Source organism: Pelodiscus sinensis, chromosome 18 (assembly GCF_049634645.1).
Source record: "Pelodiscus sinensis isolate JC-2024 chromosome 18, ASM4963464v1, whole genome shotgun sequence".
Classification (NCBI taxonomy): domain Eukaryota; kingdom Metazoa; phylum Chordata; order Testudines; family Trionychidae; genus Pelodiscus; species Pelodiscus sinensis.
The window spans coordinates 19,900,965-20,033,767 of NC_134728.1; the positions used below are offsets into that span (position 1 = coordinate 19,900,965).

General features: G+C 45.8%; 1 protein-coding gene across 1 annotated transcript; it reads left to right on the plus strand.

Annotated features, from left to right (window-relative positions):
• Window positions 1-2,448: 2,448 nt before the first annotated feature.
• B4GALT5 (beta-1,4-galactosyltransferase 5) lies at window positions 2,449-77,932 on the plus strand. Its single transcript, XM_075901224.1, has 9 exons — window positions 2,449-2,831; window positions 52,601-52,735; window positions 60,640-60,753; window positions 62,081-62,205; window positions 65,989-66,105; window positions 66,677-66,864; window positions 67,127-67,249; window positions 68,228-68,329; window positions 74,844-77,932. The coding sequence occupies exons 1-9, from the start codon at window positions 2,705-2,707 to the stop codon at window positions 74,989-74,991; spliced, it is 1,179 nt and encodes a 392-aa protein (XP_075757339.1). The 5' UTR covers window positions 2,449-2,704; the 3' UTR covers window positions 74,992-77,932.
• Window positions 77,933-132,803: the final 54,871 nt, after the last annotated feature.

The following is a 132,803-nucleotide window of genomic DNA, read 5'->3' on the forward strand; positions in this document are numbered from 1 at the left end:
CTGTTATTTCCTTTAATTTTTTCATTACTTCTTTTTATGCCTAATTTAACTGCAATAGAAAATGAAACTGTAGACAAGTGAAACCAATTTTTGAAAGTGAGAGTCTCTGTAAAAATTTGCTGCTGGCTAGATGGAGTGGTGTAGACTAGGAGCAGGCAAGATATGGCTACAGGCTGAATCCAGCCCACCAACCCACTGGACCTAGCCTGGCCCACAGGCTGCCCTGCTGGGACCCTCAGGCACAGAGCAGCCTGCTATTTCAGAGCAGTCCCACACAGCTTAAAGCGGCTGGCTGTTCCTTGTGGTTCTCCGCACAGGCATCAGGGGAAGGGGGAAGTTTCACAGAAGCTGGCCAATGGGAACTCCCCCTCCCAGCACCTGGAGCAGAGGCCACAAGGAGCAGTGAGCCATGTTGAGCAGCCTGGAACTGCAGTAGGCAGGGAGCTGGCCTTAGTTCTGCAGGGCTGCTGGTCAGGAGCCTCCTAGGTAAGTGCCTCCCATCCACAGCCTGCCTCCGGCACCCACCCCTTCTTCACCCCAACTCCTTGGCCCGGGTTACCACCCCCTCCTGCCTCAGGTCACCATCCAAAACCTCTGCACTCCCCTCCAATTCTCCCCCAGGTCACAACTCCCTCCCAGACTCTGTACCTGCTCCTATACCCTGTCCTCAGGCCAGAATCTTCTTCTGCACCCATACCCTCTCCTGGACCCTGCATCCCAAACCACTGCCCCAGATCACAACCCTTCACTCATGTCCTCTCAGACCCCACACTCTCTCCTGCATCTCAATCCTCTACCCCAAGTCCCTTCTGCACCCAGCCTTTGTCCCAGACCCCACACCTCCTGCATAGAAAAGTTTGGCCCTCCAAAATCTTGGAGTGCCCCCCATAAAAAATTATTGCCGACTCTTTTGTAGACTGTGAGTAGCCCAGGCTGGGAGGTCCTGCAGCAAGCACCATAAAGGCACTCAGGGTTGCAGGACAAGTGGTGATACAACCCCTCACTGCTCTGGCTTGCACTCCTGAACCCTGACCAGACATTAACAGAAAGTAATCAGGAATGGCTAATAGTTAATTTGCTTTAAATTCACATTCTATTTTATTCTGGATTAATTGTCATGTGTACACAAACCAATGTAATATAAAGGCGAAGAGCACGTGAGTAGATTTGAAAGGAAATATGAAGATGCTGTACTGTGAGAGGGCAATTGTCATCCCGTTTAGTGTGAGTGGAAGAGGATAGTTTATGGATGTTTGTAAACATTACATGGGTGTAACAGTGTAAAAGCCAAGAGGAGAAGACACTCCTCTTGTGGATACTTTTCAGAGGCTCCCTGGGTCAATGTGAGTGGAAAGGGAACAGCAGAGAACTGGCAGAGGGTGCGTAGGGACTGAACTGGAAAGGATGGGTTCGCAGATAATTCCTGAATGCTGTAGTGTGAACATAGTGTAATGTGTACTGTAGACCCTCTAGCTGCAGCAAGAGCACGGGAGGGGGACTTGGGATTCTGTGGATGCTGGAATGATAGTGGAGAATACGTAGCAGATGCCCTTGCAGTTCAGTTTTAAGTGCTGCAAAGTGATGGCCCCTTGTTTTAAAACTACGGTATTCTCAGAGTGCTACAAAAGGGAGTTTTCAGGTAGTCCCCAAGTTCTGCGGTGTAAACTGAGACTAATGTGTGCACACCACCTGCGTGTTTCAATATGAAACAAGGGGAGTTTGCCAATGGTTCCCAGTACAGTGTAGGTAGAAGAGACTTTTCAGATGGTCCCTCTTCATTTTGCGGTGTAGGCTGAGGCGAGTTTGTGGCAGGTCCCTATTCTGCAATGTGAGTGGAGGGAGTTTGCAGTGAGTCCCTATTGTGTATTGTGGACAGAAAGCAGTTTGTGATGGGTCCCTGTTCTGCAGTATGAACATAGGAGAGTTTGCAATGGGTCCCTATTTTGCAGTGAGAGTGGAGGAGAATTTGTGACAGGCCCCTATTTACAGTGTGGCCCGAGGGTAGTTTGTGGCGGGTCCCTATTCTGCAGTGTGGGTGGAGAGCAGTTTGTGGCTGGTCCCTAGTCTGCAGTGTGGGTGGAGAGCAGTTCGTGGCGGGTCCCTATTCTGCAGTGTGGGTGGAGAGCAGTTTGTGGCTGGTCCCTAGTCTGCAGTGTGACCAGAGGGAAGTTTGCGTCTAGCCCCTATTCTGCAGTGTGGGCAGAGAGGAGTTAATGTCAGGCACCTGGTCTGTAGTATGAGCAGAGGAGAGTTTTCTGTGGGTCCCTATTTTGCAGTGTGAGTGGAGAAGAATTTGTGACAGGTCCCTATTCCGCAGTGTGGGCGGAGGGCAGTTGGCGGCGGGTCCCTATTCCGCAGTGAGGGCGGAGGGCAGTTGGCGGCGGGTCCCTATTCCGCAGTGTGAGCGGAGGGCAGTTGGCGGCGGGTCCCTATTCCGCAGTGTGGGCGGAGGGCAGTTGGCGGCGGGTCCCTATTCTGCCCTATGGCCAGAGAGGAGTTTGCAGACGGCCCCTGCTCCGCCTCCTCCCCCTCGGGCCCCGCCCGCCCCGCGCGCCGGCCGTTCCGCTGTGGGAGCGCAGCCGGCTCCTCATTCATGCGGCGGGGCTGGGAGCTGGCGGCGGCCGATCGGCGGTAGAGCGCGCAGCCGCCCCCTCCCCGCCTGTGAGCGGCGCTGGGCTCCGGCGGGCGGAGCGGATCGGGGGCCATGCGGTGGCCCCAAGGCGCCCGGGGGGCCTGGCGGCTGCTGCCCCGGCGCTCGCTGCTGGCCGCGCTCTTCCTCTTCTCGCTCTCCTCCTCCTTCCTCTACTTCGTCTATGTGGCGCCCGGCATCGGTGAGAGGCCGCGGGGGGCTGCGGCGGGCGGGCGGGCGGGCGGGCGGGCGGGGCGCGGCGCCGAGCGGCGGGCGGGGGGCTGGTGTGTGGCTCCCCCCCCCCTCCCGGAACCGGTGCCAGCCCCGCATGATCCGCGCCAGCCAGAAACTTCCAGAGAGCCCAGCCTGGGCCCCGGGCCAGAGGCACGTTCCACCTGCGCCCCAGCGGCCAGGCCGGGGCGGGAATCCTGCTCCCCTGCCCGGCTGTTCCGCTGGCAAGCGGCGCCAGGGCTCCCCCCGCCCCTCCTCTCCAGTCTCTAGACGTCTTGGGGAAAGACTGCAGAAGGCGGTTTCTGCCCCTGCCGTTTTCACCGGGGTTAGGTAACGGGGAGAAGGCAGGGGAAGCAGGAAATGCTCATTAATTCATTCTCCAGCCTGCCTTGTTTTAATGGGGAAATGGCACAATCGCTATGTCCGTTGTATCCCCCGGTGCCAGGAAGCAGGGGAGAGAATTAGAAGGGGAAGCAAGTTGGTAAAGCCAATGGGCAATTGCACCATTTCCCCTTTCAAACTGCAGTCAACCGAATAGCTACTATCTTCAGAGGCACTTAGGCTGTGCTATTTGGCCATGACCTATTCAGTCCGGTGACTAGGTGTCTTACTGCCAACTACCGAGTCATGAAAATGGTATCTGCCTTTTAAAAAAACATCAAGAATGCTGGATTACCAATGTTCTTGGGTTGATCAGTTTGGCATGTTTAGTTTCTAATCTCATGCAAAGTATAATAGGTATAGTTTGGGGAAGTTTTTTTCTTCTTCAGAGACTGTACCACATCCTGTTAAACCTTAGCTGAACAGAGGAATCAGGTTGTTTTCTTGTGTTATCCTGTTTGTGGATAATTTGGTTCTGCTGTCCAGTGTAAAATATTGATATACAACTGAAAACTCATAGTGTTCTCACCTTCTAATATGAACAGCTTGAGATCATATGGTAGAAATGAAGGGCAATTAGTGTATTTAACTAGCAGTTCTGAGAGTGTCCTGGGTAGATGGTCAAGCTTTTCCTTCTATAGAGATCAGTTATATAATGTTAGTATTTTCAGCTCTTTAGAACACCCACTGTTTCTAATGTGCAGAACTGATCCTTTTAGGGTTTTAGGTCCTGTTGGTGTGATATGAAAACAGGAAGAAGAGAGAGATTCCCTGTGTATATTATATTTAATATCTGTAAATTAAATCTCGGAGATTTCCAATGCCTAATAGAGCCTAGATTAATATGAACACAAAATTGTTCAATTGTTAATTTATTATTTTTGGTTTGCATGCAGTTTAATTGCAGCGATGAAAAATATTGCTTCAGTTGGTTTATAAGTAGATCATGCATTTTTAGTTAACAGAATATAGAAATCAAAAGGAGCCCATCCATATAAAAACCTGTAATTATGCATTATTCCAGCCTTATAAAATTATGCTTTTCCTCATCTAGGACAAATTATTTTTGACAAATGAAAAATATATTCTGAACGATTATCAATCCACCTTTCTATAGGATGGGCTAGTAAATACATAGTTTTCCAAGCATGCATTTATTTCTCTTCCACTTTCTGAACTCTAATTGAGACTGGGCTCTCATTTATGGCGCATTATGGGTTAAATGCCGAGGCTACTGATTTCCTGTTGGGGAGTTCATTGTGAATTAGTTAAGCATTATCAAAACAATGTTAATGATTTAAACTCCTTCCCACAGAAACATTCTAATTTTTAAAATGTTTGTGTGAAGTTTTAAGAAACTAAGACTTACTTCCCTCTTGCTAGTAATCCATAGAGCACATCACACGTGTGGTAGAATGGGCAACCACACACCAAAATGTTATGACTAGTAAAGTACACCAGAGTTTAATTGCATGCTTTGTGAGATCAGGGACAAGTTTTGCTAGACTTCCATATTGTACTGTTGCTCCAGCATGACCCTTGAAGTATTTAGATATCTTACATCTGTAAAGGGAACATTTGTTGCTCTTATTGGGATCCTCATGCTGCTGTCTCAGTAAAATGGTGTTTTCTTCCCACTCTGGAATCGTGGACCTTTAGCTAGTTCTGAATGAACAGTCTTCAGAGATGTAGGAGATCCTGCTGCAGTATATTAAAAGAAAATTCTGAAATATTACTTTCTGAAGTAGAAAAGGTTTTCTTTATGAGCATTTGATAATCTTTCGCTTACATGAATGGCTGCAGTCATAATCTTACTATATATTTTAGAAATGTCTGTCTGTGAGTCTGTTCAAGAACTCCTCTTAAACAGTAAGAACTAGGACCACCAAACTTGGTATGCAGTTTCCTCTTTTCATACTTAAAGCAAGGTCCGGTATGGCTGTGCCAGGATAATGGGATGTGAGTGGAATTCGATTGTTTTCTTATAACATGGAAAGGGAGAGGTCTGGTAGGAGGGAGTTATACTGCAAAATGACCATAGGGGCAGCAAGGGGACTGAAATGGGTACCAAGACAGCTATAACCCTATTGGGCGAGCAAGGGGCAGGGGTGAAGAAAGGGACAGCTGACTACTTGGGAAATCAGAGATTAACAGGTTAACTGTTGGACTGGACAGAACAGTTCCCTGCTCACCTGCAGTGTGATGCTGAGGGTGCAGCTGGGCAGTCCAGTCAAATCTGCTGCAAGCAGGGAAGGGGGTGCTACAGCTCAGCTGGGCCCACCACACCATGGGATCCCAAGCAAGTGGTTAACTGGTTAAATGTTATGTTTAACTGGTTAACTGATTAAATGGGATTTTATATCCCTACAGGCTACTATATATTTTAGAAAATGTCTGTCTGTCTCTCTTAGTAGAGGGACTTGCACCCCTCCCCTGGCTGTGCCTGCTTCCATTGCAGTGGACATGGTCAGGCACTTCTCACCTGGCCTCACGTGCTGTGCTGAGGAGGGCTGGGATTGTGTCCTCTGCCTAGGGCAGCCTGCATACTGAACCCCTCATCTCTAGCCCCATCCCAAAATGAAGATTTAAATGAAGATAAACAAAACTTGAGTTAAAGACCTGAGCAATGCTGAGTAAATCTAGCATAATCTATTCTGGAGTATTATTGGACTTGGAAAATGCAAGGCTGCAAAACTATTAAGGTGCTCCTCTCTGCCATGTGCATCTGCCAGTGAACAGTTCTAAAGTTCTAGATCATCTCACAATCAAAGGGATACAATCAAAGAAAGTGAACACATATAAAAAGGACAAATCAAATTTCAGAACACTCCTCCTCCCTCCCCCTCTGTTCTGAAATTTGATTTGTCCTTTTTATGTGTGTTCACTTTTTTTATTGTATCCCTTTGGTATATATGGTCATGCCTATTTTCTTCCACAGTTTGATCTGAGGAAGTGGGTCTGGCCCACAAAAGCTCATCATCTAATAAACCATCTTGTTAGTCTTTAAAGTGCATAGTCCTGTTTTTTGTTTCAGAGAACATACCATGATGGAAACTCCTCCTGGTACTTGTAAGTTTCATGGGTTCACCATTTGAGTCCTGGGGAAAATACTTTAACTTTTTGTCAAAGACAAGAATTTTAATCCCATATACATTGGCAAAAATGTATTGTGGGGCTTAATGGCAGATTTCCCTCACCCTCATGGAACAAAGCTATCCTGTATTCTCTTCAAAAGTTATACCAAAAATGTACAAGTTACATCCAAATCCTTTAATCTTCTGTCTTTTTCTAAAACCTTATTTTTACTTGTGGTTCAGATAGCAGTGGTGGCCTGTATTGTATCCACTGTGGAAATCTGCACTACAATCTGAAAGTTCTGTATGCACATGATTTCCTTGACTTGGCAACTACTGTAGATCTGATGCTCTTAAGAGAGGGAGTTCTACATTCACTGATAAGTTATGCCTTCCTAAACTAACAGCATGGAAACTATTAGAGGCACTATCTAGCTTTTATTTGTGGAGAGTCTGAAGTGATGAGAGGGGCTTGGGGAAAGTTAAGATTGCTCTGTCTCTTCTTAAGTAACTGTTTTGTAGTTCTTAATAGCTATGCTGCATGGGGAGTGACGTAAAATTGTTGTAAACTTTTTTTATTCTGTAACCCTAGCAATATTTGAACCATATAAGGATTTCTTTAGCAAAGGAATGAGCTAGGTCTGTTTTCTCTTACTCTGTGGAGAACCTGGAGAAGTGACTGTCCTAGTTCTAGCCAGTGTTGGATGCCTCAGTCAGGAGAGAGTGGCACAGATCTTGCAGCCAGTCAGATAAGGAATATAAAAGGAGGGGCCAATCTGCTGAATGTTTATTGAATACATCTTTGCACAGTAAAAGCTCCGGTACCCAGAATACTGGGAGATTGGGGAGTGCTGGTTAATATTTTGGTTACTATTCAAATAAATAGAGTGCAATAAAAGGAATAAAGAATAAAATAGTATACAGGTATTCACCAGTCCAGTAATAGTATTACACTGAAGAATAGTTGGTTTCTTGAAACACTAAGGTGTATGCAGGTAAAGTTTTCTAAACAGTAGGTTATCTTATGACACTACATATCACTATGAGCAGCGTCCATAGGATATCCCCAGATCACTAAAATATATGTAATGCTAAAACTATACTGAATATCATTTAATCATTGATGATTCAGAAGTTACTTCAGGATCTTGCAGTGTCTCAGGGTCATTGTAATCAGCTTCAGTTTGTTGTAGGTACAGGAAATTGGTCTGACTGACACACCTTGGAAATGGCTTTTTGTAATAAATCCCTAATTTCAACTTGCTTGCTTGTCTTCTGCCTCTTGCTTAAAAGTAGAGAGAAGAATGTGCAATTGCATAATATACAGGGCAGTAAACTAATTCTGGTTACTAGATTGAAGATTTGTAATTGAAGATGTCAGAAATCTTGGTTAATTGATCTTTCTGATTAATTGAGTACCGGTTAAGAGATTTTACTCTGTTGCTATAGTGTTTCTGTATTTGAATAAAAAAAATAGGAGAAGAGTAACCTGCAGTCTTGACCACACATTGCAGATGGTTGTGAAAGCACATCCTCTTACGGAAAGGTTTAGATGTATTCCTTTTGTTGTTGAGGTCTTTTCTGAGACTAATCAACTTTCCATGCACATGTTTCCAAGTTGCTTGTTATGAGTATTCAGGCTTGAATGCCCAGTTTTCAACTAGGGGAAAAAGGCTTTTTATTTTCCAAGAGCAGTGTTCTTGTTGCATTTTCCTTATCTTTTCTTCAGAGGAAGTGGAGAAGCTCCTTACTTTTGGTAGTGACTTCTAGGCATTGCTCAGTGTATGCATGCACAACACATTAGACCGCATCTATAAACTGGACTTCATGTGTACAATGTTTCACATATACTACTTGTACTTCCTAAACTCCTTTGTGTGAAATACTATCCTTCTATTTACATTAGATCATAGTTATTTCTGCTAATAAGATTTATTATGCAACATTGACTTAAAACCCCAAGCCGCTACTCCATCCCATCAGTTTTACTTGCAGTTCTGAAGACTCTGTCCGTAGAGTTGCTTTGACTTGTGAAGGGAAGCGTGTTTAGTGGTTCCAGTCTAAACACTTCAAGAAAAAATGTTCAGATCTAACATCCATTATAGCTGTGTCTCTGCTGACAAATTGTAATTCAGCAGTGCTAACTCTGCTAGTGGCTGTAGATAGAACTTGAGATTCTTTACCTGCTTGGATGGCTCTGTGTGTAGTAAAAATATCTCAACCAGGCTACACTGGTGCTTTCACTGTTAACACTAGGAAATTAAAAAAAAAAGAGGTGAATAAGGCCTTACAGGATTGGGTGGGTGGTTTTTTTGTTGTTGTTTTTGTAACTGAAATAATTTTGTCTGTACAACTCCATGTGTGGATGACTGTACAAATATAGAGAACTTATGCTGCATTAGCTTGTTTCCCTAAACTCCTAGGAATAAGCTACGTCAGTGTAAGAGGGCTTATACTGGTATAATGGCATTTCTCTTGGGATAGAGAGGCATGTGTGTGTATTTACACTAGTTTCGAGCCAATATAGGCCAAATTGTTCAACATCTACGTGGTCCTGCATCATTGTTGACTGTACTACTGGTTTCAAGTAAGGACGTGTAAGTGTAAACTTGTAAATGGTTAACCAATGAGGCTGGACTCATCCGTTAAACTTCATGGTTACCTGCAAGCCTCCCCCCCTCCCGCGCCCTGCTGCTGCCTCTCTGTATCAGAGAGAGGGCCTCAGGCAGGAGCTGTACTCTCAGGGACCTGGCTTTTAAGTGTGGGGAAGGGGACTGTCCGCTCTCCTCCATCCCCTGCATGTAAATCTGTACTTGTTGAAAGTTTACTAAAACACATTTTAACATCCATAATCTCAACTGATCTAAACTGCAAACCTCTTACACTTCTTGAAGCTCAGAATTAGCTGTGTTAGCAAGTATTAATTGCAGTGTTAGAGGAATCACCATCCCTGTTTTCTCTTGCCTTAATTGCTTTATCACCTCATAAAAATAAGCAATGAAATTGGTTAATTTTACTTGGCCCTATGATTCTAGATTAGAGTTCCTTAACTGATGGATCATGTCCTTCAAGGGGATCACAAAAGGCAGCTGGGGGTTGTTACAAGGCATTGAAAATTGTACTATAGCCTAGGAAAGAAAACTTTGTTTCCCTTCTCCCCTCATGTCCTGACCTGTCAAGATCAAGTACTTTGTGTTGAAATATGCACACAGATCAGCCTTATCATGGTACAGCCTTATCATTATTCATATCTCTTGACTGACTTGTACATTAAATGTGGAGAGTCCACAAAAATGTTGGACTTTGAATAAGGAGCTGTTAACCTTGAAAGGGTGAAAGTGTTCTAGATTAATGCCATATCTTGAGACAAAAATAATTATTCCTTGGTACTAATGATCCTAAAATGACTAGTGTCCTTGGTTACTGCATCAAGTTTTGTAGAAAACCACAACATTCTGCAAGTCCTCTACATTAAAGCAACACTTAATAGATTATCTTATTTTAAAACCACAGGTAAAGGAATTCCTAGTTCTAAAAGAGATGTTATCTCATGCTAGGACAGGGGAGCAGTAAATCCTTCAACTGGCACCAGTGGATAGGCAAATTAGCTGCACAGCTATGTATATGCTAATGCAGTAAAGTTGTTGAAAATTTGACAGTTTAGCTTTAACTGCTCTAAAGAGAGATAGTGACAGTTTTCCACCATTGTTTCTTGATCAGTTCAATTAGTATGAGCCACACAGGTGGACCTTTTATATATAGGTTGCAGGTACAATGTCTGTTAGATTTGCTCCAATTACATTTAATTGAGACAAGGATGAAAAGGCTATGGCTGTCGAACAATTAAAAGACAATTACAATTAATCATAATTAAAGAAATAGGCATGATTAATCAGTGTTAATCACATTGTTAAACAATAATAGAATACCAAATTTAAATTATGAATGTTTTTGACTATTTTCTACATTTTTCAATTATATTGATTGAATTTACAATACAGAATACAAAATATACAGAGCTCACTTTATATTTATTACACATTTGCACTGTAAAAAGTTGTTTACAAGTCAAAGCATGAAGGAGCATATGAATACATAGCACATCTGGCATGTGAATACCTTGCAATGTTAGTTACAACAGTGCCATGCCTATGTTCTCACTTCAAAGTAACATTGTAAATAAGAAGTGGGAACACTAGCTCCGCTAAAAGTGATTTTAAAAAAAAGTGTGTGCGCTTTAGCGTTTGGCTGTGCACGAAGTTGGTCTGGGTGGACTTGTAGGCTCTCAAGTTTCACATTTTGTTTGAATCTCAGAGTACTAGGACTGGAAGGGACCTCAAGAGGTCATCAAGTCCCACCCCCTGCCTTCATGGCAGGGCCAAGTACTGTCTAGACCATCCCTGATAGACATTTATCTAACCTACTCTTAGATATTTCCACAGATGGAGATTCCACAACCTCCCAATTTATTCCAGTGTTTAACCACCCTGAGAGTAAGGAACTTTTTCCTAATGTCCAACCTAAACCTCCCTTGCTGCAGTTTAAGCCCATTGCTTCTTGTCCTATCCTCAGAGGCCAAGATGAACAAGTTTTCTCCCTCTTCCTTATAACACCCTTTTAGATACCTGAAAACTGCTATCTTGTCCCCCCTCAATCTTCTCTTTTCTAAACTAAACAGACCGAATTCTTTCAGCCTTCCTTCATAGGTCATGTTCTCTAGACCTTTAATCATTCGTGTTGCTCTTCTTTGGACCCTCTCCAATTTCTCCACATCTTTCTTGAAATGCAGTGCCCAGAACTGGACACAATACTCCAACTGAGGCCTAACCAGCACAGAGTAGAGCGGAAGAATGACTTTTCGCATCTTGCTCACAACACACCTGTTAAAGTGCAGTTATGTTTAAAAAAAAATCTACATTTATAAATTGCACTTTGACAAAAGAGATTGCACTACTGTGCTTGTATGAAGTGAATTGAAAAATAACTTTTTACAGCACAGACATTTGTAATAGGTAATATGAACACTGTATACTTTGTATTCTATGTTGTAACTCAAATAAAACTTTGAAAATGAAGAAAAATGTCCAAAATATTTATTAGAAATTTAAATTGGAATTCTGTTTAATGGTGCAATTAAAACTGTGAATAATGTAATTTTTAAAGATCTGGTTAATTTGTTTTGCATTAATTGCTTGAGTTAACTGCAGTTAATTGATAGCTCTAGAATAAACAATTGCTTGTAAAATTTCCCTGAAGTAGACAAGGTTTCAGTTGGCATATTTAGGCTTCTGGGTTGACATTCTCCTTAATTAATGGACTGTTGACCCTTCCTTGCTGATCTTTAAGCTTGTTTGTAAGTTGGCCTGTTGACCATTCCCATCAAAGGCAGAAGAGCTAGATAACTGGCATTGGCTTTTCTTTAATCTATTTTGGAAATACCTTTCTGGTAATTCACTGTTGCAAGAAGTGACCAAAGGTTATGGTACACTTCTGTTTCGGTGAATTTTTAAATCAAGGTCGGATGTTTTTCTAAAAGAGATGCTCCAGGAATTATTTTGATTAGGTTCTATGGGCTTTGTTTTAGACAGGTCAGGCTAGATCATTGGTGGACAATAAGCTCCGCAGGTGCTGGACCCAGTTCACCATGGTTAGCCCCTGGCAGCCCACAGGTAAATAAAGTCGCTTGCAGCTCCTGTTGGCTGTAGATGGCTGTTCCCAGCCAATGGGAGATGTGGGAAGCAGTGTCCTGATCCAGTTCTGTAAGAAACAGTCAGACTTGTCAGTAGGGATGTTAGTGAGTAGTTAGTGAGTTCGCTTATGCTTATTGGGTTGTTGACTGAAGTATTGACTTCACTCCCCTCCCTCCCCACCCCAGCTGCCTCTATCAGAAGCAGTGGGTGGGAGGTAGGGGAGGCTGCTGCAAAGCAGCCTCTGCCTCTGGCAGGTCAAGGCTTGCCGTGGGCAGAGGCGTCTCTGGCAGCAGTTCCTGTCCGTGGGGGTCCCAGCAGCGAGCTTTGCCTCCCTCTCCCCCCAGACAGGGGCTGCTGCCACTGCTTGCGGACTGAGCTTGCTGCACTTGGGTTGCTCCGGCAGCAGCCCATGGCTGCAGCCAGCCCTGGCTGCTGCAGACTGGGGCTGGTGCTGAAGCAACCCCTGTTCATGGTGGACAGGGCTGGCCGCTGCAAACAGGGGCTGCTGGACTCAGTGTGAGCTGGGACCAAGAAGTCCCAGCTTGGGTTGGTCTGGAATGCTGCATCTCTGCATTTTAAATGTAGTAAGAGCCCAGCAGCTCTTACAACATTTAAAATGCAAAGCTGCAGTGCTAGGTGGCTCCTGGAGCTGGGAGCTGGGATTGCTCAGTCTCAGCTCCTGGAGCTACCTCTGCCCTGGCTCTGTAGAGCTGTCCTGTCAACTAACTGTGTAGTTGATACACATTGTATCAACTTCACGATTAGCCATATAACCGCATTTTAACATCCTTACTTGTCAGGTATCCACGGCGAATCTGAAGTTCTTAGGATTTGGGTGTGTATTTACCCTTTTTCCTTCTGAACTGTGGGTAGCTACGCCCTTCCCTGATCTTGACAAAATGTCCTTACTCATGAAGCTGTCTACTGTCCTTAGCATCCTGCAAGCTAGAGCTTGTACAGTGTGATATGGAACACACCCAACCTCTAATCTTCTTGGTGCTTGAACAAAATACTCCTCTCTGCATGTGTGCATATGTTTGAATAAAATCTGCCTTCCCAGCTCACGTAAGAATATAAATGGAATGGGTTTTCCTCTACCCCAAGAAGCCTGTGGATTTTATGTTGTTCAGAACTTCCTGAACTCTAGGTTTTGCTGTCCCCTTCCTGGCTTGGAAAGGATTATTGGAAAAAATACCATATAATACACAATGGCAGTTAATAGTTATGCTTCATGGCAAACTGAATGGCACTATGACCATGGATTGGTTGTGAGAGACAGTTACAGAGGCCCAAAGAGCACCCATTTCATATAAGCTCCCAACTGATACCGCAGTCTGTTTTTATTGACTTTCGGGAAGACTACTCAGGATAGCAGGTTAAATTGAGGATTATAGGACACTTTTTCGTTACCTTAGTACATGTCTTATTTCAGTGTCTTGCTAATAACTTCAGTAAAGACCATAAAGCATACATGATTAAAATCACAAAAATGCAATGGTACTGGCTTTAACTGTGCAATAAAGAAAAGAATTGCGCAGCTGTATCCACTTCAGTCTCTTCCCAAAGTTCTGAATATAGGTTTTTCCAGTTTTGTCTCCAATTCTATGCTTGCATCCTCCAATTAACAGTAGTGCTCAGTTCAAAATAATATCAGTGCTTTCAGAAAATGATTGTTTATCTTGAGAATTTGAGTATGAAATCTCTCGCACCTTTTTGGTTCTCTTTCAGGATTATTGCTATTTTGACCTTAATACTTAGGAAACTAAGGCCTTCACACTGGAATTGTGTAGTGCCTTCTGTATTTGAGAAGTATCTTTCTCTAGCCTTTTCTTTAAACATGGTCTTGCATTTGGAGTGTCGTTTGTCTGAACCTGGAAAATGCAGAGGCACTAAAACATTGGGTTAAAAAGCCCTTTCTGTTTAATAGAGACTTGTAATTCACTTTGGGTTTACTTCCCCAAACTGGTGATAGATAACAGATGCTTGCTCCAAACTCATCAACTGGTTATGTTAAAATAAAAGGAAGTTGTTTTTTTCATTGTAGCAAGATTGTTAAATGCACTTTCTCTTTTCTCCCCAGTGTTTAGACATTTTCTCTTAATAAACAGCAGTGCAATAAAAAGAGTTCAAAGTAACACAACTGTTACTAAGGTGTGGTTGTACATATTGCTCTTAACCTGTTGTCCTTCCCTGTATAATGTCTCACTTGTTGTGGTCCAATGTGCTTGATACAGTTTAATTGTATAATGTATCATTTTGACAAATCTCAAACATTGAGCAGTTAGTGGTGGAAATATTACCATATGGTGGTGAGGAACTCTGGGCATAGCTGACAAGATTTGGAGAGTTTTGATGGTAAGCGTTGACATAGGAAACTGTTCAAGTGTCATTGTCAATGGGTGGATTGTAATTTGAGCTCTGTTTTATACTGGGAGTCTGTGGACAGTGTGTCCTATAGAAGGGTGATCAGGTTCAGGCACTTGAGAGATTACTGCAGCAGAGAGAAAGGGATTGCAGGGGCAAGGGCCTCAGACATCAGTGATTGTTTCTTACTTGGAGAAAAATCCCCAGGAAATGTATATGAGAGAAAATAAGTAACGAGGACACGAGCAATGCTTCAGCATCCTTTGCCTACTGGGCACCTGCCACTCGGACAGTAATGTGTTAGTTTGTTTTTCTGATTCAGCATGGTCACAAATGCAGACCCAGATTAGCTAAATCCCAGGATATCATAGATTACTACCTGCCCTTCTGAAAAGAGTTAAAATAAATAAGATCCCAAGCAAATACAAAAAATTGCTGCACCCAAAGGAGGTTTTATACCCTGAAAAAAGGAATAGAACTAGATCTCCATGAAATCCACTAGGGATCTTACTATTGCCAGATATCACTGCAATGGGCAGCAGTGCAAAACTCTTAAGACGGAATGCTTGAGTCCTTTTTAAATGCTTGGTTAGTTTAAGCATGTTGCTCTGTGCTAGAATTAGTTGACAGCACTATATGGCAGAAGACTGACAGACACTATGAATAATCCCAGTTTTATGCCTCAAAGATTAATTTTAGGACTAAAGATTCTCTTCAAGGAACATGCAACTAAGGAGACCCACTTCATTCACTTCTTACTATGGGGTCTGAGAATTGTCTACACTACAGCTGTGTTTACACACTGTTATAAGCATGGCTCCTGCAGCCAGTCTCTCTCTCTCTCTGTCTTAACATGCAATAGTTGGAAGCGTTCTTTACATGTTTGGATACCGTTCTCAATAAAAATGTAAGTTACTGTATTTTATATGCCTGTTAGATATCAGTTATGGTGAACAGTTTTATCTGTCTGCTGGGAAAGAGATGACTAAACGGGATTTTTGATAAAGGTCTATACAATCTTGAATGGTAGAGAGAAAATGAATAAGGAAGTGTTGTTTACCCTTACACCTACCACAAAAACCAGGGTCACCCATGAAACCGTAGGATTAAAACAAACAGAAGGCAATGCTGCTTCACACAATGCATAGTCGATCTGTGGAAGTCATTGCCAGGGGATGTTTGAAGGCCAGAAGCATAACTGAGTTCTAGCCAGGATGGCCAGAGATGCAACCACTTACTTAGAAGTCTTCCTAAAGCTCTCACTGGAAGGAGCTGGGACTGGAGAACAGTGAAGAGATTGTACAATAAATTGGCCTGTTCTGTTTCCCTCTGAAGCCTCTGGCACTGGCCACTGTTGGAAGACAGGGTGCTGGGCTAGATGGACCTTTGGTCTGACCGTTCCTGTGTTCTTCTTTGCTATAGTCTCTCTCTAAGGTGGAATTCATGCCAACTAACAGATTAAGCCACAGTCACTTCATATTTGATGGTTTTTCTTGTAAATTGGTTAAGTAGGTCAAAGCCTTTTCACAACAGTAGGCAGTGAAAAAAGCCTTATGACAAAAATATTACCACTAGCCAATTAGTTGTATTGTTGTGCTGCGCTCTCTGATACTTGCAAAATGAATGAACATCTTACAAAAATGTCATAGTTTCAAAACAGTGATGAAGCCATCAAAATTCCCTCCAGGGAGGCAAGCAGAAATCAGATATTGCTCACAATTAGCAACATACCAAATTTTTCTCTGATCAAAGTAGATAAACAATGGCTTTCTTTTCTTCCTGAATGCTGCCGGATTTGGGCTCAGATGAACTGAGGAATCAACTTTCTGGGTCCTCCATGTACAGCCTACCACAAGTAGTTAGAACATAGATATATCTCTTAGGGATGTAAGGCAGTAGTCGACTATCTGATAAGCATATACTTATTGGGTAGTCAAGTCAACTATTCACTCTTCTCCCCCCCCCCCCCCCCGCTGTCTCTGTCAGAGGCAGCGGGGGAGGGGGAAGCAGGAGATGGTGCTGGGGGGAGCTGGCTTAAAAGGCAGTTCTCCCCCGGCCCTCCTCCCCAGCACTGTTTCCGCAGGGGAGAGGGGAAATAGAGGGGGTTGCAGAGCTGCAACAGTCCCAGCTCATGCCAGCCCCATTATCTCTATTAGGGATGCAAGGGAGTAGTTGACCACCCGATAAGCATAGGCTTATGAGGTAGTCAAGTCAACTACTTGCTTCCTTCCCCAGCCCCCCCCCCCCACTTGCTGCCTGTGTGTCAGAGGCAGCAAGGTGGGGGAGGAAGCAGGAGCCGTCGCTGGGGGGGAGCCGTCTTAAAAGCTGGTTACCCCCAGCACTATCTCCCCTGTGTGGGATGGAGGGAGGTTGGGGAGGCAGAGCTGCAGTGGTCCCGGCTAGCACCGCCCCCGGAACTAACCCCTCTATGGATCTGCAGTTTAAATGTAGCAGGAGGTGGGCTTCCTATGCACCTGGCTCCTATTACATTTAAACTGAAGAGCTGCAGCAAGGGTATCAAGCACCCCCCATTATCAACGGAAATTCTGTCAACAACTACTTGATTAGGTAATTAATCACAACTTAACATCCCTAATCTATACCTCCAGAAGAAAGTTTTTCCTAGCTGGATTCACTCTGGGGGTTTCCTCAATAGATTGAGTGGTGTATCTGTGTTCTTGTGGTGTCTGTGGATCCCTTTGGAAGAACTCCAGCCTCCTTTTCATATTTGTTCATTTTTTTAAATTGTATCCTTTGGTATATATGGTTGTGACTACTTTCTTCCACTATTTGATCTGAGGAAGTGGGTCTGGCCCACGAAAGCTCATCATCTAATAAACCATCTTGTTAGTCTTTAAAGTGCTACATTGTCCTGCATTTTGCTCCAGCCTCCAGTTTGAGAGAAGGGGGAGGAATCACTGCCATAGCCTCTATGGCTTGAATAGTAAGCTCTGTTGCAGGTCAGAGAACTAGAGTGGACAGCACGGAAGGCTGCAATGTTGATCAGACAATTGAGGTGTATGGTCATAGAGACAAAGGGTCTGGCAGCTGCTGACTTGTCAGCCCTCTTTGTTTTTTCCATGTGGACTAACTATATTAACTCATTGTATCTGAAGCAAACCCTAGAGAAAAGACAGAAGAGAGAGGAAGATGAAACTATACAGGGTTCTGTATATGTTACAGATTTTCCCAGTATATATCAGTACAGTAATGTAGGTGAAGTGTAACTTCCAAACATGAATCTAAATAGTCTGAAATTGCTGAACTGAAGTGGATGGTAATGGAGATTTTTGAGGTGGGAAGGCTATATGAGCCTACATGCCAATAGTAACACATCTATGTGCATTCTGATCCAGCTGATGTTTTATGGAAACTCTTATGGATTATTCCTCCAAACACAGTGTTTATACAGGTTTTTTGATAGAGAGGGTTGTCTAAGGGCAGGAAAAAAATAATTGTCACTGAAAAACTTTACTTGTAAAAGTCTCTCTCTGTGTGTGTAACTAATTTACTGATTAGACTGAGCTCTTTGGAAAGAGAAGTGTTTCTCCATACCACATTTTCCATTTGGCTAGCTATACTTTGAACAGTGAAGCATTTGTGTGGTGGTGATAATACTTGAATGTCTTCCATATAAAGAGCTGAAAGCATTTTATGTATGGTAAAGTAATTTCTTCCTCTCAGACATCCTGAAATTGTTATCTTTATTTGTACAGTAGGTTTTGAAACACAAAAAGATGAGTTTCGCAAAAAACACAAATGGTGAAGTGAAGAATAAACTTCAGAAGTTCTGACTGGGGTCAACAGGGTGCTGCTCACTATATAATGTTTTTGGACCTCTTGAACCAGCCCAATTTACATTAAAGCTATAGTTCCAAAAAAATTACAGGGTTCCTGGATCTTTCTGGAACGGTTTAATTTTGTAGGAAGAGAGTCTGCCCCTTCACGCTTTTGGGTCTATCTTTTTGTTCTGTTTTATAGTGCCTAGGACAATGGGCTTCTGGTTTATTATAGGGGGCTTTTAGGCACTATGATGATACAAATAATAATTGAAGTAGGATGTAACATCCCAATGAGGTATCTCTGTAGATCTATAAATACATCATATAGTCTGTTACTGGCATAGTCCCAGAAGCAAGGAAAGGCTTGTACATGTAATCAGTCTCAATAGGAAAGTGTGTAGTTACTACATAGCATTCAAAAGCAGAGACACAGTATCTCTGCTTCGGTAGTAATGGAGAATTTCCAGTTTTTTCTTTTTGTGGTCATTTAAATGTAATGTGAAAACACGCATGTTCTTATTTCTTCGTGGGATGTGGCTTAGTGATCTAATTGCTCTGTCTAAAATACCTACAGTCTGTGAAATAGTCAAATCTTAGCATGGTTATCTTTCTGAGATGAAACTGCATGGAACCGATGTGATATTTTTCCAGTAGCACTTTAAGTTGAGACTATGTGGCTATTAAAGCTCTGACCTCGACTACAGCCTGCTAGTACAGGCAGTCCCCGACTTACGCGGATCCGACTTATGTCGGATCCGCACTTACGAAAGGGGCTTTCTCGCACCGGAAGTCGGGGCGAGAGAGCCCCGTTCGTAAGCTGCTCCGGTGCCCCTGGTCTGCTGGAGACCGTCTCCAGCAGACCAGGGGCACCGGGCGGGTTCCCGCGCTTCTGAGGCTTTGCCAGAGCAAAGCCTCAGAGGTGCGGGACCCCCCCGCGGCTGCGGCTTCAGTCCGGGAGCCTGTGGTCTGCTGGGGACCGTCCCCAGCAGACCACAGGCTCCCGGACTGAAGCCGCAGCCGCGGCGGGGTCCCTCCCTCTGAGGCTTTGCCAGAGCAAAGCCTCAGAGGCTCTGCTCCCCGTGTCCCTGGTCTGCTGGGGAGGGGGGGGGGCGCAGCTAGTGTGCTTTCTCCCCCCCCCCCCCAGCAGACCAGGCTTTTGTTTTGGACTCTGGGGCAGAGCAGCTGGGGCGCTGCCGATTGGTCCTGCAGCGCCCGCTCTGGGCACTACTGGACCAACCCGGCAGCACCCCAGCTGCTCTGCCCCAGGTCCTGATTCAGCCGCTGCTGGTCAGTTTCAGCAGCGGCTGAATCAGGACGCCTGGGGCAGAGCAGATGGGGTGCTGCTAGGTTGGTCCAGTAGCACCCAGGAGCGGCGCTACTGGAGCAACCCAGCAGCACCCCAGCTGCTCTGCCCCAGGCATCCCCAAGTCAGCTGCTGCTGAAACTGACCAGCGCTGACTACAGGAAGCCCCAGGCAGAGTTGCTCTGCCCCGGGCTTCCTGGAATCAGCTGCTGATCAGTTTCAGCAGCAGCTGACTTGGGGATGCCTGGGGTTCTTAAGTTGATTCTGTATGTAAGTCAGAACTGGCGGTCAGTTTCAGCAGTGTCTGAATCTGGACGCCAGTTCTGACTTACATACAGATTCAACTTAAGAACAAACCTACAGTCCCTATCTTGTACGTAACCCGGGGACTGCCTGTATGTTATTTATACTTTCATCTACTTGGTAGGCCTACAACTCCAAAGTCCATGATAAAGCTCATTGGCTATGTCTACACTGAAGGGTTCTTGCGCTAGAACATCTTGCACAAGAGTTCTTGTGCAAGAAGACTTGCGCAAGAAAACGTCCACGCTGCCATGTGCGAGATGTGCTTTTGCGCAAGAGCGCCCATGGCAGTGTGGATGCTTTCTTGCGCAAGAAAGCTCTGATGGCCATTTTACCATAAGGCTTTCTTGTGCAAGAAATCCCTGCCGAGAGTCCACACTGCCCTCTTGCACAAGAGCTCCTGCTCAAGAGGGCTTACACCTGTTAAAAAAGAGTATAGCTCTTGTGCAAGAAGCCGTCTCTTACCACGCTGTACTCTAAATTTCCTTGTGCAAGAGCGGGCGGGCAATGTGGACGCTCTGTGGATTCTTGCATAAGAGCAGCTGTTGTTGGGCAATAACCCGCCAGTGTAGACATAGCCATTGAGTGAGAGGGAATGTCAACTTCCCCCACTAATCTTCTGGAAGAAAACAAGTTGGAGGCCAGTAGGGCATCTGCATAGCTCTCAAAATGTTATTGCCTGAACTGACCAAATCTACATTTGCCCATCACAATCTGTCTGGGTTATGAGTAGTGATGTAAATGACTAGTCACTTCCTGCTCTCTCCCCCCTCCTCCCCCCGACCTCCTTGCTGTCTTGGATCAGAGACAGCCGGGGGAGGAGGGGGAGAAGCTGGTGCTAGGGGGGAGCAGGCTTAAAAGCCACTTCCCCCCCCAGCACTGTGTCCACAGTGGGGCAGGAGAGGCAGAGGCACAGTGAGGTAAATGGTGTGAGCGGGGACTGACTGCTGCACCTCTGCACTGCTACCTCTGCATCAGGGGCAGCATTACAGGGCCACAGGCAGCTGATCTGTGAGGGGAGCTGTGGTTTTTTTTTTTTTTTTTTTTTTTTTTTTTGGTCTTTTTTTTTTTTTTTTTTTTTTTTAAACTGGCTCCCCTTGTGGACCAGCTCCTGCCTGGTATCCCAGGCTGCTGCCTCTGATACAGAGGCAACAGCATGGAGTGGCAGGGGGGCTCCTCAGGAATGCGGCTGGAGTGTACTGGCTGCCGGCCCCACCCCAGGGGACTATAGGATAATCAAGTAACTGATAAGAAGTCATGCGGTTTATCGACTATTCAGTTAACCGATATTTCGCATCCTTACCCCTAGTATAGGATTAGAATTTATCATGTGCTAGTGACACTGAGTTTTTGGGGATACTAGTGTTGCATTACAGCCCTATCTCTTCGATCTTGCCAGTGTCATGACTTTGTAGCTTAGGCATGTCTGTACTACTCATGCCAGTTGACTCAGGCATTTGGCTTTGGGAAGGTTACAGAGCTCAGGCTATAGCCTGAGGTAATATATCTTACTGTGATTAATTAGCCCCTTAGCTCAAGTAAAGCCAGCTGACAGAGGCCATCTGCAAGGGTCTAATTGCAGTGTAGGCATACCCTCTGTGTTTTCTTCACCCTTCTGTTGAAAGTTAAAATTTGTCAATAGTTGAATTTCTTTTTTACAAGAAGAGATCTATAGGCCCGATGAAAATTAGGAAGTTGGGTTATCAGCACATTAGTTCCTGCCATACTAAATGTCTAGGTCTAAGGTGAAGCAGTAAGTAGGTGTTAACATGCCTAAAGCACTTGGGGAGAAAGTATTAGACCTGTAGAAGAACGAGAAGACTAAAAAGTCTAACTGCAGTGTGCTGGGTAGTTAAGTGGTGATTGTAGGGATGATAGCGAGTAGTCGCCTAGTCGACTACCTTATAAGCATAAGCTTATCAGGTAGTTGAATGGAGTACTTGACTACTCACCCCCTTTGCTGCCTCTATAGGAGAGGCAGCGTGGGAGGCACAAGAGCCAGTACTGGGGGGGGGGGGGGACCCAGCTTAAAAGCTGGTTCCCCCTAGCACTGTCTCTGCAACGCTGCCTCCCCTCCCTGCCTCTATCAGAGGCAGCCTGTGTGTGTGGGGTGGGAGGGAGGGCGGAATAGGAGAGGGCTGCTGTTGAGGCCCTGGCCACCTCAAACAGGGTCTGCTGGACTCTGCACGGGCCGGAACTGTCTTGTGCTGGTCCAGGATGCTGTGCCTCTGCGTTTTAAAAGTAGTCAGAGCCTGGCGGCTCTTGCTACATTTAAAATGCAGAGATGCAGCATGGGTGGCTCCTGGAGCTGGTGCAATCCGGGACTGCTCAGTCCCAGCTCCAGCCAGCTCCGGGAGCTAACCTTGCTACGGCTCTGCAGAGAGGCCTCTTATTGACTTATCGTGTAGGAGATATAAATTGTATCGCAATTTAACATCCTTAGATGATTGTGTGCTGCTTATGCATCATGTGTGAGGGAAGCACGTGTATATATTTCAGTACCTGTTGTTTCATTAGGTCCCTATGGCAAAGATTATCTTCCAGTTACATATGAATAACGTACAGGTGAAATATTATGCTTATCTATTTAGTAATGCTGATAATCTGCCATCTGTTGTGACAGATGCCTTTGGATTTTTAGGACCTGGAGAGAATGGGCTTTTTTCATTTATTTTTTCTTTCCCAGCTTTCAGGGTATTGAATTGGCCAATAACGCTTCAGAATTCTAGTATTTTTATCTAATACTTTATTGCCAATGGCCAATTTGGTGCAGACCTGCATTATTTTCCACAAGTTCCTGTAGCCTTCAGTGGCTGTCTTATATTTGATGCAGAATCCAGGATTAGCCTCTAAAGTGGTACAGGTTGAACCTCTGAACCCTTGGTACCTGACCAATTCTGAATGAGAGAATTTTCTGGACCAAGGGAGGTCAATATTGTCTAGCAGCATCAGCAACACTTCCACTTCTTACTGTGTTGTTAGAGGACATTTAAGAGTGAATTAGAGCTAAATAACAGTACAAGAGCACTGAGACCTAGGACTAATGGCTGTAAACAAACTTTATGGGACTGTGGGAAACTTGGCTACACCCTTGAAAAGTGGACATCGGGCTAACTGAAATCATTCTGGACAATGGATGTTTCTGGACAACAGAGTTCTGGATTAGAGGGGTTCAACCTGTAGTTTGCCATTCCCAAAAAGGAACCTATCACTGGTGCTTTCAACATTGCACATGTCACCTTGAAGGAAATGTGATTTTTCTTCTACAGACTGCTGCTTCCTTCATAAAACTGGCCAGTGTTAAAGACAGAGCTATTGACAGTGTGGTTAATGCACTGCCTCAAGCTTGTGACATAATGGGCTGCTTGGGCAGAATTGGGAGGGGGTGTCCATAAGCCTGGAAGGGGATTTAATAATGGAATAGAAGCCTAATAAAGGAAAACAACCATGATGACATAAAATGCAGTTAAAATAGTCAAAACAGACAATCAAAATGGGAAAAGCTGAAATCAAAGGAGCATATGACATGACCTGTAAGGACCAACCCCTCAGTATTTTTAGTGATCATACTGAGCCATATAATCCAAGTGAAATCATCACAGCAGTGATCAGAGGTATTGTGATGGGAATTCTAGAAGCTGGGTGGTAAAGTATGTATCCCATTGCCTCTGGGTGCATCTACAGATTCTGAAGTATCTAAAATAGCCACATGCTGAATGGGAAATGTAAATAGAATGGTGTGAAGTACTTATGGGTACAGCTCTCTTGTTCTGCAGTCGTATGTTTTCTTCAGTGTTTTTCCAACTCGTGCCTTGCTGCCAGTGTCAATATTAATAATGCATGACTTTTTTTGTACTTCCTTCCCAGCATTCTTTTCTGTTGCTGAGTCAGAGAAGTGTGTTACAGCAGCAGTTTTCAAAACAGTGAAATCCCCCTGCAATGCTGAGGTGCTGTCATTTATTATGCCTGATTACTCTGCAGGAAGCCCTTCCCTTTTGGAACTCCAGCTGGAAATGCAAATGACAAAGGAACATTGCTGTTGCACCAGCTGATGATTAGAAAGTCCTGCATACTATGTAGGAGAGTTTAGCGAAGAACTGCCATGGGATATCTGATTAAAAAGATGCACATTATCTCATACTGTGTTTTAAAATTATCCTTTGAATTTTTTCTTTATGCCTGCCTCGGATACAAACTGACCATTTCCCTCCCCTGTCTGTGTGTTTGGGCTCTTCAAGGTCATTGAGATTACAGAACCCACAGAATATGCTAAGATTAGTAAATACATTTTGAATCCTTTCAGTAGCTGTCAAAATGTGTCTGGCTGACAGCAGTATAACCAGCGTCAGTTCTGTTAATGATGCATGGAAACTTGGATTTATTTCCATTTCCAACAGGCAGCTCACATGATTAGACTCAAGCAAATAGGGTGTGGTTACTGCAGTGTGGGGGCAATATTTACAAAGCTGCAATATTTACTCTTGGAAAAGGGTATGAGAAGTATGACTCTTCAGTACCTCAGATATAAAAGGACCTCAGACTTTAAAGTGTCCATTCCACTAAAAACACTTAATTGCACTTCATTGCAGTTACATTCCTGAGGGCAAGTCTAAACTACAAAATTAAGTCCACCTAAGTTATTTCAACTTATAGTTACCACAGTAATTAAACTTGCTTTGCTTGTCCGTGCTGTGCGCCTTGTGTCAGCCATGCATATATTCACCAGTAATACACCAGCTTGGGACATTGGGACAGTTTCTGAAGGGTGGCAACAGTGTGTCTACACTGAAATTGATCTCACTACTTTAACTTAACTCCACCTCTATGACAGGTGTAGTGCTTAAGTTGGTGAAGTGGATGAGTTACATCAGTGGGAGTTTTTTTTTTAGCGTAAATGCTTACAGAGTTAGGTTGATGGAATGCAGCTTACAAACTCTATAATGTAGACCATGGCTGAGACCAGAAGCCTTATATGCAGCATTTTAGTACAAGAACAGTTTTCCTTTTAAATAAGCTTATTCCCTCTTTTGAATGGGAAACTTACTCTTCACTTATCGGAGGCCTCAAAAATATATGCAGGCGGCCCTTCATGAAGGTTGACTGAATTCAAACAGCACTTAGGGTATTTCTGAATTGACATGCTGATTTGATTTATGACACTCATTTCAACTTCACAATGTTCCATCCCTCAATAGAATGGATTGCAATTCTAAGTTGAAGTTTTGACTTGCAACACAGTTTTCAGAAACCAATTGTGTCATAAGTCTGAGGACTGCTTGTAGTGTGCTTGTTCATTTTGAAAATATTTAATTCTCTATGTGCTTAGTGTGACTTTGAATTTATATACAAACCTGTACCTTTATCAACAGGTCTCTTGATGTATTTGTTGTACATCTACCTATCTACCTAATCAGGTGATTTAATGACTCACAACTATCATTTTATTATTCCTATTGGCTCAGCAGAACTAATACAACTAAGAATGAACTGGATTTTGCCCCTTCTTATACATTATCAATAGAATTTTGTTAATTTCCACTCAGTTACAACTAGTGCATTCTCCTTGAAGATATTACAGGCAGTCCCCGGGTTACGTACAAGATAGGGACTGTAGGTTTGTTCTTAAGTTGAATTTGTATGTAAGTCGGAACTGGTACATATTGTAGGGGAAACTCTAGCCAAACATTTTTTTTAGTTTTGGATAGCATAGGGAAAGGTTAACTCCCCTCTAATGTTTGTTTTGCTGTCTGTTCCCCTGTTCAGAAGATTTCACATCTATTTCTGTCCCTGTGACAAACTCAGGACTAAAGGAGTAACTCATCAAATACCAAACAGCTCTGCACCATGCTTTGAGCTAATAGCTTTATTTCCACACACCACCCAGGGTTCTAGGAGGAGGGTCCTTTTTTTGCTAACACAATGAGGCCAGCACTTTGTTTGTTTTGGTGGAGTCTTTGTTTGCCCAGGGAGCCCGGCATCTATAGAGGAGAGGAGGGGCAGAGAGGCTGTTTTTGTCTGCTGTTCTGCAGCCTGTTGCTCAGGGGAGGGGGCAGCGGGCGTGGGGAGGCACTTTTCCTCTGCCCTGCAGCTCTGCGGGACCCCAGTCAGAGCCGGCCGAGGAGGAGGAGGATCCTAGGACCCAGGTGAGCGAGCCCCGGGGACGCTGCTGCGCTCCGGGAGCCCGGCATGTATAGAGGGGAGGAGGGGCAGAGAGGCTGCTTTTGTCTGTTCGGCAGCCTGTTGCTCAGGGGAGGGGGCAGCCTGTTGCTGGCAGGGGGAGGCACTTTTCCTCTGCCCAGCAGCTCTGCGAGACCCCAGTCGGAGCCGGCCCGAGGAGGAGGAGGATCCTAGAACCCAGGTGAGCGAGCCCCGGGAATGCTGCTGCGCATGTGCGGGAGTTGCCTCACCCCGTTCGTATCTAGGGATCCGACGTAAGTCGGATCCATGTAAGTCGGGGACTGCCTGTATCTATTTTTATAGTGGGACATAATTTGGCCTTCAGAGCCTTTGCTGCTGAAGAGTAAGGAGAAAAGAACCCAGCTTAATTCTTGGAATCAAATTGAACTTTCAGTGCTAGTATTTAAAAAGTCTCATTAAATTCATTGTTGCAGAAATGACTGAAATATGGAGCAATCTTCAGAACAGAATTGCACAGTAAGGATTCAGATGGGGGAAAAAATTTAAAAGTGACCTGGAAAGGGGGGGGGAGAGGGTTTGTCCTTAAAGAGAATTCCTGAATATTTATACTGGTAAAAACTCATCTTCTCCAGTTTGGAAGACCCTAACTGGTAAACTGTTGTAAGGATGATCTCACAAGAGCCAAAGTAATTGAAGTTAAGCAGCTGAGGGAAAGGGATTTTTAGTCAGATTCACAAAAGTCAGTTTTAAACCATTTTTGTTTTATAATCTGTTTAACATTAGTGACTCTCATTGGAATCCCAAGGGTGGACTATCCCCCTGCTTCTTAGCCTGTATTCACCTCATAAGATGGGACACGAGCAATATTCCCTCTAACATTTTCTGTCCTTTGGCAGGTTGAAATTTCGTATATGCAACACCAATATTGAGAGTGTGTAGATGTGCTCCACCAATATAAACAAACAGATAAATAACAGCCCATACGTATGGAAGAAAATATTACAACAAGGGGTATTTAACAAGAGGCAATGCATATCATATTTAATATTAAATTAATAAAACAAAAATTTACACTACCCTTGGAGTACCTTTATCATCCTTTCTACTGCCAAAATGCATATTATCCACACATAGCTCAGCTTTAAGATGCTAAATAAATCTGAGTCAACTAGAAATAGTATTTGCAAGGAGAGTATGACTAATACAATATTTACTGACGCTGGAAAGGAGAGTAAAAGGCATTTGCTAAGGCTTATACAGTTTATCTGGAGAATATTTAGGATCCATGCAGTAAAAACAGATAAAAGCTCTCCTAGTTTGAAACTTTCATCTTTCCTGTGTCACCAGTTGAAAGAGTAGAAACCCCACAACAAATTAACCCATGGCTTTAGAGTTTGTAGACAGATGCATGTTTCAAAGAGCTTGCAAATAAGTTTTCATCCTACAAAACTACTAGCATCACACCTAGTACTTGCTACGTCTGAATCTGTCATATAGCAAAGATCTGGCCTTAATGCAGTACAATATACCATGTATGTATTAGTAACACAGGATTTTAAAAAATCATGAAGATCAGAGTTTTAGATATCTGCACCACTCCAAAAAACCTGTTAAAACAATCTTTTTCTTCTTTCCCTTAACCCATTAACACCTATGTAAACTTTGTTTGCAGTTTAATCATGCAAATGTCATGCCAACTGCTTTCCCCTCCACCCCTCTAATCCAGCCAGTCAGAGAGGATTGCAGCAAGTGAGTCAGGAAGACACCCCAACCTAATTGCCCCCTGCCTCCACCTCATTGCACAGATGCCAGCACCCACCCACCCCATTTCCCCCACCTACCCCTGTGCAGTCCGCTCCCCCAGCGCAGGTGGGAGCTGGGATAAAATCCAGTTTCAGACTTGCAGGCACCAGCAGTCTAGCCAGGAGTCAGGACAGGATCACCTCAAACAAATTATCCACACCTCCCCCATCTCACTCCAGAGCACAACACAGCACAAACTCCCTGCCCCTCCACCTTAACCCCAGTGCCAGCACGCAGCTACCCCTCTTTTTCCCAATCCCTGTACAGTCAGCCCCTTATCTCCTTTCCCATCCCAGGAGGCTTGAGGAGACTGCTGGGTTTCTGCCTCTCTCCTCTCACACATGTGACTCCACAAACTCTCCTCCTCTCTGGCTTCCCCCCAAGCCAATTAATTAATTACCCCCCTCCCCTTCCTGCCACTTATTCCCTCCTTACCTTGTGTTTACCTGCTCCAGGAACTCTTAATTTCTAGCATACTGCTAGTTCCATTTAGTTGCTGCTTAGGGATGCTCCCCCACTAGTCAGCTGAGCTCCCTGCCTGTACAGGAGCTTTGAACCTCTGAGTGGAGCTCAGAAAATAGCTGTGTGGCCATGCAGGGGCGCAGCTTACAAGGAACTTAGGACAGGAGCCAAGAGTCGGCTAGCTCTGCTTGCACAGCAGCATCCCCCAGGTTTCTGTGAACATGGTAGAAGAGATTGACTTAGGCGTTGTCCACCCTAGAAAGTTGAATGTTTTAACTGTACTCTGATAGAAGAACAATTCTCCTTGGGATGAAGGCATTTTGCACATGATAGCTATTTTTGTACAGGAAGGGAAACATTGCACTAGTATAAAACACTTTTATTCTGTGCTTTGCCCATACTAGGGCTTTTAGTGATATGACAGTTTTGATTTAAAAAAATCACACCCAAATGAGCATAGTTATACTAGTACAACTTTTAAGTGGAGACCAGGCTTTGCTGCTGCTGATCCTAAAAATGTGACGTTTTTGCTTTGTTTCCCGTTCATTAAATATGACTTCCTTGCAGTCCTGGTCAATTTCTCCTTGAGGCGAGAGCAATATCAGGCTGCATATGTGACGTACCCATAAAAATCCCATCCTTTATCAAAAAAATTGTGGTGTTTCTCCCTGCCCTCCCCCCCACCATTGTATTCAGTGAAGCTGTTAAGAATCCTTAACATTGGTAAACAGTGGAATCCCTAATGCTGAGCAAGCTGACACACCAGAGATCCATTGAGACCCAGTCACTCAAGGAAGTAGTCTGTGGGCAATCATTATGTTGCCTAGCAATGCTGTGCTGAGATGAATTTGCATCTTTTCAGTGACTGCTGTTTACTGCAGATAAAGATCAAATTGTATAGGACTGTTGTGATGGATAGTAGGATTGCTGGCCTTTTCTGAACATCCCAGCATTCAGTAACCAAAGTGTTAAACTCAGGTAGATAGGGTTTTTTGGCAGGGAGCCAGAAGAGCCAATGGGGCAAGGTGTTGTGATTTGAAATGAAAGAAATCCCACTTGCTTTTTCTTCTTTGTGTGAGTTTTAAGCCAGGAGTTGGGGGAACAAGATTAATTGAACCAGGCAGAACTACCATGCCTACAAAGAATACTGGGCATGGAAATGGATTGGCCCCTGAAGCACGGATCTGTGAGTAGATAGGGAATGTCCATTTAGATGTGATCAGGTTATTTTCTTTGTTTTGTTGTTTGGTTAAGATTTTCTGTGCTAAGTCCATGTGGCCTCCCCTCCCATTACACTGCACTTTAAGCTGTATCCCAGGGATGGAATTTCTCTATTTTTAATTGTTCTTTTCTCAGTTATGTGGTTGCTAGGTGTTTTAAAGCATGCTTTATCGAGTATATCTTTTTTTTTTTTGTCAGTAAAATCACCTTTTAAGGTGATGATTTAATTCTTGTGTCCCGGAAGGTAATAGATCTGTATATGCAGTGCTTTTTTGTAAGAAAAAAGGTGCCAGTACTCCAGACTCAAACTTGTTGAGCAAGAAAAAAAAGGAAAACTTGTTGAGGGGGGAAAAAAGCGCCGGGGGCCAAAATGTGGTTGTGGCCCCTTTAAGAGCCAAAATGCCGTGCCGGGAGCCAGGAAAAAAAAACCTCGTGTACCGAGCAGGCTCAGTCAGGAGATGAGCCGCCCCAGGAAAACAGGTGCCGGTACTCGGGGGAAATACCATTCCTTTACTGTATGCTGGGAAAATAGATTATGGTATGCTGTTCTGGGCCGTACCATCACCAAAAAAGCACTGTGTGTAGGCATGCCTTAAGACTGAGAGGTCAGCTATCAGAGATTAGTTTTTCTCTTTTTATTCAAGTTCTCTTGTGTTAGAAGAGCTTGGAGTACCTTTCTGGAAGAAGTTCCAAGTGCTTCTTCCTGGGTTCAAGAAGAAAGGAGTTTTTCCACTTGGTGGTGGCAGCTACTTCCCAAGGCCAGGGAATCTGTGATCTTGAGGTTTTTCAGCAGAAGCCTATAGAGGCAAGGTATTTTAAGGTCTCTTTGAGGCCCCCACCGTCTGCACTCAGAGTGCTAGTGTGGGGAACAGCTTTGACAACTATAAAAGAAACACAATCTCCTGTACCTCGAATCAATATAAACCTCCTTGCTGCAGATGCACTCAGTTGCAATGTGCAGGGCTTGCCGAGCGGCGGCGAGCCCCACTTGCCAGCTGTGCGGTTCTGTGCTCTGCACATGCACAGATCACTCTGTGCCGGCTCTTCCGGGGGTGTAATCTACTCACCACAGGCAAGTAGATTATACTATTTGTCGAGCTCTGGTGATGTGTAGGTAAATGTTGGAATCTCTGCTCAGCATTTCCTCCTTTGCTGTACTATACAAGTGACTTTCTCAGGTTTAGTTGCAGTTAGTAAAGATGACTATAGTGCTTTCCTGACAGTGAAATAAAACATCACCTATGACTAGTGAGACAATTGACTTGCTACTCGGCTAACAAGATTTAGGTGGATTATGCTATGTATTTAATCAACGGATAAGCTCATCGCCTTATTTGAAATGTATGAAACCCCTTGAAAATACCAGCTCTGAGACTAGCTATCAAGCTAAAATAAACAGGCGGTGAATAGGGACAGCCTCCCTTATTTTTTTAAATATAGTAGTTTGGCTAACAGCCTAATGCCAGAAATTCAGACAGACAGGACTGTACAATGGGCAGCATTACCCTTCTCTCTCTAAAATGTTTGAATACTATAGGGAAGATAAAATGTAAAGATAATGGTGATCATGAACTGAAAATGCTGTGTATTTTCATGTCCTCCATTCAAGGAGCTCATACCATATTAGTCTTACAGGTTTAGCTTCCTAAATGCTACTGCAGTAGATAAGTAGTATAGTCCTCATTTTACGGCTGCTGGAGGAGGAGGGACTCAAGTGCCTACTTGTTCTCATGATCAGTGTTAGAGGTGGGAATAGCAACCCAGGAATCTGAGGCTTTAAAGCAGAATTAATAGATTTTTTTTTTTAAAAAATGATACTAATAGAATTTTGCTGCAAATGATGCACAATGAAGCACTCTTTAGTTTAAAGGGGTGATGGTGTTCAGGTTACTCTCCATCCTGAATGTGAGGCTTAATCCATGAGGTGGTAAATGTTTTAAGCGCTGACTACTGGAACTAAGGAGTCACAATTGAATTTATTTATCAGAAATTACTCTTTAGGAGGCCAAATGTCATTGCTGTGTGTGTAGGAGGCTGTTACTGTGAGGAAATCTGTTTCACTCTTAGTCTATGTCTACACTACCATTTATGTTAGAAAAACGTATGTCACTAAGGCGTGTGAAGAAAAACACCCTGAGCAACATATGCTGGGAAAACGTAAGTGGTAGTGTGTACAGTGCTGTGTCGGCGGGAAAGCTTCTCTTGCCAGTATAGTTACTGCTGCTTGTTGGGGGTGATTTAATTATGTCGATGGGACACCTCCCCCTGTTGCTACAGAGTGGCTACATGAGTGATCTTACAGTGATGCCAGCTGCATCGCCACTGTTGCCATGGCAACATCTATAGTGTAGACATAACCCTAGTAAATGAAGGGGTTTTGTGTTTAGAAACCAGATATTAAGAATTTTGGCATCACTCTGAATTAGGGATGTTAAATATTGGTTAATTGAATAGTTGATTAACCTCATTAATTTACTGGTTACTTGACTATTCTGTAGTCCCTGGGAGTTGGGGCCAGTAGCCAGTGCACTCTGGCCCCATTCACAAGGATCCTTCTGCCACTCTGCTCTGCTACCTCTGGCAGCCATGTGGGGTGCCAGGTGGGAGCTGCTGTGAGGGAAGCTAGTTTGAAAACTAGCTCCCCTCACTGACTGGCTGCCTGTTGCTCCCCCCTGTTGCCTCTGATATAGCGGCAGCAGTACAGGGTGGCACCAGCCCCTCTCTAGGGGGGATCTGAGCTCCCGGATCCAGTGCAAGCTGGAAATGACCCAGGCTGCTTGCCTGCTTGGCTCCTAATACACTTTAAATGCAGAGCCACAGCAGGGGTAGGTCCCGGATCCGGTACAAGCTAGGACTGAACTGGGCTGCTGGCCACCCTGCTAAAAATGTACTGGCTCGGAGTGGGGGAGAAATGTGTGTCATCTGTAGCTTTAACTGATAAGCAAAAACTTATCAGTTAATCAGCTACACTATTACATCCCTACTGAATCCCACCACACCTTTTCAGAGGATCACTGAGGCCAGGTTTATACTAGACCCGGCAGGGTGGCATAAGGTATGCAATTCCAGCCTTGTAGAATTCAAGTGCTTAATAACGCCTCTAATTATACCTTGTAGGAGGAATAGGAGCTCACCTTTGGCATCCATAAAAGGCCTTCCCCACTTTCCAAAGGTTGTGCTTCCTTGTCTGCCTTACTGTTGTTACTAAAACAGCAAAAGATTTATGATCTCCCCTAGGCATGTCAAATCCTGTTTAATTAGTTAATTGGTTAAATTAACTGATTAAACGGGGTTCCCCACCTGCCATGGCCAGGTCAGAGCAGCCCCCATCATCCTGTGCGGGCTGGGAGCTGGAACCTCCCCCCCAGGCTGCCACTTCCAGTCCCATGCAAGACTGCAGACTCCTTGCCCTGGGAGGGGTGCCAGTCCTCTGCCTGTGGGGGACTGCTGCCAGATACTTATCATGTAACCAGGTAACTGGTTACCCATTTAAATCTCTAGTCTCCACTTAGGTTTAGCCTTAGATACTAATGCCTAATTACAAACCCCCAAGTTTCTTAACTGGGTTATTTTAAATAAAAACAAAAACAATGAAATGAAACTGTAAAAATGAATAGTAATTATGTTTTTATTAAGGTTAGGCTGGCATTGAAATTTGAAAATATAAGACAGAACCGTTATTTAAAAAGAAAAGTCATTTTAAAATGCCTTTAGGCTAATAATCCAACTTTTTATATAGCTTGACGACGCCACATCTTTTCTCTATTTAGGGAAGAGGTTTAATGACTGAATTGCTATCTTTCCCACCACTCACTTCTAAGTGAATTTCTGATGGTTTCTAGTCAGTTTAGAAGATATAAACTCTTCAGGACAGGGATTGTCTTTTAACTTGCTTTAATGTGTCCTGTAAGCAGCCATGTATGTTGATGATGTAGGACATGTCTAAACTACAACATTTTTCAAAAGAGGATATGCAAATTCTGTGGAAATTTGCATATCTTCCTCCGATCGCATTTTTGATAGAGGATCTTTTGAAAAGGAAAGTATTCTGCACATGGTTTTTTCAAAAAAAAGCTGCTCTTCCTAAAAAAAGGAGTGTTTTGCAGTTTTTTGAAAAAGGGTTTTTGTGGAATTTGCATATTCTCTTTTGAAAAATCTTTGTAGATTAGATGTGCCCCTAATGTACAGGTGATGTACATACAGTGTTTCTCAACCAGTGGTACGAGACCCTTAGGGATACTTGAGAGAAGTCTGGTGGGGGAGGGAGGGTCTGTCAATGCAACTGAAATTTGGAGAAAACTGAATTTTTGTTTTAAGTTTTACAGCGTTTTATTATTTTGTATTTTTTACACCCAAAAATGTCATTGCCCACCTGGCTATGATTAAGTTGTTTAAACAAATGTGTTGCAATGGTAGAAATTTTTTTTTGTGCATCTGAAAATTGTAGGTGCTGAGGGTACTTACAATTTTTTTAAAGGGGTACTTTATTTAAAAAAATTGAGAAACACTGTTTAACTTCTAAATTTCCACAATATGACTAAAATGCATCACAAGATTTTTTTAAATATCAAGGCAATGGTGCAGCACTTTATTTTATTGGTAATTTTTTTCTGCTGAGACAAAAGACAAAGCATACAGCACCACTAGCAGATCCACTAGTTAAAGCTAACAGAATAGTGGATTCTGGTAACTGAATTTGATAGTACACAAGACAATCTTTGCGCAGTAGCAAAAGCAGCAGGCTGTTATGGGGACTACTTAATTGCCCTCAGGGTGCATTCTCAAGTGCTGCTGAGGTACGCATCCCTCTTGATAAACTTAATCTCCCAGGGTAGCCTTGTTAACACTTAAAAATAAAATCTGCAGTCTGTTGTTTAATTAAATTGTAACGGCTTAGACATAATGTTGTAAGTATGTTGGAGGTAGTAAAGTCTAATAATGCTTTGGTTTTGTGTGCTTGTAATGCTTTGGTCATTTTATTCCGGCTCTGAAGGAGGGAGACATACTGGTCTTATAGGATCATGTCTGGTAAGTCCAGGCTGTAGTTTGGACAAACATAGTTCTCCAGGGCCAAAAAGATGTGGGAACTACATAGGGGAAAAACTTTGATGGTTTCTAGAAGCCATTTCTTGTAAATAAGATAACTGAGCATATGTTAGTGGACACTTCAAAAATTTTAGTAAATAAAGATGTAAATAAGGCCCTACTGGCCTCCAGATGCCCGTTTAAAATTCTGATTGCCTTCACTGACGTATATGTTTGGCCTTTAAAAGTGTGTCTGTGTATCATTGTGGAGGGAGGTAGAACCTCATCTTTCCCATTCCTCCTCCCCTCCCCCATGGGGAAACAAAATATTGTTTCAAGCATGAAAGGAAGGATGTTTGTCCAAGAGAGAGCTTTGTAAAGTACATTCATGTGGATCTTATTATTAGACACTCTTTCTATTAAGGAGCTTCAGGGGGTAGCCGAGTTAGTCTGCTACAGAAAAAAAACAGCAAGCAAATGGTCTGGTAGCACTTTTGTTAGTCTGTAAAGTGCTACCGGACCATTTGCCTGCTGTTTTCTTTCTATTAAGTTGTCACCGTTCTTGTTTATCACAGGATTTTCAACTTGCCCCTCCTGCGCACGCGCCTTGCCCCTCCTGCACATGCACCGAACAGCTCCTGCACCGCCAGCTTCTGCAGCAGCTCCTGAAGGCATGCACACGCATGGTCTGCCGCATAGCTTCCCCAACAAGGCAGGCCACCCTCACAAGCTCCAGCTCCCGACTTCCAGCTTCGGCAGGCGGCCCCGCCTGTCTCCGTGCCAGCACCTCCGGGTCCTGGTCCCCTCAGCAGGCTGCTGATGAGGCAGGCCGCACCTGCCAGCTCCAACCTTAAGCCTCGTGGGCATGTCCCTCAGCGAGCTACAGCCCGTGTGTGAGTGTGTGAGTGTGTGTGTGTGTGAGTGTGTGTGTGTGTGAGTGTGTGAGTGTGAGTGTGAGTGAGAGAAAACGAACGAACTGTGGCCTGCAGTGGGGTGGGGAGAGGGGGTGATGACCACTGCCTGCAGTGTTTGTGTGCGTGTATGTGATCAGAGGCACACTACATTTAAGAAAAAAAAAAACTTTTAAAAAAGACAGTCTTTCTAAAAGCACACCAAAAGACTAAAAATAAAGTTTTCGGCTAGCAATGTAGGAGAAAGATTGGTTGGCTAACAGTTAGCAACTACCTTGAATTGTACTTAGCAGTGTAGGAAGAAGATTGGATGGCTAGCCGCAAACTTTATTTTTAGTCTTTTGGTGCGCTTTTAGAAAGCTTGTCTTTTAAAAGGTTTTTTTATTTTTATTTTTATTTTTTTTTAGATGGAAAACCTAATGGATGTTGGAAACACTTAACATGAACTGGCAAGATAACTTTCTGAATGCTAAAAGCTGAACTGGCAGCTCATTACATAAATGTCTTCCTATATAACAATAACTATCTCTTGCGATGACAATTCCTGAGAATATAAGATTCAGACCCAGACAGTGTAGTATCCCCATAAAATATCCTTTTTTTTTTTTTTTTTTTTTTAATGTTGCCACAAAACATGCAGTTTAGAAGTAAAGATTCAGCTGTCGTTAGTTCTGGTCTAGAGCACAATCCTTGTTCACCTGACATTTAAATAGACTAAACTCTAGGTGGTCCTGGTCTTTGCTTTCCTGCAATGAATACCTGGTATATTTGTTAACCAGAAGGGATAAAGAAATTCATCTTGGGTAGGAGAACAACTTCTTTCTGACCAAATAGCAACCTTATCCTTGAGTAGCGAGTTAGACCTGACATTATTCAGAAGGTCTATCGGCTGTTTACCAGCCAGCGGAAGAAACCTTTTAGGCTAACCAAAATCTACATAAATAATTCATTATACAGACTAATATAAACATCTGTGACATAACTTCGTGGTTCGTGGAAGAATCATGCAAAATGGCAAAGCATCAAGGTTGCATCTTTCTCCTGTGTTAAAGCAGTGCATCAGTTTTGTTACATTGTTACAATTTTTAATAATGTTAGACAATAATAATTCCTCTGAAATCTTATGCAGCATCTGGGTACTTTGTGTGATTTTTGTAACTGCAATAGGACACAATCGTTTGATTTTAAATCTAGAAGTAACTTAGTTTGCTAATCTCAATACATTGTTAAATGTGTTCTTTTATTTGAAGCCAAACTTTTTTAAACTTTACATTAGGGGACTGAACCCCTTGCTCACTATGCTCACTAACCCCCCTCTTGGCCAAGGAAGGGCTCTTCCCCTTAGCTGCCAGGGAGGCCCCAGGGCAGCCCTGGCTCCCCGCCTCCACCCCCCTAGCTGCTGGGGAGGGTCTGAGGCTGCCTTGGCACTTCTCCCCTACCACGGCTGCCGGTAAGAATCCAAGGCCACCCTGGCTCTTGGGGCCATCCTCCCTGCCAGGGTGCCGGGCCCGGCTCTCCCCCCCAGTCACCAAGGGGCCAGGCTGGGGCTGCGGCAGCTATGGCTTTTCCTCCTGGCTGCTGGAAAGGGGATGGGAGAGCTGTCCCTGTTCACCCTGTGTTCCCCACTGGCGCTTCTTCCTTTGAAATGTAGCAAGAGCCCCACAGACGCTGCAGAGGAGTTGGGACCCGGCGTGAGTGGGGACTGCCCCCCTTAGAGACAATTCTGGGGAGAACTGGCTTTTAAGCCAGCTCCCCTCAGCATCAGCTCCTAGTCCCCCTCTTGCTGCCTCTCTCTGATAGAGGCAGCAAAGTGCGGCACAAGCAACTAGTCGAGTCACTGCTCGACTAGTCGCTTACATTCCTAATTTCCTCCCAGCAGGAAACTTCTACTATATTGTGAAAAAAGTGACCCTTCTTTTTGATGAGGGGCACTAATCTGTTATGGTGCTTTTTAACATATCAACCACAATATATCCTTTCAAAAATAGGAAGTGGTGTGAATCCAACAGATTTAAAGTTGGAGGACTGAAAAGGTGTAGAACAGTGCATATTGAAATTAAATGTGATTTAACATCCCTAATTAGCTAATTTAGTAGTTGATGGAATTTTCATCGACTATTCAATTAGTCGATAAGGGGGTAACTGCAGAGCCACAGTGGAGTTAGCTCCCAGCCCCAGTAGCTAAGCCTGCAGCAGCTGTGCCTTTTAAATATATTAAGAACCTGGCGGCTCTTAATACATTTAAAAAGCAGAGGCATGGCAAATGGGACCGGATGCAAGCCAGGACAGCTGATTTCCCAGCTTGAACCCAGTCCCCTGCTGTGCCTATGCCTCTCCTGCCCCTACCCAACTCTCCAGCACTGCTTTTAAGTAGGCTCCCTCCAACACCAGCTTTTGCACCCCCTTCCTCCCCCCCCCCCCGCTCATCAGGCAGTCAACTACTCTACTAGTCACTTACATCCCTAATTGAAATGTAACTTTTATTATCTGCCATGTTTAACAATTATTGAAGTAAATAATGAGTAGATGAGTCAGTTGGAGAAGTTAGCTGAGATAAACAAAGTTAAAGTCCTATTATTATAAAGGATCTTTGGAGCTATGCTAAGTTTATTATCAGGCTTATGGCATTTGCCTTGAAATAATCTTATCTCAAATATGAACTCTATTGGGTCTTGACACTCTAACCTCAGTATGAAGGTTTGATATCTTAAAAGGAGGGATGGGGGATTTTGGTTAGGTTTTTTTAGATTTTTATATTGCTTTTAGGAATAAACATGTTTATGTGAAATAGGAATAATGCATGATGGCACTTAAGAGGTTGAATCTAAAATTTTCTTCAGTTTTGCTGCACCGAAGGCAATGAATGTAATCCTCCTGGCTGTGTGCACTGCCTCTCGATCACTTTTGAGCAGAAATTTGTGGAACTTTGGAACAGAATTTTTTAACCCAAATTTGGTGATGGAAAGGATATTTAAATATGTTTAGGGCCTGATTCTATTCTTAAAAATGCCATTATGAGGTCTTGTGGATGTCAGTGACTGTAGAGCAAATATGTTCAATTTCCATTTTTTTAAAGTAACCATAAACCTTGCACTTACATTGGAGAATTTAGAGTGTATGCTTTCCTTTTGCATTATCGGCTTTAGCATTCTTGCACAAGGCTTGAATGTTAATTAAGTCTGTAGCTTTCTTATTAGGCAAAATAACTTAATCAGAATTTGAATACAACCTAGACCCCCTGACCAGAGGTGACACACCTATTATCTGACTATTGGCCAGAAACAAAAATATTTGGTCTTCGTAAGAATAGTTTAGATGTAGCCACAGCTCCAAGTGTTATGTTATCATCTTAGGCTCATTCCATCATTCACCAGTACAGGCAGTCCCCGGGGTTACGTACAAGATAGGGACTGTAGGTTTGTTCTTAAGTTGAATCTGTATGTAAGTCGGAACTGGCGTCAGCCGCTGCTGAAACTAATCAGTTTCAACCGCGGCTGAATCTGGATGCCAGTTCTGACTTACATACAGATTCAACTTAAGAAACCCAGGCATCCCCAAGTCAGCTGCTGCTGAAACTGATCAGCGGCTGATTCCAGGAACCCTCTGCCTTGGGCTTCCTGTAGTCAGCCGCTGGTCAGTTTCAGCAGCGGCTGACTTGGGGACGCCTGGGGCAGAGCAGCTCGGGTGCTGCTGGGTTGCTCCAGTAGCGTGGCTCCTCGGTGCTACTGGAGCAACCCAGCAGCACCCCAGCTGCTCTGCGCCAGGCGTCCTGATTCAGCCGCTGCTGAAACTGACCAGCAGTGGCTGAATCAGGACGCCTGGGGCAGAGCAGCTGGGGTGCTGCCGGGTTGGTCCGGAGTGGTGCTGCGGGACCAACTCGGCAGCCCCCAGCTGCTCTACCCCAGGGGTAGGCAAGAAAAGCCTGGTCTCCAAGGCTTTGCTCTCCGTCTCCCTGCAGACCAGGGAGACGGAGATCAAAGCCACGGAGCACGCCCGCAGTGGGACAGCTTTGCCGTGCCTGGGCTGTCCCTCTGCGGGTGTGCTCTGCGGCTTTGCTCCTGTCCCCCTGGTCTGCTGGGGGGGTCCAGCAAAGCCGCTGGACCCCCCCAGCAGACCAGGGACACCCGAGCAAAGCCGCCGCCTGGGCGGCTTTACTCGGGTGTCCCTGGTCTGCTGGGGGGGGGTCCAGCGGCTTTTCTGGACCCCCCTAGCAGACCAGGGAGACCGGGAGAAGCTTTTCTCGCCCCGGAGGACACGGGGAAAAGCCCCGTTCGTAAGTGCGGATCCGACATAAGTCGGATCCGCGTAAGTCGGGGACTGCCTGTACTGAATTGAAGCTGGACTGCTGAGAAGCATGTCAAGTGTTTTACTCCTGTCTGACAAATGCAGAATGCCCTGAATTACTGCATGCCACAATTTGTTTGTTTATTCTTGTGGCTGGGGTGCTAAAACTTGAGTAGGAAGCTAGGATTGGATTGGATAGCAAGTCTTTATTTAATCCACCAAACCAGATAAACCCATTAGGCCGTTAAAATCTTCCTGCCTAAAAATAATTTGTAATCTCTCCTGAGTCTAGATAATCTTTTTTCTAATTTAAAGAACTAACAAACCCAAATGCTATTTTTCTTTATATTGAATGTGACATAGATGATAGCTTTCATTAAAAAAAAAATTGTCTCTTCACTCGATGTAGCAGCCTACTCCAGAGTGTCTGAATTTTGGCCTGCAGAGGTCAAAACAGCCAGAAACACCACGTGAATTGGTGTTTTTAGTGTAAAAGAAGTACAGGAAATAGCTCAAATCCAGCCTCTACGCCCCCATCCCACACACAGTTTTCCTCATACCTGAAACATGAAGGTGAAACAGAAAGCGCCTTGTTTTTAGGTCGTCTTTCTTGTTTAGGGTAGGAGAATGAATGACATTCTACATATATTCCATTCCCTGGTCCAGAAGTTCAGGAGACCCCTTCTTAGATCTAATTGAGGCTATCTGGGGATTGATCTGAGCATTCCTTTAGTGGCATTTGGTGCTCTCTTAAAAGGTTTTTGCCTCTGCAGCACTCTTGCCGTCTTCTGGCCTAAGGAATGGGAGATGGTAGTGGGAACTACCTACCTAACTAGTTGGGTCTCTTGCATTTAATGGAGAATATGGGTCCCTCCCATTCTCCCAAGAAAGTGTATTGAAAGCAGCTGGCTCTTGAAATTACATAAAGATCCCAGTTTGTCTAAGGATCATGAGAAATGTCTAAGTGCTCAGTGGATGAAAGGTACGTATAAAGATCTTAATATAAAAGCACTTCTGACAGGGTGTCTGGGACTCTGAGGTGACTCTTGCAGTTATTTCCTGCATGCTGAGCTGTTTGCCACAGTTCAGGTTCTAAATAGTGCCATGTTAAGACAAGACAGGGTGTTGGTTACAGATATTGATACTCGGCTTATTGGTGAGAGCCTGTAGTATTATAGACTTAACTGTGTAATGCCCATAAGTCCCAGTTGGACACAATATAGCATTACTGTACTTGGCTTAGTGGAATATCAGATTGGCAGCTAATCTACCTCTTCCTTACTGGTCCTGGGGAAAGAGAAACTCTAGCAAGGAAGTTAGTCTGGTCTCTCTTAATTAGTCTCTAACTCGGTTAGATTGCAGTAAATAGGAATTGCATAGTTAAGTGGGAGGGAAGGAATATAAACAAGAGACAGGCTAGTGTGGAATTGCATCTCTTCATGAGATCTGATTACTTAAAAATAAGAGAATTAAAATCTTGTGAGGAGGGGTAATCAATTCGGACAAATGTTTTTGTTGATATGCTCCATGTTTTGTTCCTACCAAATGTGTCCTATTTAATGAGAGGCGCTTTAGTAAGTACAGCAGGACACTGGGAATTGGGAATCGCTTTTATTCTGACTGGCTTGGTACTGGTAGTGGACAAGTTGCTTAAACACTGAGCCTGTTTCCCAGCTAGAAAATGAGAGTACGCACTTCGCTAATAATATGTTTAACAAAGCACCTCTATGCTTTCATAGCACAGTATAACCCTGCTCGTTTATGGGAAGGAGTAGTCATTCATCTTATAGATGAAAGAGTGAAAACGTAGTTTACCTTTAAGGGATTACTTACGCACTTAATGTTCGGCCCAAGTATCAGAGCTGGGATTAGAATTCCGGCTTCCAGTTATATACTTAATCATATAATGAAGGGTATGTCTACACTGCCACCCTAGTTCGAACTAGGGTAGCTAATGTAGGCATTTGAACTTGCAAATGAAGCCCGGGATTTAAATATCCCGGGCTTCATTTGCATGTTCCCGGGCGGGCGCCATTTTTAAATTTAATTTCGAACTACCTGCCTGCAGCTACACGTGGCATGGACTAGTTAGTTTGAATTAAAGCTCCTAATTTGAACTACCGTTATTCCTCCTGCTTGCCCAGAAACTGTTTCTCCAGTCAGTCTATGCATGTGCAGCTTGTAAACTTGCCAGTCTGGGATATGTTTTGTAATTGTGTACTTGGTGCCTCTGCACTGTTAATTTTTAGCCTAGTTAGTGCTATAAATAGTACAGCAAGAAGTAACTTGATTAATAAATGGTAGATAAAGGGGTCATACCAATGTCATCACAATTAAGAATAAACATTTGTTCTCTTAAAATGAATATAAAGACCTATAAAACTGTGTTTTTTGTAGTTAACATAATTGGGGGATACTTCTTATCCCAGTTAGGTAGAGGTCCAGTAGAATTGCTGGTTTATCTTTGTATGGTATAATATGGGGAAAGGAATTTTAAAAATCCAGTCTCCTAGTCACTCAATGCCCACTTTGTGCTTTTGGTAGCCTAACAGTCGTTGAAATTGCACAGCTATTTAAAATTGTCCATCTTTCCCTCCAAGGCTTTGTCCATGCCGAGTTTTTGTAAAATCTCTCACCACTGTTACCACCAATGTAGCTGTTCTGGGGGTAGAATTCTGTTGGCGAATTTAAGAAAAGATTCACTACAGAGAAAGCTCTGGTTATCACATCCCTTTCAAGCCACATTGCAGCAGGGAACGAGGGTCTGTACTAGTCAATATACAAACACAGTGTGTCAGTCATGACTGGAACATCTGTGCCACTGCAATACACAGTAGTAGTAGTAAAACTGATTATTAAGAGATCTGTTTTGTAGATGCTTAAGCATGCTATATGGATGCGTCTAGACTGGCAAGATTTTGCGCAAAAGCAGATCTTGCTGTCTGTCTACACTGGCCACGAGTATTTGCTCAAGAACACTGACTTTGTACTGTACAAAATCAGTGGTTCTTGCGCAAAGACTCTGACGCTCCCACTCAGGGATAAGCCCTCTTGCACAAGTATTCTTGCGCAAGAGGGCCAGTGTAGACAGCCAAGTTAATTTCTTGCACAAGAAAGCCCGATGGCTAAAATGGCCATAGGAACTTTCTTGCGCAAGACAGCATCTACACTGGCACGGATGCTTTTGCGCAAAAGCAAATCTTTTGCGCAAGGGCACATGCCAGTATAGACGTGCTCTTGCACAAATACTTTCAACAGAAAAACTTTTCCATTAAAAGTATTTGCGCAAAATCATGCCAGTCAAGATGCAGTCTAAGTGCACTACTGAGTGCAGTATTTTGTATAATATTTTCAGCTGCATTATTTCCAAAAGCTGAGTTGAGACTTTGTACTGAGGTAGTGCCAAGGAGTCATAATGATAGTTCAGGGTCCTTTCGTGCTAGATGTTTGACAAAAATGTGTTTTTAAAAAAAAAAAAAGATGGTCCTTGCCCTGAAGAGCTCATACTCTGTTACTCTGTGCCTGCTTATTAGAGGCATAAATGAGGAAAAGTAAGCACCTACACAACTGCACTAACACACTCATACATATCAAGTTTTGATTGGGTCAGTAATTTCTAGAGCTTACTTTCAGACTTGTCCCTAGGTGACAATTGGAATTGGTCACTGGTTACGTTCTGGAATGCAGATGAATTGCATCCCATAAACCCTAGTTAACTGTTTAAGGAATAACACAGATGGATTAGAATTTTTTTGTTAATTCAGAAGTGATAAATGTGCATAAACAGGGCTTTCAGGCCTACTCACAAATCACAAATTATGACAGATACTGAAGAAATGGAGGTTGGTATGAAAGCCCCTAAATCATACTGCATACTTTTTTTTGTTGGTAGTAGTTTGGGGTGCATGTTTATTTACATAGTAGCATAAGAAGATTGTCTTGTCAGGAAATGTGGGCCCCAGTGCTCCAAGCTGTGGTGTGTGAACCCACAACCCCTTTGGTTCTCTCAGGTTTCTGTCTGTTAAGTTAATTTCCTCCCTGCGCCCTTCCTGGCTATTGTCTAGCAATTCCTGCTGTATCTTTATGTTCATGCCATCTGCTGCTGAGCACATCAATTCATTAATGAAACAAACTAGATATTCTTTTCTCCCAACAATGAAACACTAAAGGAAGCATTTCTTTCCTCTTATTTCAGGAACATGCCAACAGGCAGTGACTGTCATTGGACTTTTATCCCTTCCTACATTGTCAAGTAATGTGATGTATAGTAGTTTTCTGCCACCTTTTGTATAAGCATAGCTTGTAAATTGCTTTGCACAGTTATGACATGAAAAGCTTTATGCAAACTAGGGATGTTAACATGTACATGGTTAACCAGTAAGCCAGGATTCGTTGGTTAACCCACATGGTTACTACAGATGTAAGCAACTAGTTGAGTTGTCAACTTCCAGATAAGCCTAGGCTTATCAGGTAGTCGAGTCACTACTTGCTTTATCCTCCCCCTTGCTGCCTTTGTATTAGAGGCAGCAAGGTGAAGTGGGAAGCAGGAGCCGGTGCTGGGGGGAGCTGGCTTAAGAGCCAATTCCTCCCAGCACCATCTCCACAGTGAGAGAGGGGAGGCAGAGGTGCAGCGAGGTACCCAGCACGAGCTGGGACTGCTTCAGTCCTAGCTCCCACCGGGCCCCTGACTGCTGCATCTCTGCCTTTTAAATGAAGTAAGAGCTGCCTGGCTCTTACTACATTTAAAAGGCAGACACAGTGGGAGTAGCAAGTGCCCCTCTTCTCCCCCCCCCCCCCCCGTCAACTAATCGAGTACTTGATGGAAATTCCATCAACTCAGATATTAGCTATTTAAACGCTACTTAACATCCCTAATGGTTACACACACTCCCCCTGCGCTGCTGCTGCTTCCAGAGTCACCTGCCCCCTGCACTGCTGCCTCTGTATCAGAGGCAGCAGCGTGGCCAAAGGGGGTAAAGGGAGGGGGGCACCAGCTCCTGTCTGCCCCCCTGCGTGTAAATGTGTAACCACTAAAAATGTCAGTGGTTACACATTTATACAAATACACATATTTTTAACATCCCTAATGCAAACACAGTTTAATAGTAATAATCCTGTATGATCTAGGTATATAAAAACCCTTTTAAAAACTTAACCAGTTAAACATTATGTTTAACCGGTTCTCTGGGATCCTGTGGTAACCAGCACTCCAGACTGGCTGGGCCTAACTGCTTACTTGATAGGCATCACCTGGTAACTGGTTAACCCTTGTATGATCCATTAGATCAATAATTAATTATTTTTATCAAGGTCCAAATTTCTAGGTCAAGGGTATAGTTAAAGTTCAGACTCAAGAGAAAATAATAAAAATAATAATTAGATACTTGGTTGCAATATGGCCCACAATCAGCAATAATTTTTGTTGGGGGGCCACTGCAAGTTTTGTGGGGCCACTCCAAGGGCCGCAGTTTTCTATGGAGGGGGTTCAGGGTCTGGGATGGAGGTGGGGTACAGAAGGGAGCTCAGGGAGAGAGTGTGGGATCTGAGAGGGAGTTTGGGTGAAGGAGGAGGTTCACAGTGCACAAAGCTTCCCCCGTCTCCTGGGTGCACAGAGGCAGATGGAGCAGTCAGCCGTTCTGAGCCGTGGGGCTGTTCTCCCTGCCTGTGGGTCCAGTGGTGTGGCTTGTGGGCTGGACTGAAAGGTTTGGTGGACCAAATCTGGCCCCCGAACCGTATCTTGCCCACTCCTGGTCTGTTGACTATACCTGCCTTGAAACAACAGGATCCCATTCTAAGGAAAATTACTGCACAGCTGCAATGTGGCTCAACCTGAACAAACACTGCAACTGCATGTGTGCATATGCACATTCTTTTGTAGCCAAAACAGCAATAAGATGTCTGAACTTGAGTTCTGTTGATCACAGCGGTGCCTGTTCTGCATGGAGAGAAACAGTCTGAAGTAGAAACGTCCCAATTTATTCAGTCTTTTTTAGGTCAAAATCTATAACCTTGAAACTCCATTTGGAAACTAATAACTTCTATTTGGGGAGGTTTGAACGCAGTTCAGAAATTCCTTATTCAAGACTTAAGCATGGCTATCTTTGGGCATGATCATGACATACTGAGTAATCATGACTCTTGTTGAAGTTGCTTTATACATATAAAGACTGAAGTGCTTAAAATGGCTTCCTGTTTAGCTGAACAAATTGCATGTCCAGTTTATGGAAACCTTTAAGGTCCATAATAATGGCAGCATTTTTTTTAATGGTGATGAGTCACTTTCAGCATTGATGATCAGATTCTGAAAAATGGGCTGTCTTCTCACAAGATTAGGTGGTAGGTAACTATTGTGGCTTTTTTCATATAGCACATTGGCATTACATCCTTTTCTCCAGACAGGTATCTCAGTATTCATTTTATCAAAGGGGATAATGTCTGAACGGGTGGTTAACCATGTCAGATTAAAACAAAGCTTGTTTTTGTTCTTGTTTCAGTTTTCTATGAAATGGTAACTTCTGTGACAATCTAAAGATTCCTGCTGCAATCTCATGAACATCAACAATGTCTTATCTTACTAGGTTATGTACCTAGCCTATTACATGGAAGAGGGGGATAAAAAGCAGAATATTCAATAAACTAGACAAATCTGTCTTAAGCAGGGAGTAAGCACTGGGTCCTAAATGTTTGTTTTTACTATTCATGAAACCTCTGCAGTATTTTTCCAGTGAGTATAAGGCATGCTGGAGTAACGGCTCTACTAGGCTACCTGTACACTAAAACAGAGATGGCTCTTCTGAGATTGATTTAGCAAGTCAAGTGAAGACCCACCAAATCGTTTGCTTATTGCTCTGCAGCTTTTGTGCATTTTTAGTTTATTGCTGTTATTTGTTTGTTGTTTAGTTTATTGCATGTAACTTGCTGATGCCAACAAATTATTGGCCCTATGCCTACACTACTGCAGAAAGTTGAACTAGGGTACACACCACCCACTGGAACCTTGCAAACATGCAGATATTGGCATTATATCCATGGGTATCTGCATCCACAGATATGGATGTGGATATCTGTGGCTCATTTTTGCAGATACAGATATGGATGTGGATACAGATTTGGTATGAGTGCAGGGCTCTACCTTTAATGGTTCAGTATGATTAAAACAGGTCTTAACTAAGACTTTATTCTCTCTTGCAACAAATAGATTCTAGAGTCTCCAAAAAGCTTTCTTGCTTAGGTAAGTTAAGCTTGAAAAGGGTCTTGTGTGCAAGGAAAGCAAGCAAAGCCATAGGACAGCTATGGGCTACAGGGCATGGATCACTTCAGGATCAGAGTGGATTGATTTAAATTAAGGTAATTTAAATTACCAAAAAAATCTTTGCTTTAAATCAAGTTTCTTCACATATTTCTTCAAACAATGGTGCAAATCTGATGACTAAAACATGTTAATTTACAGCTTAGTACAGCATTTTAAAAAATACTTGTGTAAGTTTTTTAGATAACTTGATATTTATTAATTTAGGAAATAGTACATAATACTCATTACCTGTGTCAAGCTTCATTGGGATCCCATTCCTGCCCCTGCGCTTGGGGCTGCTGCTGCCTGCCCCTTCATGCTGGCTCCCCATGCATGCTGGATCCTGCCTGCTCTCTCCCCTCCCCCCCCCCCCCCCCGGCCGCCCCTTGCGCTGCTGCCTCTGATACAGAAGCAGCAGCAGGGGGAGCCTTGCACGTAACTCTGAAGGTTAACCAATGAGCCCATGCTTGGGGCTGCAGCTATCAGTCCCACACCAGCTCCTGCTCCCAGTTAACCAGTTACCTGTTCACATCCCTATTGTAAATGTAGGTGAGTGTGATATGATTTGATTGTGTTATTTTTAAATGAAATTTAGTATTTTGTGGATTAGATTATTGATTTAAATTAAAAATTATTTATTTTAAATTATTGATTTTATCCACCCTGTTGATGAGTCTCTGTTTAGTTCATTCCCTTTGTGGCACCTGTCATTGGCCATTGTTGGAAGACAGGATTCAGGGCTAAATGGATTACCGGTATTTGTCTAACCCAGTATAGCTGTTCTTATGATTGCTACATTGCCGAGAGACATGGAGCAGCTATAGGCATTCTGTATGTGCTGTCAGTGCCAAATCCTGAGCATAAAGTAGTTTGACTTCCTTCCTGAAGTTGCTCATTATATATACACACTACACAGCCTCATTGCATGCTCAGGATGGACAAAACCACCCCAGCACACCATGCTTACACTCTCCATTGATGTGTGAAGGGTTTGCATTCCTTGATCCTGCTTGGCACTGCCTGCCCACCTACCCTGGAGGTTTGTAGATTTACATGACAGTGTCTAATGAAGTTCCCAGAACTGGCTCAATCAGCCATGGTCAGTCTGGCTGACACAATGGTCTTTAGTAGTAGTGTTAGTTTATTAGAACTTGACAGCAATTATTTAGGCACTTTATTTTCCCATTTCGCTTTTTGCATAGTTGACAAATTAATTTAGTGGAGGTTTCACTTTGGGTGTGAGGTTTCAGCTGTAAAGTTTTAATGTCATTTGCTTCTGGCTTAGGATTCTTTACTCTGAAAAATAAATATTCCTTTTGGACTTTAGCTCATCCTGGGGTATGGAAAATGTACTTCTTGTGGGGTCCATTCATTCCTTGTTCTCTGCATAGACACTGTCAGCAAAATGCCAATTGTTATGGTGGTCTTGAATATGGTTACCTAATCTGGGAGGGGCCACACAAATTCATTTTACACAGGGTATTTAAGAGCCATTACTTAATAACTACTTCTGGGCCCTATCTACAAGGGCAGAAAAGGTCAAATTAGCTCAGGTGAGGTAGTTGAACTTTTTTTAAAAACAAAACAAAAATCCCCATTACCCTTAGTGCCTATGTAAACACAGTGTAATGCTTTTCAGAAAGCTTAGGCTAAGCACAAGACCATTTTGAGTTAAAATCTTTCCTGCCTCTTCAGACAGGCCTTGGTTACTATTGACCCAACTCCTGATAGGACGTTGGCTACTGTATTTGAACCAATTATTTATAGGTGACAGACTTAGATTATTAATCCCATGAGTATTCCAGTCCCTCAAGGCAGCAATTTAGAAGGAGTTGCTTGATGATAGTACAGGTTGAACCTCTCTAGTCCGACACCCTCAGGACTTGACTGGTGCCAAACCAGAGAATTTGATGAACCACGGGAAGTCAATACGATGTAGCAGCATTACCAACATTTCCACTGCTTACTGGGCTCTTAGAAGACATTTAGGTGTAAGGTGGAGCTGAATAACACCACAGAACATTGAGCCAAGACTGGTGGCTGTAAACAAACTTTGTGGGACTGTAGGAAACATGGCCGCACTCACGATAAGCAGACATCCAGCTAACTGAAATCATATCAGACCACAGATGTTGCCAGACCAAAGTGTGCCGGGCTAGAGAGGTTCAGCCTGTAGTCAGGCTTTTCTGACCATGAATGATTTTATCAGCACGACAAAATCTTAATCAGTAAAACAAAAATGTGGATTAAACATGTGCCCCATTTAGACTGAGCAACCTTTTTATGCTTCACTGTTATCTGTAATCTACACAGGGTTTTGAACATTAACTTTTATTTGCTCTTTTCCTTCTAAGTAACTCAAAGAAAACAAAGTCTGTATGACCAAAACTGTCTTACCTTTTTTTTTTTTAAACATAAAGACACAGGATAGTTTACACCCAAATTAGCTATCTCAGGCCAGCTCAATACCTAAAACATGGGTTTAAACTAGTAACATTGATCAAGGTTGTGAAAAATGTCATGCCCCTTGAGACACTGTTAAGTTGATGTAACCCCCACTGTAGAAGCTGCCAGGTCCATAGAAGAATTCTGACATCAACATAACTACCGCCTCTTGAAAAATACAGTAGTATAGTTGTAGTGCTGCAGCTGGGTCATTGTAATACTTGTTGTATAGACATACCCTCAGCTTGGGTATGGGGAATGCGAGTGCAGTGTCTTTGAGAAGTGGTTCTCAACCAGAGCTATGTGTATGCAGAGGATCTTCCAGGGGTTCATCAGCCGATCTAGAGCTGTGATCTCCAACCTTTTTATGCCTAAAATCACTTTAAATTCAGAAAGACAACCCAAGATCTACTTTTCCCTGAAGCCCCACCCTGCTCACTCCATCCCTTCTCTCTCCATTGCTCGCTCTCCCCCACCATCACCCACCTTCACCAAGCAGGGGCAGAGGATGGAAGTTTGGGAGGGGGTTTAGGCTCTAGGCTGAGACCAAGGGGTTCGCCTATGAGAAGGGGCTCCAGGTTGAGCCTGGGGCAAGGGGTTGGGATGCAGGAGGGGGTAATGGCTCTAACCTCCAGGAGAGAGTTTGGGTACAGGAAAGGGTTTTGGGCTAGGGCAAAGTGTAGCGGTCCAGGAAGGGAATATGAGGTGCTAGGACTTAAGATGCAGGAGGAGGTGTGAAGTCCTGGCTCTGAGAGGATCGCTGAGTAGAGATTCAGGGCTGGGGTTTGGGGTGCAGAAGAAGGTATGGGTTGCTGGCTCTGGGAAGGGAGTCCTATTGGAGCAGTGGATTGGGATGCACGAGGGGGCACGGGATACTGGCTCCAGAGGAGGCTAGGTGTTGGTTTGTGGTCTCCTGCCAAGTGGCACTTACTGTAGATGGCTCCCAGTCAGTGACATGGTGAAGCTACAGCAGGCTGCCTGCCTGCTCCAGTCTCATGCTGCTCCCAGAAGGAGCCACCCTGCCCCAGGGATGGGAGGCAGGGGACTCTGGCTCTGCACACTGTCCCTCTTTGTTGGCACCACCCACTCAGATCCCCCCTTCCTAGGCAATGGGAGCTTCAAGGGTCAGTGCTTACAGGCCGGAGCAATGTACTGAAACTTCTGGCCCCTCCCTTCCAGACACACAAGGCTGCGCTGGCTGCTCCAGAGGATGTGCTGGCATTGTGGGTTCAGGGTAGGCAGGAAGCCTGCCTAGCAGCAGCTCTGCTCCACCTCTGGAGATTGCAATCAACTGGGAGACTTCCCAGGATTGGCTAGTTGGTCATGATCAACTGATTGGTGACTAGTGATCATTCTAGGTTTTTGCCTAGTTTTACAGCAGGCTACATAGAAAGCTCTAGCAGAGTCAGTCAACTAAATACAGAGGCATGTTTATACTGCTCTGAAATTTATGTAGAATATTTATATTCCAGTTTATTTTATCATTATATGGTAAAAATGAGAATGTATGTAGCTTTTCAGTAACAGAGAGTTATGACACTTTTTTGTGTTAGGTCTGATTTTATAAGCAAATAGTTTAAGTGAGGTGAAATTTGGGGTTATGCCAGACAAATCAGATTCTTGAAAGAAGTACTCTTATCTGGAAAGATTGAAAACCACTGTCCTGGAGTACCTTTTTAACCTGGGTTCTCTGACTGAGTGGGTGCATAACAACCTTTGGAGATTGTAGTTCCTGGTATGAGCCAACCTTTGTTTTTCAAGTGCTTAAATCTTTGTGCTGCATGTTGCTATAGAAAGTTGCTTGTTACAGAAATTTATGTTCTTTGATCCTTATCCTTGGGTTGAGAGGTTTTATGTTTGATTTACTGCTCACCCCTCTGCTGAGAGCTGCATTTTTAGTGAATGAAGCCATCTTATTAGTATTTTCATCTCTCCTTGTAGTTTTTCCATTTTAACTATTTACTGCTTCAGGGGTAATCACTTACCTGAATAGGACTTATTTAACCTTCTGCAGTTTTCCTCTATTTTAAAATAGTCTAAGCTTTTCACTCCAGTTAATCCCCAAAATAAATACAGATATTTTAAATCTCATTTTTAATCGTGATATGAACTGGCAGAAGAGAATGGACGATCTGACAATGCAAAGACTAGTGAAAATTTTTTTGTAGCCCACAAGAAAGCTAATTAAAGGGTTGGGAACAGCAAATACATGGGTTTTGCATAATGCTTCATCCCCAAAGTGCTGTCCAGCAGCTTCTCTGAGGGTAAAAGGGGTGAATGTCTTCTGGCGCAGAAGTAAAACAGAGTAATGATCTTAACGTAGGAATATTCCAGTCTCAAGGGAAGACACGTCTCACTCAGGGCTGCTAAGCTAATAAGGAAAACAGTCTCTTGAAATAAGGGCGTGACACCTTGGGAAGTGTTGAGAAATAGATTAGAGATGATGCTGATTAGATACAATTTTGCTCAAAGCGAAGATGAGGCTGCAAAGTTTAGAGCAGTGATACTCAGACTACAATGGTTTAGGTTCAATTTTAGGTTCATTTAAGAATTACTGGTATAGTCTCCAAATCCATACAAAGTACCAACTTGGTACTTCAGTGCATAAACTATGCCCATAGCAGTCACTGTCTTCCACTTGCATTCTCAGTGTAAGTAACCGCATGTTGGATCACATTCTCCAAAAACAACTTCAGTACTCCCTGTGTCTCCTTGTAAATGAGTCCTGAAATGGACTTCATGCCCCACAACGAGCCAAACAGCAAATAGCTGGCTTTGTAATACCCTGGATATCCTTATTCCTCTGACACTTAGTGTCTTCATTCCTGAGACCCTTATTTCCTTGCCACAGCCAGAAATGTTCACTAGATTTTCAGGCAGAGCCATAAAGATCCACATTACTGTGAATTCATTGTTTCATTTACCTCTAGTGTTATATTGTGTTGCAATAAGTTATTAATTTACTTGCTATGAAAATATTATAAGTTGATAATGTAAACGCATTTCAGGACTAAAGTTTAAATTCCTTTGATTGTGCCAGATATATTTTGAAATATGCCTTTGATATAGTTTTGTGAAATTGTATGATCTTTCCCATCTCACATTGGGGAACTTGCATATGTATCCTCCAAATAACTTTTTAGCACAAGGAAATGGAGGTAAAACAAAACCAGAATTAGGAATGGTTCCAAAAAGGTTTAAGGATTTGAGTTTTTTACCGATAAAATTTGTGCTAATTTAATGTCTCTGGTTGTTTCTTGCAGTGAACACCTACCTCTTCATGATGCAAGCCCAAGGCATCATGATTCGTGAGAATATGAGAACAATAGGAGCTCAGGTTTATGAGCAGGTGGTCCGCAGTGCCTATGCCAAGAGGAACAGCAGTATGAATGACTCAGGTATATTTTTAGTAATTAAGTCACTTTGATTAGAATTCCCATTACCTTTGGAAAGTGACTCAGTCTAATCAGTTATTCTTGAGGGAACTGAATGCATGGATAGACACAAGAGAAGAGTTTGCCTTTATATCTTCCTCTACATGCCCCCTTCCTGAGATGCCTTAAGTAACTTTGAGATATTTACAAAATAAGACAAGAATGAATTCTGGGTAGCATCCTCTCTTCCATCTACTTTCTAGGGATCCAGTGTGTTACATCTGTGTGCAGCACATGTGAAATAACATTTTGACACCTTGAAGGGTTAATAGAAATTTGTGTGAAAATGCTTATGAGTTCCATTGTTCATGTGCATGAAAGGAGCTAGTTGCCCTACGTTTATTTATTTATTGTTCAGAAGTTGCCGTAGATTCAGGGGTTCTGACTCCAGGCTCGCTGACTATTTGTTTTAAACTGTTACACTGCATTCCCTCTAATAATGTAATGCTGGTTTGAGAGCTTTGGATATATGACTTCTGTATTTTTAATGATCCCTTTGAACCAAATTGCTTTTCATACATGCCTAACTTCCTCTTACAGTAGTGGTCAACATTTAAGTCCTCCACAGGAAATTTTCTTGTCAGTTCTCTTAATTTGGTCTTCATCCTTGTATCTTTTTTTTTCTTTTAGACAAGTGTTGCAATTTTACATTATACTCCTGGGAGACACAAAACAAAACTTGCAGCCCAGAAGAGAGGGAGTTTAGGTGCCTGTCACTACTTCCACTATCCTAATTGTTTTTAATGTAGGTAGCCCAAGCCAAACTGATGCTAGTTCCTCAGACATTGCTACAGCTATTGTATGCTATGCAGAGACAGATTAAGATTTATTGGGGACCTGGGCACAAAGAACATTTGGGACCCCTGTCAGAGACAGCCACTGCTAAGAGTTGCTCATGAAACCTAGGCTGCTTTGAGGAGGCCCAGATGCTCCTTCTGTCCAGGGCGTCATCCCCTGGGGGCAGGGACACAGGCAATGATTTCCTGTCAGAGACCTGGTACTAGGAATGTTTAATATTGGTTTATTGACTAGTCGATTAACCTTATGAATTCTTATCAGATACTCAGCTATTCTATAGTCCCCAGGGGCATAGCTGGCAGCCAGTGCACCTAGCTGCTAATACACTATAAATGCAGAACTGCAGCAGGGGTAGGTCTTGGATTCGGCGTGAGCAGGGCTGCTGGCTAGCCTGCTAAAAAATGTACTGGTGGGGTGGGGAGAAATGTGTTGTAGTTTATAGTATTAATCTATAAGCTTTTGCTTATCAATTAATTGACTACACTATTACATCCCTACTTGGTACCCTACCCAAGCAAGGTGGAGAGTCTGGGGCTCCCACTGCAGCTGGGTTCCTGAGGCAGCTTTTTCCACAGCTGAGGGTGATGATACGGCCTATTTAGGGTGGATAAGTGGCCTTTTAAAGCCGAGCCCTAAACACTCTGCTTTTTTTTTTAAAAAAAAACCAGAACTGGGCATTTGTCTCACTTTCTCTTGCCACCTGATGAAGCGGCAGGGCTATGGTGAGGGGAAAAGAGGATGTTGGGTCAACTCATTCCAGAGGTTGGAGGTGGGGGTTCAGTGTCCCATTTTCCCTTTAGGATATATGCTCATTCTGCCCCAGCTTGGCTCCTGCTTTCAGCCTGGCCAGAGTGTGGGGTCTTTGGGGAAACAGAAGGAGCAGGCGGTGGGGCCACAGTTCTGGTGCCAGTGGGACCCCCACTTCTGTACAAGTTCTGGAGCTCCTGCAGGAACCCCCAAATTGGCCCCTTAGGCCTGTGTGTTAATCCTCCACTGCTGCTATGGCTCCATCCCTTCCAGCTCCCAGAAGGCACTCCCCTAAACTGGAGTTTGCCGAGAGAGCCTCCTAAAACAGCTTGCTTAATTCTTACACCCAGAGAAATTCTTTCCTGTTGGAGTAAAGGAGAACCAAGATTTAAGAAAATAGAATTTTCTTGTTGGTCTAGGTCAGCAGTTCCCAAACTATAGAGTGGGCTTGTCAAGGGAGGGGCAAGCTGTATATTTAAGAGCTAGCGGCTGTCAGCACCCGGTGGCTGGGTTTCATTCAGAAGATCCATGCACACCCAGGTAGGGAGGGGGGAAGCATAGGATAAAGGTCAGAGGCTCTTAACTAGAGGTACACAAGGACTTTAGGGTTGTTTGTCTAGTTTTACAACAGGCTCCATAATCAGCACAAATTAAAATTTCATACAATGACTTATTTATACTGCTTTTATATTATACACTGAAATATAAATACAATATTTATATTCCAGTTGATTTATTGATAATTATATGGTCAAAATGAGAGAGTACACAAATTTTCAGTAATAATGTGCTTTTTTGTTTCATTTTGTATTTTTAAGTCAGATTTTGTAAACTGGTAATTTTTAAGTGAGGAGAAACTTGGGGTATGCAAGACAAATCAGACTCCTGAAAGGAGCACAATGGTCTGGAAAGGTTGAGAGCCAGCCACTGGTCTAGGTAATATAGTGTCACTTGTTCTCTTGGCTATATAAAGAATTCAGACTTAGGACTTTAACCAGCATAGCTAATTTGGTCACATGCACATATACCCTGCACCTGACTGACATAGCTGTGCCAGCAAAATTGTTGCTGTACATAGACAGATTTATACCAGCAAAAAACTCCCTTTGTTTCTATAGTTTATTTGGTTTGGAGAGAAGAGTATAGCTAGTGTAGAAATTACCGGATAAATGTAAATGGTTATTTATAATGAAGTGCTGGAGGCATTTCTCTCTAGAACTAAGAGTTAGGCAAACTGATGTCCTCCTGAAACTGCTCCTTTCAGTGTTAACACAGAACAAGTGAGTCATTGTTGGGAAAGTCTCCAGTTACGTTAATGCAGTATCGGGCTGGAGCAATGTCACTGAGTCTCAGACAAGACTCCCACCTTCTGAGGTAAATCCCTCTGTTACTGGGTTTCAGTGTGAGAACAAAAGAAGATGAGTGTTACAAGACAAATGTTTATTTTTATGAATAAAATTCAGGGTCTTCGCTCTGCCTCACCTTTATACATAGGGAGTGGGAGTTGCTGTGGTGGTTTGGTTACACCCTTTTTAAGCTTTTCTACCATAAAGTCTGATTGTTGACCATTTGATCATTAATGGATTCTCAAATTAGCCAAGCCACAGGTAGCTCATTAAATACTTAGGCTATTTGGACTCACTATGGACCACACACAATCGAATCCTATTTGATGGAAGACCATTACAAAACCAAGCTGATCTGCAATGCTAATGTGGTAAAGACAGCTGTCACAGGCAATTAAATGTGATCATTCAAAGCCTGAATAAATGAGATCTCCATTATCTTCTGGCTCTGCTGCAGTTTGCTTTTAAAGAACAGAAATGTTATCCTTGGTTGGTGGAAAATCAAGCTTTTGCACTACACAATTGAAGTCGATCCAGACAAATCACCACCTTTTCTCCCTATCATAACACTTTTAGTGGTATAATTTTAGAACAGCTTTATTATAAAACACCCTGGTGTAGTAACAGGATCCCACAGAAGGCAAACAGTTTTAACCTGTCAAGCTGGAGACATGGTTGGCTTTGTGTTCATTGGGGTATACCAGTGGTTTTCTACCAGTGGTCTGAAGAGTCTGTCAAAGGGGCCCAGGAGAGGTCACATTGAAAATAAGCTTTCAGATCCCAGAAAAGGCATCCTGTTTTTCTGATCAATCAGCAAGTATGTAAATACCCCCACCTACAGGTCAAACCCCCAAAATATTGTTACCATAGTAGTCTACAGCTTAATCCTTTTTCTCAAAGTGTGTCATATGCTCTGCCAAGCATGTGCCACCTTTATAGTTGAATTTGGTTAAATCAGATTTCAGTCTAAGGCTTCTATGCTAGGAGTCTGCAGACCACAAGATGAATTTCCACACCTCCATTAGAAATTTTTTAGGAGTTATCAGATTAAAAAAGGTTGAAAACCATTGGCATATACCGGGAGTTGGCAACCTTTTCAAACCCAAAAGCCAAACAACATCAAAATTCAGAACAAGTGGTCTGCAAAGAGTTGTATAAGAATGCCCATTTGCATGACTGAAAATAGACAACTTAATATTATTGATAATTGACATGATTAATAATAGCATAAATGATACATTGTACTCACAGACTTTAATGGAACTTCTGCTGCTGCATCTTTTCACACATTTCTTGGAAGTTTATATCATAAATGGTCAAATCCAGCTTCATGCACACATTCAGACTGTCTTCTGTCAATCTTATGACAGGGAGTTTGGGATGTGGGGATGCAGGAGTCTAGGTTGGGGGTATATGAGGCACTGAGGGTGTCCAGAGTGTGGGACAGAGCTGCCAGTGAGTGGGATATGGATGGGGATGTCAGATCTGGGTGAGAGGAAGGGTGCAGGAGCAGGCTGGAATAGGGGGTCTGGTCAGGGGAGATGGGCAGAAGCAGGCTGGAGGGTAGGTGTCTTGCCATGGGGAATGAGGCAGGTGCGGGCAGGAGCGTGCTGGGGATGTAGGGTCTCTCTATGCAGGGGGGGCAGGTGGTGGCAAAGGGGGCAGGATCTGGGTGGCACTTACTTTTTTTTTCCTCAGTGTCTGTAACGGTATTTATTCATTGTAACGGATGCAAGTCACACCCATGTGGCAGCCAGCCGCTGTTCCACATGGGAGATAGAATAAGGTAGCAGCTCAAGGCCTGAGTGTAGAATGGAGCTCATGCCTCACCAAGAGTGCAGAGAGTCTGGCTGGAAGGTTCAGGCGCGGATAGGAACGGGCCAGCTCAGTCATGCTTTTTGTAGCTCTCCAGGCTGTCCAGGAACCAGCCTGCTGGCACCAGGAAGAAGGTGCTCAGGCCAATGATGGACTCCAGCAGCCCCACGGGGCTCTCCGGCTGGTGCAAGTGTAAGGTGCCGGTGGCGCGAGGTGGGGGCAGAGCAGTGTGTGGAGCAGTGGGGACATGTCCATGGCAGCAGCAGGTCCTTCAAGGGCAAGATGGGGGCTGGGTCTGCTTTTGCCCCCCGCACTGCTCTCAAGCTTCCTGTCCCAGGCATGGCTTCCTGCTGCTCCATTGGCTGGATTCTGAGCAATGAAGCAGTTGGAAAAGCCTGCAGGAAGTGTGTCTGTGTGCTGCTTTGTTCCTCCAGTTGAGGGAGGAGGCAGGGGAGTGCGCAGAGGCAAAGCCTTTTAAGGCTCCGCTTCTTCCCCAATCGCACAGCGAGGCTCTGGGCTTTCTCCACCCTCCTTTCTCCACCGGCGCTGGCTCCAGTCTTGCGAGGGGCGTGAGGTTGGATCGCCAGCATGGGCCCCCCATTGTGAGGGGGGCTGAACTCAAACTGTGAGCCATATATGGCTTGCAAACCATAGGTTCCCAACCCCTGTCATATACTATCTATAATCCTCACTGCCTTTTGGAATAGGCTGACCTTCATTCAGCCATGTATCTGTATTGACACTTCTTCAGCAAGGTACAATTTGAGTAATTGTTAGTAATAAACAATCTTTAACAAGCGCCGATTTAATTAACTGAAACTTCTAAGGCTGCTTCTTTCTGGAGGGGCCTTATCCGGTCCAGGAGCTGTTGTGTTGCAGCTACAGCCTGGGAGTAAGAGTCTGCAGGGCTTGGATCTAGCAGGCTGTTTCAGAGGTTGCTATAGCCCTAGAGGGGAGAGACTCTGGTTGTGCCTGTGGCTGAGAAGGACTACAAAAACCGGCACACAGGAGGAGGCTGTGAGTAAATGGGCTCTTTGGGAAAGTACTGCCTGGGACAGACCTCAGAGAGAGAGAGAGAGAGACAGTAACTCTTGGTCCAAAGAAGGGCAGAGTGTCCAGCCCAGGGAACCAGAGCTGCTGGTATTTGATGGAGCCTGCTCCAGAGGCAGAGAGATTTTGCAGCTGGCTGCTTAGCTTGGACTAACACACACAGGACCTGCACAGGGCTGTCTCCATTCCAGCTGCAGACCTTCAAGCGCATCCACGCAAGCGTCTGGGACTCTGACTCCAGAGGAGTGCACGCTCTGGGGTGGGATAAGTGGCGTCAGGGCAAATGCACGATAGATACATTCCCTTTCCTTCAGTGTATTTGATTAATTGTATTCACTGTTAAGCTGTTAAACCCTGTTTTCTTAATTAAGTAAAGGTGTGTTAATTCTGTGTAGTCAATTAGATGTATATTATTTATAATTGTTGTCCTGGGGTTAGATCCAGATTAGTGCTGGAATAATTTTATTCCTGGAGGCTCCCAAGGCACACCATTAAGTGTGTACAGGGCCAGCCAGGTGGAGATACCACCGTTGTCTATTCTTAGGGAGCAAGGAACTGCAGCAAGGGGGTGGACAGGGAATCCCCAACTAAACATCACCGCTGGGATACTCAGGATCTCCTTTTATGTTAAAAACATCAGGCCCCTGGCACACGTGTGTGACCTGCTCCTGAGTAACCCAAGGAGGAAAAAGGGGGTTACATATATAATTAGGAAAGCCCCTTTAATTAAAATTAGGGTTCATTAATGCAACATTATATTCAATTATTTAAATGATATTAATAGATGACAAATTAGATATTAGCACAGCTTTTTAATTTGTGGGGGTTTATTTTAAAAAATTAATTACCCCACGCCCATACACATACACTTATAAAATAGTTATCCAGGTGAATTTAATGTCCAGGAAGAATATCCGTTCAAACCATGTGATGTTAACAGATCATGTGATGTACTTGTATGTGCAATGTATGTGTATAGCCTTTATTAAAATGTAAGCTCTTTGGGATAGGGACTGTTGGCAGCACTTAATACAGTTTGGGAACTGTTTCTTTGCGAGGTTTTGAATGACTTGTCCATAACTTTAAGTGGGGTAAGGAGGCATTATAAAGTAAGATGACGTTGGATTCAAAAGGTAGATTCTACTGAAAATGTCTTGATCCTCAAACCCTTAACTTATAAGAGGTACAATATTGTGATTTTTTTTTAGGTGTCATGTTTATTACAGATAATTTAAAAGTTTCTCCTAAGGGTAGAAAGCATTTGTAACTTCCCTTTTAATCTTAGCAGTTGCCTAAAGTGACTATTTCTGAAATGCTTAGGAAAAGACTGGAGTATGTGATGACTGCAGAAAACAAAAGTACATTTCTTGGAGACCTTTACAGAACCTCTTTAAAATAAATGAAACTCACAAAGTGATGAATGCGTTTATACTTAACTGAGAAATATTTGGAGAAACATGCTCTTTGGATACTGTCATGGCTTGCTGAAGTGTCAGCCTCAAAGATACTCCTAACATTGGATTTTTTTTTTACTGGGTGGCTGCCCGGGTGCACATCTTACAGGGAGCACTGTATGCAATCTTACATTCATGAGAGAAGTTGCCAGGCTTGGAGGATAGGTCTGGAGATGAAGTTAGCATGTGTGCTCTTGAGAAAGGAGTGGCACAAGCAGAGCTGCTCCTTCACCTAATCTACTGCTTCCACCTGATATTTTCTAAGAAGAAATGATGCCGTTCAAATTATCCATAGGTTGCAAAACCAGGTTGGATCCTTATGCTAATGTAATCTAACCTTCTACAGAAAGTGGCCCATGTGTATCTCTTGTCTTTTCAGCCTAGGGCTGTTCTGCCTAGAAGAAATATTGGGACAGTTTGAAAATGTCCACTTGTTGCCAAGTGTGCACTGTCTGTTTAAAGTTTGTTGGCCTAGCCATTTCGTGTGATCATGACCTATCAAGGAATAAAGCAGTATGAAAATGATGCATCCTGACCCGCAGTTGAAGTCCCGTCTGTGCATTCTAGTTTGAAATTAGACAGCTAAATGGCTTTTTTAGTAATAGACTATTGGAAAAATCTGTGTAGCTTAAGTAGCTTTTTCTTTTCCCCTCCCTAGATTATCCTCTTGATTTGAACCACAGTGAAACCTTTCTGCAAACCACAACTTTTCTTCCTGAAGATTTTACCTACTTTCCAAACCATACCTGTCCCGAGAGACTCCCTTCTATGAGTGAGTAGTGCTGTGACTCATTATCTTCCTCCCCTCCCTATTCTCCACCTCCATCCTGCCCCCTCCTTCCAGGTTACAATTTACAAAGAACCTTGTTTCCTATGGGAATGGGAGGAGGTAGGAAGAGCATTCTGTTTTGTTACAGGTTCACCATCCAAGTGTGGTGTACACTATAGCCTTTGGGAGGTAGGCAGCTATGCCAATAACTAGAATAGCCTCATCTCCCAGACCCACATGTGGGGGTATCTTCGCTGCTTTATCTAACTGCTCCAGAGTCCTTGTTGTCTGTCCCTGCATGTTTTTGGATGATGTATTCTAATAATGTTTTTCTGCCTCCTGACTTGCGTCTTCTTTTTAATTATGTTAGATGGGTGGGGAATGAATAGAAATGCTGTTCTGCAAGCACAAATGCTGGAAGTCGTTGATTGGTTTTGGGAGTCTGGTAAACAATCTCTGCGAGACACTTTTCCTTTTAAATCAAGAATCCGTCACTTGTCAAATTTTAATCAAAAGGTTGCGCAACGTGAATTTGTGATGCTTGCTGGTCCTTCTGAGCATCAGTAGTGCCTGATAGGGAATGATAGAAATGCTTGCTCCTTACCTCTCTTTATGGAGGTTACTGCAATATTTGCCATCCTGGCCTAATCCAGAAAACAGAGCAGTGGAATACAATAAATGGGTCCTCCAAAACATCCTCTTAAAACATCCTATTATGAATTTCACTGAGAAGTGTCTTTTTGTTGCGCAATTATCAGAAAATTATGACTGAGCTGCCATGTTGGGAAGGCTAATGCAAGTCAGGAAAGAATTGTTTCAAATGGAAAATTGGCTTTTGACAAAACAAAAGTTTTCTGTGAGAAGTGTCCTTCTGCTGAACTTTGATATTTTTTGTTGTTGAATCTCCATAATTTGTATTTGGAAATAAGGCACTGCAGCAGCATGTTCCCATTCTCTTCCGAAGGCTGGGCTCCCCAGTCAGATGACAACTTTTATTATGCACTACAACCAGGGTCTCCCGTGATGTACAGCCTTCTTTCAAGAGGGAAGATCATGGTACATCATGGGAGATGGTTTGACCAGGGAGCTCGTCTTATAGAGGGGAATGGGATCATGAGGTACTGTAACAACTTTCTCTGTTCAGTTTTTTGATACTAGACAGGAAAAGATACATTTTGCAATCAGCCCTAATAATAAGTGTGAGAAGTGAAATGCTCAGAAGCATGTACACTGTGATAGGCCCCCGAGACTGAAGTGTGTGGGAAACCTGCGATGCACCTTCTGTTGCTGAGTCTGAAATATTGATCTCTTCTTTCCATTGTGTACACAGAGGGCCCAATTGATATAAATATGAGTGAAATCAGAATGGAGGATATCCATCAATTATTCTCAAAAGACCCAGCTATCAAGCTAGGAGGCCACTGGAAACCTGATGACTGCCTGCCTCGCTGGAAGGTAAACTATAGCCTCAAAACATCCATAGGCTACATTAAAATGTGATGCCATTGTTCAGTAAGAAGGAGTGCAAACAATTATACTGGCCAGAACTGGACTATAGTTACATTTTGCTGCTCCACAGAAAAATATCTTGATTTGCATCACAGATAATGTATGGATTTCTGTAACTTACCTAATTTTTGTCTAGCTACAGTAGTCCTCTATAAACCAGTAGCTTCAGGAGCCTATTAGCTAGTGACTGATGGATCAGCACTTCTTTTCTTTTATAAGAAAGTTTTGGAGAGGACTGTGTGTTGCTAATGAAACATACCAGTTCAAATCCAGCTCAGCTGATGATGGCTGAAGTGTCTTGTGTGCAGATTATTTAGTGGCTTGCATAATTAATTAGTTTCAGTCTAGTTCCTAGCTGACAAGCATCCAGATCACTAACTTTACCACTGATTTTGTGCAAGAATTAGCCCAGAAAAATAAAGGGTAACATGGACCTTGAAGACAATAAATGTATCTTGCGTGGAGGCACATTAACAGTATACTATAGGACAGTGACGAGGAGTCCTGTGGCACCTTATAGACTAACTGAAGTGTAGGAGCATAAGCTTTCGTGGGCAAAGACCCACTTCGTCAGATGCATCTGACGAAGTGGGTCTTTGCCCACGAAAGCTTATGCTCCTACACTTCAGTTAGTCTATAAGGTGCCACAGGACTCCTTGTCGCTTTTGCAGATTCAGACTAACACGGCTACCCCTCTGATATAGGACAGTGGTCACCAACCAGTAGATTGGGATCTACTGGTAGATCTTAGAGCCTCTGACAGGTGATCCTGACTGGTTTGGCTAGGAAGCTACCAACTGCTGGCACTTCAGTTGCCCCTCCCCCACACTGTCATGCTGCTTCTGCCCTCTGCCTAGGAGCTGCTCCCCTGGAAGCCTCCTGCTTGCTGTGCAGGCTGTGGGAGAGAGAAGGGGGGCACTAATGTCAGGGTGTCCCTACTCACTCCACTTCTATACACTATCTCCACAAAGGACACTCTCTCAATGACTTAACCACCTGCATTCTGCTACAAAGACCTTTTACATCTGCACTTGAAAGGGAATCCTCTGAACTGTCATTCATGTTAAAATTCGACACTTTCCAAAAAGGACTCAACAAATACTTGAACTATCTCACCCATTACCAAGATAATTTCCCCAATTATCACCTCTAATACCATTAACTCACAAACATCCCACTCTCCCTACCTCTAATATCATCAATTCACAGACACTTACCTTCCTTCCTCTCCCCCCCCCCCCCCCGCATCCCCCTCCTGTTCTGCAATGTGATTTGTCCTTTTCATATTTGTTCATTTTTTTAATTGTATCCTTTGGTATATATGGTTGTGACTACTTTCTTCCACTATTTGATCTGAGAAAGTGGGTCTGGCCCACGAAAGCTCATCATCTAATAAACCATCTTGTTAGTCTTTAAAGTGCTACATTGTCCTGCATTTTGCTTCAGCTACCCCAGACTAACACGGCTACATTTCTATCACTATCTCCACACAGACGGGGATGGAGGGAGCTTGGCAATGTAAATCTCTGTTGCTCTCACACCGTGTGTGTGTGTGTGTGTGTGTGTGTGTGTGTGTGTGTGTGTGTGTCTGTCTGTCATTCTCACAAACACACACTGTCCTTCACTCGTCTCCCAGCCCAACACTCGTCTCCCAGCCCAACACTCGTCTCCCAGCCCAACTGCTTGCAAAGTGTGTTGTTTTTTGGTTTTTGACCGTCCCTGCCCTGAACCTCCTCCTATACTCAACCTCTTGCCCCAGATGTGAGTCCCCCTGCACTCCTTCCTAGAGCTTGAACCCTGAAACCCCTCCTAGACCCCAGTCCCCTGCTCTGGGCTAAGCCCGGAGCCCCTCCCACACTCCAAACGCCTTGACTCAAGAAGAGAGCCTGCACTGCAACCCCTTACCCCAGCCTAGGGATGTTAGATTTAGTTTAATCAACTAATCGACTAGTCGATGGATTTTCTGGGAAGTGTCTGGCTCTGCCTTTTAAATGGATTAAGAGTCTGTTGGCTCTTAATCCATTTAAAAGGCTAAAGCACAGCAGGGGATACCCAGTGTGAGCCAGAAATCAGCTGGCTCTTAATACATTTAATACCTACTTAATACCTGTCGGCTCTTAATACATTTAAAAAGCAGAGGCGCATCTGGGACTAGGCATGGGCTGGGAATCAGCTGATTCCTGGCTCGCACCCAGTTCTCGCTATCCCCTTGCCCCCCATGGAGCTGGTGCTGGAGAGAACTGCCTTTTAAGCCAGCTCCCTCTAGCACTGGCTGCTGCTTCTCATAGAGGCAGGAAAGTGGAGGAGGGAAGGGGAGCGACTAGTCCCCAATTATCACCTGTAATACCATTAACTCACAAACATCCCACTCTCCCTACCTTTAATATCAGCAATTCACAGACACTTACCTTCCTTCCTCCCCCTTCCCACCCCCCCCGCATCCCCCTTCTGTTCTGCAATGTGATTTGTCCTTTTCATATTTGTTCATTTTTTTAATTGTATCCTTTGGTATATATGGTTGTGACTACTTTCTTCCACTATTTGATCTGAGGAAGTGGGTCTGGCCCACGAAAGCTCATCATCTAATAAACCATCTTGTTAGTCTTTAAAGTGCTACATTGTCCTGCATTTTGCTTCAACTACCCCAGACTAACACGGCTACATTTCTATCACTAGTCCCTCAACTATCTGATAAGCTTTTGATTTATCAGATAGTCTATTAGTCACTTACATCCCTACCCCAGCCTTGTGAAAGTGAGTGAGGATGGGGGAGGAAGGGGGATGGAGCGAGTAGGGAGAAGCCTCAAAAGGAGTGGAGCAGAGGCAGGGCCTCAAAGAAGGGGCGGGAAGGAAGTGGTGCAAGGCTGTTTGGATTTGAGGTAGATCTTACATTGCACTTAAATTGAAAAAGTGATCTTGTAGTTAAAAAGGTTGGAGACCACTGCTATAGGAGAATCATGCTACCTTTTCAGTTGGTAGAGGATTTAAGTCTCTAGGGCAGTCAGTCTTTCAGCTCTGACTCAGCATGAAATTTAGGCCAGGTCTACACTAAAAGGGAAGGCTGACTCAAGATACACAACTCCAGTTACATTAAGTAGTTGGAGTCACTTTACCTTGTTTTGTGTTTCCCTATCATCCCTATAGCAGGAGGCTGACAGGACCAAATGTTCTCTTTGGCTTCCCTTTTCACAGAAGCAGGAATACTAGCTGCTGACAGGGGCACCCTCTGAGTTCAATTTAGTGGGTCTTAACTACACCCACTATATTAAACTCCAGAAGGTTGATCGTGGCAGCATCAATCTTCCATTTAATGAAGACATGGCCTTAGGTAAGGTTTGAAAGAAATTTCCTCTCTCCAAAATAGTATATATTTAAAAAAGCTAGAATACTATAAAGCACAAAATAAGGAAGACATGAGTGAATGGCTAACACAATTGTGTACTCCATGTAGCACTGTAAAACAATCTTACAAAGTGGTTCTTACCCACCAAAGCTTATGCCTAAATAAATCTGTTAGTCTTTAAGGTGCCACGAGACTCCTTGTTTTTATAAAACAATCCTGCATGGCAGCCCCAAGAAAAGAGTTAGATCGTCTGTGGTCCTCTGGTTGTAAACACACATACATATGACTTCAGGTACTCTGAGCCCTGAGCTGATGGTTTGAGGCTGCTAAAGTGAAGGATGGATTCCTGATGTAGTAATAACTACCTGATGTCTTCCATCTCGTAGGTGGCAATCTTGATACCATTCCGCAATCGCTATGAGCATCTTCCAGTTCTCTTCAGGCACCTTATTCCAATGCTGCAGCGCCAACGTTTACAGTTCGCATTTTATGTCATTGAGCAAGTGAGTCACTTCCCATGCTTATGCAACTTATTTGGAGGGGCTAATCCATCACCAGTGGAGAAACTTGCTGTTGTGTGACTGATTGCTGTGCAATTAATCCTGTGTATACAAGACAATTTGCTACCTTCTGCCCTCAGTTATTGCACAATAATGGAAAATCTCCAAGGTGTGCCCTGTGTTTGTTTTTGTTTGTTAGGCAGATAACATACTGTAGGCTTTCAAAGGTTACTGTCGAACATGGCTATGTGTTCAATATCTACTTTCTCATAATACGCCATTCACCTGAATGTCATGTTGGATGCAGACACTGCCTGAAAGCTTCTGGGAAATTAAAGTGTCTTAGAATAAATTATGGTTGTTTAGCGCACATGTCTATTGTTAAACCAGGACAAAAGGGTTACAAAAGCAGGAATCTAAAGGGTTTTGTTCCTTGAGTTTGTGTAAGAAGGCCCTGAGAATAATAACCGCCTTCCAAACATGTGGGGTGGGTGGGTGTGGGGGTGTGGGTGTGTACATTTTAAATATATATTGTATCTTGAGCTTCTCCTGAGAAATAACTCTTATTTCCTAGGCTGGTAATCAACCATTCAATCGTGCCATGCTCTTCAATATTGGCTTTCAGGAAGCAATGAAGGACTTGGACTGGGATTGTCTGATCTTTCATGATGTGGACCATATACCAGAAAATGACCGTAACTACTATGGATGTGGCCAGATGCCAAGACACTTTGCAGCCAAGCTGGATAAATATATGTATCTGTAAGCATCTATATTCTCCCTTTATATAATAATGGATAAAGAGCAATAACTAGCTTTTAACTAGATGAATTTCAGTTTGGCTTCCAGGTTTTGTGCAACTAAACATAGCAGAAATAGAGGCAAACAACCCAACAACTCAAGGCTTAATTCAGTCGCATCTAGGAGAATGGCTGCTCTGACAGACAGTGAGCAGGCAACTGCATCAGCCCTGACCTGTGATGCCGTTTACATAAGTTTGACTAATGCACTCTCTTTTATTTAGGCTCCCTTATAATGAGTTCTTTGGTGGAGTGAGTGGTTTAACAGTGGAACAGTTTCGGAAAATCAATGGCTTTCCTAATGCATTCTGGGGCTGGGGCGGAGAGGATGACGACCTTTGGAACAGGTACTGATGTGTGTCTTGGCTTGAGCCCCCTTCCCAAGGGATGGGGGGGCGGTGGGCGGTGGACTGTCGGAGACCACTATGCAAAAGATAGCAGGGGTGGACAGGCTGAGGCCACTTCCCAAGGGATGGGGAGTGGATGGGCTTCCATGCAAACTTCCAAATGGTATGATTCTTCTGTTCATTGATGGGTTCTCGTAGGACTGTCTAACTCCCAACACCTGATGAATGTGGTACAAACTGTCTTTATTGACAATACGATAGTGGCTGGCCTGGTACAGGAATGTGCTGGCATAAGGGTTGGGAATGTATTTCCTTGTGCATGCAGTGCCCGCGCCCAGCTTCTTGACTGTGGAATCTCCTCAGGGTTTTGCTGGCCATATTCTGAGTGGGAGAAAAATAGCATGGGTGCTCTACCTGCTGCTGTGAACAGGCGCTAAGCCTGTCCTCTTAAAGCCTTAATTTTGAGCAGCTTGCAGACATCTCCAGCCTTGCCCTTGCCTGAAGAGGGCTTTACACAGAGAGTGTGGATTGATGCTGGAGCTATTCCATACCCTCTTCAGATGCGGGAGGAGAGGGAAAAGGGAAGACAATTAACCCCCTTTAGGCTGTGCTGGTAAATGGAAAGACTGAGGTTTGATTCCAATCTGTTAAAGCAAATTTGATTGGAAGCTGCTAGCTACCAGAGAACGAGGGGAAACAGTTCTCGCCATAAGCAACTTTGTGAAATTGTTGGCCCTGGGAATTATTTCTTATGTTGATGTTCATCTGAGGATCAGTTTGACTGCTCATCTAAAACTTACTGAAAGCAGCTTAGTTGGCCCAAAACCTGAAGGGGTTGAAATCTTCCCACTCTATTTAGCCAGCTGATGGAAACGCGTACTTATTGCAGACAAGTCTTTTGCAGCTCATGATTGTTCAGTCTCAGCAAGTATTGAATTTGGAGCAAACGCAGCAGTCAGTCTGATCTTTGTAATACAGGGTGCAGTATGCAGGCTACTCGGTGACTCGACCAGAAGGAGACACGGGGAAATACAAGTCAATTCCACACCATCATCGAGGCGAAGTACAGTTCCTGGGAAGGTAAATGAGATTTTCATTACTGGAGATTCATTTTACACTGAAGGATCCCTAAATCATCATGCCACTATATAAATCCACTATGTGGCTACACCTTGAATGAGGGGTGGGCAAAAAATGTCCCACAGGCTGGATCAGGCTTGGCAGCATCCCGCAGCCCAGGGGAGCCTCAGGGAGGGAGCCTGCCTTAGGGTGCTGCTGGCTGGGGCTGCTTAGATAATCAACTTTTTCCCACAACCCCTCTGCTCCCCCTCCAGTACCCCTGCCCCAGGTCACAACCCCCTCCTGCAGCCCTTCTCCAAGTCAAAATCCTCTCCTACACCCATACTCCCTCCTAGACCCCTACACCCCTATCCCCTGCCTCAAGTTACAACCTCCTTCTGTCTGCGGTCACAACCCAACCCCCTGTGCCCTGCCCCAGGTCAAAACCCCCTCCCAGACCTTGCACCCCCTCCTGCATCCCTCCATCACGTCAGAATCTTCTCCTGCACCCATGCCCTCTCCTGGACTCTACACCCCATTCTCCTGCTCCAGGGCATAACCCTCCCCCCTTTCACTGAACTTCCCTTCCAGACTCCACATCCCCTCACCTCACCCAAGTTCCCTACCCTGAGCTCCCTTCTGTATCCAGCCTCCAATCCAGGTCCTGCACCTCCTCCATTAATACCATGGAAGTGTGTGGCCCATGATCACTTACCAAATTCTTGGAATAGCGCCCTCCCCCCCCAAAAATTATTGCCCATCTTTGCCTTGAATACGGAGTCCAGTAAAAAACAGGAAAAAGTTGTCAAAAATGATCAAAGATATGGAACCGCTTCCATAGAAGGAAAGACTAAGAAGACTGGGACTGTTCAGCTTAGAAAAGAGATGACTATGGGGGGGATATGATAAAGGTCTATAAAATCATAAATGGGTGGAGAAAGTGAATAGAGAAGTGTTACTTAACTTTTCACACTATGCAAAAACCAGGTGCCACCTAATTAATAGGTTGCCAGTTTAATACAAACAAAAGGAAGCACTTTTTCACACAATGCACAGCTAACCTGAGGAACTCATTGCCATGAGATGTGGTGATGGCCAAAAGTGTAACAGGGTTCAAAAAAGAATTGAGTAAGTTCATGGAAAAGGTTCAAGAATAACTGTTAAGCAAGATGGTCAGGGACCCAGTCCTGTGCTTGGGGTGACCCTGATCTTCTGACTACCAGAACCTGGAAGTGGTAGACAAGGGTTGTTGTTTTCCCAAAAGAGCAAGTTTTACTTATGACATGCTCTGTCCTTGTTACTATTAGACCTTTTTTGAGTGATTTCAAACTTTTGCATTTGCATCATGCAGGTTGCTTCCATTGCAAAAGCAATATGTCTTTGTCTCCTGCTTCGTAGCACTTTTGCTCCATTTTTGTTTGAGGTGAAATAAAACCTTAACGGTGTCTTCCAGGTTTTTCATTTTCCTAGAGTAAAAATCCAGCTGACAACAAGCTCAGAGAGCTGTTTCTGGATATATAAATGTACCACATGCTGTCCCCTATTTTCCAGAGGAACCTCAGGGGAAATACGAGTGAGAAGTATGGAATGGCACCAAAGAGCTAGTTTAACAGAACCAGTGGGAACGATTTATTTGTGAACAATTACATGACTTAGCACCTCACAACCTACAACTGTTTGTTTCAAATGACAAGTGGATATAAATTGTATTCTCCATTACTAATTCCAGAAGAGAAACTGCTAGGAGAGGTCTCTGAGAAACTCCCAAAGCTCATCCTGCTAATACTTTTTGAATTAACTGTAAATTCAAGCAGGGAATGAACCAGTAGTTCATTAAGCTCTTGGCCTCTTTCCAGTTCTCCTAGCTTCCATTTGTGATGCAGATACAAATCTTTTCCCTCTATATCTAGCTTTCATTTTACTACCAAACAGATTATGATGAAGAAATTGCTATCATTTTAATTCTCTGTAGTTGAACCAAGGAGGTCAATTTCAGGGAAAAATGTCACCATTGTTTAGTTTCTCTAAGTATCAAAGGACTACACTGCAATGGAAACGAGAGCTTTAGATTTGCCTCCTTTATTTAATCAGGTCTGGAATTTTGTAGGCTGATGGTCAGCATGATCCAGTGAAAATGCTGTCACTTATTTGGCAACAGTCACTTGTGGTGCATTACTACATGATAGTGATTTCAGAGGATTTTGAAGCCGTCTGATTTTTTTTTTAAGCCTCTCCACTTGCAATATCCCCAACTAGCAAATCAGAGCATGACATAGCAGCCCACCTCTGACTGTAAAGCTTGCAGTGACAAATGGTATGGGCTACCTGACATAATTCAAAGGCTTTGAACTAACCCTTTCCTTTTTTTCCCCTATTTTTGTGCTGGACTAGGACTTTGTCTGGGATGGGGTCTGGATTAGAGCCATCTGTGTATTTCCTCAAGGGTGCTTCCTAGTGTAGATGGGCCAAAGCTGGTATTTCCCTCGTGCAACTTATCCCTGCTTTTCATTGATGTCACTTGTGTAAACAACTTTGTCTGGATGCAAAGCCCCCAACGTAGTGTGCGGCTACACTGAGGGAGCAAACAGGGTGCACCCCCAGTCTGGACAAACTCTAGTGATGGATATATTATTGAGAACAATTCTCCATTCTCCTGTGTCTCTTCTGTCTCTGACTTGTGACTTTAAGACTCTCTTTGCTTTTGTCTTCCTTGCTCTGACCATTTTTTTTTCTTACCTTACTGATAGCTCTTTCAGTGGGTTGTTTCCTCCCATCTCTCTTGCTTCCTGTATCTGCTCATGTAATTTCAGAGCCCTGAGCTGATGAACCTCCAACTTCCTCATATCTCTGCCTATCTCACAGCTTCTTCTGGATCCCCCTATTTCTCTAATTGACATAAGAACATAAGAACGGCCATACTGGGTCAGACCAAAGGTCCATCCAGCCCAGTATCCTGTCTGCCAACAGTGGCCAATGCCAGGTGCCCCAGAGGGAATGAAACGAACAGGTAATGATCAAGCCATCTCTCTCCTGCCGTCCGTCTCCACCCTCTGACAGAGGCTGGGGACACCATTCCTTACCCATACTGGCTAATAGCCATTTATGGACTTAACCTCCATGATTTTATCTAGTTCTCTTTTAACCCCTGTTATAGTCCTGTCCTTCACAGCCTCCTCAGGCAAGGAGTTCCACAGGTTGACTATGCGCTGTGTGAAGAAGAACTTCCTTTTATTTGTTTTAAACCTGCTGCCCATTAATTTCATTTGGTGGCCCCTAGTTCTTATATTATGGGAACAAGTAAATAACTTTTCCTTAATCGCTTTCTCCACACCACTCATGATTTTATATACCTCTATCATATCCCCCTCTTAGTTTCCTCTTTTCCAAGCTGAAAAGTCACAGTCTCTTTAATATCTCCTCATATGGGACCCATTCCAAACCCCTAATCATTTTAGTTGCCGTTCTCTGAACCTTTTCTAATGCCAGTATATCTCTTTTTTGAGATGAGGAGACCACATCTGTACGTAATATTCCAGATGTGAGCATACCATGGATTTATATAAGGGCAATAAGATATTCTCATCTTATTTTCTATCCCTTTTTTAATGATTCCTAACATCCTGTTTTCTTTTTTGACTGCTGCTGCACACTGCGTGGACATCTTCAGAGAACTATCCACTATGATTCCAAGATCTCTTACAAAATTAGTTGTAGCTAAATTAGCCCCCATCATATTATATGTATAGTTGGTTATTTTTCCCAAAGTGCATTACTTTACATTTACCCACATTCAATTTCATTTGCCATTTTGTTGCCCAGTCGCTTAGTTTGGTGAGATCTTTTCAAAGTTCTTCACAGTCTGCTTTGGTCTTAACTACCTTGAGCAGTTCAGTATTGTCTGCAAACTTTGCCACCTAACTATTTACCCCTTTTTCCAGATCATTTATGAATAAGTTGAATAGGATTGGTCCTAGGACTGACTCTTGGGGAACACCACTAGTTACCCTATTCTGAAAATGTACCATTTATTCCTACCCTTTGTTTCCTGTCTTTTAGCCAGTTCTCAGTCCATGAAAGGATCTTCCCTCTTATCCCATGACAACTTAATTTATGTAAGACCCTTTGGTGAGGGACCTTGTCAAAGGCTTTCTGGAAATCTAAGTACACTGTATCTACTGGATCCCCCTTGTCCACATGTTTGTTGACCCCTTCAAAGAACTCTAATAGATTAGTAAGACATGATTTCCCTTTACAGAAACCATGTTGACTTTTGCCCCCAAAATTATGTTCTTCTATGTGTCTGAGAATTTTATTCTTTACTATTGTTTCAACTAATTTGTCCAGTACTGACGTTAGACTTACCGGTGTGTAATTTCCGGGATCGTCTCTAGAGCCCTTTTTAAATATTGGTGTTACGTTAGCTGTCTTCCAGTTGTTGGGTACAGAAGCTGATTTAAAGGATAGGTTACAAACCATAGTCAATAGTTCCGCAATTTCACATTTGAGTTCTTTCAGAACTCCTGGGTGAATGCCATCCAGTCCCAGTGACTTGTTACTGTTAATTGATAAACTTAATTCCAAAACCTTCTCTAATGACATTTCAATGTGAGACAATTCCTCAGATTTGTCACCTACAAAGGACGGGTCAGGTTTGGGAATCAACCTAACATCCTCAGCCGTGAAGACTGAAGCAAAGAATTCATTTAGTTTCTCCGCAATGACTTTATCCTCTTTAAGTGCTCTTTTTGTATCTCTATCATTCAGGGGCCCCACTGGCTGCTTAGCAGGCTTTCTGCTTCTGATGCACTTAACAAACATTTTGTTATTACCTTTGGAGTTTTTGGCTAGCTGTTCTTCAAACTCCTTTTTAGCTTTTCTTCTCCAATTGATCAAATGGAACTTCACTTCCCTGAATGTTGTCCTAACTGACACACTCTTAGGCCACATCTCCACTTCCTGGAGGATCAACACTCTGGCGATCAATCTTCTGGGATTCAAGTTAGAGGATCTAATGAAGATCCGCTAAATTGAACACTGATGGATTCCCCTGTGGTGTCAGTACTCTTCACTGTCACAAGGAATAAGGAAAGTCAATAGGAGCATTTCTCCCATTGACTTCCCACTGTGGAGACCACACCAAACTCGGCTTAAGATATGTTGACTCCAGCTGTGTTTATGTAGCTAGAGTTGCTTACCTTATTAAGCCAACCTTCCCCCCGTAGTGTAGACCTGGCCATAGTCTATTCAGGCCGTCCAGCTCAGGCCTTGAGCTGATTGGGTGCGGGGAATTGACAATCTCTTGCCAGATCTTTGTTGCTACTTCTCCCTCTGCTCTGTCCTTTCTGTCCCCAGTGCTACAACTGTATCATATGCCAGTGTGTTTCTCCTGCTTAGGCTACTGTAATCTCTTCCATTCTGGACTCTCTCCTTTCCCTTTTTCAATGTATCCAGCAAGCTACAGATAAAACTCTTCCTGCTGCTTTGCTTCCGTGTTCCTTGACTAATTTAATCTTTTGTGGACTGAGTTCAAAGTCTTCATGCTTTACTTTAACATCCTGGAAAAGCATTAACGATTGTGAAACAGCTAGATACTATAAGAATGAGGGCTACGCAAGTACCAAAGAACCTACCTGGCCTGTATGTTTGCACCTTTCCTTCTCACACAATGTGCTGTGTATCTTTGTGATGCTCTTCCATGTTGCCTCCAACCCTGAAATGAAGGGCCAAGAACCTTTTCTCTTCACTGCCTCAAATCCGGTTTTTCTGACTGATTTCCTGCCCCACTGCCTTTACGCCAGTTCTCTTTGCTTCAAGTTCTTGGGAATGGTTTTATTTTGGCAAAAATTAAAACAAATAACAATCTTTTACATCCCTCATGCCCCCCTCCTTTCATCTGTCTCAGATGATCAATTCTCCTGGACAGAGGCATTGGGGATGTAAAATCCAGTTTAATTAGTTAACCAATTAAACATAATGTTTAAGCAGTTAACCGATTAAACAGGGGTGGGCAGAGGGGTTGCTGCGCCAGGCTGGCGTTGCCTCCTTCTCTCCCCCTCTCTCCCAATGGTGATACTTACTGGTTAACTGTTAACCGGTATTCACATCCCTAAAAGGCATGCTTTATTTTTGTATAGGAGCATGCGGAAAACACGCTAAGGTCATTCAGCTCTTTCATGTCAACACTTGACAGTTTTGAGGAAGGAAGTTATCAATTCTTGTTTGAGTGTGGAGTTTGACTCAACTGTGCTAGCTCGACACAGGGAACATACGAGCCTAGAAAAATAACACGGGTCTTATCCTGTGCTAGGCATCGCTTCTAACAGTGGATCAGCATTTTATTTCTACAAAGTGCACTACATATTTACATGTCTAAATGCTGGAGCTGCTTCAGTAAAAATATTTAAGGGGGTCTGTGTTGAGGAGGATTTTCTCACGTTAGTTTTTTCTTGTTGGGACTGGACTGTGTATAGTGGCGCTCAGCCTAAATTTGTTGAGTTTGGAATGGATGCATCCATCTTTTGTTCTCTTTAAACAGGTATGCATTGCTGCGGAAGTCAAAAGAGAGGCAAGTCCTGGATGGTCTCAATAACTTGAACTACTTTCCAAACATTACGTGTGATGCCTTGTATAAAAACGTAACTGTTAACCTGACTCCAGAGCTGGCTCTGGTAAATGAAAACTGAGAAGAGACTAAGTTTGCTTTGCTCTTTGCCAAGAAAGCAACATGTTAGACATTCTTTTGTAGGTTTACCAAGGACAAGAAATATATTGTCTAATGAAGGATCACAGTATTTTGAAGAATAAAATTGAAAGAATACACACAAATCGCCTGTCCCAATCTGATTGTGCAGCAAGCTCGGGGACTTCACTCGCCTTCCGATTTTAAGAACAATGGTGTGACCTGTTGCTCTCATCTCTGCATTCCGTCTCCTCCAACAATCACAAACACCGCAACAGTGATCTGATGTGCTTTCTTCTTACGGAACCAGTTTGGCTGAACAACTCTGACTTCTTGAGTTTGGATGCCAGAAGCAATCCACTAGGCAACTCCCCTAATCGGAGATCAAGTGAAACTTAAAATGATACCATTCTTCTACCTGTATGTGTTCTGTTTTTTTTAAAATGACCTGCTTGAAGTATATACAACAAAATCGCTTCTTAAAGAAGTGTAAGTGTAAATAAGCTGTGTAAAATGCCTCTTTTTAATTTTCTTTTACAATTAAAACTCAAGCTAAAGGTTTACATATTAGGATCACTTATATAGACCCCAATCCTGCAAACATGTACATAATTTTACTCGTGAGCAGGTCTCTCTGCTCATGTAAGTATTTCCTGTGATATAAAGCTAAAGCACTTGCTGAAGTGTTTGCAGCATCTGGGTCTGCGTTAGTTGGTTGCTGGGTTCCAGAAATAAGAGCCACATCATTGCTTATTATGGAAATGGAGGGGGCTTTTGGGGAGAAGGGAAGGATAATGGAAACCTCATGAAAGTACAAAATATCCAGCTCATATCATTGTATGAGAGAGAATGTGTAAATTATAGTTCTTATGGAGTTTTTCCATTTTATTCCTGTTAGGTTTTCATTGTCGGTTGCTTAGATTCTAGACTAATTCAGATGCATCCCTTCTCTTCTCCCCTTCCCTCTACAAAATTCACCAGTAGGCTCATGTGGTTTCCATGCAAAAAATTGCAAAAATCTTACTTTCCCTCATCTGTCACTGTCTTTAGTTTTGGGCAGTCAGTTGCAGTTTATTAAATCTGCTCCCAAATTAACAATGTTCTACAGTGATTCCTCTAATGTAACATTTTTGTTCTATGAAATAGTATTTTGATATATTTATTGTGGAAATTGAACAGTACACTGAACTAATGTACATTCTAATTGTAGGTAGAATCCTTGGTTATTTTTCTTAGCCAGAGCAAGCATTGCACAAGTACAAATAGAGAGCTAGATTTATCCACAGATATAAAATCAGAATGAGGAAAAAATGAAGGGCATTCTATTTTGGAAAACACTGTAGTGCTTGGTTGATATCCCCATTTTCACATGTTTAGATTTTTTTCTGAACTGTCCTCCCTGGATTGTGCCTGTGTTTTGTTTTGTTTTCCCTCCTTGGTTTAAAATGATCCATCACCTACGCAGTATATACAAACTCACTTTTACTGGATTTCTATCTAGTAAAAGTGTTCTGGGTTGCTTTTTTATGTCTATTTATAAAGATTGAGAGTATTTCAGCTCAGAAGTTCTTTAACTTTCCTTTATTGCATTGTTTGCCTTCTGTTTCCTGAACTCTTATGGTTTACATTGTTTTCTTGGTTCCATGGACATATGATCCCCATACACATCTGTTGTGGGTGTGATTGACCAGGCCTCTTGTCTCTTGAGAGTAACTTAGTTTAGAAAACATGGAGTTCTTGTTGTGTAGATCTTATCAGTTATCAGCCTGCATGAGAGGACAGTATATCTGCCCTTGAAAGTGCTGGTAAGTTTGGTAATTTAGGTTTAAAGTCTTGGAATACATGTGCTTTACAAATGTTTCCTGACAGTTATTTATAGTTTGGTTAATATGGCACATATAGCAATAAAAGACTCTCTTGCTTCTGATTCTTGATCTCTGTAATTCTTGTGGATCCTTTTCAAATGTTGAACTTCACTCTCCCTCTTATTTCTTTAATCTTGAAACGTTGTTAGCAACTGATGTCTTTAATGGTGCTTTAAACAAGGAATGTATTTCAAATGGTCTAAATTCACAACCACAGGAATTGTGCATGCATATGTGAGTAGATGTTAGGCTGTATTTTAGTTTGGCTAAGTCCTTAATATATATTTGCCATCTCTTGTGCCCTCTATTTTGAACAAAAAAGGCATTACCTCTACTCAGAAATGCACTCATTTAAGGTTGACCTGAAAGTGCCCGTTTCACACCTAATCTGTTTCACTTTTTGCATTTGTGGGTTTTTTGAGGGGGGAGGGGTCAGTCAGGTTGAGTTTTTCCCTCTCTCTAAAATGTGGAATATCTTAAAATGTGCACTGTTAATCTTATCAGCTAAGTCAAATACTGTATAGAAATGTAATTGTTAAAACATTTTGTCAAGTGCATGTGCTGTTTTATGGTGTAAAAATTCTCATAGTAAAAAGAACTGTACATATACTGGCAGCTGCAATTCAACAAGGCCACTTGTGCCCCCCTTGTACATCAACATTGTCTACTAAACTTACTGGGGGTCGGGGCATGTTCAATGCTGATTTTAACAAGCCATGTGGGATTTTATTTGCTACAATATTTATTTAAAGTTCATTATTTTTTTAAAGCTCCTCTTCTATAAAGAATTTAACAATGGAGCAACAGCCACACACTTCTAGTCACTCACTGTCCACGGTAGAATTAAATCTTAGATAGTATACGTCCATCATCATGGCTTTTGAACTTCTCTTAAGTTTTTAAGAGGTGCCAGGTACATGTTTGCACTGAAATTTAGTGTTTTAAGAGACACACACAACTTTTTTCAGCAGAGCAATCCTTTGTATCATTACATTTATTTACCCATGTGTTTGTACATTTTTGTATTTAATTTATGAATGATTTTTCAGTAAAAAAAATACATATTCAAGAACCAAGAAACTGCAGTGAAGTCTCTTATGGTGTGTGCTTTTTGGGAGGGGAAGTGGCTTGTGGTTTGTCTGATGAGGGGTGTAGAGAAAAGGAGGTATCTGTACCTTGAATAGTAAGTCTTTAGAACAGAGCACAATGTCAGCAAAAAGAAAAAAGCACCCTGTCATCTGCCTTTGGGTATGGAGTCCAATATTGTTTTCATTGCAGTGGCATGTAGAGGCATCATTGCATTGTGCAAACACATAATCAAAACGGTCACTGCCTGTGAGAACTTAAATATCAATTCCAGATAAAACACCAGAGGATGCAATACACATTAGGGAAGCATAGGTAACAGTGAAATAACTAGTGCACCAGCACATCAGCTGCTTAGCCATTCCCACAGGCATCCTTTCCTTTGCTCAACAGCAGTAGCCCTTCTCTGAAGCACAGGACTTGACAAACGGCAGCGAAAACCGCTCGCCAGCCCCGTATTGCATATGTGCAAGAGCCGCATTGCGCATGCACGTGCCGCAAATGAATGGGGCGCGCGGCTGAAATCTATTCGCTACGGGAGATTAGATGTCGAGCCCTGCTGAAGCAAAGGGAAGGGAAAACCAGGCTGCTCGGGACTCAAAGAAAAAGGAGATTCTCTCTGCCTTTTTCCTATTCAAATGCAGCAGTTGTAAGTGGGAATGACATATGCATGCCAACTCACAATGTTCCCTCTAATCTGTTCCATCCAGGTGCAGAATACATTTTATGTGCACTGAGGCATGTGCCACTGTGCACCGCCAGTAGAAACAAAAACCTATCTCTGGGCACTCTAATTAGCTGGGTGGCATTCAAATCTTTCCTGAGCAGCTGCCTGAGGAACAGGGAACATAGCCAGGTTAACAATCAGAAGGTTAGCACTCTGGCTTAGATTTGGGTGATGTTCACTGATGAACTGAGTTTAGTATTTAGTGATTTGTGGGCAGATACCTATGTCAACTGGCTATCCCAACCCACCCTGGCATGAGGCAACTGACTGAACCCCCTCTTGTAAGAGAGGTAGCTGTGATAGAATAGGACTGAAGCACGTTGGAGAGGGACGCTATGGGGCAGTTTCTCATGTCTGGGTATGGAAAATGTTTCACACCTCTCCCGAGCATTCAGTTTTGCTCTTTTCTTAAAGGGGAAGCTCTTCAAGATGGATTTTTGCCCTCCCCATGTTGGAGCTGGATTCATCCACTGCTGCAGAATGTCCCAGAGACTACCCAGCTGAACCTTTGTCTACTCGCGCCCATAGTGCTCAGCTCTCTTAACTGCTGGGGAAAGAGCAGACTGCGTTTGTCAGAGCTGGCACCTCAGTGTATCTTTCTGAGCGAGCTTGTGTTGGACAGTAATTATGCATCACATGCACTCTTGGAGGGAACTTTGAGGGCAGAGTTGAAGTGACATGGCGAAAGCTACAGAGGGAATATCCCAGAGCTCAGGTCATGCTTGCGGTTCCTGTCTCTTTCCTGTGCTTTTTATATGCTCTGATGCAGGGTGTGTGCAGATGGTCTGGGCAGGTCCCTGGTGTGTCATGCATAAGGAGTTAACCTGATTAGGCAATCTAGCAGTAACAGGTGTTCTAGAGATTGTATTAGCTCAGAACTGTACAAGGCTTCATTGTCTCTTTCACAAGATGCCGTCTGCATCTGCTGAGGGGGATGTGGCCTTCAATATTAGCAGAGTTAAAGCTGAAACAATAGACAGGACTATGCAGCACTTTAAAGACTAACAAGATGGTTTATTAGGTGATGAGCTTTCATGGGCGAGACCCACTTCCTCAGATCAAAGTTAAAGGTTAACCTTGGATAGCCAGTTAAAGGTTATACTTAATGTATTTGATATGCACATGTGAGTTCTTTAAGACTCAGGCTCTTAGGCTGCAGCTGAAATTGACCTCTCACTGCTTTGGATGAGAACAGCTTTGTATGGGTGGGTTCTTGCCATATTGTAGGGATGTTTGATTGTTTAATTCAATAATTGCGTAACCGCACCAAATCTTAGCAGTTACACAATTATTCTATGGTCGCCAGGGGTGGAGGCAGCAGCCAGTGTGCTCCTGCCACCTCTCCTGGGGAGTCCCTTGTCACCCTGCACTGCTGCCTCCGATACAGAGGCAGCAGAATGGGGCAGCAGCATCTTCTGTCCACAGGGGGCTATGAGCTCCCCACAGACAGGAGCTGCTCTGCCATCCCATGGAGCAGCCTCTCTCTGCAGTGAGCCCAGGGCCAGCACAGACAGAGGCTGCTCTGCAGCAGCAGCCCGTCCACAGGAGGCCTGGGCTGCCTGCAGACAGGGGCTGCGCCAGCATCCCACCTGACACCCTCTCCCTCCCCCCCCCCCCATATGCTGCTGCTGAAACAGAGACAGCAGCACAGCAGGAAGGCAGCTCCACGGAGCTCCGGCTTCTGGGAGGCAGCAAGGTGGAGGCAGGCACATGTGGAGAGACATCTTAAAAGCCAGCTTCCCATGAATATCAGCTCCTGCCTGTCCTCCTCCCCCGCACTGCTGCCTCTGATACAGGCTTTTTGGCTAATCATTTATACAACCGTATGCTAACATTCATATCCTATTGTCCCAATTTTAGTGTCGGCTGAAATTTGAGATTAAAATAAAAAGTGTGGTGGGATTTATCCTCCATTCCCTAAACTGGCTGCAGTCCTCTGTTCAGAGAGAGGAGTGAGATCAGTTTGAATTTGCAAACCGGGACACATGTATCTCGGGTTTCTTTGTGCTTTCAAGGCCTCAAGTGCCAACACACTGGAATAAACAGCTGACATCTTAGTTTCAAGCCAGAATCCTGCCTTCTCCTTTGTATGATGTTGAGTGTCCAATGCACTCAAGTTTCAACTATGGCAGGAAGCTACCCTCCTCAGGAGCCTATGCATATGTCACACTGCTTCCCTGAGGCCTTCCGCTTTCCAGGAGTGAGGAACGCACTTGTAGATTCCCTCACGGGGTTTTCTTTAACACAAGAGGTCAATTAGGAAGGCTTAAGACAGTGTCAGCTTTTTGCCTGGACCAAATTATTCATTTGCTTCTGGTTTTTTTTTTTTTTTTTTTTTCCTCCTGAAACCCCATTCCCCTAATGCTGAAGAAACGCTTCATGCCTTGGTTGTTTGTAGAGCTTTGGCATTCTACCTGGATTGCACAAGGCCTTTCAGGACTTGTCCCAGGCTTTTCACAGCCTGTGCTGAGAGAATAAGCTGTCAACCAATGTCAGCTTGGAAAAATCTCACATTGGATTTTGGCTGCATTAAGCTCTGCTACAAACTTGGTAACATCTCTCCTACATCTAGAATAAAAGGCTCCGTCCACGTCAACCTTCATCCAGTAGCTGATATCTGCAAAGCCGCAGCATGATCACCTGTGTATTTTTTCCACACTCGTCATCACGGGAGCCTTCTGATGATGCCAGCTTTGGTGTTACAGTCTCTGTTCAGATGATCCTTAGTCCCTCCATCTACAAGGGTGTGTCTACACCATACCCAAAACTCGAAATAGGATATACAATTTGTGCTATGAAGACCCGATTGAGCTTACCTCATTCTCAACCTCGGAACCGGGCCTGGCAAAGGAGCATGACACCAGACGGCACCGAGCACCCTGGTCCTTTGACCCCAGTACTAGGCCCCACTCTGTCTCCAGTAGAGGCACTGACCTCTGCTCTACTCCCAGCCCAACCACCGGTAGCAGAGTCGGCACTGACACAGGCTCTCTGGGCAGCAACCACCCTGCCATGCAGCCCTCCAGCTGCTGGCAGGTTAGTGGCAGGCAGACTAGCACCACATCACTTGTTATGATTCCGCCGCTTCCCACACAGAGGAGCTGGAGATCGCCTGGCTTGACGCCCCCTGGCTGGAGATCGCCAGCCGCTACCATCACGACATTGCCCTTGTCGACCTCTGAATATTCCACTGATTTGGAGGTGGAGTCTGCCATGTCACTGCAGGACTCCAGGTCAAGGTTGTGTCACCGTTCTTACTCCTGCCACTTTTCCCAGCACCGGAGTACATCAGTGCAGCTGCAGCACCAACAGGAGCAACCTTGGCCACAGCCTACTCCTGTCCCACCAGCACAGCAGTACTGGCGACCGCAGTGGTAGGCCCTTGTATAGTGGCTGTTTTGGACTCCCTGGGCCTATCATCACAGCCAGGGTGTGGGCCCCTGCGGACTGGAGTCAGTCTACTCAGGGCCCAGGGCTCCTCCTTTGGTGACCCCAGTGACTCATTCCCTCATGTGGGGGCAGGCTTCACCCAGACCCCCTGTCGAATGAGGGCCACCCACACCTCAGCCTTGCACAGTGGCAGTCTTGGCAGCTTCTCAGGCCCCCTCGCAGCTCCATGACCTGGAGGTCACGGGCCTATAAGTGTCATCTTTTTCCTTGCCAGATGAAGCCCTTGTCAGGGCGCTGTCGCCTTCCATGCCCTCTATGGATTTGAGGCTGCACCAGGACCTTCTTCGTTGCCTGGCCCAGAATCTGGGACTCCAGGCAGAGGAGGTGTCAGAGGATTTGGACCCAACAGTCAATATCCTGGAGCCCAACACCCCCAGGAGTGGCCCTGTCCCTTAACAAGACCATGACAAAGATCACAAAGACCCTCTGGCAAACCCCGGCTTCCATCCCGCCAACTGATAAGAAGGTCAAGCGGAGGTACTTCGTGCCACAAGAGGGGAACGAACATCTCTTCTCCCATCTCTTTCCCCCCACCCTCCTGGGTCCCTGGTGGTCCAGGCAGTGAACCAGCGGGAGAGGCAGGGACAGCCAGGCGCAATGCCCAAGAGCAGGGATGCTAAAAAGACAGACCTCTTGGGGGGGGAGGCCTGTGCTTCTGGGGGCTTGCAGCTCCATATAGTGACTCAGCAGGACTTGTAGATTCACTATGTGTACAACACCTGGGCTGCTATTGAAAAATCCACTGAACTTGTCCCACAGAATTCCCAGTCCGAGTTCAAGTCCCACTCGGAGGAGGGCAGGGTATTCTCCTAGGCGTTGGAGGTGCCTCCTTATCTCCACACTGCCATTCAGCACCTCCCCTTTGAAGGGCCGTCCTTGTTCTCCAAGTAGACTGACCATCGTCTGCATGGCCTGAAGGACGCCCAGGCCACATTGAAGTCCCTCGGGATTCATACCCCAGCTCCCCAGAGGTGCACCCTTTTGGGCAGGAATGCCCCGAGGCCTGCCCAACAGGGCTCTCGCTCATACTTCTCCCAGCGTAGGGCGAGGAATGGGAATGGCAGAAATAATAGGCACTATTCCCACCTTGGATAAAAGTCCAGGTTCCTCCAACAAGCCCCAACAGCCCCATCAGTGGTTTTGAGACTGCGCCCCAGGGACTCTTGTACTTTCCAAAGATTGAAATGCCGTGTGGAGCCTGGGACTAGCAGGGGACTCTGAGTCCCCCACTGGCCGCAGGCTCCACGCAGCACTTATGCTTTGAAATATACAAGAGCTCAGAGGGGGCACAAGAGGTCTCGTTAGGGAGTAGGAAGCCCCCTGCTAGGGCTACTTGGCTAAATGGGAGCATTTCTCTCTCTGGGCTACCCAGAAATGGGATTCCCTTATGGATGCCTAGGTCCCGCTGGTCCTGGATTATCCTCTTCATCAATTAGGTTGCACTCAGTGGCTATCTCCACTTTTCACCTGCAACTTCCCCAGGCAAGACACTCTGTGGCCCCCATGGTCCATCGTTTTTTGAAGGGGCTGGACAGGCTTTATCCACATGTCCATCAACCCGTTCCTCAATGGGACCTTAACCTGGTCCTAGCTAGACTCTCAGCCCCGCTGCTCTGAGCCTCTGGTGACCTGCTCCCTGCTGCACCGCTCCTGGAAGGTGTGGTTCTTAGTGGCGATCACCTCGGCCAGGCGTGTATCAGAGTTAAGGGCCCTTACCCGAGGCCCTCCATCCCGCTTACACAGTCTTCTACAAGGACAAGGTTAGGCTACATCCTCACCATGCCTTCCAACTGAAGGTGGCGTCTCAGTTCCATGTGTCTCAAGATGTTTTTCTCCTTAAGCCCCATGCCCCTGGTAAAGAACAGGCTCTACACACACTAGATACCAGGAGAGCCCTGGCTTTTTATTTAAACAGCATGAGGCCGTTTCGTAAGTCCCCACGGTGGTTTGTTGCAATCGCGAAGAGGCTCGGGCCAGCCGGTCTCCACTCAGAGGAATTCTTCCTGGATAACCTCCTGTACTAAAGAGTGTTATGACCTGGCTGGGGTTCCGGCTCCACCCCTCACGGCTCACTCTGCTAGGGTGCAGGCCGCCTCTACTGCTTTTGTGGCTCAGGTCCCTATTCTGGATCTGTAGGGTTGCCACGCTGTCTTTGGTCCGTACCTTTGCCAACCACTATGCACTAGCTCACCAGGCTAGGGAGGATGCAGCTCTTGGTAGGGCTGTCCAGTGCTCTATGGAAGGTTAGAACTGCCACCCTGCCGCCTGGGGTTTCTGCTTTGGAGTCACCTATATGGAATGGACATGAGCAATCACTCGAAGAAGAAGAAAGACTGACTGACTTCATAACTGTTGCTCTTCGAGATGAGTTGCTCATGTCCATTCCAAATCCTGTCCACTTCCCCTTTGTAGTAGTCTGGGAAGAAGGAACTGAGGGGATGGAGGGCTAGCAGGGTACTGCTAAGGGGCCCTGCTAAGGGAAAAACTTCCAACGACTCGTGCACGCAGCATGGGCACACCTATATGGAATGGACATGAGCAACACATCTCAAAGAACAACAGCTGTGAAGGTAAGTAACTGTTTTTTCCTCCCATTGTCCCCCACATTGAGCTGGCGGATGCCCCTCTCCCTTTACCTCCCAGTGCCTTGCGTGGTGCTGGCCCAAGCCTGTCTCCTTCTCTCCCAGGCCCCACGCAGCACACGTCAAAACACCATCCTGGGTGGGCAACCGGGGTGCCAGAAAGCAACCCCTGGCTTATGTCCCTGCCCCCCTGGTGTGCTGCCCATGTGAGACAGACTGGGCCAGATCTGGGCATAGTTGAGGGCGCCCGCTCAGGGCAAATTGCTCAAAACTCAGGGCTCCCTACAGCCCCAGACTGGAGACCCTTCCCAAATAGGCCATAAATCAGTCGCCAAGTGCTTCAGCTGCCAATCTGGTCAGCCTGAAGCCTCACGAGCAAAACCCCTCTGGCACCTGTGTCCCAATCAGCCCGGGCCTAACCACAGGTGAGTGAGGGGTTATAGACCCCAATCTCACCTTCCCCGAACGGGTTCTTCCAGTCCCAAGAAACCAGCCACAGTTCCCAGGTCAATTTACACTCTGGATCTTACCCACAAGATCACGCTGAGCCAGTCCTTCAAAATCTACAATCTAAAGGTTTATTACTAAAAGAAAAGCATGAGAGCAAGGTTGTTAAGGAGAATACGTTGCATGCATCGAATCACCAGGTTCTCAATGCAGGCTCTTAGCAGAGATGTTACAAACTGCTATCTTGTAGTCTCTGGTGTACATCCTATGTCAGGATGGGTCCACGGTTCTTTCCAGCTCGTTATTCCTGGCAAGGCTGCATCTGGGATCAGGAGCTGAACTGAAGACCAAAATGGAGTCTGCCACATGGCCTTTTATATCCATCCCTGGTCTCTTCCAAGCTGGAGTGGGTCACATGGCCTAGGGACCTATCCTTGTGTCCCAAGCCAGCAATTGTTATTCTGGCTGCTCTGCAGGCATCCAGATTCATTCCTCAGGTGTGTCTTTGGCACCTAGAGAATATTGGTGGTGGGAGATGGGGGAGGGGAGGCAAATATTCTTTGTACCCAAGGCCCCAATAAATCTTAATCCACCTGTGGTTACTGCAGTGTGAAGTTAGAGGGGGAGGAAGCAAACATGCTCCATTGTCCCTCACCTGAGAGTACAAAGGAAGCAGCCAACGCAAGTGCACTGGACTTATACACCTGAAGAGGAACGTGTGTGCACGGCACATCCTGAAGCACGGTTCCTGTACGGGTAAGTTACTGGGTTTTTTTTCTTTCACTCCCTTTCCTTCACTCCAGGTTCCTCCCACTCATGCACATAACTCTGCTGCTTCTAGCTTTCAGTAATCACAATGCGCTTATCCAAGTGATGCTTTTAAAGCTACTGCGTCAGATCAGGAGTACGTATTGCTGCAGGCCTGCTCCATGGAACCAGTCTCTCGGGAGTTTTGTTCAGTTTTAATTCTCTGGTTAAGGGTAGTTTCGAAACAACATTCTCTGTCCTCCACAGTGCCTGGGAGAGCCCTCTCCTGAGATGGCTGGAGGAATGGAAAAGTTCCCCCTCCAGGCCTTAATCTCTTGGGGGTTCTACGTATGGAATCAAGCGGGTGGGGTAAGTGATCGTTCCTAGGCACCGCCTCATCTGGCAAAAGCTTTCTCTGGTCGTAACCTCAGAGAAGGGGAAAGGTTAGTTGAAAGACACAGACTGGAGATTGCATCAGTCGTCGTCCATCTCCTTTTCCAACCAGCGCCTCGGACAGTAAGGTGTAGTCATGCCAGCTGGTTGAACGTTTGGCTTCTCGGTCCAGTTCTGTGACCAAATGTCTGTAATCCCAACACTGTACCCACAAATGCCACTCACTAGCTCTTCATTGTCTCTCTGAAACCAAGGCTTAGATGGGCCATGGAGACAAAGGGCAGGATGAAGAAGAGCATATACAAGGAAGCTGCTGCTGCCTGGGGTTTGTAGGCTCTGGCCAAAGAGGGTCTAGGGTTGCCTATCCAGTAGTTTCATATGCACAAATACAACTTCAAATCTGTGGGAGGATACACAATCAGGGAGCTTTACTGGCCTCTGGGAAGACAGGTGCCATCCTACTGATTCATCACTGAGTCATGACTAACATTTGTTCATTGGCCTAGCAAACAGCTTGATCAAAGAGAACATGATCTCATGGGGAAACTCAAGATTCAGAAGACAAACCAGCTTAGTAGGGAAACCTCAGGGGCAGACTCTGCCTACATCCTTAGAGTCAGAAGAAAGATGATGTGCCCAGATACTTGAGGCTGGTTATGCCACTCAGTGAGGCATTTGCTCCAGCAGTATCTTAGCGTTCCCCTTCTGGTAATCAGGATTAGGCATGAGGAAATCCATGTAGGTGTGAAGTAGGTGGCGCTGGGATTTGGTGCCTGCCAAACTCCTGGGAAAAGTTCCAAATGAGAAGTTGCCTTCTGGCTGATGATCTCCCTGTCAGATCACATAGGAAGTCATGGGGCCGCGCTATGAATGTGCTTGTCTGGCTGCAGTCACAAGGTCCAGAAAGCTTCCATTCAGAGGCTGCTGACAGATCAGCCTGACAGTTCAGGCTAAACAATAACTGCCTTTCTGTTTGTGACCAGGCTATTGCCTCTCTCTACAATGTGATTCTTGCATTGACATCTTCAAAGGGTTTTGCAAAGGGGGGAAAGGGTATCTGGGTGCTGATTAACCTTGCAGCAAGACAAGCATATGAACGGAACCAAGTAGTGAATTTCAGTCCTGATTTCCCTGTGTTTTGGAAATGGAAGGGGGTAAACTTTCATCTCTGGGGCTGTCTTATGTCTATCTCTGAAACAAGAGATGCAGAATCTCTGAAGTCTGCTTCTTGTTAGTGACAGCAGGCTAGTTTGGGTGAGTGTTTTGCATTCTGACACATCTTCCAGAAACGTTGGGTGACTTTCCCTTCTGCAGAATGTGTATAAATGCCCAACTTTCCCCTGAATGGCCCTAAAGAAAATGCACTTGAAACCTGCAGCATCTCCACATTACTGTCCTACGTCATGAAGTTTGGAGGTACCTTGCTTTTTCTGTGCAGCAGAAACCATATGACAGCAGCCTTGTCTTACTATTTCTGATTCATTACCTGTGCAGATTAGCCCTGGGAGCAGTTTTCTGAGTCTTACTAACTGCATAGTAAGTACGACTTCATTATTGGAGGGATTTATAATGAAACTATTGGAAAGAAAATGCAGAAGATGCAGAAATTGGTTTGCTGGTTCTTTATGAATATTTTCAGTATCTGCTTTTGCAGGAGGGGAAATTTCTGCAGTGTGTTGAAGTCTGTAAGCACCTGCTTTAGCAAAGAAGTGTTAGGCTGAGTTCTACCGCAGACAGATGCAGGAATGGCCCAGGGCAGGACAATGCCTGGCTGTGCAGTCAGAGCAGCTGTAGTAATCAAGTGGCAACGATACTTAGTGAATAATGTTTTGCATCTCTGGCTCCTGCCCTTTGCAGTGTGTAGGCTGGAAATTAGACTTTGTTAACTAGTATCACTGGAAATTGTAATGACTTTTCCTCCAAGACAGCTGGAGCTGAACTGCTTCCTGCCACGTGTGACTCACCATGGATTTCTCATTCAGCTGGTGGTTGTTCCATTTGTAACCCAGGAAAAATTGGAATGTGTGGACTTTTTTGTGCCTTTCGCATAAAGAGACAGAAAAGAAACATGCGGCTCCTACCAGTAAACAAAAAGGGCTTAGGAGTGCTCTGGGCAGTCATGCAGACGATGGAGAGAGATGGGATGTCAATTTTTGCCTAGCTATCCATCCTACAACTGATGGGGTTTCTTGTATTGCTGCCTGGAGCAGCAGTTCAACAGAACAGAAGGAAGGCTGCCTAGGAGGGTTGTTACCATCACAAATCCCTGAAGTTAAACAAGGGCTTTGAAGCTGCTGCTCCTCATTCCCATCCCCACCCTGTTCCTCTCGAAAAGGAGTAGCATCATCATTCGGATTAAGACAGCTGGCCATGGATCAATTAAGGGATTTGGCTGGGCTCACACTGAGTCGGCGGCACAGCCGGGGAGCATGATGGAAGGCTGATGCCACAAATCCAAGTGCTAAGGAACCTTAGGGCAAGCCATTGCTTGCTGTGTTTCAGGTGCCACAACCCAGCCAGCTCCACACGCTCTCCTTTGGAGGATCTGGCTGTTTATTTTCGGGTTTTATGCTGCTGCTCCTCAGACATCCAGTCGAGCGATCGAGAAGTCCCTAGTGGACTCTCTGACACTTCTGCCTTTTAGAGGTAAAAGCTCTGCTTGGACTCAGAGCTTGATTGATCTTTTATTACTATTATTTTTAGGACTATCAAGCAATTTAAAAAATTAATCGCAATTAAGCGCGATGTTAAAGAATAATAAGACTCCAGCTGACCCCAGGCTCTGTGCAGCGCTGCCCCTTTGGCACCACAGCGGCGTTTCAAAGGGGCAGCATGAGCGGAGCTAGGGATCAGCTGTGCAACACTGCTCCCTTGAAACACTTTGGCAAAGTTTGGAGTCCCCAGCTGACCCTGGGCTCTGTGCAGTGCTGCCCCTTTGAAATACTGCCACAGTGTTTCAAAGGGGCAGCGCTGAGCTGAGCCCAGGATCAACTGTGCGGCGCTGCCCCTTTGAAACACTGCCAAAGCATTTCACAGGGGCAGTGCTGAGCCGAGTCCAGGATCAGCTGTGCGGCGCTGCCCACTTGAAATGCTGCCAAAGTGTTTCAAAGGGGCAGCACTGAACAGAGCCCCTTTGAAATGCTGCAGTGGCGTTTCAAAGGAGCAGCACCACGCAGCTGATCCCAGGCTCAGCTAGTGCTGCCCCCTTTGAAATGTGGCAGCGATGTTTCAAAGGGGAAGCGCTGCACGGAGCCGTGGTCAGCTGGGGACTCCAGCTGACCCTGGCTCCACTTTGCGCTGCACCTTGGAAATTCTAGGGCAGCATTTCAAAGGGGCAGCACAGTGGAAATGCCTGTGATTAACAAACGTTAAAAAAAATAGCACACGTTCATTCTGCCCTGCTTTAATTGCAGTATTAACACACGTTAATCATCAGCCCTCCTTTTTGGAGGGGTCTGATTTCCTGGACCATGGAGGACATCCTGGCTGCAAGTGTCATTCATATCCTAGTTAGGGCTTTGTGCAAGGGAAGGCGTGGCAGTATTTCCTAGAAATGCTCCGACTCTGGATTTGGCTGAATTCCCCTGTATGTTCATTTCAGAGCCTGCTCTCTTTCCCAATGCTTTGTCACTGGCTCTCTCTCACTTGGCCCTGGGCTTTATCTGTGTCATTCCAGAGGAGCTGCTGCCGTGGTTCATAGTTCAGAATTCAGCCTTTGAGGTAACTGGGGCTGGATCCAGCCAGGCAGTTGCTCATAAAGAGAATCTATGTTGAGAAGATGGGGCCTTGCTTTCCTGTCCACGCCTGTAGCACGCTCCTTAGCTTGTGCCCTGCTTTCAGCATCCTGTGTGAGATGAGATCACTGTAAGAACAGCAGGGAGGAAAAGTAACTAGCAATTTCCAGGTGAGAGGCGTTTAGTTCAGCCAAGGGCCAGGGCGGGTCCTTGGGCTCACCTAAAAACCCTGTTTTCAAACCAGACTGGACCCTACTAGAGTTGCCAGTGTTGGCAATTGAGTAAGGCTTGGCTGTCCCACGGCCCTGTCAGGAAACCTCTTCCCTGCACTCGCCTGGTCAGACACCTGGCTGCAGCATGTCATGGAGACTGGACTGACCTTCGGCTCTGGTGAGGCCACATCTAGAATATTGTGTCCAGTTCTGGGCCCCCCACTATAGAAAGGATGTGGATGCATTGGAGAGGGTCCAGCGGAGGGCAACCAAATGATTAGGAGGCTGGAGCACATAACCTATGAGGAGAGTCTGAGGGATTTGAGCTTATTTAGTCTGCAGAAGAGAAGAGTGAGCGGGGATTTGGTAGAAGCCTTCAATTTCCTGAAGGGAGGTTCCAAAGAGGATGGATAAAGGCTGTTTACAGTAGTGATGGATGGCAGAACAAGGAGCAGTGGTCTCAAGTTACAGTGGGGGCGGGGGGTCTAGGTTGGATATTAGGAGGGTGGCGAGGTACTGGAATGGGTTACCTAGCAAGGTGGTGGAGTCTCCATCCCTTTGGGTTTTTAAGCCTCGGCTTGACAAAGCCCTGGCTGGGTTGATTTAGTTGGGATTGGTCCTGCCTTGGGCAGGGGGTTGGACTTGATGACCTCCCGAGGTCTCTTCCAGCTCTAGGATTCTGTGATTCTGACCAGAGCAAAGCTAAGGGGCAACAGCCTAGCTAAGCAGCGCAATGTGCATGGAGAGTGAAGCCCAGCGATGGGCCACCGAGGCTGGCGAGTGGGCCTCCTTCATCCCAGTGGGCTGCAAGATTGTCGTAAACAAGACGTTCCCACGAGGCCATGGTAGTTTTGCTCATTGTGCTCGCGCACCTAGCGTTTGCAGGGTGCGCCGACTGAACCGTAGCAGCGCTGGGATGGGATGCAGAGCACGCGCCCAGCTCTCCCAGGCAATGTGGTGTTCAGTCAGCATGCGCCCACTAGACTTGCTCTTGCGTTAAGTGTGTGTTGCTTCCATAATACCAGTAGGAAAACCACCCTGTGGAGAGAATCCAATTGGGATCTGGCAACCCTGTGTGTCGGCAGTGGGCAGCAAAACATCTCGCGGGTCTCACACAGAGAATCCTGAGGGGTAGCAGGTTGCCCGCTGCTGGTGAAGAACCTTTTCTGGGCACTTAATGCTTCTGGAAATGGGATTGCTTGGGAAGCAGAGGGCGGCTTTGTTCCCAGGTATTTATTCTTCCTCCTGGCTGGCACCGCTCCTTTGCACTGACTGTAATTGAAGGGAAGGCACTCGAGAGTCAAGAGGCAATAGAAGAGGCTGGGCTCTCTACCACATCCCTTTGCAAATCCTATTGTGGAGGGAGGTGGCCAGAGAAATCCTCCGCTTGTGGCTTTTACAGTTTAAACAAGCACTCAGCCTGCCTTATTGAATGCTCTCTAGTCTTTGCCCTGCACTCAGCAAACAGCCCAGCCCTCTGGCTGGGTGACAGGCTGGCACCTGCCTGTTCTCTGGCAGAAGCAAAGTGGCAACATTTCAGGGCATCCTGCAGAGTTGGGGCAGGGCACATTTATAGCCTCTCTCTGCTGAAAACCTTGCTCCTATGTGCTCCATGGCATCTTCCTCTTCCAGTGTCCCTGCCGTCTGAACAGCCTGGGCCCAGTGCATATCTCTGCTGTTCATTATTTCTAAACAGCATTTGCGAAAGCAGCATGTAACTGAATTCTCAGGGCCAGACAGGGCACGTGGCGGAGAGGGGAAAAGGCCCAGGGCTAAGAACACAGTGCACGAGCTGAAGGTCTGAGCACCCTGTGCTGCTCGTGGCCTCACACCATTCTTGGGAGGCAGATAAAATAAGCCCTATTCTTTAGCTGGGGAAACAAGGACATGGAGGATTTACATCTACACTGCACGGCTATTTCGAAATAAGCAATTCCGGAATAGTTATTCCAAAATAGCTTGTTTCGACATAGCACGTCTACACTGCAGGGAAACCTCAGAGTGAGTCTGAGGCAGGCTTCCCTAGTGTAGACGTGCTCTCTGTTTAGAGCCCCAGGAGGCACCAGGGAGGAACAACTTAGAATGGCCCTGGGGAGGGGCTATTTTGAAATAGCAGAAGTGGAGCATCTACACAGCCCCTATTCTGAAATAACTATTTCAGAACAGGCGTCATTCTTCGTAGAACGAGGTTTACAGAAGTCAGAATAAGTCTCCCTTTATTTTGAAATGATTTTGAAATACCGGAATGGCTGCGCAGAGGCTTGCAGTGTTATTTTGAAATAGCGCTAGTTACCTCGAAATAACGGTGCAGTGTAGACGCACCCAGAGAGGGCTAACCCCCGCTCACCCAGCAGTGAGCAGCAGATCTACGGCTGTTTCCCAGTCCAGTGTTCTAACCTCCAGGCCGCTCTTATGGAAGCCAGATCTGGTGCTATTGACTCATTGTCTGTAAGTGCCAATGTCTTCATTAGAGGGTGGTGCCAAGTTCAGAAGGCCAAATTCTCCCGTCCCGGGAGAGGGCCCCACCCACAACACAGGGGAGACATTGGCTCCAGCAGGCTGAGGAGTTGGAAGTTAAACTCCTTTGCTGCTGATGCTTAAAGTTTTTGAACTATTGTCTCTGTTTTCCCAGCACATAACTCTCGCCCCTGGCAGAGGGTTTGCAGATGGGGCTGGGCCTCTGAATATGTCTGGGAGGACCAAAGATGACTGGATTAGAGAGGCTGTCAGGGGCAATGACAGCTAATGTGCCCAGCTGCTGAGTGGCCTATGGGAGAAGAGTTGGTGGGTTAGAGCCCAAATTCTGATCTACGCAATGATACGCTACAGAAACCACCCCTGCAATTGGCGTCCATCCTGGCTGACGCAATGGAGAGCTGTCTGCCTTGACTGTCAGCTCTGCAAACCAGGGGGTGTCTTCTCCTGAGGGGGTACATGCGGCATAGAATCACAGAGCACTAGGGCTGGAAGGGACCTCGAGAGGTCATCGAGTCCAGTCTCCTGCCCTCATGGCAGGACCAAGCATCGTAGACCATCCCTGATAGATGTCTGTCCAATCTGCTCTTAAATATTTCCAGAGATGGAGATTCCACAACCTCCCTAGGAATTATATTCCAGTGTTTAACCACCCTGACAGGGAGTTTTTCCTACTGTCCAACCTAAACCTCCTTTGCTGCAATTTAAGCCTATTGCTTCTTGTCCTGTCCTCAGAGGCCAAGGAGAATGATTTTTCTCCCACCTCCTTGTGCCACCCTTTCAGATACTTAAAAACTGCTCTCATGTCCCCTCTCAGTCTTTTTTCTAAACTAAACAAGCCCAGTTCTTTCAGTGGTCCCTCATAGCTCATGTTCTCTAGACCTTTCATCATTTTTGTTGCTCATCTCTGAAACTTCTCCAATGTGCATCTAGCACAGTGGAGCTGGAAACTTTGGTGGAAGGGAATCTTTGTGTCATCACGGTACAAACTTAATGACAAATGCTGGTTGTGCCTTTCAGTCCAAGGGTCCCAAAGCACCTCACAACCTGTGTGGGCCAGCTTTTCAAAGACTTCAGGTGTGTTGCCACTATGACTGGATGTGCCAAGGACAATTCTCATCGTTGGCACACAATTACCTGATCTGTATACATTGTAATTATGCATGCCAAAAAATGTGAAGTCCCTACAGTCTCTGAATATCTGAAGACGAAGGAATCCATTCTTCCTTCCACCACTGGAAGGCAATCAACTTGGGGGTGAATTGAATCCGCTGTTTCACCACAGTGCTGTGGAATAGTTGAGGTCAGAAAGCTGAGGATACGGTAGCAGATCCTTGGCAGCAGCATGAAGGGGACAGAGAACAGCCCAAATGCAGCAGCTGGGATTTCCTGTTCCATAGGGAAAATCCCGAGTGGTGTAAAGCTTGCACAGATGGCTCTATACCACCTGCTCCTGGCCCTCCAACATAGCGGTGAGTGTGCCGGGGAGCTGGATTGCATTGTGTGCTAGCAATTCTCGTCTCTTAGGAAACCCCCTAAGGAACGGCTCGAGATTATGCCAGTTAGAGCGGCCTTGAGGCTACTTTAATTTGAACTAGAGGCAAACTGCTCCTGGGACCAGAGAAGAGGGAGGGAATAGGAAAGTAATGAAAAGTCTCCTTCTAATCAAGCCTTCCCTAAGTGGCCCGTCTCCAACACAACTTGGGTATTCCTGAGAATCTGACTCAGAGATTAACATTTATCTGGGTTTTAGAGCTGTGCTATTTAAGAAGCAATAACTGGCTTCTTAGAAGCCATATACAGCCTTGTTCCCAAGGTTTCAGACAACAGCAACAGGTTTGCACTCGTGCTTAATTGCTTTTTATGGGGGTGAGGGGAGGAGAGAGCAAAATCAATAACCTTCCCCAACTCACTTTGGCGAAGTGAAAACAAATAATAATCCTGGAGAACAGAGCTATTCAGTTGCCAGTATTAACATTCAAAGTGTGATTTCCTCAGATGCACAGTGCCACAGCAATTTCACTATACCTGAAATTTAGGAAAACTTGGTGTGTGGATGGATGTGTGCGCAGAGGTAGCTATGCACACATACCGGGTCTAGCTTTGCTTACTGAAATATGGTTTGGAAATAAACTCTCTAAAATCCTTCCCAAGTTACTAAAGGAATGTCTGGGTAGAGTCAAAGGAGCTGAATTTTGAAAGGTCATCCGTGCCGCATGCCTATGTAGTGTGGGTGCCTGCATTAAAGTGACTATTTGCTTGTATAAATGACAGCATGCAAGAACTGCCCCTCTTGTGCATGAAAATGCAGCTCTCAATGTGGTGTCTGCACAGCTATGCCAGTTACATGTGTAACTGCACACGTGCTCAGCCAGTAAGGGGATATACAACAATGTTAAAACGCTTAGAAGATACTTGTGGTGTTTTATGTGTTGTTGCATTCTCAGTTGTAGGCACAATCTGTCCCTGAATGGTTCACAGGCTACATCCTGGCTCCTATTATGGTGTGTGCTGGAATACCGGTTTGAACAGTTGGCCGGAGTCAAACCCGCTTAATTCCCAAATATAGAGGACGTGCCTGGAGGGTAGGAGTGGGAGCATAGCCAGCCGTCCTTGTGCTCTGGTGATTCTAAACTGATGTAACAGTCCCCTGGGAGCAGTTACCAGCCTATGCAAATGAGAACAGCCTTGAAGCTGGTCACAGGGTGGCGTGGGTGTGTAAAGGAAGAGTAAAGTCCAGTCTTCTTGCCCTTCCGGCCCCATGCTGAGCAGAACATCGGGCCCTCCAACCAGATGTCTTCAGCTTGTCCCTGGTGGATGAGCAGCCCTGAGAGGTTACAAACCATTTGTAAGTGGTTTCATGTGAAAGTACCGAGGAGAAAGTGCACATGAATCACCAGGGCCACAGAGAGGCACGTGACACGCCAGGGGAAAGGCCTTGCGTGCTGCGAATTCATGCTGCATTGATTAGCCATCTCCACACCAAGTAATTCACAGCCCCCTCTTTCCAGCAGTGGTCCTGACCTGAAGATGACAGCTCCGGGAAAGCATGAAATCAACTTAACCCTCGCATGGGGGCCAGCTGCCTTTGTGTTGCATTAAAAGTCACTACTGAGGCCGAGTGTGCAAGGTGCATGCTTTGCCTTTATTCTAATCCTGCTCTCTCCTCTTACTGTGATTGAATTAAGCAGCTAATCTTGTTAGTGGTGTGATCACTCGGGGACCAGTCCCGAGGGCAAGCCCCTGGGAGGGCTTTGTTGTCAATAACTGTCTCAGTTCTAACTGTAAATCCTAATCCTCTGTTTTTAGCCCACGTTCATTGTGTCCCTCTTTTTCTCTCTGCCATTCACAACCTGGAATTTCCTCATTAGTCAGGTAGGCCACTTTCTCTAGGCAGTGACTGAAGGCCCATTAGTACCTGTGTTCAAAGCAGGGAGATTATTTTACTAGAAAGCGTTTCTGTTCTGCTGGCTTTGATCAGATTTAAAAGGATGAGCAGGCTAACCAGTGATTGAGTTCATGGAAGTCCTGCTAATCCAGAACCATCCGTAACTCCTTCGCTCTTTTGTCAGGACTGGCATGCACCAGCCTGTGTTTCTCCTGCAGAAACGTGGAAGGAATGTTCAGCTAAACAGGGGAGACATCCAACCTGGTTTTGCTTTTGTGAAAACTGCTCCCGCCTCCGAAAATCCTCATTCTGCTTTAGCGCCTGGGTGTGCTGTTCCCACTAAACCACTGGATGCAGGTTTTGGGCCTTTAACTAGGATGCCAGGGAGATCAAGGAGTCCTGCACATGTAGTGCTGGCAGGATCAGTTCAACCCGTGAAGTTCTTGCCAGGTTGGCTCAGTTCACCTGCAAATAGCCATGTTTGCAGGTGCAAGAGGGCTGTGCCCACACACCCATGCAGCTCCCCAGAGCACCTATGTTTAAACTAGGGACATAAAATCCCAATTGATCAGTTAACTGGCTAAACATTTGGTTAACTGGACCTTTAACCAGTTAAGTGGGATCCCGTCCTCGTGGCTGGGGCTGCTGCCAGCTCCCAGCCCTGCTGGGTAGCTCTCCACTCGCAGTAGATTGCAGGTGCCCCGGCTGCTCCCAACCAGGGCCGGCCCACAACATTTTGGCACCTGTGGGAAGCTCAAATGATGCCCCCATGTCACCTTTTCTCCTCTTATGTCTCTTGTGCCTTCCGTCCTCCAGCACAGCACTCCACCATTTCTGTGCATCTAGAGCAGAGAGAATACATATGCACCAGCAGCAGATACAATTTTCTACACTCTGGGTCCTAGTGGCGCCCTCCCCCCGCCACAGACTGGCACCTGAGGCGGCCACCTCAGTTTGCCTCATAAGGCCAGCCCTGCTCCCAAGCACTGGTTAACTGGTACCTGGTAAGCATCACTCGGTAAGGATGATGCTTACTAGGTAACCGGTTACCTATTCACATCCCTGTATTTAAACATGTGGCCCCCAGCATTTTATGCAAATTCATAAATACTTTGCTCTTACACAGCACCACCCTCCCTCTGAGGAGGCTCTCAAAGCCATTTAAAAGGGAGGCTGCCTGTTGTGTCCATTTGACACAGGGGAGCTGGGGCAGGGTCACCCAGCAAGTCAGTGGTCTCAGTCCCTTTCACTAACCATGCCCCCCTCACTGGTCACATTTGAGATCAAACACAGTTCCCAGCATTTCTCATGGGTTGCTCTGTGCTGCTTTGGAGACAGGCGAGTGCTCATTGTGCACAGCCGTAGCATGTGTTGGGGGAAGAACTGCTGGGGGATGGGTTCCCTCAAAATAAATCAGCTGAGGCTTGTAGGTCATTTGTATCCCCCTTCCCCATCACCCAGTGGCAGCCTTGCTTTTGGGGCACGCTCTCCTACTACCAGGAAGCTTTAGTTAAATAGTAAGAGTGTCAGTGCTGACGGAAAGGTAGTCCTGCCTGGGCTTAAACCAAACCACTGCCTTCTCACAGGGTCCTCTCCCCAGCTGCCTTCTCATAGGGTCTTTTTAGCCAGGTCCCTGTTCACCTCCACCCATCACTGATCTCTACCCACTACTGCTTTTAGTTCCTGCCTTAGCTAGTGCGGAGTCCTGCCTGACATCATAGCAGCAGCCAAAGGGGATGGGTATACAGCAGCTGGGAGCAGGTCTCATAGATAGCCCAGACAGACACGTGCTAGCGCTGCCATGTCACAGTGTGGACATCGCAATGTAGGGGTGGTTCAGGGTAGACACAAGGCCACCTGGCTGGCCTGGCCTCAGTTCAGGGGGCCAGCCTCTGTAGCTGCAGCCAACGTTTTTTGGGTTGGGGGGCCACTGACCCACAGAAAAATCAGTTGGACAGAGGGCGGTGGAGCCTGGAGCGCCAGTGCAGGCTCCCTGATGCTGGTGGGGGGGAGGAGGGAGGAGCCCTGGGGACCAGATCCAGGCAAGCCAGGGACCACATCTGGCCCCTGGGTCTAAGGTTCCTCACACCTGCTGTAGAAGCTGGGAGGCCCAGTCTCAGTGCATGGTACTACATAACCTTTCTACCTGCCTGTGTGGGAAGTGGGAACTGGCTGCTTGTGCTAATAACCCCTCTGCCCTGGATTACAAAGCTTTTCAGGTCAGATCATGGAAAGTGAGCCCTTCTCCCAGCTGGCTGCAGGTGTGCACATCCAAGGCCTTTGTCAAAAGGCCTCTGGACCTGCCTATTTGATCCTCTCCGCTACAAACATGGCTATAAACCGACACAATAAAGAAACTTTGTAGGGTTTGTATCTGCATTAAATTGCTACAGTAGTTTCTCGCCCACACAAGAGCAAATCCTTTTAACACCTACACACACATTCCTCTGGGCCACTAGGTGTGGTTTCCTGTCTGCAGAAAAGTGGAAATTAGAGCTGATAAATTCTGGGGAGAGCCTGCTATATTAAAATCTTAAAGTCTCTTTCTTTAAAAGGCTATCCCTTCTCTTCCTCCCTCCCCCCCTTTCCTACTCCCTGCTATGGTAACAGAGAGAAACCCAGATATCAAACATAACACCTATCTCAAATGCAATGCTTTTCAGCAGAAGTTCCCAGCATTTCAGTCTTTAATGTATTTATTCCCCCCCCCCCCCCCCCCACACACACACACACCGGCTGTGTCTACACTGGCATGAATTTCCGGAACTGCTTAAAACGGAATACTATTCTGTTTTCAGTTTTTCCGGAAAAGGAGCATCTACATTGGCAGGCTGCTTTTCCGGAAAAGCCCTTTTTCCGGAAAAGCGTCTGTGGCCAATGTAGATGCACTTTTCCAGAAAAGAGCCCCGATCGCCATTTTCGCAATCGGGGCTTTTTTCCGGAAAAGACTACTGGGCTGTCTACACTGGCCCTTTTCCGGAACATTGTTCCGGAATAAGGACTTATGCCCGAGCGGGAGCAGAATAGTTTTTCCAGAATAGCGGCTGATTTTGTACAGTAGAGCGTCGTTGCTTTTCCGGAAATTCAAGGGCCAGTGTAGACAGCTCACAGCGTATTCCGGAAAAGCGGCTGATTTTCTGGAATAAGTGGCCCAGTTTAGACACAGCCACCATGTCCATTAAGTAAGAGGGGATGTGGAGTAGCTAGTATTTTAGAACTGGAGAGGGGCAGGCAGGACTCCTGGGTTCTATTTCTGCCTCTAGCACCCTAACTCATCCTTTCACCTTGCACAGTTCACATTGTCTGGCTGTGCCTCAGTTTCCCTATCCATTAAAAGGGGGTTAATGATGTTCCCCTGTCAGGGGTAGGGTGGTGTCAGGTGTAATTAATTATTAATTGCTGTCAAGGTCTTTTATACCCTCAGAGGGAAGTATTGCCCGTACAGAAAAGGATCAGGGGGGTTTCCTGTTCTCGAGGTGCTGTGTACCGTTATCAGGTAGCATTGAGCACTGTGGGATACATAGGAGTCCCCAATTCCCATTGGCATCAGGGGAGTTTGAAATGCTGTGATGTCTTTGGGGCAGTCCAGCTAAGTTTAGGCCTGCTGGAGTGGCACAACGAGGCCTGAAATCAGCTGCAGGACGCTGGAGGGGCTTCCTGCTGTTTTGCAGAATCTCTGCCTTGCAGACAGGTGTTTGTCACCTGCGACCCCATCTGGCAAAGGGGGGGGGCTTCAGGGAGCAGCTGAGTAGATACATTGTGGATTGTGGAGCAAGCCAAGAAGGGGAGCACTACATTCTAGCCAGTCCTCAGTTGATAGGGGAGTGCTCTAGTCAATGTGACTTAGAGCAGCCCTATGGCTGCTTTAAATTATGCAGGGGCTTTTTTTTCTCTCCCACAGTCCCAGGATTAGAGCAGCAGAAAGATGGCTTAAAGCCACCCTGTTCTCTCTGTGCCAAGTGTCAGCAGCAAACATCCCAGGCATTTTACAAACTCCGGTTGTGTCAGTGGGTTGTACTATCTGGGTCAAAGCCTCTGACTCTGATGCAGACTGTGGTAAAAACATCTCTCAGTATGAACAGGAAGCAGGAAACACTGCAGATGCAGCCATTTTAGCCAGTCGCTCTAAATCCATCCGAGAATGAAAATAATCCCCACCCCACTGCTCCCAGTGAAAATATAGGGCATGGAGGGGCAACCTAAGCTAGTGACTGGCCCTCCTTCATCTAGTGGGCCACAGGATTGTTGTAACCAAGTTGTTAGTAGGTAGGTGTAACCTACCTGGGATAGAGTAGTTTTGCTAATGGTGCTTGTGTACCTAGAATTTGCGGGATGTGCCAGTTGAATCAAAGCAGCACTTTGATTGGATGCTGAGGGAACACACAGATCTTACAATGTTGCATACAATCAGCATGTACCTCATAGAATCATAGAATACTAGGGCCGGAAGGGACCTTGAGAGGTTACCGAGACCAGTCCCCTGCCCTCACGGCAGGACCAAATACTGTCTAGACCATCCCTGATAGACATTTATCCAACCTACTCTTAAATATCTCCAGAGATGGGGATCCCACAACCTCCCTGGGCAATTTATTCCAGTGTCTGACTACCCTGACAGTTAGGAACTTTTTCCTAATGTCCAACCTAAACCTACCTTGCTGCAGTTTAAGCTTTTTGTTCTATCCTCAGAGGCCAGGAAGAACAATTTTTCTCCCTACTCCTTGTGACACCCTTTTAGATACCTGAAAACCGCTATCATGTCCCCTCTGTCTTCTCCATTCCAAACTAAATAAGTCCAATTCTTTCAGTGTTCCTTCATAGGTCATGTTTTCTAGACCTTTAATCATTCTTGTTGCTCTTCTGTGGACCTTCTCCAATTTCTCCACATCTTTCTTGAAATGCGGTGCCCAGAACTGGACACAATACTCCAATTGAGGCCTGACCAACGCAGAGTAGAGCAGAAGAATGACTCTTGTGTCTTGCTCACAACACACCTGTTAATGCATCTCAGAATCATGTTTGCTTTTTTCGCAACAGCGTCACACTGTTGACTCATATTTAGCTTGTGGTCCACTATAATCCCTAGATCCCTTTCTGCTGTGTACTCCTTCCTAGGCAGTCGCTTCCCATCCTGTATGTGTGAAACTGATTGCTCAATTCATGTGCCTTTGTTTTAAGTGTGTGTCACTTTAATAACACCATTAGAAAACAAAAAACCTACACGGATGGAAACCAGGAGAATCTGGCAACCTGTGCATGGGCCAACAGTAAACCAAATGTTTTGTGGGCCACACACAGAACCTCAACGGGGCGCCTGTGGGCTGCAGGTTGCCCACCACTGGTACAAGGGATGGGGTTTCGGATGGTCCAGCTTGCATGGATTGTAAGTCCTCCAGGGTGTGGATACAACCAAATGGTACTGTTACAAATGGGTGGGTGGATGTACTAAATGGGAGCTCACCATTTCATGCACTCAGCATTCGTGAAATGGTCTGGTCACTTCTGATAGGTGTAGCCTGGCAATTTCCAGAACTGCTGCAAGGCTGGTCAAGGTACAACAGGGTCTGTGCTGTCTCCCACAGCAGCCAGGCTCCATAGCCAGAAATCAGCTGGACAGCTCAACTTGCCTTTGACAACGAGTGCATTGGGAACAGCAAACAAATTCTGATGGAATTCCCAAAGCACAAGAGGCCCATGTACTGAAAAGCATCTAGTATTTCCCTGGAGAATCTAGAGGTACGTAACCACACTGAGCTGTTCTGAAATAATCCCCAGAGCTGGGAATAGGAAACCCCGGTGTGCAGCTGTGGCAGCCAAACTCATGTCTAGTCTCCGGCACCTGAGGATCATGTCAAGTCACAATTCAGGCAACAGCTCAGGAGAGGTGTGACGGACCCGCGGGGGTCCGCACTTCCAGGAGGCAGGCCTCTTCTCCCCTGTGGCGAGGAAGGCGAGCCGGTGCCGCAGCCGGGCGGGGTAGTCCCGGCCTCTGGCTCAGTGAGACCGGGGCCAGGTGGAGGAACGGCGCAGCCCCGCCCTATAGGAGGAGGGGCCGAGGTACGCTGACACTCCCCAGCGGGACACCGGGGGAGCATACCAGCGGGTGGGAGCAGGGAGGCTCAAGTGGTGGGGCTCCAGATGCTCCGCCCGACGTCCCGGAACGGGACGGTGCAGAGAGGGAGGGGCACTGACGCTCGGCGTCCGTCCCCGGGCCGTCTGAAAGGTGGCCAGGACAGAGGCAGGGAGAAGGCGCACAGAGGAGGCGGCTCCGGCCGGCCCGAAGGCAGGAGGATCTGCCCCCATGCTGGAGCAATAGAGGCGGGGCTTGTGGGCCACCGGAGCATCAACGTGGACCGGAGGCAGATCAAGCAGGGGTAAGGCCCCACGTCAGTCCCCTGGGCCAGACCACCAGGGAGGGGGATAGGAAGCAGCCCGGGACGGCGCGCCTCTGGCGCCCGTGGACAGACGTGTTTTGGGATTAACCCCCGTCCGTCATGCAAGGGGAGCGTCGCACCCTGCACTTAGGGCCCTGGGCTGGGACCCGGTGGAGAAGGTGGGCCTGAGTCCCCCTTCTCCCACGCTCTCTTATCCCAGGGGTTTGCGGTCATGCCAGTAAACTGGAAACCCAACCCAGCTACTACGCATTATCTCTGGACCCTGCCCTGGGTAGGGGCTAGACTTCAGGGCGTTGGACCCTACTCAACCTTCCATACGGTGATTCACGGGTTCGCCGAGCCCCTCTCCCGATCCAGGAGGGGGAGATCGCACCCTACAACCTGCCCCGAGGTCAGGTGACACGAGAACCAAACTCAAGCCACTGAACCCCCCTCCTGGGTGGGAGGGGGAGGTCGCACCCTTAATACCCGTCACAGGAGGGGTTCGTTGCGCAGATTGACACAACTATTTGCCTGGCACACACAACCATAGTAACAATGCACGGAATACACGGGTCTGCATTTAACGGTTTTGAGTATCTGATCCAATGTCTCTAGCATTGCAAAAGGGAAATAGATTGTGGTGAGGCCAGAGGAGGGCAGCAGGGATTTAAAAACACCCGAACTAGATAGTAATATACAGCTTTCCAAGTTTTAAAAAAAGGACCTTGAGAAGAACTCCTAGGCCAGAAACCACCCATGGGTCATATTCTCAATCTTCTTGCATAGAAAGGTAACAAGTATTGAGGTAAGACTGTTTTCCTCCTAATGTATAAAACACTGTGTCCAAATAACAGGCATTGGAATTCAGCATGCACCTGAATGTGAAATGTTGCCACTTGCCAATGTCTCTTGGGCTGTAGGCTCATTGGAGCAGAGGAGTCCTATGTTTGGAGAGCCCTTAGCACTAAGGAGTCCCCTGGGTTGGTGCTGCTCACTGGGACTATTATATGATTGTGTATTTTCAGCTGTAGATACACTATGATTTTAAGAGCAGTAAATGAGGCAGAATGCCAGTCAAGATCTCTGATACCAGTCTTCAGGGGGGACTGATTTCCCCCAACATTACAGTGCCGTGGGAAATGCTACGCACAAATTGGGGGGCGGGGGGATGACAGGTGCTGAAGAAGCACAGGAAGAGGGGACAGGAGCAGAGGACATGAGGTACAAAGAGTCACTTGGAAGCAGATCCCCAAGTGGACGTGTTTGAGGGTGAGGACGAAGTGACCATGCTGCTTTGTTCAGGTGCAGCTGCCAGGGGGCAGTTGGGCTACACTGAATCCACTCAGGAGGGGTACATCTACACAACAGGGTATTTCAGAGTCACAAAGTGCGTGTCTACACAGCCATTATTTCGAAACGACGTCGAGCTGGAGGACTTCTTACTCCCATTCCTGGAACCCTCCTTTCACAAGGAGTAAGGGAAGTCGAAGGAAGAGTGCTCTTCCTTCAGTTTCCTGCTGTGGAGACAGCGCCAAAAGCCGAATTAAGCTGTTCTGACCTCAGCTACACAATTGACGTAGCTGAAGTCGCAGAGCTTCATTCGACTTTTGGCCCGCTGTGTAGATGTGCCCGAGCTGTCCAGATGAGAGAGTGCGCTGCCGCGACAGGGAAGGACTATGGATTGAAAGTCCCCTGGGTAGATAAAGGCACGGCTTGAGGCTCTGTTCAGCACAGGAATGGAGAAGGGTTTGGCAAAGGGAACCTAAGCCACCTCTGTGCCTCCCCTCATATCGTGGGGCCATCTGGAAGCCACTTTGCTCCCTGGTGCTTCTTCAAGCCACGTCAAGGCTGCTCTTTGTTGAGCCAGCCACACATGGCTCCCAAATGGGCTCTTGTGTAGGCCGAGCAGGAGTGCCGACAGCCCCTAGAGGCCTCTGGGCAAGGGGTGTGGGGACCTGGCTCCACACTCCCGGAAGGGGTAGAGCTGGAAGCCTCCAGCCCTGAGCATGACCCCCTTTCCCAGCCCTCAGAGCCACTTGGAGCATGCAGATGCTCCTGCAGCAATTTAAAGGGCCAAGGGCCCTGGCCACTGCTGCTGTTCAGTAGTAGCCATGGCAGCCAGGAGCCCCAGGCCCCTTTGAATTGCCTGGTCTTGGGGCAACTACTCCTTTTGCCCCCTCTTTGTTGGCAGGCCTGAGGCTTTGCCCCGGCCCTCTTCCTCAGCATGCCCCTTATGCTAGGAACTAAGAGGGCAGGAGCTAGAGCCATTCCCAGTGCGCTGTGCTGCCCAGGGAACCCTCTTAGGCAGCGATTATTCCCTGGAGCTGGTTCCTCTCGCAATATGGCTGCCGTACGCCGTCTGCGTGGTGAAGGCACCACCACAAAGCACAGCATCTGGCTCATAGTGCTCAGCCATTTCCTTTTTCCAAGTGAAGGGGGCACTCGGCAGGAAGGGCTGTTTCCTTGTTAGCGCTATGAAGGGAACGGAAACAATTGGCGCAGAGTCTGGCTCAAAGGAAGGAAGTAGCCGGAGGTTTTCTCTTTTACCAGACTCATGGGGCTGAACAGGCCTTTAAAACCGGGGGAGTTGCCGGACTCACCTCCCACGCCGAATAGGCCAAAGAGATTCTTGGAGGCTGTAGATGGGGATGCCACGGGGCCGCAAGGATCGGGCTTCAGGTTCTGTGCTGCGTGTGTCCGGAGGGGCGTGCTGCCGCATAGTTACACGGATAGGCAGAGGGCATGGCCCTGGATATCTTTACAGGTCTGGCAACCTGCCAAAGTGATCCAGGCCCTGCGGAAGAATGCAGAATGTGCCCTCCCAATGGGCTTCCTCAGTGAGCAACGGATGATTCAGCACCATCAACATGGCTGACTCATTCTTACTCACTGATCACTGTGTGGGGTCAGGATGGAATCCCCTCCCCCTCCCCATGTCCCATTGGCAACGACCTTGGGATTTTTCCACCACCCTCTGCAGCATGTGGAGATGAGTCACTTGCCTGGCTTATCTGATCATTTCTCCATGGCACATAACAGTCGAGTGCCCTTCGGGGTGTAATGCTTTGGTCTCATTTTGCTTGCTGGGTTTAACGTGAGGATACCGTGCAGCGTTAGTGGCCTCTGGTCTACAGCAGGTCAGACTAGGCTCAGGTGATCCCTTCCGGCCTCAACGTGTAAGAAAATCACCATGCAAAGCGTCCCACAGGCAGGTTTGAAACCCGGGAGCTGTCGCACTTCTCAGGCTGCTATAAAGCAGGCAGTAGCAAGGGAGGTAGGAGGGTGGTGCCGGCAGGCAGAGGATAAAAAGTAGCAGAGTTGCAGAAAGTTCTCTGCCATTCTGAGCATCTTGGGCCTTTTTGAGAGTAGGAAGAGGCAAAGCAGGGGCTACAGTTAGATGAACAGCCACCAATTAGGGGGCCTGATTTTCCTCTTTCATGGTAGGGCTAGTCCACTGGGGTCCCTCACAACATGTGGGGAAGTGCACTATAGGGTATCCACCCCAGCACAGTTATGGGAGGACTGGGTTTATCACTGACCATGGTCTGGGTTGAGTGCCCAGCTATGTAGTAGGGGAGCTGCCTAGTTGCTTATAGGAAACTATCAATGTGGGCAACCAAGGACTATGGGAATAGCAGTGAATGGTTACGTAGAACTAATTCCTAACCATGGCTTGTATAGACATTTACTGCGCGCCTTAGTTTAACAAGCCCCACGCAGAAAAGCTGGAATCCTTTATTTTTCATCATGCAGAACAAGCTTCATAAAAACAGTCCAACTGCACCCCCTGCTGACAAACGCCTATTACGGCAGCCTACTAAAAACTGCATTGCGTGCCAATATTACCCCTTGCACAAACCATAGAGGGGGGTGGATCCTTGGCCCTTGCTCCAGGAGGCTTGTGTTACTAGTTACCTGTGATTCCTCAGGATGTGGGAATCTCTGGAGAGTGTAGAACTAGAATGATCTGCCTCTAGTTCTCTCTAAATCAGAAATATGGCCATATTCAGTCAGAACAATGGAGAGCTATACCTGCTTTGCTTGCCCATTCTGTGAGGGGTGGGCCCGGGAGAAATGTGGCCAGAGCCCCAGTACACTTTAGTGATCACTGGTTCATGAGTCTGTTTAGAAGTGGTAGCCAGCCAGCATAGTTTAGAGCAGCCCAAAGTCTGCTCTAAAACTATTCTAGGAACCAGTGCGTCTAAAACTATTCTAGGAACCTCCTTTGAAGTAGGAATAAGAGATCTCCGGAAAAGGGCTTTTTTCCGGAGGATCGGGGCCAGTGTAGACGCTCTTTTCCGGCTTTTAGAAAAGCCGGAAAAAAGCGGCGGACATTTTTATTTAAATGCCGCGGGGGATATTTAAATCCCCCGCGGATTTCCCTATTACGACCTGTCAAATTAGCATGCCCCTTTCGGAAAAGGGGCCAGTGTAGACGTAGCCCAAGTCTACCAAAGGTCGATTGGACTTAGGGTCCTAAGTCACTTTTGACAATGGGATCTTTGATGCTGAAGTCACCAAGATGCTTTTAAAAATGTTACCCCTGATGTTTTTCTCCAGCTCTTGCAGTCATGTGAGGACAAGACACATTCATTTTTTTTTAAAGTAAGTTATTAGCCCTCTTGATGGCAGAGACAAAAATGGAAACTGGTGCTGTTTGTTCTAGGGCAGACCCCAAAAGGGTCTGATTACAGGCAGCTGTACTGTTCTCAAACCGGGCTTCTGTTCTGCTGTTGAAATTGGACAAGGACATGAGCATAGGTAGGGTCTACAAGGATATGGTCAACTGTATAGCATACTGATCTTCTGCCTGCTCCCCAGGATGAAAAAACTATATGCTACCAGATCTGGGGGCAAATCTTCTGGGGAGATTAGGGGAGGGGCGGCTGGCAGGAAGCAGAGCTGGCCGAGGGGGCGGTCAGATGGAGTGGGGCTGGCCGCGGGGGGGGGGGGGGGGGGAGGGGCAGGGAGAGGAAATCAGCCGGCGGGGAGAGGGACTGACCCAGGCACATGAAGATTCCAGGGCACTGCCCGTCCCGTGCACAGTCCCTGCAAAGCGAGTCCGGCTGCAGCTCAGGAGCAGGGACAGGGCTTCCCCTCCTCTTCAGATGCAACCAGAGGCTCCCAGTGCCAATCACGCCCCACCTCCCAGCCACTCCCACCAGGCTTCCATCCGGCGTCCCGCCGGAAAACCAGAAAATACTGGACATTACACATGTCCGGTATTTTCTAATTTTTTTTTTTACCATACAGAGGCCCCAAAAACTGGACTGTCAGGTAGAATAACAAACACCTGGCAACCCTAATTGCATGTGGTTTTTCCCTGAACATGTAGCTTCCAGCTCTCCTATTTTGAGCCCTGGATTTTCAGAGCTGCAGGGTCAAAAAGGTTGACCCTGAATTTGTAATCTCCAATATTCTGGCAGAGGTAGTTGCAGTAACTCTGTGTGCAATGGCTAGCTAAACCATTTCACCATAACCAGACCCATCAATGGGGCCAAGTTGCCCCAAGGCCTGGAGATTCAAAAGGGTCTGGGGCTTCTGGCCACAGAAGTGCAGCAGCCAGAACCCTGGACCCTTTAAATTGCCTCCAGAGCATGAAATGGCAAGCTCCAGGTGGCTCTGAGGGCTGGCAGGAGCAAGAAGGCTGGTGTGGCATGTTCCAGGTGGCACTCACTGGGGGTTGGCTGGCCTACCCACACTCCTGTGCTTGAGGCCCTGCCTTTCCAGGAGCTGCCCCCTCCCTTGCTCAAGGGCCCAGCAAGTCTGTTGCGCCTCTGACTATAACCAATGCTAGTTTGAAATCTAGCGCCTAATGATGTAACACACAATGCCTGAGTTTTCAGAGAAGCATGCCCACAGTTAGCAGAACTCCACACGCACAGTATCACCACGCAGGCCTTTCTGACTAACACGTTCATTGCTTGCACAGTTGCCACTTTGCAAGTGCACTCCTGGAATCAATTAAGTGAGCAATCATTTAGTAAGCATAATCTCTATCTGTTAGGCAATCAGAGATGACCAAAAAGTTCCTAGGGTTGCCAGGTGTCTGGTATTGAACCGGACAGCCCGGTATTTGTGCCTTCCATCAGGTAAAAAAAATTCAGAAAATACCGGACATGTAAAATGTCCTGTATTTTCTGTTTTTCCCGGCTTGGGTGTCTGACGGAAGGGCAGTTGGGATACTCGGCACAGCTCAGGCTGGCTGGGGCAGTGGGAGGATGGAGCTGGAATTAAAGGGTCCATGACTGTATATCCGCCCTGGTCAGCTCCTCCCCCCCGCCCTTTTTTTTTTTTGGCTCAACAACTTTTTTCCTGTTTTTTTGGGGTAGGCGGGGGGCGGTATTTTTTATTAAACCATCTGGCAACCCTAAATGTTCCAGGTTTGTGCATTAAGAATGCTGAGACCATAAAACCTGCCGCTCAGCCTTTAATTCCTTTTAGTAGACCAGGAGTTTTTGAGGGGTTAGAAAATACTCTTGAAAATCATTTGGCGCTTATAAATTCCAGGCTGTTATAGAATAAACCCAACAGGAGGTGGAGACGTTAGATAGTGCAGGAGCTGGAGAGAAATACTGTAAAGGACAGTCTGTTGGTTCTGTTTCTCCATCCAGCTTTGCTGACAAAATCCTGCCCATCTTTTAAAAAGGGGAAAGAATAAAAATCTTGAAATGGGAATTAGATGCTTACACACCTCTGGACAGCTGGGCCTTCTGCACACATAGTCAATGACTTGCACATAGGGATCTCTCCCTATACTAGGTAGTGTGCAGTTTAGACTATGCGGCTCTAATTGGATTGTCCTATTGGCTTAGATTGTTTTGCTATACACAGAAAGTTGGACGGTAGCATATTTGGTAAAAATGCTACTGCTATTACCAAAATAATAGAGATGTAGCCGGTTAGTCTGGTCTTGCTGAAACAAAAAACAAGACTATGCAGCACTTTAAAGACTAACAAGATGGTTTATTAGGCGATGAGTTTTCATGGGCCAGACCCACTTCCTCAGATCAAACTGTGGAAGAAAATTGGCACGACCATATATACCAAACGGTACAATCATATGTGTTCATTTTTTGGATTGTATCCTTTGGTATGTATGGTCGTGCCAATTTTCTTCCACAATTTGATCTGACGAAGTGGGTCTGGCCCCCGAAAGCTCATCACCTACTACCAAAGGAACTTCAACCAAACTGCCTGTGTAGGTACAAAGGAAAACATTGCTCATTGCCTGTGAAGGAGGGATTCTGGGGGGCTGGAGAGCTGTTGGAAAGGGAATTCATTTCCAAATTCAAACCAACTGCCCTCTTTTCAGATCCCTCTTGCATTTAATCCTGACAAACATCTGGAGATCAACAGGTCCCTGATTTCACCAGCAGGGAGCACAAATGCTGGCAGGAACATTTTGCAAAAACAGTGAGTTTAAAGTGACCCAGGCAGTGAACCTATAGCAAAGCCGACTTATGAATTTGTAAGCATGAAGCTCTTTAGAATTATGTTTATCCAATTAGGGAGCAGAAAGAAAGCCCATCGAGGCTATGTCTAGATTGCAGGCTTCTTTCGGAAGAACCTTTTTTCGGAATAAATCTTACAAAAAAAAGCTTCTTCTGAACAGAGCGTCCACCTACAAAAGCACATGGAAAAGTGATCTGCTTTTTTGAAAGATAGTGTCCACGCTGAATGGACGCTATCTCACATTTAAGCTGTGATTACTATGGATGGAGTGGCCACCATGGCACCTGTGCTTTTTCCTCTTTTCCATTCTTTTGAAAGAATTCCCTCTTCCCCACTCACACATGCCTTTTTCTGAAAGAGCTCTTTCAGAAAAATGTTTCTTCCTTGTAGAAAGAGGATTACCAACACCAGAAAAACCCTCTGTTCTTTCGATTTACTTTTGGAAGAATGCGATTGCAGTGTGGACGTAACTCAGGTTTTGTTGGAAAAACGGCTGTTTTTTCAACATAACTCTGTAGTGTAGACATACCCTAACTGATATGGCCAATCAGAATGGCTCAATTTTTGAGTACTGACAATATTCTGCTTGTGAATGAGCAACGGGCCACAAATCATTCAGCAAATAATTTTGAGTCACCAATAAATCTGAGAAAAAGAGTTTGCCCCTAGACCAGTGGTCACCAACCAGTCGGTCGGGATCTACTGGTGGATTTTGGAGCCTCTGACAGGTGATCCTGACTGGTTTGGCGAAGAGGCTGTCAAGTGCCAGCACTTCATCTGTCTCTCCCTGCACTGCTGCACATCTCCTGCCTTCTGCCTTGGAGCGGTCCCCTCAGGAGCCTCCTGCTTGCTGGGCATCTATCCCATCTCCACAGAGCAGAGAGGGGACACAACAGGGCTTGGGATGGGGGGAGTTTTGCTGGCTGCTTTTGGGAGTGGTGCAGGGCCAAGGCAGAGGTGAGCCTGCCTTAGCCCCCTGCACCACCACGTAGGAGCCACCTGAGGTCAGCAGGGCCCAGCCAGAGCGCACATCCTAAAACCCTACCCCAGTCAGGAACCCCCTCTTGCACCATAAGTCCCTACCCTAGCTCCGAGCACCCCTGCATCCCAACACCTTCCCAGCACCTGCACCTAGAATCCCTCCTGCACCCCAACTGCCTGCCCCAAGCTCAGAGCCCCTTTCTCACTCCAGATCCCTTAATCCAAGACCAGAGTCTGCACCCTAGCCTGGTGAAAGTGAGGGAGGATGGGGAGGGGCTCAGAGAAGAGGCACAAAGGAGGTGGGGCCAGGGTATTTGGGTGCAAGGTAGATCTTCGATTGCACTTACATTCAAAAAGTGATCTTGAGCTTAAAAAGGTTGGAGACCCCTGCCCTAGACCACCAGCAAGCAGAAAATGACACGATGACCCTCCCGGGGACGTGCCTTGTGCAGAGAGATTTCCAACCTCTTCTCAGGGAATTGCACATGGGCATATGGTGTTGCAGGTAAGATGCTGGGCCAAGACTCAGGAGCTCTGAGTTCAGTTTCCAGCTCTGACACAGCTGTAGGGTGAGACAGTAGGTAGATCACTTAATCTCTCTGGGCCTCAGCAGACCATCTGTACAATGGGATTCATGATCCTTTTCCCCACCCTGTGTGTCTCTAATCTTTGCATTGTAAGCACTAGGGGCGGGGAATGTTGCGATGTGTGTTCAGGATGGAGCCATGACCTCAGACTCCCCAGGCACCATTACAATACAAATCAATAATGATGCAAGGATTCCTCTCATTTAGTGTGAGCTGAGATCCCAAACCACCAGGAGCTATGCTCTCACCATGTTGTGATAAGCACTGACCAGGTCAGATCCTGCCGCTGCTGGAGTCAACAACCAAACTCTGCAGGTCCTCATATCCCAAGGCTCCCATGTATAATGGGCTGGGATTTTCATTTCTGTTTCTAGACCTGGCCACCACCACTTCCCGCCCTTTCAAAGGATCTGTGTGTGACCAGGGAATCCCTTTTCTTTCTGCACAAGGAGGAAGTCTCCGGGGATATTGAGCTTGCTCCCAGACCTTCCTAAGGAAGAGGATACCCAAACATTGCAGTCTCATTTCTCTGCTCAGGCTGGGTCAGAGATGATGCTGTAATACGAAAGCGGAAGAGTGAATGAATTGCTGCATGGGATTTGGAATGGAAAGAGAAGGCTGGCAATTGCTCAGTGTTCGAGACGGGCCCAGGTGGACACAGCTGAGCTACGAAGAAGTTTGCCTCTGTCCCAAGGTTTGAAGCTGGACGTCACCCACTTCGAACCAAAACCCAGTTTGGAAGTTCAGGACTGTTTGCAGCTAGGGGCTTGGCCCCGTCTCTGATTCCATATCAGGATTTCTGGACCGAAATGAACCCACATCTCCTCAGGTGTGCCTACACTGCGGTCACGGGGGATGGATGCAGCGTGTCTAGATGCTCCCAAGCTAGTTTTCACAGACTTTGGCCTGGAGAACAGCAACGCTGCAGCAGCTCAGGATAGGCTCAATGCCTGAGTAAGCTTATCCTGCCTGTACTGAGGCTGCGGGCGCTGCATCTTCTCGGATCTTGTTGGCCATGGCAGGGAGTTTATGGCTAGCCAGGGTATGGCTATCCGGGCTGCAGTCACCGACAGCCAGGGCAGCCTAGATGCACCTGAAGATTTATAGCAGCAAAAGGCGGGGAAAGGATAATACTGCAAAGAACTCAGAGGTCCTGAGCAGAGTAACAAGACTGAGCATCTGGACTTCCTATGTTGTCTGCAGGCTTCATCTCAGTGCGGTTCTTACCCTGGGTATAATTAGACACAGATGCCAGCAGGAGAATTCTAGGGCTGTGCAGAAGGGCAAGGACTGGGAATGGCAACAGAGCAACGAAATCCAGAGAGCCTGAGTTAATAGCAAACAGCCACATTCCTCTGCATGGCTGTAAAATAGAAGGCTAGAACTCTAGCCAGCTTCCTCCTGCACACTGCGGTGTCTGGTACAGGCTGAGCCATTATGCTTTGGACCCCAGCAGGATGCGGGGGTGCTCCCTTTCACAGTGGTTTTGGAAACAGGAAGCTGAGCTGAGCAAGCAACAGAAAATTGCTTTTGGTGGGTTTTTTTCCCACTCCGAGTGGCTCTCCCTAATCCCAAAATCAGATGCCTGGGAGAGATCTCTCAGCACAGAAAGCTCAATGGGCCCTGCACTGTGGTTAGTGTAGCCGGCCCAGTTCTGGGCCCAGGCAGCCACATTCCACGAGTTGTTCCATTTCCTTCTGGTAAACGCTCCAGTCACTTCTCTCGTGAGAGGCTGTAGAAGGGTTTGAGAATATTCATCACGTCCAGCCAGCAGGGCTGAGCTCGACTGCCAGAACCGATGGTCCCCCGGTGGAAATGGGCTTGAACCAAACCTTGTCCTCCCGAGCTTCAGGGAATTCAGAATCAGACCCTGGATCCCGCGTTGAGCTACATAGCTGGCTCCTGGCTCTATAACCTTTTCTGGATCCAGACACCTCCAAAGTGGGGCTTGAAAACTGGATCTGAATTTAGCAGCTGGGCCCCATCCCACGCAGAAAGGCAAAAGATATACATCCAGGCTGACCCTGGTTTTCAAAGCAGCGAAGTGCTCACTACTTCCTGTTGATTTCAGAGGGGTTTAGGCATCTGGCTTGCTCAGGCTCTTTTGGAGTGCCCTGTGCAAATATAAAATCTGTACCCACATCTGCAGAAATGATCTGTGGATAGCCACACATTTGCAGGGTTCTAGATACAATATTTGTATGTGCATCTGCATCAGTATCCACAAAAATGAGCCGCAGATATTCACACCCACCGATGCGGATACCCGCAGATATAAAGCGAATATCTGTAAATAGTGCAGGGCTCTACTTTTCTCCACCCGTGTGTCAGCCAGGGCCTTGGCATCGACCGGTCTGATTCTGGGCTCAATTTCAGATCATTAGATACGGCAATATTAAGATTAGCACCAAATTGCACCTGTTAATGAAACGTAGGCACCAATCTTAATAGCAGCATATCTAGTGACCTGACATTGAACCCAGAATCAGACCGGTCGATGCCTGACCGACACGGTGATTAGCCAGGTCAGTAGGAAGTGGGAGCACACAGCAGCTCTGAGAACTAGAGACTGGCCAAAGCTTGTGCCAACAGGAGGAAAGTGGAGGCATGGAAAATCTGCCCCAAGGAGAGGAAGTGACTGCATAGGAGGAGGGGAGGGAGGTGTTCCAAACAGGAGAAGCACAACTGCAGAGACGTGAGGTACTGGGAACTGGAGACGAGCCGGGAGCAGAAGAGCACCATGAATGGGTGGAGAGGAGGTGATGAGGGAGCGGGGGGAGGGAAGTTGACCTGACAATGAGGCCACAATGGGACCTGAGGGGAAGCCAGGGAAGGTGAGAGGGGATGTGAGCGATGCGCTTCACCTCAGCTTTGGAGAGTGAAAGCTGAGTCTGGTTGCTGGATTTTGAACTCCCTGGCAGCTATGGACTGGGGAGGCAGAGCCAGGAGGAGATGGGAAGTGGTTATAGCATGAATAACGAGATTGGCAGAGGTTTGCTCAGGATTAATGGTGACAAATGCCCAGAGGCAGAGAGAAAGAGAGAGGTGATTAGTGGGCTTTTTAATGAGCAGGGCCCTGCAAATAAACATCCGCTTTATAGACGCAAATCATTTTTGCAGATGCAGGTGCCAATTGTATATCCTTCCAGGGCTCTTCAAAAGAGCATAAGCAAGCCAGGCACCTAACCCCATTGAAATCAACAGGAATTAGGGGCCCATTTGCATCATTTTAAAATCTGGCCCAAGAGTCACAGTCAGACTTGTCAGGCCAGGAAGAAGAGGTAGGAGAAAGATACATCATTGCTGTGTTTTCCCGAGATAACGCTTTCCCCTTTGCCCTAGCAATGTGTTTCTTGTTTCAGACACAGATTGCTGTGAGAAGGGAAGTGTTGCCTGGGAAGGGTGCCCGGAGAGGTATGCAGTGATCTCAGAAATTTGGAGGCACGGGGACTTGAGCAGCTGGTGGTTTTGTTTTCAGAGAGACGCCTCGCTACCCTTGTTGCTGCCACAAATCTGGCAGAAAGGTTATTTCCCTGTGGTGTCCTTACAGCTCAGAGCAGGGCGAGATTCCCAAGGAGGCCCAGGTGATTTAGGAGAAGAGTTTAGCAAATCTGATCCGTTTCTACCTACTAGTCCTGCATACGGCTCCAGGACCTGCCTGCCAAGCTAGGCTCAGATGCAAACCTCTTAGTAAATATTCTGTTTAGAATTTAGTTACAAACCCAGAACGGAATGCAGCTGCCTTCCCAGAGGGATGGTGGTTCTGTAAAAGTGAACCAGAGAGGAAAACAAACAATCTCAGGAATATAAGATAATCTGACCCAGGGAAGAGTTCTGCTACTGGGGAGGTACCACTATTACACATTTTTTTCCTTCTGACTACAAATGTCCAAACAGAAGAGCAGTCATTTTGCTCTCAATGAAACATGTGTCTGACCCATTGTCTTTATTGGGGTTACTCTTGCCTGAGCTTCTAGTGATTTTTGGGTTTGATTTCTAAGTGTCCAATTTGAGACACTCTAATGAGGCTATAAAATCACTGTACAGCTCTTCAGGCTCAGATTGGAGCTGGGATGCTGAGACTCCCAAACAGGGGGAGAGTCGCATTTACCAGGCTTCGATCCAATCACGAAAGTCTACACTGTTTAGCCCTGCACACCGAACTCTGCCAGCCCGAGTCAGCTGACACAGGCTCCGAGTCTCTGTGCCCTGGGTTCGTTATTGCAATGTAGATGTATCCTAGAAGTCCTGGCTCCTTCGTCCAGGTTTCGCCTCCTCTCACGATCCATCCCACAGTGCTTCCATGGATTGTCCATCTAAGCTTCCCTCCCCATAGCTCGCCAAGGGTTCAAACCAGGTCTGTGGCGTTCAGCAACAGTGTCTGCATTAAACAGAGCCATTGGCTGAGGGCATTGTCTGTGTGACTGAAATAATGAGCCAACCGACCCAAAGTTTACTGTGAGCCTGGATCTAGCAAAGAGACACGCTGTATTTATCATGCGACACGTTAATGAGACTTTTCCTCCCTCCCTCCATCTACGTCTAATGCGACAGAAGGGAAGAATGGGCATAGTTGGGGAAACAGACTGCCTGCCACACAGAATAAACACCCAAAGTTGTTTGTTACCGATGTCCAGGTAAAAGACTGAAACCTATCTTTGGATTTTGTAGCCTGCTGTGATGCTATTTCATGCCACAAGATGCATTCGCATTGTCTGTTTCACTGACCATTGAAATCTACTCACTTCAAATGGAATGACCTCTGTTGACGCGCTGCCTGGAAGAGTCAGCATGAAACAGACTAGCAGAGCTAACGAATAGGGACCATCTTAGGACTGTTTCCTTGCCATTTTATTTATTTTAATAAAATCATTGTAGATTTCAGTGTTCACTCCAAGATGCTCTAAAGATTGTCCATGGCCACCGTGATGATCTGGATTGGCTCATGCTTGCTTTGGGCAGGTCTACACTGCAAGAACAGGGCAATCTAAGCTATGCAATTTGAGTTACAGCAGTAGAGTAACTCAAATCAGCATAGCTTAGATCAACTTACTGTGCAGTCCACACTGTGTGGGGGCAACAGAAAAAAACTCTCTTGTTGACTCCTCTTAATCATGGAGGTTAGGTTCCTCAATGGCTATTAGCCAGGATGGGTAGGAATGGTATCCCTAGCCTCTGTTTGTCTGGAAATGGATGACAGGAGAGGGATCATGAAAGGATTACCTGTTATGTTCCCTCCCTCTGTGGCATCTGGTATTGGCCACTGTCGGCAGACAGGATACTGGTCTTGATGGACCTTTGGTCTGACCCAGAATGGCCGTTCTTATGTTCTTATCTCATTCTGCTGGCATACTGGAATCGACAGGAGAGTAATCAGTGGTCGATTTAGTGAGCCTTTACTAGATTTGCTAAATGACTGCTGGTGGATCGATCAGACATGCCCTTTGTGATGTATAAGTTTCTCTGCATGTATAGATATATGTATGTGCCTCCATCAGAGCAATGTCATTGGATTACATCTGGCTGCTGTGTAGCATATTTACTCCACTTAAAGCATGCGTTGCCTTTTATGCAGGCTGTGATTTCTGCAGCAATGCAGATGAGGTCGTAGATCCTGTATTCGTGGCATTTCCCTGGTTAGATGGAGTGACCTCCCTTTGTAGACTCCTTAGAGGCAATGCTGATATTATGTGTAGGCTGCAGAAAATCTTATTTGGACATTCAAAGCATCTGCATAAACTACATTTCTGTCCTGCTCCTGAGCTAAGGTGCTGTCATTTTGGTGTTTTCTTAGATCTGCTTATCAATGTGATGGGAGAGTTTTTTCCTTTAAAGTGGCTTGTCCTGAAAGGTCCTTTAGTGGGTTCAGTTGGAGGCACTCTTTCTTTCTGTATGCATATAAATTGTACCAGCCAGTTAAAATTTGGTAAGGGACGACAGGGCCTGGGCTAAATTAGGCCTCATCACGGGAGTTAAAAGACTTTTCTTCCAACTTCCCTGCAATTGCTGGGGGCTATACATATGTAGCAAGCTAAGTTATTAATGGTGTTTTTGATGTCCATTCCAACTCTTTGATGATGATAAACTATTGGACTTAGTAGGGATGCAGTCAGCAGCTAACTAGCAAGTTTATTGCAGTTATATCTGTGAAAGTACATGTACTTTAGTTAACTAGTTCATCCCTGCCTTACTTTTGTGGAGTGGAAACAGAAGTACCGTGATCCATATCAAGCCAGCCATAACTTGCCATCATATGGAATCACAATGAATAGCACAAGTAAGGCCTGAACTAAATCATTATTTAAATAACTGCAGAGTGGGAGACATGAGGCAATGGTGGTTATAATGACGAATGAGTCAGAAAACAGACCAGAAGTTCAGGAACAGAAAGAACACCCTGATCTGGAAAAGTTCTTCAATAAACTGCTTTCTGAACTCCCATTAAAGAGTTCCCGTGAATCAGTTTCAAATTCTGTGCACTTTTCTGTTAAGTGGAGGGCTCTTTCCATATCCCATTGCCAGATTACAAATATTTGATGATGACGCTGCTCCCTGAAGTTGTTTATATTAGGTCATTGATGTTTCTGGTGCTGCCAAATGATGAATAGTGTAACACGATGGAAAATGTTTTTTATTAAATGCAGGAAAGGAAAAAAAATGTGAAATGGTCGTTTCTGTGTTGATAAATATGGGAAGAGAAAATATAGCTCCATAAAAACTTCAATGACGTGAAAAAAAGTAGAGTTTGTTGTCCAAATTAAACCAGTTTTCAATATTTATAAGGACTGTCAGCTCTGTGAACCAGAGCTCACCTCTTTGTTTTGTGTTAGTAACATCATCAGTACAACTGTCCTCAACCCTGATTGAGGCCTATAGGTGCCTCTGCAATATGAATATGAGAAATATAAGAATCACAATTTAAAATGCATGACTTTGTGGAAGGGGAAATAAACTTACTTTTATCATAATTAATCTTTCATATTATATTGCCACTAGCGGGAGAACATGTTTATCTTTATTGAGTTATCGACACATACTCATAAACAGGGCTCAACAAATTATGGAAAACCCTACTCGCCAGACAAAAAAGGGACTCGCCACCTTCCCCCCCCAAAAAAGTGGTTTTTTTTAATGGCATAAATTCCTAATAAGAATAAGAACAGTAATTACTAACACGTTCTTAATAAATATCACCCAAGTTATTAATAAATATCTTATAAACTTCTACCTTTTCCCTCTGCTGCCATGTCTCCTCCCCTTGCTCCATCAGCTCCCCTGGTGCCTGCTGCCCCCCAACCCCTCCCTCCTCTGCTGTCCTGACGCCTGCCCTTCTCACTGCCCTCAGCCTTCCTGAGACCTGCCCTCCTCCACCAGCCCTTCTCTCCCCCCTGTGCCCACTCCTCCAGTAGCCCCACTCTGATCAAGTGAGCTACCCCTCCTCATCCCCTTTTCTAACACCTCCCTCTACACACCTGCCCTGTCTCTCTCCTCTCTCCTCCCTTGCAGGTGTCTGCCCTTCTGCTTCACCCCCAGAATCTCCTGGCACCTGCACCCTCCTGGTTCCTCTTCCTTCCCTCACTGCCCCTGCCCCTTTGCCCGCTTTTTCCGATACCCACCCCCTCACCACCCTCTGCCCCCATTCCCCTCATGCCCCTGTGCCCTCACACATGCCTTGCTCCATCCCCACCTTCCTCATGCCCACCCCTTCTTTCAAGCCTTCTCCCAGCACCTCCCCCTCCTTCCTCTAGCCTCCAGTGCCCTTACCCTCTCCTCTCCCAGCATCACCCTGTTCTCTCCTCCCACTGACACTTCCCCTCCTGCTCTTTTCCTCATTGTCTGCACTTGCCCCCCTGGGATTTGTCTCTCTGGCACCCCTGTCCCTTGGTGCCTTCCCCTTTCTCCTTCTTCTTCTCCTGACCTCCTCCCCTCCCCTCCCCTCAGCACAAGCCCCTTCCCCATATTTTTCCCCTCCACTCCTCCCCACACAGCCCAGCCGCTTCCCCTCCCCCAGAGCCAAGCAAAACATCCCCCCTTTTTTGTTGTCTTTTACACGTTTGCATTTTGAATTTTTTTTTCATTTTTGTCCCAGCATTTTAGCCCTATAAATAGTAAATAGAATTTTCTTTCATTTTTTTCCCATAAAGGCAAAGGCGCTTCAAGTGAACTCCCCCTTTCACTTGCTGCTGGGTCACAGCAGCCTTTTCCCTGCCCTGTCCAGCCCCTCCCTATGGACAAGCACCCCTCACTTCCAACCCACAGGGGAAACAGGGTGCCAGGACAGCACAGAGCCAGAGGGGTGCAGGGACCAGTGGGGGGGGGCTAGGGGTGGTGCAGGGAACAGGAGGCACAGAGGCAGAGGGACCCAGGGATCAGGGGGAGCAGTGTGCGGGGTGCGGTGGAGGCATGGGGAATGGGACGCGGGGAATGGGAGGGGCAGAGGGATCGGGGTCTAGGGGCAGTACAGAGAAAGGGCAGCACAGAGCTGTGGAAGGAGCAGGGAGCGGGGAGAGCAGGGTGTGGTGTGCAAGGGCAGCACAGAGCCAGAGGGAGGGCAGGGGATCCAGGGTGCAGGGGTGGCATGGGGAATGGGTGGCAGGAGCCAGATGGGGCGGGGGGCGGGCTCAGCGAGCCGGGCAGTCAGCAGGGAGCGGTCTCTTGCCGGTGAGGGGCTGGGGCCATGGCAGGACTGGAGCTGGCGGGGCGGGGCCTGGCTCCGCTGCACGCCGCAGCCAGCTGCCGGGGACACGCAGCCAGAGTCGAGCTGCCGCGGCCCTTTAAAATTGGCGGGGCCACGTCACGCCAGCATCCTGGCATCTGCCAGTGCTCCACCTCCTCGCGCTGCAGCTGCACGCAGGCAGCCCGGCGCTGAGAATTGCCACAGTTCCCCCTCCCCGGCAGCGCTCTGCTCCTCCGCCGGCTGGCGGATTGGATGGGGCCGCGTCGCCCATAATGCGGGCTTTGGCCAGCCCATTACAACAGCCCACCAGGCCAGTCTGCCCCTGCACTCACCAGCTGGCAAAATCTACTTGTCACAGGCAAGCGGGCGAGTGTATTTGTTGAGCCCTGCTCATAAATATTATATATGTGGTTGTGTGTGTATGTGTATCTAAAGTTAGTCAATTGACTGACTAGGGGCCTCATGATTTTCCCCTCTTTAAATTAATATGGGTATGACCAGTGATGCTATTACACATCCTATTTTGATTAGCATACAAGCTAATTAATAAAAGGATCTATTAATAGACAATCTCTAAGTCCTAGTAAAGAGGAGAGGATGGTAAAATATGGGTAAGATCTAATGAGAAACAGTCAAATGAAAAAAAGTTCCACTCAATCACATCATGTAATGGGAGACAGTTAAATAGTGACAAGTTTTTAAAGTGCTTGTATACTGTCGGGGGGTTCCCCCTTGACTTGGGGTTGCCACCCCCATCCGGGGCCTAGCCCTCAAAGTACAATGCCCCTCTCTTAGGGGAAATACGGCCCACTGGCCTAGTCCCAAAGTACAATGCCCCTCTCGTAGGGGAAATACGGCCTCCTGGCCTAGTCCACAGTTCAGTGCCCCTGTGCTAGGGGAAATACGGCCTCCCAGCCTAGTCCACAGTTCAGGGTTTGTTACCCCAGTCCCCACTTGCCAGGGTCTCAGGCAGCAGGGGAAGGGGGACCCGGGCCCTCCCTCTCCACTGGGCCCAGACCCAGGGCCCTAGTAGTGGCGGGTGGTTCCCACCACTGGCTCGGTGGGGGCTCCTCCCCGCAACGCCCCGAGCCCTCAGGGGCTTCTACAGCTCCCTGCTCTGGGTCGCTTCCTACCCCCGGCTCTCGGCCGGCCGCGGTCCCACCTGTTGGCATCGGTCGACGGGCTGTAGTGGTACTTCCCCTGGCCGCCTCAGAGTTGGCCAAGTCTGGTCCGGTGCTCGGGTCACAGGGGGTCGGTCGGTGGCTCCGGCGTTGGGGCCGGGCCCGGCTGAGGCCCGGCAGCAGCACACTCAGCTCCCTTGGCGACTCCCTCTCTGGCCAGTGGTTGCTAGCTCCAGCTCGGGTCACAGTCTGCCCCTTCTGAGTAGGCCAGCAGCCTTTTGTACCTGTGCTCCCTTTGGAGCATGCCCAGTAGGGCTGTGTGGGCGGGGCCTTCTCCACCCCCGGCCCCAAGTGGTTTCCGTGGGCTTGAGTGCGGGGCGGGGCCACCCCGTCACATATACAAACACGAGAAGTCTAAATAAGATGGGTGAACTAGAATGCCCAGTATTAAATAAGGATGTTGATATAATAAGCATGGGTATGTCTACGCTAGTTCGAACTAGGAGGGTAATGTAGGCATACCGCACTTGCAAATGAAGCCCGGGATTTGAATTTCCCGGGCTTCATTTGCATAAGCGGGGCGCCGCCATTTTTAAAACCCCGCTCGTTCGAACCCCGTGCAGCGCGGCTACATGGGGCACGAACTAGGTAGTTCGAACTAGGCTTCCTAGTTCGAACTACCGTTACTCCTCGTGGAATGAGGAGTAACGGTAGTTCGAACTAGGAAGCCTAGTTCGAACTACCTAGTTTGTGCCCCGTGTAGCCGCGCTGCACGGGGTTCGAATGAGCGGGGTTTTAAAAATGGCGGCGCCCCGCTTATGCAAATGAAGCCCGGGAAATTCAAATCCCGGGCTTCATTTGCAAGTGCAGTATGCCTACATTACCCTCCTGGTTCGAACTAGTGGGGTAGTGTAGACATACCCCATCACAGAAACTTGGTGGAATGAGGCTAATCAATGGGATACAGTCATAGCAGGGTACGAAATATATAGAAAGGACAGAGCAGGTTGTGCTGGTGGAGGAGTGGCACTGTATGTGAAAGAAAGCGTCGACTCAAATGATGTAAAAATCTTAAATGAACCAAACTGTTCTATAGACTCCCTATGAATAGTAATTCCATGTTCTAATAATAAGAACATAGCAGTAGGGATATAGTACTGACCACCTGACCAAGATAGTGCTAGTGACTGTGAAATGTTAAGGAAAACTAGAGAGGCTATAAAAATTAAAAAAATCAGTAATAATGGGGGATTTCAACTATCCCCATATTGGCTGGGGACACGTCACCTCAGGTCGGGATGCAGAGATAAAGTTTCTTGACATCTTAAATGACTGCTTCTTGGAGCAGCTGGTTCTGGAACCAACAAGGGAGAAGCAATTTTTGATTTAGTCCTAAGTGGAGCACAGGGTCTGGTCCAAGAGGTGGACCGCTTGGAAATAGTGATCATAATATAAGTAAATTTAACATCCCTCTGGTGGGGAAAACACCATAGCAGCCCAGCCTTGTGAATTTAATTTCCAAAAGGGGAGCTACACAAACACGAGGAGGTTAGTTTAACAGAACTACAAGCTATAGTGCCAGAAATGAAATCCCTGCAAACTGCATGAAAACTTTTCAAAGACACCATAGTAGATGCTCAACCTAAACGTATATGCCCAAATTAACCCCCCCTCCCAAAACATAGAGAATAAAACAAGTGCCACTGCGCTTTAAGATCCAAGTAAAAGAAGCAATGAGGGATAAAAAGACATTGTTTAAAAATTGGAAGTTAAATCCTTGTTACATCACAAGCACGCCTCATCCCGAGTCAGCACAGCCCAATAGCTAGAGTCAGTAGAGAGAGCCCTCAGTTCCGGGCAATGCAGACTAATGTCTAGAGTCAGTAGGGGAGCCCAGGCCCACCCTACTCCACCAGGCCTCCACCCAGAGCCCTGTAAGAGGCTGTGTGCTCTACCACTTGCCCAGTGTGCAACATACACTGCAACACACCAAGCTCACTCGAGTGGCAGATACCACTCCTGCACCCTCCTCGCATCACTTCCTACCAGAGTCAGCCTGGGGACACTCCACGTAGCCTCAGGGTCCTCTAGTTCCCATCATTCAGGTCTTGGGCTGGGGTACTTCTGGAGCTCTGGTCCAGGTCCTTTTCCTCCAGCATCCAGCCCAGCTGAGCTACTCCCTTTTATACTGCTCCAGTCTTTGGACCATGCCCAGTGTGGCTGGGGGGGAGGGAGACTTCTTCCGCCCACAGGGTATTAAGCCCTCCTGGCCCAATGTGGGGTATACACATCACGTCACAATCCTCATGAGGAAAACCAAAAGGAGCATAAACTCTGGCAAAAGAAGTGTACAAATAGAATTAGAAAGGCCAAAAAGGAATCTGACGATCAGCTAGCCAAAAACTCAAAAAATAATAGAAAACTTTTTCAGGCACATCAGAAGCAGGAAGTCTACCAAACTGCTACTGGGGCCACTAGGTGATTGAGATGCTAAAGGATAAAGTCACATAGAAACTAAACGAATTCTTTGCTTTGGTCTTCACAGCTGAGGATGTGAAGGAGATCCCCAAACTTGAGCCATTCTTTTTAGAGAACAAATCTGAAGAATTGTCCCAAATTGAGGTGTCATTAGAGGAGGTTTTGGAACAAATAGATAAACTAAACAGTAATAAGTCACCAGGACCACATGGCATTCACTCAAGAGTTCTGGAAGAACTCAAATGTGAAATTGTGGAACTACCAACTGTGTTTCGTAACCTATCCTTTAAATCCACTTCTGTACCAAATGACCAGAGGATGGTGGTTCTTTTCATGTATAATAACAGCATAATTTGGAGAATACTGTTGAAGCCTCAACATTTCTGGATTTTTGTGTCCTGGTAGCTGCTTTTGCAGGATAAACAGTGACCATCCTTTTATAGAATTGAGTCCATGAGATGCTTTCATTCAGACAAGATCAAAATTCAAGTTTGAAAAAGAAACAGCCATTTCCTTGTCATGTGGGACTAGATTAGGGTGTATGGGCCTTCACGGCAATAATAGCTCTCCTTTTCACAGGGCCTGGCCTGCTCTCATCCCAGTCAGTGACAAGTCACTGGCAAAACTTTCTGTGACTTCATTAGGAGCAATATCAAGATTTTGAAAAGAAAAAAAATTGGGCATGTCTTTTGTGCCACACTGAACTGAGAAATGACTGGTTTGTTTTCTGTCGTCTAATCTGTTCCGCTGTGATAAGTGATTACCATGACAGTATGTCTTAAGATATGTGCACTTAGCAAAACTCTCTTTTCATTTCCATTGTTTGGATTTTTATAAACGTTGACACATGGATGATGTATTTTCCGAGGATTTTCTCCTATTTCCTGCCGATAACTTGATCACTAACTCAGGAAAAAGAAATTCAAGTTTTGTTATTTTTGGATTTTTCTATTACACCAAACCTGGGACCACATCCTACCCTGGGGAGAAACTTACTGACCTCAGTGCTCATCCAGTCAGGCTTATCTGGACTCCAGCTGACTCATAGATTAGGATTGTGAGGAGCTCTTCTATAGGGATGTGGTGCCACCCAGATTTGAAACCTTTTCTTTTCAAGAAGAAAACTGGGTCACGCAGTCTGTGAGGACCCCCACCCTCATGTCTTATAAAAATCGGTTTGTGAGCATGAATATGCATAACTCAAAGATGCTATAGACAAAATGCCTCATGTAACCTATCAATTTTAATGTTACAATCTGATGAATGTGTATATCCTATTTTTTTGCATGTATCATTCTTGTACATGAAGCTAGAAATAGGAGGCATGGCTCTGTTCATAATTCTAAATGAGGGCCAATCACTGATGCCTCAGAAAACTATGGGCTCGGTAATCAACTGAACAACCTGTAAATAGTCTTATTTGTCCTGTAAACCCAAACCATAGTTTGTCCTAGGAAGCCATGTGACCATGCCCCTTGGTAATGTAGTCCATCTCAGACCTGGTAATTTTCCATAAGGTTGGGAGATACAAAATGAAGGATTCCTGCCTTGAGGGAAAGTCTATTTAAGCAATGGGAAGCTATCAGTCTGTTGCACAGTCAACCTCTGGAACTCCTTGCCAGAGAATGTGGTGAAGACTACAACTTTAACAGGGTTCAAAAAAGAGCTAGATAGATTCATGGAGCTTAGGTCATCAATGGCTGTTAGCCAGAATGGGTAGGAATGGTGTCCCTAGCCTCTGTTTGTCTGGAAATGGGTGACAAGGGAGGGATCATGTGAGATTACCTGTTGTGTTCCCTCCCTCTGGGGCATATGGCCACTGTCAGAAGACAGGGTATTGGGCTAGATGGACCTTTGGTCTGACCCAGTATGGCCGTTTTTATGTTCTTCAGCTGGCTTTTGAAACTGCCTGCCCGCCTTGAAAGGATACAAAAGAACATTGAAGAAGCTGTAGACCCAAGTCAGAGTAAAAGATCAACTCTGATTTGAAGATTTTACCAGACTGAGCAGCTGTTTAGGGTAAGAATTTGTGTGTACAAGTTGGATTAGAACAATGTGTTTTCTATTTTTTAAATTTAGTAGCTTACTTTGATCTGACTGTTTTCACTTGCAACCACTTAAATCCCACTGTTTGTACAGTATTTAATAAAAACCTTTTTGTATATTATCAAGCTCAGTGTAATTAATTGTTACCTGGGGAGCAACCATTGTGCATATCTCTCTTTCACTGATAAAGTGAGCAGACCATATGAGCTTTCTCTGTGTAACCCTTTCACACAGGGTAAAACAGATTTCTTTGGGGTTTGGGTTCCATTTGGGGTTGGTCTCCTGGGTGTTGAGCCCTTAGAGATGAGTCCTCTCAGAGCTGAAGTGGTTGAGTGTCTGTGTTGCTCTGCAGGGGGGTAGTTATCCTAACTTTTTGCCTTGTCTGGGGGAGACCAGAGGTTGGTGGGGAGTCCCAGAGAGCTGTGTCATGATCAGCACACTAGAAGACAACCCTAAGGGGGCATTCTCTTTGTGACTGGGGGAAAGGAGGAGTAATACTAGTCTGGATAATATCAGATTTGGACTCCATGAAGAACCAGGGGATCCCCCCACTTTCTCTAAAGAATGACGCATTGTTTTAACTAAAGATTAGTAGATTGTCTGCACCAAGTCCTGTGCTGATATAACAATTGTGTTTATGAAGGAAACCAGCACTAGTAAAAGAGCAAAAGCAGCCAAAATAAACTCTCCAAAATAAAACTTCAATCTTTGCAAATGCTTTAAACAAGTTTAAAGCTCCCAACCAAAGCAGGATGTAGGAGGCCTTTGATAAAAACTGAGCCACACATGTTTTTGGGATTGCAGTGGCCCAGCTAATTGAAGTTTAAAACAAAGGCTCTGAAATAAAAAATAACTTGTGAAGGTCAAGATCTTGTCCTTTACAAAAGCTGAGTATGTATAACTTCATTGCAGAGCTGTTTATAATTAAGGAGCTTTGTTTCTGGTGGGCTTGCAAAGACTGCAGGCTTCATCCATTTTCAAGGGTTTATTTTGGCTGCTTTTTTTCTGTTAATTAAGAACTCACTTCCAGTTTGTGTAATTCACAAAAGGATTTTTCAAAACTATCCTCATTGGACACATTGAAAACAAAAATGGTTGTAACATGCTATTGCGTTAGCCGTGTCCCTGATTTTCTTTCACTAGGTGGTTTATATAAGGGGTCCCATGTAACTCATTGAAGGAGGTTGCTACAGGGCCTTCAGCACTGCATGAGCCCTACTGAGGGGCAAATATTGTCCTTTGTACTGATTCAGTTCTGCCACTCAAAAGGGAGGCAGGGTTGGGGGCATAGGCAGGTATCATAGTAGTTCAGTTCAGCTGTCCTGGTGGCTTCACATGTACCGAAGGAGGATTCATTACCAAAGCTGGGTGGAGAATAGAATTTTCATCAGATGGGAAATTCTGACATTTTGAAATTGGTTTTCGTCTCAGATCAAGACAAAATGTGGAACTCTCAAACTTTCTGCAGAATGGGACTGACATCGGTGGAAGACAAATTGTGTAGACACATGCATGGCGGGGTCAATGCAAGACCGCTTCTGTTGACCTTACTGTGTAGTGTAGCCTTGCTCTAAGTGGCATATTTCTTTAGTGACTAAGCGGTACTACTCCATGCCATTTTTCGTTTTGCCTTGTGGCTCTGAGATAGTTGGAGGGAACTAATTAAAATTACTATAGTCAGGAAAAAAAAACTCAACCGTACTGCAACCCAGTTCACAGTTACAAGCCACCAGTCATGACAACTTTAAGTCTGAAATCCATTATTTCTCTAATAGATGGAGAATTTTCATGAATTTTAGTTCTAGAAGGAGCTGGGGTTCAAATCCCAAAGGGTTATTTTTAAAGGGGTGTAAAATCTAATATTAATATCAGTATTTTTGTGACTGTATTTTCTCTCATTTCAATATATATGTAATACCATCTTTTGCATTTGTTTGGATTTATGTCCTTTTCTGCAATGCTGATAGCCCAAGCATTGCAGCTTTGCACTCATGCATGAGAAAATGATCTGGAAGCAGAAATCTCATTGACTTTCTCCCCAGAAAAAGCACAGATTCTGCCAGCAGCCAAATAAACCAAAACCAAAAAACCCAACAAGAACATAGTGTTCAAATTCAGTGGGATTCAGGCGAGGAGTGAAAGTATCGTTGCCAAAGGAATTTTGTTTTTATCAGTGAAGCATGGGGTCAGCAGCTTGTCATGCCCTGCTAAGGACCCTTAATGCCCCCAGAGCATGAAAGGGGCTGCTGAGGTGACAGGAGAGGCACATGGAGGGGTGGATGCAGTGCACAATGCAGTGTGGCAAACTCCCCCATTTTCTGATGGGCTTCCTCATGATATTTGTTGGTTTTTGTTCATGCTCTAGCCCCTAGAACAGGGGTGGGCAATAATTTTCACATCGAGGCCACTTAATGAGTTTTGATATGTGGTCATGGACTAGTTCCAGCCCCCCCCCCCAACCCAGAAGGGGCAGGCACCCAGGAGGAAAGGGGTGGGGCTGGGGGGCTACAGGGGGGGGGGGAGAGAGAGAGAGAGACTCTGTGTGTGATGGAGTTTGTGATGCAGATTGAGTGTGTGTGGCACAGAGACAGGAAAGTATGTGTGGCAATGTGTTTGTAACAGTGTGTATATGGCACAGATGGGGGAGTGTGGTGGCTGCTGCTGGGTAAGTTTCTGAGAGAAGCCATGCGCTGTCTCTTTAAGATAGGGAAAGCTGTCCTGTTCTGTTGTCTCCAGACCTGCTCCTGCTCTACAGTGATTGAGTGGGGGATGGGGGGAGAATGTGTGTGAGCGAGAGAGAGAACACAAGCACTGAAATCTTAAAAACAGTGCACTGGCTCTTAAGACAGGCACTCTTCTGAGTCACTTACCATCCATGCTTCAGGCTGGAGCTGGCTGTGCTGATACTGCTTCTGCTGGTCCATGGCCAATTGGCAGGTGCCTTGTGGACTGCTCCAGCTGGCATCATTTAGAGCACCCTGCAGCAGTAGGATCACAGATGTGGACAAGTAGAGTTGAGGATATAGCCCATAGCCCCTGATTCTCCTCTCCTTTACACTAGTGCAAATCACACGTAACTTCCCTGAAGCCAATGGAAACACAGTGGTACAAAACTGGGTGCAAATGAGATCAGACTTGAGATGAGGCTCTGCAATGTGAGCGTGTCTCTTACAAAGATCTGGTTTTGATTTTTGCTCCTGAATACCGACATCTGTCAGAGGGAAAGTTTAGTTATGAAACTTATTTTACAATTCCAGCAAATTCAGCAAAAGGCTGAGTCCACCCCTTGTGAGAGCAGCCACTGATACAAACCCAGAAGATGTTTTGCCATGATTCCTGCCGGACTCTTTGGAATGTCCTTGAATGAATAAAGCTTGGGCAGTCACATGGGGTTGTCAACAGTCCCTTGTTAGGAGGGATGGTCCCTTATTTTTTCATATCTCTGCAATGAGTTTGGGCGTTGATCAGAGCTGCAAAAAGCAGCAAGAAATAACCCTGGCACACGTAGGTGAGTACTGCTTAGTATTAGTAATAACGATGATGATATTAGGAGAGGGATTGGCCACGGGTGCTAAGAAAACGGTCCCTTATTTTTGAAACACAATGCTGGCAGGGGAAAGAGCATGGAACCAGAATTAGCAAGACAATATGAGTGTGCAGGAGGCCTCCTGTATTAATATTAGAAACGATCACGCCTTTTCCTTCCCTTTTGGCTTCGTTAGCCATTAGAGGAGGAAATCAGGGGAAAAACAATGTGCTGTACTGAACAGGTCCTTACAGAGAACCCCAGGAGATCATTTGTTCTTCCCTCTTTGGATGTGAGATCTTGCTGAGGGGAGAAATAATGACAAAAAATCAGGCCCACTGCCAGGGAGGTGGGGTGTAGAGGGTAGTTGCCCCGGGGCCCAGCGATTCAGAAGGGCCTGGAGCTCCCGGCTGCTGCCACTGCTACAACACCCATACCAAAACCAAAATAAGTCTTTCACGATGTAGGGACAACGCTTGCTCCACTGATGTCAATGGCAAAGCTCCCATTGATCTGAATAGGAGCAGGACTGGGCCCAGTGCCTGTGTTAATGTTTCTACCTACTCCTAAAGGCTTTTTCATTTTACTATAGATTCCATTACTATGATGAGTATATTCCAAAGTACATGGGTCTTAATTACATGTGTTTGTGGGCTGAATCCTGTCGTCTTTACTCAAAGAAACTGCCCATTATTTTCAAAAGGCATTTAGCCGGGCAGAGGACCGCATAAGGGGTGCAGGATTTGGTTAGTCCCTTTTCCTCTCCGCTCCCCGCTGTAGGATATAGGGGCTGTAGACAGGTGACCAGTGACTCTCAGAGAACTCCTGTGGGGCTGAGGGGCTATTGTAGATGCAAGGGGCAAACCAGAGGCTGGGGCTAGAAATGTAAGAAGTCACGTCAGGAGTGGGAGGGGTCAGGGCCATCATGCAAGGGAAGTGGCTGTAATTTCGAACAGCTCCTGGGCCTGCTCAAGTGACCTTAAGGCCATTTTGGCCCCTGAGCAGCTCCAAACTAGGAGAGTGCAAAGGTGCCAGAAAGCACCGTAGTTCCCTCCCTGCCCCCAGGCTGCACCTTCTCTCTTGTGCCTCTGGGATGTTCAACACAATCTCAGCCAAGGGGATTATTTACAATGGTCGTCAGGAATCTTTGCCCGCATTTATGTACAACGTAGCGTAACCTCAGTGGGTTCTGGCTGGTCAAGGAAATACACATCCTGTGCATTGTACTTTAGGGATGTTAGATTTAGATTAATTAACTAATTGAACAGTTGATGGGATTTCCATTGATTATTCAATTAGTTGGCAAGGGTGCCTCCACCTTTGAACTGTTCAAAAGCGAAAGCCCCGCAGGGAGCACGGGGACAGCAGGGGACTGGCCCCATGCTCCCTGCAGTGCCTGAGCCTTTGAAATGTACGAGAGCCCCAGGTGGGGCTCTTGTACATTTCAAAAGCAGAATCGCAGCAGAACTGGCGTGACTAAAGACTGCTTCAGTCCCCGCTTGTGCCATTTCCCCCTGGGCCTCTACCTCCCCTGCCTCCCGTAGAGATGGTGCTGGGATGGGGAACCGGCTTTTAAGAAAACAGAATTGTGCCAGAAAGGGAGCGTCACTAAAACAAACAAAATCATTGCCCCTTAGATTGAATAGCTGGGTGCAGGAGAAATCCTGGGACAAACTATACTCGTACAGAGAAGTAGGAACTAACAGAATAGCATCTAATATCATTGTAGTCTAAGAGGGGCTGAGCATTTGGCAGCGTCCATGTAACTCTCAGGATCTGGCCCATAAAATATACTGGAGTGTAAATCACAGATCTATTTTGCATCCTCCCCCATGGAACCCACGACCCCTCACCATGGCATGTTTCCCTTCGAGTGGCAGCTGGGCCATTAATAGATCTTAATGAGCCTGCTACAACCTCAGCTAATAGAACTGAACTCTTTAGCTCAACCAGTGAGGATCGTGCTTTAGCACCTAGAAGTCTCAATCCCCACTGGTGATAGGTCAGTCGTCCCAGGGCATGGGAAAGGATCAGAGCATGAAAGAGCCAATTCTGCAAGAAATTAGGTAGGAGTAACCTTATGCACATGCGTAGTCCCCTTGAGTTCAACAGCAAGACTGGGATGAGTAAAGTTATTCATATGCATAAATATTTGCAGAATAGGGCCTAGAGCAACAAAATACTGCTGCACTGAGCAGCACAGTATGGGGAGAAGGTGAGCAGCCCTCAGTACTGAAGGAACAGATTAAAGACTGATTAGAAAAGCTGGACATGCCCAAGTCCATTGGGCCAGATCTAACGCAACGGAGAGAGTTGGCTCGTGATTGCAGAGCCATTGGCCACTCTCTTTGACAATTCTGTGATCAGGAGAGATCCTGGATGACTGGAAAAAGGCGCATGTAGTGCCCATCGTTAAAAAGAAGAAGCGGGGGAACTACAGACCAATCAGCCTCACCTCAGTCCCGGGAAAAATCATGGAGCAGGTCCCTCAAGGAATCCATTTTGAAACAATTGGAGGAGAGGAAGATGATTGGGAATGGACAACATGGATTCACCAAGGGCAAGTCATTCCTGGCCAACCTAATTGCCTTCTCTGAGATAAATGGCTCTGTTGATATGGGGAAAGTGGTGGGCATGATATACCTTGACTTTAGCAAAGCTTTTAATAAGATCTCCCACATTTCTTTAACTTGTTGGCAAGAATACTATGGGCAAGGCATGGGTGAATGGATTATAAGGTGGATAGAAAGCTGGCGAGATCGTCAGGCTCAACGGGTAGTAGTCAATGGTTTGATGTCTAGTTGGCAGCCAGTATCAAACAGAGTGCCACAGGGGTTGGCCGTGTGGCCAATTTTGTTCAACATTCTCAGCAAATTTGCGGATGACACTAAGCTGGAAAGGAGAGGTAGAGACCTGGTGGGTAGAGAAACGGATCAGAGTGACTTATCCAAATTGGAGAGTTGGGCCTAAAGGAATCTGATGAGGTTCAACAAGGACAAGTGCAGAGTCCTGCACTTAGGGTGAAAGAATCCCAAGCACTACAGCAGGGGTGAGGAACCGTTTTGGGGTTGGGGGCCACTGACCCACAGAAAAATCAGTCTGGGGCTGCACATAAGTGAGAAAAAAACCCCACCCTCACCAGCATGGGCTCCCCAATGTTGGGGGGGGGGGCTGAGCCTCAAAGGGGTTGGATCCAGGGCAGCTGGGGGGCTGCATCCAGCCCCTGGGCCTTAGGTTCCCCACCCCTGCACTACGGGCTAGGGACTAACTGGCTAAGCAGCAGTTCTACAGAAAAGGAACTGGGGATTACAGTGGATGAGAAGCTGGATATGAGTCAACAACTTAGCCTTGATGCCAAGAAGAGAGTGGAATTTTGGAATGCATTCGTAGAAGTCTTGCCTGCAGATCAAGGAAAGTGATTATTCCCCTCTATTTTGTACTGGGGAGGCTGCATGTGGAGAA

What these genes read in the sequence shown, in the direction of transcription:
- B4GALT5 (XM_075901224.1), top strand. Translation starts at nt 2,705, where the DNA reads ATGCGGTGGCCCCAAGGCGCCCGGGGGGCCTGGCGGCTGCTGCCCCGG. An exon ending in CATTTTATGTCATTGAGCAA is followed by an intron (nt 66,106 to 66,676) that starts GTGAGTCACTTC and finishes CTTATTTCCTAG; the next exon opens with GCTGGTAATCAACCATTCAA. An exon ending in CTGGATAAATATATGTATCT is followed by an intron (nt 66,865 to 67,126) that starts GTAAGCATCTAT and finishes TCTTTTATTTAG; the next exon opens with GCTCCCTTATAATGAGTTCT.